Source organism: Schistocerca americana, chromosome 7, assembly GCF_021461395.2.
Source record: "Schistocerca americana isolate TAMUIC-IGC-003095 chromosome 7, iqSchAmer2.1, whole genome shotgun sequence".
Taxonomy (NCBI): domain Eukaryota; kingdom Metazoa; phylum Arthropoda; class Insecta; order Orthoptera; family Acrididae; genus Schistocerca; species Schistocerca americana.
In genome coordinates this window covers 231206713-231334077 of record NC_060125.1, presented here as the reverse complement: position 1 = coordinate 231334077, position 127365 = coordinate 231206713, and the positions used below count along the sequence as shown (strand labels likewise).

Genomic DNA, 127365 nt, shown 5'->3' with positions numbered 1-127365 from the left:
AGAGCTGTAATACATCTGTCTGCAACAGTTCATCTACGATTTGTTTAGATGCTCTGTGTCTATCGGGTGCCAGTCTATGTGCATTATCATAGTGCTAAGGCCAATTCAAACTGTCTGTCATGTCAAGGTGTGTTCACATCGTCCGTCACATCGTGGCACCAGGACCATTCAAACTGTCTGTCATGGCCCATCATGTCAAGGTGTAATCATACTGTTCATAACTCCATGGTACATCAAGTCAATTCAGGTTATGCGATCTAAAATCGCATCGCTGTCCTCTACTGTTCTTTTTGCGGGAATTGCAATCTTCGTAAGATAATTTTCAACTGTTTTTATATGCGAAGTAAACATACACACCACAGTAGCTTATATGTGGGGATGCTGGAGTTCAAACTTGTACGAAAATGGTATTTATTGATTTGCAGCTTGCAGGGATAGCTCGTATATTAGAGAAAGGAGACAGAAGTGTAAAACAATACAAAGACAGTGTGTGGGTCCACAGAATTTCATACATTGTACAAGGAGCTTGAGGAAGAAGAATCTATATTTTATATTTTGGAAAGTGGAAGCATCAGTTTCTTTCATTTGTTACATCAAATGGCACCCAAAATTACTAAAAGGAATGCAGTGTTACAAGCTGCCATCTAATTAATATTGACCAATGATGCTTGCAAAACTGTTTTGCACTTAATTCAAAGAGCTGCTTAACAATAAATAGCCTGTCACAAATACATATTTAAACAAAAAATTTGCAGTGTCTGAAGTTTATCAGTGCATTTCTTTATGTAGGACAAAAATGCCTGGCAACATACCAGCAAATTCCATCTAATAATCGGTCTGATTCTACCTAATGTACATTTTTTTTATTTCAAGTTGCAGTGGTGTTGCAATCCATTTCATTCTAAAATTCCAAGTACAGTACTGATATTTATCAAAATCAACTTTATAAATGCAGTGGAAGGCAACTAATTCAGTGCTCCCATGTCATACGATCCAGACCTATATCTCACTGCTACATTAACCTGTTGTCAGTTATTCTAAATTTTGACAAAAGAAACAATTTATAGTAAATAACGAACAACAAACAAATGATATCAACCATGAAAACCAGAACGAAACGAAATATGGAGATCTGAACATGGCTGTGTATTGGGAGGAAAAGAGTATGTGGGTCATGTGATCAGCAATGGGCGGATGATGTCAGCTGTCAAAACTGTCCTCCAGAGAAGTGCTGTGATGTGACATGATGGGATAGGACGGTCAGTGTGTATGCCACCATTTCAAATGCATTGCAAAAGGTTTTGACAGGATTGAATGTGACATGATGTGGTGGCCAATGTGTATTAGCCTTTATTGGTACAATCTTAATGTTGTCATAAAATAGCAGCCCTTTTTTTTCTTTGATTTCAAACTTCTGTTTTTCAACTGTTTATCCTTTGTGGCTTTGTTGTCGTCTGGCATTGAGTGTAAACTATTACACATTTAAATAAACTCTCTACAAACAGACTTTTAGTACAGTGTCATTTACTGTACCTTATCGTATGTTATGGGTCCATTTACATAAATCTGATTTTAAGTGTAGTGGAAATTTGATGTTACCAGTGTAGCGTTGGCATGGCACAAAGGCGCAGTCTACATAGTGCTTGAAGTTGACTGGAGGGGACGAGAGGGTGATGTGGAAATTCCAAATGATAGTGATATTCAGATACACACATACATACATTAATCCTTGTTCCATAGATCATCAATATGACATTTCATAATGATGTAGAATGTGTCACTTTAACATAAGTTTTCTTTACACAAAATAATTAATTAATTTATTTTTTACAGTTACTGCTTCATATCTAAGAATTCATCTATTGAACAGAAGGTGTTGTCATTCAGAAATTCTTTTAATTTGCTTTTATATGTTGGTTGGCTATCTGTCAGACTTTTAATACTATTTGACAAATGACCAAAGATTTTTGTGGGAGTGTAATTCACCCCTTTCTGTGCCAAAGTGAGATTTAATCCAGAATAGTGAATATCATCCTCTAGTGTTGCAGCTATGCACTTCGCTGTTATTTTTTAATGGGATGGGTTACTAAAGACAAATTTCATAAGTGAATATATGGATGGCGAAGGTACTGTGAATATCCTGAGTTCCTTAAATAAATGTCTGCAAGGTGATCTTGGGTGGGCTCCAGCTATTATTCTGATTACACGCTTTTGCGTAATGAATACTTTGTCTCTTAATGACGAATTGCCCCGAAATATGATGCCATATGAAAACAGCAAATGAAAACAGGCATAGTAGGCTAGTTTATGGATATGTTTATCGCCAAAATTTGCAATAACCCTAATAGCATAAGTAGCTTAACCTAACCGTTTCAGTAGATCATCGATGTGTTTCTTCTAATTCAATTTCTCATGAATGCACACACTTAGAAATTTTGAGTATTCAACCTTAGCAACAGACTTCCATTCATCGTCTATATTTATCAATGGTGTTATGCCATTTACTGTACAGAATTGTATAACTGTGTTTTCTCAAAATTTAGTGAGAGTCCATTTGGAGAGAAACACTTAATAATTTTCTGAAAGACATTATTTGCAATTTCCTCAGCTGATTCTTGCTTCTTGGGTGAAATTACTATACTTGTATCATCAGACAAAAGAACTAACTTTGCATCTTCATGAATATATATTAAGAACAATAAGGGACCCAAGACTGAATCCTGTGGGACACCATTCTTGATATCTCCCCAGTTAGAGGACTCTGCTGATTTTTGTACAGTATCTGTACTGCTAATTTCAACCTTCTGCACTCTTCCAGTTAAGTATGAATTAAACCATTTTAGCACTGTCCCACTCATACCACAATACTTAAACGTATCTAGAAGAATTTCATGATTCACACAATCAAAAGCCTTTGAGAGATCACAAAATATCCCAATGGGTGATGTTGTTATTCACTGCATTTAATATTTGATCAGTGAATGCAGACATAGCATTTTCTGTTGCAAAACCTTTCTGAAAACCAAATTGACATTTTGTTAGTACTTCATTTTTACAAATATGTGATGCTACTCTTGAATACATTACTTTTTCAGTCTATCTGGAAAAATTCCCTGTTTCAGTGAGCTACTATATATGTGTCTGAGAATCCTACTTATTTGTTGGGAACAAGCTTTTAGTACTCTGTTGGAAACGCCATCAATTGCATGTGAGATTTTACTTTTGAGTGAATTTATTAATTTCCTAATTTCAGTAGGAGTGGTGGGTTGAATTTCAATTTTATCAAATTGCGTAGGTACTGCCTCTTCCATATACTGCCTTGCATTTTCTAATGAATAGCTGGAACCTATTTTCTCTACAACACCCAAAAAATGATTATTAAAAATGTTTTCTCCTTTCATTGTGTTTAAGCTTTCCCTAAAATTTTGAAGTGTTGAATCGTTAATGGAACGCACTATTTTGGAGGACTATTTTGTATTACTGTATGGAGCTATATCATGTACTGTAACTAGCTGTGCATTGTGATCAGACAGACCATTCTTAACAGGAAAAGTTTTTATTTTATTGAATTCATCTTGGTCTATGAAAACGTTATCTATCAGTGTGCTGCTTTCCTGTAGCACCCAAGTAGGAAAATCAATAACTGATGTCAAATTGAAAGAACCAAGTAATACTTCAAGGTTAAGCTTTCTATCTGACTCTTTCAAAAAATCTACGCTGAAATCCCCACAAACAATAATTTGATTTCCTTTGTCTGACAGCTAGCTCAACAAAGAATCCAAGTTTTTCAAAAATAGTTGAAAATTTCCCAATGTGGACCAATACATGGCTAACTCGTTACCATTAATCGAAAAACTAAAAGGAAGAGAAAACTACAATACACAGCAATTTGCAATGAAAACTTTTTTTACGACACAAACAATAGCGACTGTGTGTAATGGGCGAGATCAAAGACAAAGTTAAAATACACTCCTGGAAATGGAAAAAAGAACACATTGACACCGGTGTGTCAGACCCACCATACTTGCTCCGGACACTGCGAGAGGGCTGTACAAGCAATGATCACACGCACGGCACAGCGGACACACCAGGAACCGCGGTGTTGGCCGTCGAATGGCGCTAGCTGCGCAGCATTTGTGCACCGCCGCCGTCAGTGTCAGCCAGTTTGCCGTGGCATACGGAGCTCCATCCCAGTCTTTAACACTGGTAGCATGCCGCGACAGCGTGGACGTGAACCGTATGTGCAGTTGACGGACTTTGAGCGAGGGCGTATAGTGGGCATGCGGGAGGCCGGGTGGACGTACCGCCGAATTGCTCAACACGTGGGGCGTGAGGTCTCCACAGTACATCGATATTGTCGCCAGTGGTCGGCGGAAGGTGCACGTGCCCGTCGACCTGGGACCGGACCGCAGCGACGCACGGATGCACGCCAAGACCGTAGGATCCTACGCAGTGCCGTAGGGGACTGCACCGCCACTTCCCAGCAAATTAGGGACACTGTTGCTCCTGGGGTATCGGCGAGGACCATTCGCAACCGTCTCCATGAAGCTGGGCTACGGTCCCGCACACCGTTAGGCCGTCTTCCGCTCACGCCCCAACATCGTGCAGCCCGCCTCCAGTGGTGTCGCGACAGGCGTGAATGGAGGGACAAATTGAGACGTGTCGTCTTCAGCGATGAGAGTCGCTTCTGCCTTGGTGCCAATGATGGTCGTATGCGTGTTTGGCGCCGTGCAGGTGAGCGCCACAATCAGGACTGCATACGACCGAGGCACACAGGGCCAACACCCGGCATCATGGTGTGGGGAGCGATCTCCTACACTGGCCGTACACCACTGGTGATCGTCGAGGGGACACTGAATAGTGCACGGTACATCCAAACCGTCATCGAACCCATCGTTCTACCATTCCTAGACCGGCAAGGGAACTTGCTGTTCCAACAGGACAATGCACGTCCGCATGTATCCCGTGCCACCCAACGTGCTCTAGAAGGTGTGTGTGTACCCACAAGGGCTAAAATAATCTTTTCCGTTTACCCTGGGAATTATGTCCACCTACAGAACACCTCAACTACGAAACAAGTTTGGGATACATTGAAACAAATTTATGAAGACTAGTGTCTTTATCAAGAATAGGTTTGTTGAGAACACTTTTAACTACAAGACTGGAGAACTGTTCATCTGTGGAAAAGCATGTGTCGAGAATAATTACAATGCCAAGCAAATTACACGGTCTTAATTTTGAGGTGTAAGACAAATAGGGTAAGATGTATTCTTTTAGCTAGGCTGCCTAATGAATACAAACCAATGATAATGGGTTCAGAGAATTCCAGAATCCAGATAATGGGTGATTACATTAAAAACAAATTACTACAGGAAGCGAGGGATTCACGTTTTAATGACGCAGGTTTTCAAGCAAATAAAATGGATAACCGCAACCCACATTACAGTCCCAGCGGTCAGAGGTGCTACAATTACAACAAATATGGAAACATAGCAAAGAACTGTCGCAGCAAAAAACAAGGCAATCGGATAATCTGCTGTGAAAGGACAACGTCAGCGTCAGCTAAAGCTATAAGCAAAGACTGGTTCTTAGATACTGGTGCATAAGCGCATTTGCCAAAGCTGCCTTGTGATTTGAATTACACAGCGCCAGCGCCCGGTTTACAAGTGACTGGTTAAAGGAACAGGACGCACACCTATTGAAGCACAAGCAGGCAGAGAGACGACAACATTAGGGTGATAGCTGTGCCCTATGTCCCTCGGTTGAGTACAAATTTACTTTCCGTCAGGAAAATAGTGAGACAGAGCCACAAACTAATTTTTGATGATAGAGGCTGTCGAATTCGTTATGCAGAGAAGAAACTGATTGCCACAGCATCCTTAATCAACAGAAAGTATGAACTGTATCAATCAAGTGTTTAGAGTGTTGAAGCAAAGTGTGCGTTCTTGTCTAATGATGCAAATCTATGGCACAGAAGATTCGGACATCTACACTCAGATGCGATGGAAGAATTACGAAAATGTTTGGCTAATGGCATCACACACAAAGGCGTCGTTGACAATCTGTGCTTTACGTACCTAGAATGTAAGTAAACTAAATTTTCCTCCCCACATTCCACGTGTAGAGCTGAAAGGATTATGGAGTTGGTACATTCAGATTCGTGTGGTCCAGTGCAACCACATAAATTGGGATAGCTAAATATTTTTTAATTCTGACCTATGACTTTTCGAGAAAGATTTTTTGTATATTGTCAGTAATAAATGCCAAGTGCCTGATATTATTCGCAATTTTGAGAAATTCATAGAGAAGCAGATAGGTGAAAGTCTTGTATATTACTAACTGATTATGAAAAGGAATATGTAAACGATAGATTGACGAAATTTTTAACGGATGAGAGAGTCAGACATCAAACCACAGTCCCCTACATTCAGAAACAAAATGATGTAGCAGAAAGATATTATAGGAAGATCGTGGAGAAGGCAAGATGTACGTTATTGGACAAGAAATTACCTGCGAAATTTTGCGAAGAAGCAGTCTACATCGCGGTTTATTTTATTAACAGATCACCAACAAAAATTGTGGTCAATATAACGGCGGAAAAAGCTTCCCCAAGGAAGAAACCTGACCTTCGACATCTGAGATTATTCGGCAGTAAAGCAGATGTTCACATACCAAAAGGCAATAGGGCCAAATCGGACAAGAAATGTGTTCAGTGCGTACTTGCCGGATACTGCAAAGATAGTAAGGCGTACCAGTTGTTCAGTCCTGTTCATCAATGAATTGTAAAAGCAAGAGGTGTTATTTTTTAAAAATTGAAATGATCAGAAGAGTTATGACGACCCATAAACATCTGATCCTGATCATTTGCAGGACTCAAACCACATATTTATTCCATTCAGAAATTTGGAGAACATTGAGGCGCAAGACGATTCAAGGTACGCCATGCATCCTGATCATTTGCAGGACTCAACCACGCATTTATTCCATTCAGAAATAAGGAAGAGAACATTGAGGTGCAAGACGATTCAAGATACGCCATGCCCAATAAAAGTGCTTCAGAAGAATTAGGTTCAGTTAAGATGCAAGGTGGTTCAAGGGACGACACAGCAGATAATAGCGTTTCAGAAGAATCAGACTCAGTCAAAATAAAAGAAGTACTCAGAAGATCTTCTCAAATACCAAGACCAAAGAAAATGGATGAGTATGTGTCCTGGCATACTAAAGATTCAGAAGAATCAGAACTATCAACTTTGGAAGAAGCATTTCAGTCTAGGGACTCGCAGAAATGGATTGAAGCAATTTAGGAAGAATTAAAGTCACAAGCAGAAAATCAAGCTCGGGAATTAGCAATCCTGCCTCCAGATAAAAAAGCTTTCGATGTCAAGTGGGTCTTTAAGACAAAGAGAGGCTTACAAGTACGTATAATCCGTCATAAAGCTTGCCTGGTAGTCAAGGTTGTGCAGAGGTTTGGACTATGAAGAAACTTATGCGCCAATAAACCGATATAATTCACTCATTTGTTTATTTAGTGTAGCTGCCAAATATGACTTGGACATTGTTCATTGTGACATAGTGACAGCTTTTTGCAAGGTGACTTAAGTATAAGAAGAAATTTATGTTACAGTTAAAGACGAAGCCATTAAAAGACTTAAGAAAGCAGTCTACGGACTTAAACAAGGAAGTCTCCCATTGAAACATTAAATTGGACAAAGCTGTACCATGACTGGATTTCGGTAGATCCACAGCTCACCCTTGTGTTTACTACAAAAATCAAGAAAGCTATATATATTCATTGTAGCAGTTTATGTAGATGACGTGCTAATTTTTTGCTACCAGCACCAACAAAAAATTGCATTTAAAGAGAAAGTAAAGGAACACACTAAACTAAAAGACCACAGAGTTGTATCCAATTGTGTAGGATAAATAAATAAATAAATTAATTAAATTTTATTGTCATTCAACTGATTACAACTATAGACAACGTCAGGATTACAAAACACTAATAAACCATCTTACATTAACAGCATTAATTAATTGAGTAAAAAGGATTAACCAATAACCGGCTGTACAATCTGTGTTTAAATAAGTCGAGTGTAGCTTCTATCCATTCTACAGGCAGTTTGTTGAACATTTTCATACCAATAACTTCATAGCTCTTCAATGTTTTCGATAATCTACAGTAAGGTACGTCAATATGCCTATTATTTCTAGTGCAGTGGGAGTGTAGATCCTGTCTAAGCTGGTATTCTGATAAGTTATTTTTGTATATAAGAGAACAGTGTAAATGTATAAGTTATTACAGTTAATATTTTAGTTCAATAAACAATGGCCTGCAGTGGGCACGATTTTCTGAGTTTGTAATAATCCTAATAAATTGCTTTTGTTGTATCAAAATATCCTGAATGTGCGAACTATTACCCCAAAATAAAAGTCCATAGGATATGATACTGTGAAAACAAGCAAAATAGGCTGTTCTCACATAAACCAAAGGTACATGATTTTTTAAATTTCTTAACAAGTACACCACTCTAGACAACCTTGCACTAACGTACTTAAAGTGTGGCTCCCAAGACAATCTACTATCAATGACAATACCTAAAAACTTAACACTACCTAGACAGTCTTCTACTGGCAAATCTCTTAAACTAAATAGTGTTTGCTGAGTTTTACTCTCATTGAGCAAAAATCCATTAGCTCGGAACCAGATTGCTGCTTGCAATACTGTGTCTTTGGTCAGGGTTTGAAGGGCATCAAAGTCTGAATTAATATTGAAAAAAGTAGTCTCATCAGCATAGAGGATGGAGTGAGTATTTACACAAAAAGTCAAATAATTTATCATTAGAATGAATAAGAAAGGTCCCAAAACTGAACCTTGTGGCACACCGCACTTAACGTCAGCTATCTGTGGTCTCTCGTTCCCAATACACACATTGTTTACGGTTATTAAGAAATGATTCAAATATGTTATCTACATTATTGTTAATGATTCCATAATTAACTAATTTGTTGAGAAGTGAACTATGCTCTCTACACCATGCTCATCCAAGAATTGGGCTCGGTGGGAGCGCGCCCGCGCCCCGCGGGCGCATGGCAGTATAGTTTAGCGCCCTGTACACGACCGTGTGTCGCTAGTGTCGGCATTAGGAGCGAGAGTGAGAGAGAGAGAGATAGCTGCAGAGTGAGTGCGACCGCACAGCACTGCTCTGCGCTGGACTGTCCCGCAATCAGATCAAACGTAAACAAAATATTCTATTTTAGAAATAATTTTATGTAAGTGATATAGAGTGTTATTCTTACTGTTAGAAGTTACAAGTAAATATTTTTTGTTATACTTCGTGCTACAGCTTTTCATATCCCTTTTCAGAATCTAGAAATCTGATTCTTAGTTTGCTGTTTTGTACACAATAATGTTAACTGACCAAGTTTGAAAACTTATTAAAAGTAGAGTTAAGGTTATAAAGCTCTTTAATTCTTACAGTCATCATTGTTAAAGAAGACAATTAACATTTTACATGTTTTTCTTTTTAGAAGAAACGATTTTGTCTAGGTTTGGTACAATATTCCGAGACTGCTAACCTCAAAGAATTAGTCAAATTTTTATCGCCAAGTAATGAACGGTTCTTAGTTTTAGCAAGCTTTAAAAGAGAAAAAAAGCGCTCACAAATATACGTGGAACCAAACATTGAGAGAACTTTGGTCGCGTGCTTGTGCAAAAGAGGATATTTCTCTCGTGGAAGACAGCTGTAAAAGTCATTCAAAGTTTTACATATAAGAAAGCGGTCCTTAAGGCGGATATCGCACTGCAGGTCAATCAGCTCTAGTTAAGCAGTTGTGAGACGTCCTCTGCCTGAAGGGAAAACAGGTGAACAAATATATCTAAGGCCGGTTGACGCTCACTTATCTCCAAAAATCTGTTTTCAAATTGTTCTTGTAATTCGCAAATGATTTGAACATAATCTGAAAAATCTACATCTTCTTTAACACTGTCTAGTGCAAGAAAGTGTCCACAATTCTTCTAGCGCAACTGTTTTTCCCACAAATTAGTTTTTTCTTAAATGCTTGGATTGTCTGCACTAAATCAACAACAGAGTGATTTTCGCCTTGGAGCGAAATGTTCAAAGTATTTAAATGACCAGAAACATCACTCAAAAAAGCCAAATTCGCCACCCACTTAGGATCACAAAGTAATTCTTCTGGACATCCCTTCATTTCCAAAAAGGTATTTATTTCACCTCTCAAGGAGAAAACCGATGAAGCACCTTTCCTCTACTCAGCCATCTTACTTCGGTGTGGTAGGAGATGTCCAGGTATTCCGCTTATTCAGCCAGAAATTCTTTAAATTGGTGATGTGTGAGAACATGCGATCGAAGATAATTAACCGTTCAAAGAACTGTGTCTATAACATTTTTTATGTTGACAATCTTCGCACAAAGTGCCTCCTGGTGTATCAGACAATGGACTGCCGCGAACAAGGAACAGCCGACTTCAGCCATTTTTGACCTGACGTAACCCAGGAATCCAGTGCGTATCCCTCATAGTGCAGGGGCTCCATCCGTTGTTACACTGGTCAGATGTTCCCATTTTAAACCCACTGACTCTAACACGTTTTCCATGACGGAGAAAAATATCCGAACAAGTGGTTGTATCTTTTAATGGTATAAGGAAGAGAAATTCTTCCCTGACACGCAGATTGTCGTGGACACCTCGAATCAATATGACGAGCTGGGATATGTCCGCAACGGCCGCGGTCTCTCCACGAGCGATAGAAAATGAAATGAAGTTTGCCGCTCTCTCCATTAATTGCTGCTCCATATCTAAGGCCATATCTTCGACTTGGTGAGCAACAGTTTGAGGCGAAATAGCTATTTTTTCAAATTTTTCCGTGAGGTTTGCAGGACAAATAAAAGCCTCCGAGTCGACCAGGCAGTCCTTGATTAGATTCCCAGCCGCATAGGGTTTCCCTGCTTTCGCATTTCTCAGTGAGCATTTGTAACTTGTGCGCAAACTTGGCTCACCTGTTTCCTGCTCCTACCATGGCAAAAAAAGAACAAACAATTAATTTTGTACAATCCGGCTTTTTAAAACACTTTTGTCATTTTAACAATTAATTGTTTCAGTCATTGAAATTCGAATAAAAAACTAACTAAAAAAGATTTGTTTTAGGTGCGTTTTCTCCAAGTTCCTCTGAAAGGCGGCCTTAGACGCTAGCAAGGACAGCGAAATGTGGTCGCAAAATAAATTTTTATCTATTGAAATATTTGCGTTTTAATTAATTGAAAACATAGATCAAACTACAACATATGTTTTCCCATCCACAAAAACACAAATATACAAAAACAAAAAATGGCTCTTAATGACACTTTGCTGACCGAGAGAGTGTTTGTGACGGCTCACATGAAACTTTTTGCTATGTCTGTGCGACGCGATTTAATGCAGCCCAAATATAAAAATTAACCGAAAGAAATGTTCCTTGTTGCACATTGCTAAATGATATATCAGACTATAAAAGATAGTTTTATTTATCATCTTTATAAATAATAAAGAGTCATATGAAAGGAAACACTTACTTCACTGTAATGCTGCTTGAAATTTTCTTTCAGTTCTTAAAGCTTTGACAGGCGTTCCTCTTGCGATAAATTTTCGAACGGATATTTGTGACAGGTATTAAAATGTCGTTCAATCGATTACTTTTTTAAATACATGAGGTTCGTATGACATACTAAACATTTGGCATGGTTTCCGATAGCAGTACAAAGGAAATTAATTTCCCACTCGGGTTTAAATAGTGCGGAAGCGCCGCTCCTCTTTCTTTTTGTCTACTGCAGTTGACCATCCATCTCGATCCACTGTAGCCTTACGTCTGTTGACTAACGGCTTTGTGTCGCTTTTGACTGCTGCTGGCGCGGCGGTCTGTCGTCCTTACGAAGCGCGCTTAGAATGGCATGGCGAGGCGCGGCGGTCGGGCGGGCGGTCCGCACGGCCAGCTAAGCGACACGGCTCGGCCACAGCGACAACATACGAATTCGACCGGGGCGCTGGCCGCGGGCGATCGCGGGCGCTAGCGCCCCAGGGGCACAGTATTCTCCTCATAAGCACTAAGCACCTTTTTTTTAATCAAAGTGTCAATAGCATAAACAGAAGATTTGCTCTTCCTAAAGCCAAGTTATGCAGCAGAAAGAATTTTGTTATGTTTCAAATAATCATGTAACTGGTAGTAAATAATGGATTCTAAAACCTTAGAAAAAACTGGTATCAGAGATACCTGGCGATAACTTGAATGGCAATTTTTCTCTCCCTTCTTATAAATGGGCACAACTCTTGATAATTTTAACACCTCTGGAAATGCACCTTCATTGAAACATTTATTTATACACTCCTGGAAATTGAAATAAGAACACCGTGAATTCATTGTCCCAGGAAGGGGAAACTTTATTGACACATTCCTGGGGTCAGACACATCACATGATCACACTGACAGAACCACAGGCACATAGACACAGGCAACAGAGCATGCACAATGTCGGCACTAGTACAGTGTATATCCACCTTTCGCAGCAATGCAGGCTGCTATTCTCCCATGGAGACGATCATAGAGATGCTGGATGTAGTCCTGTGGAACGGCTTGCCATGCCATTTCCACCTGGCGCCTCAGTTGGACCAGCGTTCGTGCTGGACGTGCAGACCGCGTGAGACGACGCTTCATCCAGTCCCAAACATGCTCAATGGGGGACAGATCCGGAGATCTTGCTGGCCAGGGTAGTTGACTTACACCTTCTAGAGCACGTTGGGTGGCACGGGATACATGCGGACGTGCATTGTCCTGTTCAAACAGCAAGTTCCCTTGCCGGTCTAGGAATGGTAGAACGATGGGTTCGATGACGGTTTGGATGTACCGCGCACTATTCAGTGTCCCCTCGACGATCACCAGTGGTGTACGGCCAGTGTAGGGGATCGCTACCCACACCATGATGCCGGGTGTTGGCCCTGTGTGCCTCGGTCGTATGCAGTCCTGATTGTGGCGCTCACCTGCACGGCGCCAAACACGCATACGACCATCATTGGCACCAAGGCAGAAGCGACTCTCATCGCTGAAGACGACACGTCTCCATTCGTCCCTCCATTCACGCCTGTCGCGACACCACTGGAGGCGGGCTGCACGATGTTGGGGCGTGAGCGGAAGACGGCCTAACGGTGTGCGGGACCGTAGCCCAGCTTCATGGAGACGGTTGCGAATGGTCCTCGCCGATACCCCAGGAGCAACAGTGTCCCTAATTTGCTGGGAAGTGGCGGTGCAGTCCCCTACGGCACTGCGTAGGATCCTACGGTCTTGGCGTGCATCCGTGCGTCGCTGCGGTCCGGTCCCAGGTCGACGGGCACGTGCACCTTCCGCCGACCACTGGCGACAACATCGATGTACTGTGGAGACCTCACGCCCCACGTGTTGAGCAATTCGGCGGTACGTCCACCCGGCCTCCCGCATGCCCACTATACGCCCTCGCTCAAAGTCCGTCAACTGCACATACGGTTCACGTCCACGCTGTCGCGGCATGCTACCAGTGTTAAAGACTGCGATGGAGCTCCGTATGCCACGGCAAACTGGCTGACACTGACGGCGGTGGTGCACAAATGCTGCGCAGCTAGCGCCATTCGACGGCCAACACCGCAGTTCCTGGTGTGTCCGCTGTGCCGTGCGTGTGATCATTGCTTGTACAGCCCTCTCGCAGTGTCCGGAGCAAGTATGGTGGGTCTGACACACCGGTGTCAATGTGTTCTTTTTTCCTGAAAGGAAGTGCTCTACAACTGGCTATGTTTTTAACACATTACTAGAAAGATCATATATATCTACATTATCAGAAGGCCTAAAATTATTTACAATACTTAAAGCCATTTCTAGTGGTACCTCTGAGAAAAAATTTGTCTTTCAATGAACAACTTATGTTATTACATTTTAAAAAAAATATCAGATGCAGTTTCCTGAGGCCCAACAATACTTTCACAAATTTCATTAACAGATTGCACACAAAAGTTATTAAACTCAGTTGGTGATATGGCTACAGCCTATTTTCATATGCTTTTGGCCACTGAGTTTATTACACTCCATGCTCTCTTACATTTATTTTTGGATGACTCAATACTAAACAAGTTATGTTGTTTCTTAGCCTCATTCATTGCATGTTTATAATCCTTTCTAGCTCTTAAGTATCTTAACTTAGCCTCATCTGTTTTATGTAGTCCATAAAATCTAAATACATTAAGAATTTGTTTTTCATATTGGCTAGATCAAAAGTGTACCATGCATTCTTATGCCTATGCTTATGTGTGTTACATCTGTTAGGATTGACTTTGCATTTGTACTGAGTAAAGCTTGCCTCAAAAATTGTGAAGAAAGCATGAAAAAAATGTATCAAAGATTATATTAGCAGAACAATGACTATTATTATTAAACGGTACCTCTTTCAATAGCAGAAGAAGAGTACGTGGCTTTAGCTTCTGCATGTCAGTAAGCACATTGGCTGCAACAGCTGCAAAGTGAAATATCCTCTCTCCCAGAAGAAGGTTCAATTAAATTGTTAAGTGCAATTGATCTATCAAAGACAAGAGGATACAAAGACTGCACTAAACAAATTGACTGCAGACATCACTTCATCAGAGAAAAAACTGATTCATGAGAAATCACAGTGGAGCAGTTTTCAAAAAGATGAATGCTCATAGACATGATGACAAAGGCACTGTCAAGAACCACACATCATCAACTAATCCAAGGATTTGGACTACGAAGCTGAAGTACTGAGAGACATCGCTTCTAGTGAGGGTGTTGGAAATTTCATTTAGAATCAATACTTCTGCTAGAACATTCATCTTTGGTGTCATTGCTGTGGAAGCTTTTCAATTCAATTGAAATTCAATTCAATTCAATTTATTAGCGTCCTTGTAGTACATCATTGAAATGATATAGGACTTGTCAATAAACATTACAATTTAAAATACATATACATGAAAATTTGTAATTGAATTTACTTGTCACTTAGACGTTACAATTTTAATAGAACTTTTAGAACATTAACATAAAAATATACAAGTAGGATAACAACGTACAAAAAAAATGTTTGTGATTCTCACATCAAAGATTATTTACATTCTTACATTAACACTGTTTCACACTTTCATAGAAACAGCAAGTATTTAAATGTGAGCAATTACACATATTTATTATTGCAGGGAAATATTAACTGCGCTTTTATTGTCAATGATTTATAAACTCTTCAATACTGTAAAAACTATTGCTCAATAACATGTTTTTTAATTCTCTTTTAAATATGTACAGTTTTGGTATTATTTTTAGTTCTTTGGGGAGAGCACTGTAGAGGGTTTTGGGTTGGTATAGTACACTTTTGTGATACATAGCTGTTTTATGAATTTCTCTGAGGAAATCATTCCTATTCCTTGTTTCGTAGTTGTGAAATTCTCTGTTTAATGTAGAAAATTCCTCGTGTTCTTTTAAGAAACATATGCTTTCATATATGTATAAAGATGGTAGTGTCATGATTTTTAATTCTTTGAAAGCTTGCCTACAAGAGTCTCTATATCCTATACCTTTTATTATTCTGACTGCCTTCTTTTGTAGTCTAAATGAGTGTTTTGTTAGACTGATGTTCCTCCAAAACTGTACGCTGTATCTTAATAAACTGTGCATGAATGAGAAATAAACACGTAACACTGTTTTAATATTACATGAGCTTTTAAGCATTCTAAGTATATAACACGTTTGACTTAATTTTTTGTTCAATGATTTTACATGCTTTTCCCATCTTAAGTGTTCATCAAACCATACCCCAAGAATTTAGTGTATGATGCTTGTTCAATCTTTTAGATTGTGCTCTTTTGCATTTTTTAAAATTTTGAGTGTAATTGTGTTACTTCCATTCTGTTAATTAATACAAGTTTTTTATTTAGTTTCGAACTGGACCCATGTTTTCATTTAGAGCTCAAATCACAAATCACAACAGTAATAACCAAGGTGTTGATGTTATTTCCAGAGAAACATAAATGTTTCTGCTCAGCATGGGAGTCCATCCCCTTTGAGATCCTTTCAGAAGCAAACACTTAACAAGTTAACTTCAAGATTGCTCAGTGAAGATGAGAGAAACCATCAACCTAATAAGCAGGAGGCAGCTCCAACCAGCATAAGCAGGCAGCAGAAAATTACGTGTGACATTTGTGGTAACGAGGACCATTTTGCAAAGAACTGCAAAAATAAAGTTAAGAGAAAGATGAGAAGCTGCAATTATTGTAAGAAAAGGAATCATCTGAAGTCAGACTGCAGGTTGTTTAAGTCCAAGGAAGGCAAAAAGACTCAGGATCTACATATTCATCTATACTCTGCAAACCACCGTGATATGCATGGCAGAGGGTACATCCCATTGTACCAGTTATCAGGGTTTCTTCGTGTTCTATTCATGTGTGGAGAGTGGGAGGAATCATAGTTTGAATGCCTCTGCGTATGCCGTAATTATTCTAACCATATCCCCATGATCCCTATACCAGCGATACATAAGGGGTTGGAGAATATTGATTTTGATTTGATTTGTTGATCCATTTTCATCTACAGCTGCACAATGTGCAAGAGCTATTTGGATTTTTATGTTAATATTAACAATTTTATATAAAATTATAACTTTGTACATAATAATACACATTAATATATCAGTTAATGATGAATATTTAAATAAATGTCATTACACTATATACAGAGAGATAATATCCAAATGTTCTTCTGTATGAGACTTTATTTGGTTTACATAGAAAAATATATTTTCGTAGATATTCATTTACTGAGTAAAAGCAGTGATCAACAAAGTATGACTTCAATTTAGATTTGAATTGACCAATGTTCTGTATGTGTTTAATGGTATCTGCTAAGACATCGTATAGTTTGACATTAGGGTGGATAAGGTTGTTTTGAAATAACATTGGGTTTGCACTTTGAACATGTACATCCAATATTTGTCTTGTATCATAGCTGTGTATTGTGTGATTTTGAGTGATGCATTGCCTTTGTATGTAAGTTCTGCTTTAGATACATTATATTTTGCAGTGTATAATAGAAAGAAATATTCCACGTGGGAAAAATATATTTTAAAAAAAGATGCTGTGACTTACCAAATGAGAAAGTTGTGTGTATATCCATAGCTACAGTTTTTCCAATGTTTATCGTTAAGTCATTGTTATCAAAGTAAAATGTTAACCTGTCAGTGGCTTCTCTTATGTTTTTTACAAGGGTGTCTTCTGAGCTTCCTGTAATTAGGATGCTTGTATCATCAGCAAATTAAAATATTTTTCTGCTGTCATTGCATATGTTCTTATGTTTTTAGGTCATTTACATAGAGTAAGAACAGAACAGTACCCATTACTGTTCCTTGCAGCACACCGTATTTAATAGTCAGTAGCTTGGAATTATATTTCCTTTCCTGATCTATTTCCACATATTGTTCCCTGTTCTTAAGATAAGAGCTGAGCCAGTTGTTAGCTGTTTCTCTGATGCCAAGATTTTCTAGCCTGTGTAGCAATGTGTCGTGATTTATGGTGTCAAATTCCTTTTACAAATCTAAAAATATGCCCATGGTAAGTTTTTCGTTATCAAATGCTAACAGCACCTCAAATAGAAAGGAGTGAACTGCTGATTTGGTTAAACAGTTTGCTCTAAATCCATGTTGAGATTCTGACTGAATGCCATTATCCTTTAAGAAGTTGGTTAGCCTTTCTAATATTTTTGAGAAAACATACAAAAGTGCCAATGGTCTGTTCCCTTTACAGTACAATGACCTTACTTTTGATCTTTTCAAACATGAAAGAAAAGTTTCTGTAGCAAAAGATAGGTTACATAGGTGAGTTAAGGGCTCAGTAATCAGGTCCCCATATTTCTTTGTAATGAAATCAGTTGTATCACCTATCCCTGCAGAGTGTTTCATTTTGAGACTTTTTATTGTAACCTGCACTTCTTCTACATTTGTTGGGTACAGGAACACTGATTTACTTGAGACTTTTTTCACTGTTTCTTTATGCTGTTTTCTATTGGATGTCTGTTGTAGTAGTTTCTCTGTTACATTTATAAAATAGTTATTAAACAAATTAGCTACTTCCTCTGGGTCATTAATGTTTTCCGAGACAGCCTTTAATACAATATTATTAACTCTATTTTTGTTAGATTGGACTTCTTTCTTTACAACTTGCCAGATTGCTTTGGTTCTTGATGGAGCATTTCCTATGTATTTGTCATTGTCTCGTTTCTTTGCCTCCTTTATTATTTTTTAAAGATAGATTTATATTTTTTGAAGTAACTATCAAACTCTGGTGTTGGTTGTAACATCTTGCAATACTGTGTAGGCACTGCACAAGATTTCCTTATACACTAGTGACTCACTTTTTGCATTTAGTGGTTTGGGTTGTTTTGGCTTTTAATAGAAAAGCGAGATCAAAATAATATTTAAATATGTTCATGAATGTCTGGAACTTATCAGAAATATTTTCTGTACTGTACGCTAGCTCCTATGATTCTTGTTGGAAATAATTCTGGAATGTTTGTACTGCAGCATTACTGAAAGTTCTACCCATGTGTGTAGTCTTCTTCAAATAATCATAGGATGAAGTAGTGTTTACACAAAAGCCTATAGCCTGTGCATGGTGGTCTGCCTGTCCAGCTTTAATTACAACTGATTTATATTTGTTTTGGAGCTAATTATTATTTGGTCTATAGTAGTACTTGAATGATTTGTTTCACATGTAGGGGAGTGAGTATTCTTGGAGACATCATTTAAAATTGGTTCTTTAAACTTCATTAATAAACGTTCTTGGGATAGTTTACATCTATCTGCAAGAGCCTGCCGGATCAGTTTCTTCTGTATCTCTCTGACACTCTCCCATGGATCAAAGAAACCAGTGACATTTCGTGCTACCATTCTATGTATATATACAATATACCCAGTAGTATTGTACAACTGGTCACATGAGTGATTTGTAAGCAATTTCCTTTCTAGACTAATTGTACTTTTCCACTAAACTACCGATAAACTATTTTACATTTTTAAACATAACAAGCAAGTTGTCAATCTTTGCACAACTTTGAAATCATATCAAGATCTGACTGAATATTTATACAGCTTTTATCAGATAGTACTTCATTACAGATAACTACACCATCTGCAAAAAGTTACTATTAATATTGACTGCTAAATGCAATGGTCCAAACATACTTCCCTGGGGCACACCTGAAGTTACATCTGCATGTTTCGTATTTCATATTTATTCACCTTTAAACATTTTACATGTAATCAGTGTCATATAATAAAAGTTAGAGATACATTGTATACATCTATATATACATATAGTTGGCAAGACAAATTGCCTGCATAATATTATATGTCTAATTTTGTAGTATACACTCCTTTCACAAAATGTACCATCAAAATTCCATATCATTTATTGCTCTCTTGTAATTCTTGAGCTGTATAAAATACTTTACTTTTTGTCCATTTTGTTACTTTTACTTTAAATATGGGCATAGAATGTGCACTTTTGGGTAATTTGTTAAAAAATGTGGGTGCCAAATACTTATAACTGTAGTGAATCTTTGATAGTCTGGCAAATGGGATGTCAATTGTATGTCCATTTCTTGTATTATGTGAATGCATTGCCATCCTAAAGTCAAAGTTATTTAAATTTTCTTTGGCATGTATCCGGCAACTATAAATATACAAGCCAGGGACGGTCATTATATTTAGTTCTTCAAAATGCTGCCTGCATGAGGCTCTGCGCGGTAGTCCTACAAGGAATCTGGTTTTTTTTTTTTTTTTTTTTTTTTTTTTTTTTTCCGTTTAACCACAGTCTTTGAAACTAGGCAGGTTCCCCATAGTATAATCCCATAAGCGAGATGAAAGTTGAAGAAGCCAAAGCATGCACATAGTAGGAGTGTGCTACTAACAGAGCCTCTCAGTTTATGTAACAAAAAGATTAGATGCGAGAGGTTTTTGAATAGGTGTTTCCCATTTAAATTTTTGGGTCAATATGGGACTGTAGTAGTTTTACAGAATTGTTTTCATGTTTGGGGGCATTCAAATTAAATACAATATCTTCTGTCTAATTATTATTTGTCTGTAATGAATTTGCCGGAAACCAGATGGTGCATCTGTCCATTGCTATTGTTACATTATTCTGTATTCATCCTAGTTGTTTCCCTGAGTAATTAGCATCGTATCATCTGCATACAGTGCTGTGTCACAAGGTAATGAAGAAGGCAAATCATTTATGTAGACTACAAAAAGAAAGGTCCAAGTACAGAGCCCTGTGGTACGCCTTTGGTGACTGGCAAGAAATTGGACCTTTTTTCATTTATAGCCACTGTTTGTTTTCTATTGATTGTAATAGTTGAAGAGCACTCTCCCCTATTCCCTAATACTGTTGCTTTCTTATAATAATATTGTGGGCTACAGTATCAAATACTTTCTTAAGGTCCAACAGTTTTGCAATAATTATGGATTTATTCTCAAAGGATTCGTATACTTTAGTGACAATGCTCTCTGCTGCCTTCACAGTTCAGAGACCAGTTCTGAACCCATACTGTGTGGAACATAGCAGTTTATTCAATTCAAAATACTGGCTCATTTGCTGATGGATACAGTACTCTATTATTTCTGAAATTATGGGAACTAGCTAGAGGGGTCAGTAATTGTCAGGTAAGTCTTGGTCACCTTTCTTATACATAAGGTATGATAACAGAAGTTTTTAAACAATCTGGCTAAACTCCTTCATTTAATATCTTATTTATTACCGTTGTAAAGGGGATTATTATTTCTTCTCTTATATTTTTTATAACATAATTAGATAAACCATGGTAGTCTTCAGCTCTGGAGTTACTGGCTTGGCTATTGATTCACTGACCTGTCTAGGAGTAACTAATGCCCGTTCAAATTTATCACTCAGCTTTCTGTGTATTGTAGGAAGCAGAGCCTCGGCTTTCTCACATCTTCCTCTATCTCAGTGTGAGACAGGATTGGCAAAATGTGCATTTCATATGTGTGGAGGAATTTGTATACTGTTTTTTTTTTCTTTTGGCAGTTTATTTCTGTTTTAATGACTTTCCATGCTGCTTTGCATTTATTTGTTGAACTGAGTATGAATATGTTATTGGCTTTGCATTTTGCTGTCTTGATTTCAGACCTATAGTGTTTTCTGGCTAATTTGTACATATTTTTATCTGCTTCACTATGGTGAGACCTGTTACGACTCATGAGAATAACTGTTCTTAAATTGTTTAATTTTGGTGTGTAGCATTTTTTCATTCTTTTGGTTTTGTGGTGGATGTTGTTCCTGTGGATTCTTTGGTACTGTTTAGGCAGGTTTCTTCAAATATTTTAACTACTACATCTAAGAATTTAATGGTTGACTCATTAGCTTTCATAGCTTCTGTGATTTCTTCATTCCAGTATATTTGTTTTAACCTGGATTTTAAACATAAGAGCTCTTATTATTGCTCTACCTGGCTCATCTGAAGAGCTTTCTATTTTACTATGTAATAGACATATAAACCAAAGCCCAACATGATCTGAAATGTCTAATTTAATTATGTTGCTCTGACTTTCATTTATTTGAAAATTACTGATTATGTTGTCAAGACATGCATCCTATCTTGGGGGTGTATAGTTTATGCAGTAAAAGTTAAGTGCTCTTAATGACTTAAGAGGGTAGTTTACAGTTTTGCTTTTAATTCTAATGTCTATATTTATATCACAGAATATTAAAACTCTGCACTTTTTCTTCTTAAGGAGGAATACCATGAGTTTTTCAAGACTCCGTATAAACAAGTCCTCAATTTGATTAGGGGTGCAATACACAGTTACAACTAATATACCAATACTTGGAAACAATACAGCTGCTGCTTCAAAATATGTTTCAGTACAGAACTAGTTATATCTATAGCCTCATACATTAATTTCAGTCTCTTACAAATAGAAATGGCTACACCACCATGTTTCATGTTAGTTCTACAGTACCCTGTAGCTAGTTCAAACCATTAGATGCACTCAAATCTATTTCTGTATGAGATATCCAATGTTCATTTACCAAAAGCACAGTACAATTACGTTTTTCCAGACAATATTGCAGTTCCAAGAGCTTATTTTTGATTGACTGGATATTAACATACAAAAATAGTAGACAATTTTCATTGAAAGTTGCCTCTGACTGTCTGTGAGTTTGACACATCTCCCTCATTTCTGATGCATCACTTACCTTAGGCAACTTCTTCTGTTCAGAAGTTTTCGTTTTTTGGAGGAATTTGTTGCGCTCTCAGTGTCACTTTTTGCATAATCCACTGAATTGATCAGATGCGTAGGAATTATTGTGGAATCATTTTGCTTGTTGGTACTGATATATATGTACAAACATGCTGACAAGTCTGCTGTTTCCGCAGTCACTGAAAGCACGCATCCCCTCTGATGTTGGAGGACAAGTCCTCAGTAACTGGCAGAATGTCAGCTGGTGCCCATACTGCTGTTGACATGCACTGCACTCCTCTTGGCCTGAACACCAAAGTTGATGCTTCACAATCCAACACAGTGTATCATGGCCTGAGCCACAGAGAATGCTTGTTATATGCTAGCAAATTTATTAAGAGTATTTACACATCTCTTAGTATCGTAGAATCATCCACACAGATCACACTCACTCACAGCAGTACTGATGCTACTACATGCACTCACTAACTGAAGTCAAACATTAGTGGATTCCATTTTCCACCAGCAATACATAATACAGCAAGGACAGATATTAACCTATTACTGACACAGGGACACATTGCTTAACAGGTACTGGGAACTTTCTAATTGTTTAAATGTTGAAAGTCATTGATTATGTAAAGTCATGTGTTTTGATGCATCACTATCAATAATGGAAAGATTATCACAGTTGGTAGTCAAAATGTGTCTAATTTCTGAATTCAGAGCTTGATATTTAGTTCCTTGGCTTTCTTTTTAAAATTTAAACAGACTTTTTTGCACTGAACCTTATAATTACCATTCCCTTAACAATGATAATGGTCAACACTTCTTGTTCACAGAACTTTTGCTTAAACTGCTTTGCGAATACTGAATTTTATCCTTTGTGTGTTTAACCTTAACAGCAGCTGCTGTTTCTTCAGTCTGCAACAGTTGGTAGTCAAAATGTGTCTAATTTCTGAATTCAGAGCTTGATATTTAGTTCCTTGGCTTTCTTTTTAAAATTTAAACAGACTTTTTTGCACTGAACCTTATAATTACCATTCCCTTAACAATGATAATGGTCAACACTTCTTGTTCACAGAACTTTTGCTTAAACTGCTTTGCGAATACTGAATTTTATCCTTTGTGTGTTTAACCTTAACAGCAGCTGCTGTTTCTTCAGTCTGCAACAGTTGGTAGTCAAAATGTGTCTAATTTCTGAATTCAGAGCTTGATATTTAGTTCCTTGGCTTTCTTTTTAAAATTTAAACAGACTTTTTTGCACTGAACCTTGTAATTACCATTCCCTTAACAATGATAATGGTCAACACTTCTTGTTCACAGAACTTTTGCTTAAACTGCTTTGCGAATACTGAATTTTATCCTTTGTGTGTTTAACCTTAACAGCAGCTGCTGTTTCTTCAGTCTGCAACAAATGTTGCTCTTGTTTCAGTAATTACTGAATGTCTGTCTACTTCTGTCTCAAAGAGTCTCAAGTAGGAACAAAAGAACCATGGTTTTTGGAAGTCGACTTAAAACTTTGAAAATCTTTTCTGTATCACCCACTGATTCACCAACATCTGCAAGGGACTGTGTTAATGCTTCAACTTTACTAATATGTTCCACAATAGTGTCACAAACTGACATTTTATAACTGAAGAACAATTGTGTCAATGTAACTTTTTTTATTGCTGAGTACAGTTCACAAATTGTCTTACTGTCCTGGGGGCATTGCCTTATTGAAGGTATCTCCAGTGCTGGATGGGAGGGTCTGCATATCTCAGTGATGATGAGGCCTGTGACAGTGGGAGTATAGCTAACGTCAGAGCCACTTAACTGAATAGACCTCAGAGGACTGGACTGATGAAGTGTCTCCAACAACTTAGGGAAGGTATGGTTACGTTTATTCCAGAGCGTTCTGCCAGCAGTGGTTCTACCTATACATCTATACTCTGCAAACCACTATGAAGTGCATGGCAGAGGATATGTCTCATTACACCAGTTATTAGCATTTCTTGCAGTTCCATTCACTTATGGAGTGTGGGAAGAACAATTGTTTGAATCCCTCTGTGTGTGCTGTAATTATTCTAGTCTTGTCTTCAGGATCCCTATGTGAGGAATACAAAAGGGTTGTACTATATTCCTAGAGTCATCATTTACAGCCAGCTCTTGAAACTTTGTTATTAGACTTTCTCGGGAATGTTATATCTATCTTCCAGAGATTGCCAGTTTAGTTTCTTCAGTATATGTGTGGCAGTCTCCCATATATAAAAAAAACCTGCAAACATTCATGCTGCACTTCTCTGTATACATTCAATATCCCCTGTGAGTCCTATTTGGTGTAGGTCCCATACACTTGAGCTATATTCTAGACTCAGTTGCGCGAGTGATATGTAAGCCATCTTCTTTTGAGTGGCCCTGGTTTACTCACACAGGAACTGGCCCCTGCTGCCAGACCTCCTCTACTATAAACTATGGGCATACTTCAGGGACCATTATTAGGCACACAGATGGAGAAAACGGCCTCGATTACATCTCTTGAACAAGGAAGGTACGCACCTCTATAAAATACTCCTCGACCTCAATGTGTGGTATGTGCTCGTATGGTGAATGGCTGTTGACATAAAACAGTCTCTAGTGGCAACCTCAGGGCACCTGCCTGCCCCCCCCCCTCCCCCCAGTTCTATCGAGCTTGCTCATTCATGCTGGGCTCTGCATGAGTCAACATTTGTTTCCCCAGTGGCTCATGGAACCCTTAAGGAGTGACCTCATTTCACATCTATTCATGATGGTATGGGTGTACTGTCAGGCAGTGCCTACACCCAACCAATAAAGAGTGCTTGACTGGTCTGTCTGCCTGAGAAGAAGCCTCAGAACTGAAGTAACAGGGCATAGTCTGCCACAACACTTTCATCATACATCTAAAGAGCAGAAGGAACATTTGAGAAGGTCTCCTCTTTCTATATTGACAAAGTGTTGGGAGATATTGCTAGGTCTTCAAAAAGTATTATGCAATTTCATAATGGAACCATTCTCTTTGAAACTGCCACATTGAATGAAATATCAAACCTTCTGGGATGCAAGGTCTTCGGCGACTACCCTGATGCGTAACACCTTAACTTCTGTAAAAGCACAGTTACCAGCCATGATATAATGGAGTTGGATCCTGAGGAGTTACATGTACAATGCAAAAACATGTTTATCATGGAAGTTCAAAATTATACAAGGGGACTCAATGGCACATTGGAAAAAACTGCAACATTTATTCTAACCTTCAAAACACCAGAATTATGTGAACATGTTCTTACTTGTTATATCTGTCTTAATGCTTCACCATTTGTTCCCAACTCCAATACAATGCTTCAAATGTCAAAGATTTGTTCATACCACTATGGCATGTAATGTTAGGGCTACACATGGAAATTGTGGAGCACTGTGTGACTCCTGTACACTTCCACTAAAATGTTTAAACTGTTCCAGGGATCACCCAGCATGGAACATGAAATGTGGGGCTTATGAAAATGGAAGGAAAGCTCAAGAGTTGAAAGATATGAGATGCGTACCCTATGGTGAAGGTAAAAAAGCATTCGAAGCAGTGAAAATTCCAGTGTTTACCAGTTCTTTTGCACACTCATCAGGAAGCTAGTCACACATGGTGATGCCTCCTAATAATCCCAGACCACATATTCAAGTACGAGTACACGCACTCATCAATGTACCTGGGGGGGTAGAGAGGTGGCAGGGGGAGGGGGCAGGGTGGGAGGAACTGTGCCTGAACCCAAAACCATTTGGAAGCTGTCAATGATGAAGTTGGAATCTTAGCCACATATGCATCTTTTTGGCAAGAGCCAGTAGGGATCCTGCAGTAATTGCAGGCTACAATAACTACTCAAAATTATTAAGAAACACTATCAAGAAATCAAGCAACATGCACATAGCATCAGAAATCAGTAATTCTGACAACATATTTAAAGCTATATGGTGTGTAGTGAAGTGAGAGAGAGGACAAACAGCCATAGAACAACACAACAGCGCTATTGAACTGAATGGAAGGGCTATAAATGATGAGTCGCAGATAGCTAATATATTTAATAACCATTTCTTAAAATGTAATACAAAGCATAGGGACAAATGGTTCAAGAGAAAAATCACAGCAGTATGTTGAAAAAATAACTTTCTTAAAATTCAGTCGTATGAAGAAATCACCAACTTATCCTTATCCAATTAAGAAAATTATGCTTTTTCTCAAAAATAAGAACTCATAGGATTTTGATGGTGTTTCCAACAAAGTACTGAAGATTTGTTCCCATATAAGACACTCTGTCTTATGTGAAATACTTTATGCATCACTAACTCAAGGCAGTTTTCAAGACAGACTGAAACACATCATTGTTAAGCCCTGGTTTAAAAAGGTGATAAGAGAGATGTCAATGACTACTTACTTGTTTCACAGATGACATCATTTTTCAAAATTTTTGAGAAAATTATGTACTCTAGAAAAGTATCTCACTTTAGCAAGAATAACATCCTCAGCAAATCACAGTTTGAGTTTCAAAAGGGTTGCTCTACTGAGAATGTCATTTACATATTCACTCACCAGATTTTACAACATTAAATAATAAAATAGAAGTGCTTGGTATTTTCTGTCACCTATCTAAGGCATTTGGCTGTGTCAGTCATGATATTCTCCTAGATAAATTGAAGTTTTATGGGACTGATGTTAGAGCCTACCAAAGGATAATGTAGTATCTTACCAAAAGGATGCAGAAACTAGTACTTAATAACTCAATCAGTATAACCTGGGGATATAATTCCGACTGGGGAGAAACACATATGAGAATCCCTAAGGCTCAATCTTAGGTGCACTAATGTTCCTTGTATGCATAAATGATCCTCCATTTAATATACAACAAGCAGAATTAGTTCCTCTTGCAGCTGACACTAGTGTTGTGAGCATTCCAAGCATGCATACAAAAACTGAAGAAATGACAAAGTTATTAAAAGTGTCATTGACTGATTTTCTGCATATGGTTTTGCCCTCAATTTTAAAAACATGCAACATATTCAGTTCTGCACTTCTAGGAGTACTACACCAATGATAAGTGTGAATAGAGCAGAAATTTCAAAATTCTTAGCGGCTCACATTGAAGAGAATTTAAATTGGAAAAAACACATTTTGGAACTCCTAAATCAACTTGGTTCAGCCACATTTGCACTTAGAATCATTCCAGATCTTGGGGAGAGACAAATCAATAAGTTGATACATTATGCATATTTTCATTCAATGATTTCATATGGAATAATGTTTTCTCCCCTTTAAGAAAAAAAGTCTTGAAACTTCCTGGCAGATGAAAACTGTGTAACAGACCAAGACTCAAACTCAGGACATTTGCTTTTTGCAGGCAAGTGCTCTACCAATGGAGCTACCCAAGCATGACTCACAACCTCTCCTCACAGCTTTACTTCTGCCAGTACCTCTTCTTCTAGTTTCCAAGCTTCACAGAAGCTCTCCTGCAAAACTTGTAAGATTAGCACTCCTGGAAAAAAGGATACTGCAGAGATATTGCTTAGCAACAGGCTGAGGGATGTTACCAGAATGAAATTTTCACCCTGCAATAGAGTGTGCACTGGTATGAAACTTCCTGGCAGATCAAACTACAATTCAAAAGGAATGATGATGTACATAATTACAATACCAGAAGTAAAATTACATCCATTAGTTCACATTAAGGTTGTCTTTAGCACAAAAATGGGTGGGTGCACAATACTGCAACAAAAATTTTTGATTGCTTACCCAGTGATATAAAATGTCTAACAGACAACAAAGTAAAATTTAAAAAGAAACTGAGGAGGTTTCTCCTTGACAACTCCTTCTATTCTGCAGAAGAATTTCTGTTACTGTTATGTGTTCAATGTGGTGAGTGAGACTTACTACCTCACAACGTGTGTACATCTTCTTTCTTTTTTGGGAAAATTTTCAGAATGTAACCATATGTACATATTAGTTTGTGATGTGAATGTAAAATGACTCATTCCACATCATTATGATCTATTATACAAAATGATCCATGGAACATGAAACTAACTAACTAATTAATCACTGCACATCATAACCATCCTCTCTACCCATGTACCGAGCGAGGTGGCGCAGTGGTTAGCACACTGGACTTGCATTCGGGAGGACGAAGGTTCAATCCCGTCTCCGGCCATCCTGATTTAGGTTTTCCGTGATTTCCCTAAATCGCTTCAGGCAAATGCCGGGATGGTTCCTTTGAAAGGGCACGGCCGATTTCCTTCCCCATCCTTCCCTCACCCGAGCTTGCACTCCGTCTCTAATGACCTCGTTGTCGACGGGACGTTAAACACTAATCTCCTCCTCCTCTTCTACCCATGTAACCAATTCTTACCACAGCTGAGGAAAAATGTCACACAAAAAGTCATTCAAAATCAAAGAAAGTGACAGCAAAATCATTGGATCACCTTTCCAATGGTGATTTTACAGTCAAGGATCCAGAGGGATTGTCACATTTAATGTTCCTTCCAACCTCTTGGGTAAAACACCACCATCTAGGGAGAAAGACAAGGACAACCATCTCTAATCAATGGCTCCCAGACGAACTTGCAGTGGAACTTAAATGAGTACCAGTTGTGTGTGGAAAAATAGCAGCACCTTGCCCAGGGGGACCATTCTGGATCTTCTTGCAAGAAACACCTTTTAAAGTCATTGACACACGTGTGAGTTAAGGGGCTCTACAGGAAGAACGGTCTATCTAGAGTCAGGGCTAATGGTGGGGTGTCTGTTTTCACTGATGACAGATGCCACTCCTCTCTTGTCTCTCTCTCTTACCACAGCCATACAAGCAATTACAATGGAAGTTCTCACACCAGTTATTTAAAATCAAAGAAAGTGGTAGCAAGACCACTGGATCATCTTTGTGATGGTGATTTCACAGTCAAGGATCTGGAGAGATAAGCAGCATCTAATGTCCCCCCTGACTTCTTTGGAAATCACCACCATCTAAGGAAAAGGACAAGGACAACCATTGTTAATCAATGGCTCCCACAAGGATTTCCATATTGCAGTGGAACTTAAATGGGTTGTGTGGCTGTTTTTGTTGATGACAAATGCTGCTCTTCTCCTGTCCCCCTTACCACAGCCATACAGGCAGTTGCAGTGGGAGTTCTCACACCAGTTAAGATCATAGTGTGTTCTTTATATCTTTCACCTGGACTGTGTCAGTATAATACCTAAGTAATTATGACAAAAACTGTTGCTACTTCATGCACTGTTTTATAGGAAATGGATCTTGGCTGCATCTTACACTAGTGGCTAAATATGTAGACACCCAGTGGTCATAAGCCAGTTCAGGTATTGTTAGACAGCTTATCCTAGCTAAAACAAATGCTTCATAATGATATATGGAAAACATGTTTGAGACATACACACACCTATGGAAAAATATATATGGTCCATGTTCATAAACTGTTATCACTCCATCGCAGTAAAAGTTTAAATTTTTCTTAATTTTAGTTACTACAAGCAAATGGTCAATGTAGAGTAGAGTAGAGTTTTATTGGTGCTAGTAATCGTATAGTACACAACTAGTGCATTCTGATGTAGGACAAGTCAATGTATAAAAAATATAATATTAAATTAGCATTAATTTCATTATTTCTATATTAAATGATCACTGAGTTACAATATACAGAGCAAATATTGTGCAAAAATAACATTTACATGTTAAATCATTAAAGTTCTAGTAACATTTATATGATACGTCACTTAGGCAAAGACACAAATCTTTAGTGAACTTTCTGAAGGAACTCGTAGAGGCTTTAGAAGCAGTGATGAGTCAAATATGCCTTAGCAGTTGACTTGAAATTTGCCAGGTTATTTATTGATTTAATTTTTACCTATTGCATCTGAACTGTGTAGTCATAATTAGTACCAAGTGCCATTATGTATTTGCTAGTATGTTGCTTGACTTTTTAATAATTTGCGAATAGTAAATGCTATAGTTACACATAACTGAAATTTAATACTACCCTTGTAAAATGCTTTACTAAATGTGAACATACTGTTACACTCTTGCTTTCATGCTCAATAAAGCAATATGTATTGATAAGTAATCTATATATATTTGCTGATATTCAGAATCATATATCCGCTATGTACCAGTAACAAGTGTTGTACTCAGCAGTATTATTTATGCATAAATTTTAAATTGATTTAATGAAAAATAGCCTTAATTTACTTTGAATAATAATCTACTAAGAATTAATTTTAAATATGATTTTTGAGGCCATACCATAAGAAAATAATGCATGTTAATGTGCAGTTCAACTACAGAGGATTTGTTGACTATTGTATGACTAAAATTACATAATGATTAAGCTCCCTAATTAAACACAGTATCCAACAACCATTTCCCAAACAAAGTTAATTAATTCAGGGTAAACCTACAGCTTAAGGAATTTGTTCTACTTACAGTATTTTACAATACATAATGGTAACACTTCTCCATAAATTGTGAGTTAAGTTTGGCCATTTAAATCAGGGGGACAATTTAACACTGAGTCAATGATATAATTTTAGTTGACACCATATTATGTCTGTTTTGTTTCAACATAAAGTAAATGTCTTTGTAAATATTATGTTCCTATAAGGATAATATATTCCTTTCTTATTTATTTTTGTGCATAAAGTTTCCACTCAAATAATATCATCAAGTTGGAAGTGTTACTAAGTAAGTGTATCTCTGAACTTTGTTTCTTTGATCAAGTCACTCAAGTCACTGACAGCTAACTAATAATATCTTTGAATTTATATATTTTCTTTTACAAATGTTCTAAAGTTTCATGTATTTTATTTTATTTAGTATTTTGTTTTTGGGACTCGAGTTACTTTGGGGATTATTCCACTACTTTTTTCAAATAATATTTGGGGTCTTTTTTAATAATTCAGGCTGATGCAGCAAAACTTTATTTTATTTTTTCTAGTACATAAGAAATTGATGTCAATAATTATATATCTCACAGGACAGGGATTTAAAATTTGAAAAAAAGAAAAGTCTATGCGTTACCACCACTACATTTATGGAATTAAAACAAAAATTATGCCTCTTCAGGTGTTGGCAAATTATGACCCACTATTTTTACCTAATTTAATGGTCACTCACAATGTAGAAGCTGTAAGTAATGATAATACTGTCTGCATGAATGGTTCATTGGGTTATGTTAACCGTTACAGTCAAAATCTTGACAGTTTACAAGCAGTCAACACTATATGACCAATGTACAGTTTTGTTCTGAAATTCTCTAGTGCGTGTTCAGTCAAATAGGTTGCAAATTGAGTCACTGCTACTCAATCCTCTACACCAATAATGAACCACACTATCATCTTAGTGTGTGCAAATTCTCCAAACCAACATGGCAAACACTTGATCCTCTGATTGGCCATATATACAAGAACACAGCAACACTCAATTATCTCTGAACTTGCTAAACAGGAATCACTAGTTAGAAAGTATGGAATAATCTAGATCAGTATTTGGCAGTAAATCCAATCACATATCAACAATAAGGGCTTGATATCAGTACAGTCCTCACGATGAAATATTTCTGTCATCCAACAAATTATTTAACACCTCTCTTCATGCTATTACACAGCCAGATCTCCCTCCCTAACAATTCAGTCATTCACAATGGGAACCACTAGACAGTAATTCACCAGCAGGAACTCCCAGAGCTGAGCAAATCAGCTATCTCGAGCCATTAATCTGACCTGTAAATAACCAAACTCAATTAGTACTGCAAGTTTCACCACTACACTACAACTGTCCATTCTACAGCTTACTATAATTGTCAGCACGTCCCCAACAATGAAAACTCTCCAGAGTGATCTTGACTATCCAGTGCAACTCCTTCATGACAACTAACAATAAGACACATGTTAAACTGTTTTGGAACCACTTACACATGCAAACATATAGTGATCATTTTACTTTTGACTATTAAACCATTATTTCAGATGGTCATCATATTTTCCTCTCATGTCCAGCTTTCTGCATTGTTGCATCTTTGCCACACAAATCATTAATACAGGTCATTGCTTTTGCACTGGTTCTGTTAAGTAAACATGTATAAGCAAAATTATAATGATAAATGATTAATGTCCAACAATAAATCATTGTAAATCCAACTGCTGTGGCAATAAGTTAAGACGAACTACCATGATGACAACTATAACATACCAACTCTTTTTTTTTACCTGTCACACACTTCACAATCCGTTGGATGGAGATGCGCTGACAGAGATCTGGGCTCTCCTCCATTGAGTGACTTCAATGCACATCATGCCGTGTGGGGCTCAGTTACCACTCTGGTACCACTCTTTAGAAAAAGTAATGTACAATCAGCTTTATAACCATCTTATCTCAAATAACATACTGTCAAAGTCACAGTTTGGATTTCTAAAGGGTTCTGATATTGAGAAGGCTATCTACACTTACAGTGAAAATGTGCTTAATTCATTAGACAAAAAATTGCAGGCAACTGGTATATTTTGTGATCTGTCAAAGGCTTTTGAGTGTGTAAACCACAATATCCTTTTAAATAAATTATAATATTATAGTGTAACAGGAAATGCTGCAAAATGGTTCAAATCTTATATCTCTGGCAGGAAACAAAGGGTGTTATTATGAACGAGACATGTATCAAGCTGTCAGTCATCATCCAACTGGGAACTAATTACATGTGGGGTCCCACATGGTTCCATTTTGGGGCCTTTACTTCTTCTTGTGTATATCAATGACCCTTCATCAGTAACATTACCAGATGCCAAGTTCGTTTTGTTTGCCGATGATACAAACATTGCAATAAATAGCAAATCAAGTGTATTCTTAGAAAGATCAGCTAATAACATATCTGTGGACATCAATCACTGGTTCCTAGCCAATTCTTTGTCACTAAACTTTGAAAAAACACACTACATGCAGTTCAGAACTTGTAAGGGGTGTCCCACGAGTATATGCCTAACATACAATGACAAGCAGATAGAAGAAGTGGACAGTGTTAAATTCTTGGGATTACAGCTTGATAATAAATTCAACTGGGAGGAGCACACCACGGAACTGCTGAAGCATCTTAACAAATCTCTATTTGCAGTGCGAATTGTGTCAGACATAGGGGACATATTGAAAAAGCTGGCATACTATGCTTACTTTCATTCCATAATGTCATATGGGATTATTTTTTGGGGTAATTCATGAAGCCAAGCTAAAGTTTTCCGGGCACAAAAATGTGCATTAAGAGCTAAATGTGGTGTGAACTCAAGAACATCTTGCAGAAGCCTGTTTAGGGAACTAGGTATACTAACTACTGCTTCACAATATATTTATTCCTTAATGAAATTTGTCATTAAAAATATATCACTTTTTCAAACCAACAGCTCAATTCATGGAATCAATACTAGAAATAAGAATAATCTTCAAAAGGATTTAAAGTCACTTAGTCTTGTACAAAAAGGTTTGCATTATTCAGGAACACAAATTTTCAAGAACTTGCCAGCAGCCATAAAAAGCTTAACAACCAATGAAATTCAGTTTAAGAGAAGCCTAAAGGATTTATTGGTGGCCAACTCCTTCTACTCCATTGATGAATTTCTCAGTAAATCTAACTGATTTGAGTATATTATATATATATGAACCAATGAAATTCAGTTTAAGAGAAGCCTAAAGGATTTATTGGTGGCCAACTCCTTCTACTCCATTGATGAATTTCTCAGTAAATCTAACTGATTTGAGTATATACATATATATATATATATATATATATACACACACACACACACACACACACACTCCTGGAAATTGAAATAAGAACACCGTGAATTCATTGTCCCAGGAAGGGGAAACTTTATTGACACATTCCTGGGGTCAGATACATCACATGATCACACTGACAGAACCACAGGCACATAGACACAGGCAACAGAGCATGCACAATGTCGGCACTAGTACAGTGTATATCCACCTTTCGCAGCAATGCAGGCTGCTATTCTCCCATGGAGACGATCGTAGAGATGCTGGATGTAGTCCTGTGGAACGGCTTGCCATGTCATTTCCACCTGGCGCCTCAGTTGGACCAGCGTTCGTGTATGCCCAGTGTAGGAGATCGCTCCACACACCATGATGCCGGGTGTTGGCCCTGTGTGCCTCGGTCGTATGCAGTCCTGATTGTGGCGCTCACCTGCATGGCGCCAAACACGCATACGACCATCATTGGCACCAAGGCAGAAGCGACTCTCATCGCTGAAGACGACACGTCTCCATTCGTCCCTCCATTCACGCCTGTCGCGACACCACTGGAGGCGGGCTGCACGATGTTGGGGCGTGAGCGGAAGACGGCCTAACGGTGTGCGGGACCATAGCCCAGCTTCATGGAGACGGTTGCGAATGGTCCTTGCCGATACCCCAGGAGCAACAGTGTCCCTAATTTGCTGGGAAGTGGCGGTGCGGTCCCCTACGGCACTGCGTAGGATCCTACGGTCTTGGCGTGCATCTGTGCGTCGCTGCGGTCCGGTCCTAGGTCGACGGGCACGTGCACCTTCCGCCGACCACTGGCGACAACATCGATGTACCGTGGAGACCTCACGTCCCACGTGTTGAGCAATTCGGCGGTACGTCCACCCGGCCTCCCGCATGCCTACTATACGCCCTCGCTCAAAGTCCGTCAACTGCACGTACGGTTCACGCCCACGCTGTCGCGGCATGCTACCAGTGTTAAAGACTGCGATGGAGCTCCGTATGCCACGGCAAACTGGCTGACACTGACGGCGTCGGTGCACAAATGCTGCGCAGCTAGCGCCATTCGACGGCCAACACCGCGGTTCTTGGTGTGTTTGCTGTGCCGTGCGTGTGATCATTGCTTGTACAGCCCTCTCGCAGCGTCCGGAGCAAGTATGGTGGGTCTGACACACCGGTGTCAATGTGTTCGTTTTTCCATTTCCAGGAGTGTGTGTCTATATATATATATATATATATATATATATATATATATATATACAAAGATGATGTGACTTACCAAACGAAAGCACTGGCATGTCGATAGACACACAAGCAAAGACAAACATACACACAAAATTCAAGCTTTCGCAACCAACGGTTGCTTTGTCAGGAAAGAGGGAAGGAGAGGGAAAGACAAAAGGATGTGGGTTTTAAGGGAGAGGGTAAGGAGTCATTCCAATCCCAGAAGTGGAAAGACTTACCTTAGGGGGAAAAAAGGACAGGTATACACTCGCACACACACACACACATATCCATCCTCACATACACAGACACAAGCAGACATTTGTAAAGGCAAAGAGTTTGGGCAGAGATGTCAGTCGAGGCAAAGATGTCGTTGAATGACAGGTGAGGTATGAGCGGCAGCAACTTGAAATTAGCGGAGGTTGAGGCGTGGTGGGTAACGAGAAGAGAGGATATACTGAAGGGCAAGTTCCCATCTCTGGAGTTCTGACAGGCAGATGTTGGTGGGAAGTATCCAGATAACCCGGACGGTGTAACACTGTGTCAAGATGTGCTGGCTGTGCAGCAAGGCATGTTTAGCCACAGGGTGGTCCTCATTACCAACAAACACTGTCTGCCTGTGTCCATTCATGCGAATGGACAGTTTGTTGCTGGTCATTCCCACATAGAATGTGTCACAGTGTAGGCAGGTCAGTTGGTAAATCATGTGGGTGCTTTCACACATGGCTCTGCCTTTGATCGTGTACACCTTCCAGGTTACAGGACTGGAGTAGGTGGTGGTGGGACGGTGCATGGGACAGGTTTTACACCGGGGGCAGTTACAAGGGTTGGAGCCAGATGGTAGGGAAGGTGGTTTGGGGATTTCATAGGGATGAACCAAGAGGTTATGAAGGTTACTGTCAGAGTGTCTTTCCGCCGTCCACCAACCTCTTTGCCTTTACAAATGTCTGCTTGTGTCTGTGTATGTGAGGATGGATATGTGTGTGTGTGCGAGTGTATACCTGTCCTTTTTTCCCCCTAAGGTAAGTCTTTCCGCTCCTGGGATTGGAATGACTCCTTACCCTCTCCCTTAAAACCCACATCCTTTTGCCTTTCCCTCTTTCCTGACGAAGCAACCGTTGGTTGCAAAAGCTTGAATTTTGTGTGTATGTTTGTGTTTGTTCGTGTGTCTATCAACATGCCAGCGCTTTTGTTTGGTAAGTCACATCATCTTTGTTTTTAGATATATTTTTCCCACATGGAATGTTTCCCTCAGTTATATATTTAAATATGTCTGTATATGTGTGGATGGATATGTGTGTGTGTGCGAGTGTATACCCGTCCTTTTTTCCCCCTAAGGTAAGTCTTTTCGCTCCCGGGATTGGAATGACTCCTTACCCTCTCCCTCAAAACCCACATCTTTTTGTCTTTCCCTCTCCTTCCCTCTTTCCTGATGAGGCAACAGTTTGTTGCAAAAGCTTGAATTTTGTGTGTATGTTTGTGTTTGTTTGTGTGTCTGTCGACCTGCCAGCACTTTCATTTGGTAAGTCACATCATCTTTGTTTTTAGATATATTTTTCCTAAGTGGAATGTTTCCCTGTATTATAACCATATATATATATATATATATATATATATATATATATATATATATATATATATATATATATACACACACACACACAAAATTCAAGCTTTCGCAACAAACTGTTGCCTCATCAGGAAAGAGGGAAAGACGAAAGGAAGTGGGTTTTAAGGGAGAGGGTAAGGAGTCATTCAAATCCCGGGAGCGGAAAGACTTACCTTAGGGGGAAAAAAGAAAGGGTATACACTCGCACACACACACACACACATATCCATCCACACATATATCTGTGTGTGTGTGTGTGTGTGTGTGTGTGTGTGTGTGTGTAAGTACAATCTAACTTCTGCACCATTTCAGTGCAGTAACGTGTTCATTGTAAATAAGTATTATAGTAGTTGTATTACATGTTTATTACCTTACAAATAAATAAAAAACTTTTTTATTTTAAATTCAGTGCATTAGTATTTGTAAAATGACTCTTTCATAAAGCGTTCATTAGAAAATGACGATCATTCCACTTGGGACCTGTGGAATGGTACATTAGCTTATCTGTTTTAGTTGTAAATATTTGTCATGTATTGTTGTTTTTCTGACATGTTCTACATCCTGGAAGACCTCCTCACTACGGGTCACTTGGAATGAAAGTAAATCTAATCTAATATGTCTCTAGTGAATGAGTTGTCCTCTTGTAAAGTCTCATCAACTACAAATTGAAGTCCAAGATTTCATCTGTTGTGGCAAACTTTACAGAGGATGATGTGATCAGTTCAATGCCATCTGTAACAGTACATACTCTGTCAATTCTTCACAGTGATCTCTTCATTGTGCCAAAAGCTCTATCAGATGGTAAGAAAGAGTGTCCACTGACAGGAAAGAATGCCTCTATTTTCTTAAATTTCCCAGCACCCATTAAAGCTTGATACTTTCTTATTAAACAGTGATTTTTGTTTTGCTCCAAGCAGTTATCACAAAACAGATGAAACATTTTTATTGTCCTTGGGGATGGTCATGGTGAGGTAGTTACACAAGAAAGTGCACACTTCGTTAGGACCATCGTAGGTGACACCTTTGTGATAAAGGTAATGAAATGTTGTATTGTCTTTCAAATTGAGAATGGCAAAAACATTAACTGTCAGCTACCACAGATAAAATGGGTCTTTAACAGATAATCTTGGCAGATGAAGATTCCGCATGAAAATGCTCAGACTGAATTCAAGCGCTCTCTCTTAACTGTCAGCTACCACAGATAAAATGGGTCTTTAACAGATAATCTTGGCAGATGAAGATTCCGCATGAAAATGCTCAGACTGAATTCAAGCGCTCTCTCTCTCTTTTTTTTTTTTTTTTTTTTTTTTTTAAAAAGCCTTTCACTTACAACATTGAGATGCCTCGTTCAAACTTTTGTTTTTAATATTAGTCATTAATTGCTCACATTCACAATAGACCTACCTTTGGTCTGCCAAAATGAAGGTCAAAATTCTGCTTAAATATCTTCGCATAATATTTGTATTTGATCAGACAATGGGGATGACTTCTTTGTAAAGCTCATACATGATCTCCCTATTCAAATCAGCACATAAGTAAAGTTATCCTTTACCAGCATAATGAGAATCTTTTATTGGAAATGATAAGTGCTCATGAACTTTGGCAATTTCAAGTTCTGATATTAAATTATCACTCTTCGACTTTCCTCATTCATTATAGGGCTTTTTCCAAGTAGAAGTCATTGTCTTATTCTTCTCACCATTTCCTGCCAACTGCAGATAAGTTTAGAAATGCTTGTCTGTAAATATGGATATCATTTGTCCCCACCATGCTATGATATTTGAAAGAATTTACCTCTGGACTTTTTCCTTCTCTTGGTCTATTTCATTTTACTTTTTCTTCCTGTATCAGGCTCTGAAGGTAAAGATCTTGTTCATCTTTACTAATAAGATCTAGAAAATGTGTGAAGACTAATAACTGATTGTCTTGACTAATGGATTCAAAACACTTAGAAGTGTATGTATGAGGTTATCCAACAGATTTTGCTGGTGTTAGCTTACCTCAGTAACTGGTATCCCTTAAGTTTAGCAGTTTTGATTACATTTCATTCATACTGTTCAGAGTGATGTACACCCTTCCTTATCCTTTTCTTATGGGTAGGCTCAACTTCATCGTCCTATTCACTCTTATTGCTAGAATATAAGATACTATGAAGACACAATATCACATTTTGCTGCTTGCTCTGCAAAAATGACTTTGAAACAAACTACAGATGCATTATTTATATCATTCTCCTACCTTTTCTGACAATCACAGCATATCAGTAAAGCCCATGGGGTTATTGTTCAAAATTGTTGAGAGCAAAAGCGCTCAATGTCCTGAACATGGGAATCTATTGAAATCAATGAGAATTTCTCCACTTTATATTTTGACTATTTGATAAAATACAGAGATCCTTTCGACACTCAATGATGAGTCAATCCTTAAAGAACACAGAAATGAACATAGCACACATTAAAACACTGAAATTACATAGTGATAAAAATGGACACAGTCGAAATAATTCCTATAGCTCACAGTAGCCTCACAGAACTGTACGTTTCAATGAGTGACAAGTAACAAATTGTAAATGTTGAAAATAATACATAGCAATTCCATACCCAGCAAATATAAGAAAAGAAAACTTGTGGGCAACCACACAGTAGACTATGGCAATATGGCAACATGTGACACACTATCTACTATGATACAATCATTACTAAGAATTCTGTGATGCTGATGTAGCCTATTGATCCCTTGAAACTGCCAGGGACAGCATGAAAAATATCACTCTCAAATTGGTCCATATGAACAAAATTCTAACACTCTGCCACTAGTGATCAGCAAGCTTTTGCAGATGCCAACAATCATTCTTCAGCAGAAGCATGTGATAAAGCCTCATCAGTGTCAGCTTCTCTGCATCTGTACATGTACAGAATACCTTCACTACACCTCATAGCAAGTCAATTCTTCAAGTTCACACAAGAACAAAAGACACTCACTATAAAACACTATCTCACCCAGGTGAGCATGTCACTTGTTCAGCATTGCAGAAGTGCTAGTCATGGAGCTCTTCCAATTGCAGGTTTCTCTCTGGAAAAGCCCTGGTGCTACCACAAGGGAGTGCATGGTGGAGATAATTCCACTACATCCATCTGCTTTGCTTGCAGCCAATCCACGTTGTTCGCCGTTGTCATCTGCTGAAAGAGATAGGTGATAGGTGCGCACGCGCTTTAGTGCAGTAGGGAATGGTGTGGCACGGGGGCAGGATTCCGCAAGAGGGGCAGTAGTGTGCTGGCCTGTGGCCAGGTAACATGTGGTGTGTGGCACACAGTGCACCCTGCCAATTGTGGTATACTGTGTCTTTGGCTTCCGCTGTGGGCACCCTATGCTGGTAGGTTAGGTCATGTGTTGCCATGGAACACATGGCGGCACTGTGGCAGGGGCTTGGTGTCTTTTCCTGATGACTCAGGCATGACAGTAGGCGAAATGTCCAGAGGCAAGGCAGGATGGCTGATGTAATCAGTGGCTCTGTCGGGTTGGTCGGTGGGCTGAACAAAAGACAGCTTTCACCCTAGGATCCCACAGGCCACTACTCGGATTAGGGGTGCTGGGTGAAGCACTGTAACTGTTGCTTGGTGCAATCTCGATAGCCGATGGTGTGATCAGTGATGTGTGGTGGGGGCACCAGAGACACCGTGTGTCCATGGTTATGTTGGGCAGAGGTACTGCATCAAGCCACTGGGTGAACCTACCAATGATAGTAAGGAGATACTGGTGGCTGTTGAAAGATGGCAGGGGGGCTGTGATGTCCACACATATGTGGGAGAAGTGATAGTCCACCGGGGTGGAAGGAGTGATGGGAGCAAGCATGTGCATGCCTACTTTAGAGCAGTGGCTCAGGACACAGGCATGGGCTCATTTGTTGCAGTTGCACTGGATATTGGGCCAAACGTAATGCTCGAGAACGAGCAAGACAGATGCATGGATGACAGGGTGGGCCAGACCATGTAAGCGCTCAAAGACTGTCTTGAGGAAGTCCAGGAGGAAATGTGGTTGGGCATACTTCAAGGGGGGGCTGGGTGATCGGTACTGGTGCAGATGTCACATTAGATGGGTTCATGAGCATTTAGTATCGCATACAGTTGCTGGCACGCTGCCTCTATCGCAGCATATGTGGTTCTCCATTTGTCCAGCGGAGGGGGGTTGGGATGGCGGAAAGCTGATGGCCCAGGTGTCATGGCAATATAGTCAGTGGTGCACTTCACAGAAAGTGCTGGAGGAGCGGGTTAGGAGGCCTGGAGTAAGAGAGCTCTTTGAAGGAGCAAGACGTGATAGTTCAGGATAGACATGGGACAGAATGATTGGAAGTGGTGTTGACAGCAGGGCAGTTTACCAGGTCATGGTAAAGGTTTATGGGTGGCCTAGGTTGATGGATCAGATGGGGGAGCAGTAGGTTCCAATGGCTAAGCTGTCGACTGCAGTGAGGACTATGGGGGAAGGTGGATGGCAGCCAGAAAAGGGTACTAACTAGTGGGGATGGACAGAAAGGGAGGGTGACACGGAGTATAGGTTACCACGATAATGTACAAGTAGACACCGTGAAATTGTGGACCAACCAGCATGCTTACTGCTGGTTGCTTTCAGCAATTGGGGCCCATGTACACAGTACACTGCAGTTTGCAGCATCTCTGCTAAAACACTCACAGTACCAGGAATATTCGCTGGCCACACACATGCCATGGCCATCATTATAAAATGCCACCCTTAAATGTGTGACAGGATGGAAGATTTTAATTTCCACTGATGCTGAGTAGTTCTAATTGGAGAGAGGTAATGGTGAATTCTCAATTATAACATTGGAGCAACTTAATAGCTTGGGCCTCTGCATTTCACAAGTACGAGGATGAGGAACACCAGAAAATTTCAATCGCAGTTAATGAAAATTCGCATAATAACTTAGCTGCTCTATGTGATGACTTACTCGAGTTTGACATCCTCGAGGGTCATTGCTTCAGAAAGTCCCAGTGTTTTGCAATGTTTACAGACTAATTTTTAAATAAAACACAGAGTATATCACTTGTCTTGTCTTATATTGTGACTAACTAGAATGTACATTGATGGATGTTACGTTTTCTTGTCTGACAGACTCTAAAAGAGGAAGGAATTTCAGATAGGAATGGGAAGTGAGTCCCGTTCGAGTACTCCCTGAAGAGGTTTCACTAACCAAAGGTTAGTGAAATGCTCTTCTAGAATCCTGAAGGTGGAATGTAGACAATTTGGATGAAGAATTACGAGCCAGTACTGAGAGTCATATTATCAAATATAGATGTAAATACTAAAAATAGTGAGATGCAGGTAGTGTGAAGAACCAAAACATTAAATCATAAAATTATGTAAGAGAAATCATGAGTAATCTGTGTAACACCCAAAACAGATAAATTTATAAAGGTATAGCATTAATAGTGTGTAACATTTTAGGAACAAACAATTTGAAATATAAAAATTTTCAATGGAATGTGGTACCAATTACAACAAAACATCCTCAAGGTACACATGAGATACTCCCAAGGTGTGAATCAAGTCAAAATTTAAAACATGTAATATAGGATTCCTATTTAAGTAATTAAAGTTACATTTTTACATTCATTTTGAAATTTCATTTTCCTATCTAAGTTATTTTCTCTGGTGAGATCTCCACCCCCTGCAGTCCAATGTGGCACTTCGGGCAACACTGTCTTGTCAGTAACTGAAACCGCACACTGTGTCTGTTTCCATCCTATCGGGTGATATCACATACAATAAACAAACGTTTCTGTCATTTACGTACATTTAAGATATCAATTCTCTACTTAACTCGTTTTTCACTTCAGAAAATAGTTCCTGAAATAGGTAATTTTATCAGAATGCTAGACAAAACATGTGGTAGACATTATATATACATAAAATTTCTGCTATGTGTTTTGTCTAGTATTGTGTTGAAATGACCTATTTCAAGAACTATTCTCTGAAGTGAAAAATGAGTGAAATAGAGAATTGGTATCATAAATGAAAGAAACTTTTGTTTACTGTATGTGGTGCCATCCATTAGGATGGAAACTAATCTTCCATACAGACTTGGAATCCGGTAAGTTCATATATATTACGATATAAAAGGTATCTTGGCCAAGTATGTCATTCAATTAGCATGTAACTGATCAGTTACGTATTTTAATTAATATTCAAGATGGTTTGAAAACGGATATTTCGAAAATAAAACAAGAAAATAGTAAGCTGAACACGCTAAAACTTGCGCGAAACAGTTCGTCCATTACGGAAAAGTGGTCAAATGCGAAGGGCAATAACAGCAAGACCAAAGTGTAAAATCGGAAAACCTGTGAAAGTAACTGAAGCTTTGTGCACGAAAACGTATATCAAGTACTTTCAACCGCCGATAGTGAAAATGCAACATACAGTTCGCATGAACGATGGGAAAAGCAAAATGGCACTGTGAATAAGGCAGGAGAAGAAAATTTAGCGACGCAAACAAGCGTGAATGAGGTCAATGTAAATGCGCCGGCCAAAAACTGTGTCGAACTGTTTAGTAAAACAATACAAAACGATTCCCACATTGTGAACTCCAATAACAGCGAGCAAACTATGCTTTCAGACAGTCACGGTCGTGGACTTGCGATAAGCTAAAAGAAACAACTAAAACATATTCAATCATGTGTTATAGTGAAACTGGGAGGCCCACTTGGTGAAATTAAAAAAATGACTGCATCCGCAGAGATAAAAAATCTGCACGATAAAAACTTTGTTGTACTTCTGGGAGGCGCAAATGACATCTACAAAAATTAAACTGCGAGTGCTACGCGCGATCTTAAACAGTGGCTGAGAAACCTCACTCATACAAATGTAGAAATGGTCAACATTACGCATCGCTATGGTCTTTTCAGGTGGTCGTGTGTTAGTACGAAAATAAAAAGTGCCAACAATCAGTTTGCAAAAATTTGCAGACATTTTAAAAACGTGAAATATGTTGATATAAGCAGTATTGGACGTAGATTTCACACATAACACGGACTGCACCTAAATGGCGTGGGGAAAGAGTACCTGGCAAACATGATAACCAAGGAAATAAGAAACCACCAAAATAAATCAAATCCAAAACCAAAATGATAATTGCATCGCCATCGCCAGACTCCATAACGAAAGAAAAAAAAAAACCGGTGTGTTGGCAGAAAGAACAGTGGACAGCGACTTGGATGACAAGAGAACTCCTGTTCCCCATCATCCAAATATTTTTTTTGTCGAAAACAATAAATACGATAAGACTCCCAAGTTCACAAGAAAGCACAGCAGTAGGGCAGAACCAACATTTTAAGTGTCAGAAACAGCGTCACCATCATCATCATCAACAACAACAGAAATGATAGTATTAAGTACATTAGCAGCAGCAACAAGTCACTCACCACAGCCCAATGTACAGGTACGATCCTAGAGGTGCAGGAAACTTGTCCTTCTCAAGGATTTTTGATATCTCAGTAGAACATGGGAATGAATATGACAGCACAAAACGTAAATAAAACTGTAACTAGTTCTCATCCTAGACACCTGCAGATTTTAAGCCTAAATATTCAGTGCCTTAGAAATAAATATCTAGAACTTGAGGTAGCAATGAATGGTGCAAACATTGAGTGCATGTGCATCATGGAGCATTGTTGCAAAAGTTTTGAACTGAGTAGCATTAATATTCATCCATATTTGTCGGCAAGTCATATTGTAGAAAAAATGACAAAAACGGAGATTATGTATCCTTGCTAAATGAAGTATCAGGTACAAAAGAAGGTGTGAAGCTGAATTATTGAGTGTGGGAAATCATTTTGAAGCAGCAGCCATACAGTTGTATGAAATAAAGGGAAAAATCATAGTCATAGCAACATACAGACCTTCTACTGGGTATACAGACACATTCATTAATAAATTAGGAACACTGCTTAACATTTTTTTTTACTGAAAGAGCCACTGTAGTTGTCTGTGGGGATCTCAGCATAAATCTTATGAATGAAAGTAGGCTAAAAAATTAATTCCTAAATCTATTATGTAGTTTCAGTCTGTTTCCACACATACACGAACCCACAAGAGTAACATATAATACAAACAGTCTTAATACATAATATATTTTCAAATGTACGATCCACTGAACTAGAAGTGAAAATACTGATTTGGGATTATCAGACCATAATACTCTTTTTGAGGAAAATTACTTGAATGCCACTGCAATAAAAAAAGTGTACTTCATGTATAAAAGGAAATTTTCCACTGAAACCGTGTAGAATTAACAAATATCCTAACTAGTGAGTCCTGAGCAGAAGTGCTGTCCCCAACAAATACAAATTATGCATATAACATTTTTTCTTCAATTTTCATGGGATATTTCGAAATGTGCTTTCCAAACAAGCTGTCAAGAATCACATCATATCGCAATACAGGGCCAAGTTCTTGGATCACAGATGGCATCAAAACTTCTTGTGGGACCCCCAAGAGACTAAATTCAAAACTGAAGACATCTACAAATCCACAACTCATAGAATATGTTAAGAATTACAAGATGGTATATCGCAAAGTAACAGCCAAGGCAAAATTTATGAGTAATGACAACTTAATAAGACAGTCTGATAGAAAAACAAAAGGCATATGGGGTACTGCAAAGTCTGGAACAGGAAAGAGATTCTCAAAAACACAGAAAATGTCAATATTAAAAAACAAGGTTTGTCAAATTATATCAACAGTTATTTCATAAATGCAACAACTTCATTAAGCTCAAAATTTACAAACCAAGAAAAACCAGAATTTCCAAAAGCTGCTTGTAGCATGAGGATAGATCCAACAGACGAACATGGAGTGTTCAAAGTAATAAAAAGCTTGAAATCTAAAACGTCAGCAGGAGTAGATGAGGTGCCTGTTTATAATATAACAATGACAGCTGCACAAATCGCAAAGCCCTTGGCTTAAACAGCCAACTTACCATTTAGTGAAGGAGTGTTTTTGGAAAGGATGAAAATGTCAAAAGTGAAGCCATTATTCAAAAACGGCGACAAGCATAAAGTAGAAAACTATTGGCCAATATCCCTCCTTCTGGCATTTTCCAAAATAATAGAGAAATTAATGAATCACTGAACCAACAAATATCTGAATGACCATAAGTTACTAAATAGAAACCCAGGCAGGTAAAAATACAGAAACACCACTAAAGTGCTACACTGAACAAATAATCAAAAATCTAGAAAAAGACAATTGTGTAGGAATAAATTTAGATCTCTCTAAAGCATTTGGCACTGTCAATCATCGCATTCTTTTAGAAAAACTAGAAGCATTAGGTATTCATGAGACAGGGAAAAAGTGGTTTGAATCATACCAACAAAACAGAACACAGATTGTAGGGCTGATGTCAGATTACCCCAACCACAAAATAAATTTAGTATCAGATGCAAAGAAAGTGGAAATAGGAGAGCCTCAAGGCAGTATTCTAGGTCCTTTATTGTTCCTTATCTACATAAATGACATTAACACCTAAGATGCAAAGGGCATGCTATTTGCAGATGACACTAGTGTGATAATAGGTGCACCAAAGCAAATGCTGTAAACTACTGATCAAGTAATAAACAATGTCCACACATGGTTCAATGCAAACCAGTTGACATCCAATGCAAATAAAGCAAATTATATGAAGTTTGGGAAAATATGTCAAAGTGCAAATCTTGATCTGTTGTTGCGTGATAAGGTCATTGACAGAGTGGCATCAACAAAATTGTTGGGGTTCATTTAGATGAAAATCTTAATTTTAATGACCATGTAATGAAACTTGTGCAGAAACTTAACTCAATGTGCTTTGCTCTTAGAGTTATTGCAAATGTTTGTTCTGCAGATGGTGCCAGGATGGCATATTTTTGGCTATTTCAGTCTCTTGTAACTGTCAACATGTGTAACTACAATACCCAAAATAGCGCAGCACTCTGTACTCAGTGAACAAAAAGAACACAAACACAAAGGCATGTGAGCCGTATTGGTACAAAACTCTACAACAGACTGCCAGCCAACATCAGAAAGTTAGAAGATGAAAACAGATATAAAGAAGAATTTAAAGAATGTTTACTTGAACAATGTTTTTACTCAGTAGATGACTACTTAGGGCAATAAATAATTCTGATAATGTTTATATTCAGGCAAAACTGAAAATACTGTCTTTCATCCCCTTCAGTTTCTGTTAATTTTGTATATCTGATGGAAAGCTGTTAAGTGTGGTAAAATCTTTACTGAATTATTGTAGTGAATAAAAGGGCTTCCTGTCTGGGGAAGACAAAAGTAAAGCCTTAGAGCAAACAGACTATGCAGTTACAATACTATTAGTGTACATGTATAAAAAGTTGTATTGCTGTGTCTTGTATAACTAAGCATTATTCTTTGTACATTTTTTGCACAATTTTGTATGTATTATTCTTTGCACTACTTAATGTAAAATTTTGTATGTTCCTTTTCCATAAATTGTTTCCCATAAATTTACATGTACTTTTGGACAACATCCATACAATGTTTATTGTCTACAGATGGATAAATAAATAAAATAAAAATAAAACAAAAAAATTATCACAGAGAGTATTCACAAAATAAATGGAACTTAAAGTATTGGTACTGGGCCATGAAAAATCAGATAAATACGTACAATTCAAAGATAATCAAGTCGCAGATTTGCTTCTTGGACCATTCCTGAAATCTCAGGTTGAAATCAACGTATGACACAGATAATGAGGAGGAGTTCAGTGACAGAAACATATGCATAAGGAGAAGAGATAAATCAGTTGGGTGATCATCACATGAATGACACAGTATAAAAGATAGAAGAAAACTTACAGCATATTATGAATGCAGAAAACAGAAGACAGATTCCCCATATATTTCCCTGAATATGAACTCCCATATCACTGAAGGTGATAGCCAAGTGTAGGTGTTGCCATACAGCAATGAAAAAATGTTTTAAAACAAACTAGCATAATATAAGATGGACATGATAATACAACATGAAGTTTAAACAAACTAACCCTAAAATGCTACTAAAATTCAAAAGAAACTTAAATAATATGTGTGTTTATGCAAAAAGAAAAACAAAATTCTAGGTACAGTGGAACATCCAGTTACAGACTACTATCATTGTCATAATACACAGCATAAGATACATACATAAAAGCCAAAATTACAAAACAGGATACCAGAATTCAAGGAGGACAAAAGCATATACATAAGTATATGGAACAATCAGTTTCAGATATCATCATCACTTCATTTGGAGAATGCCACATCAGATGTTAACTCAAAATCCCATCTCCCGTAATCATATTTCTGCTATACAGAATATGACTGGTGAACAAACACCCGAGGTTTATGAGTTTAAAAGCATTTAGGTGTTCAAAATTTCAAAGACTTCTCACACCAAAGCTACAGTTGCCTCAGATAGCCATGGCAGAGACTGTGCAAGAAACATTTTAAACTTAGCTTCAAATAAATATGAAGGTGATACCAGGTGCCCCCACTAGTGTAACACTAAAAAAATGCAATGACCTCCATAAGTTGACAAGTGAAGATTTTGCAGTTATCTGGGCAGGGGCTAATGATGTAGCAAAGAATGAAACCAAGTTGGCAATTGGTTCACTACATAAAACCTTGTCAGCATTACAAAATACAAATACAAAGGTGATTGTAGTCGGTGTACCACATAGACATGACCTGCCTGAATGGTCCTGTGTAAACCAAGAAATTCAATCTGCAAACACAAAAAAAAAAAAAAAAAAAAAAAAAAAAAAAAAAAAAAAAAAAAAAAAAAAAATAGTGAAAGGCTTCCATAACACTTGTTTTATTGATACTCCTAGTAACAAGGAGCTTTATACAGCACATGGACAACACCTTAATGCAACTGGTAAAGAACTAATTGCCACAAGGATTTATGAATCAGTGGAAACAAACAGGAAAGTGTACAAAACAGCAATAGAACTTAAATGGAAGGATACTGAAGTCTCAGATAAAGAATCAGTGAGAATTGTTACTGACACAACTCCAGCACAAATAACAACAGAATCCTTAAAAGTGAACTCCATTTGTGTGGAGAGGACAAATACTCAAGCAATAAACTTACCCAAGAGGACAGTGCAAAAGTTTGAAGAAGCAGCAAATGTGGTGGCAGGAAAGAAGGCACCATATAAGAAGAGAGACCTACTTGCAAAAAGAAGAACAGCAAATCAAGCTCAAGGGATGAGAATACCAACACGTGGAGTACGGCAGTCAACCTGAAAAAAGAAACCACAACTGAGGGACCAGGATTTTTGGTGGGATCAGCAGTGATTTCACAGACAAAAGCAGTTAACAAAGTGAGTCATCAAGTGGAGGAACAGGTATGTGACTATCATAACACGTATGATCACAGTGCATCAAGATTAAAGACATTAATGGAACCTACAACTTCAAATATAAAGTCAAATTGCTCTCAGAGGAATACAGACAGAGACAAACTACTTACTTTTCTACAAGTTAACATACATTGTATCAGAAATAAAATTTTAGAATTAGAACATTTATATAACACTGAGCATGTAGATGTTATATGTGTATCTGAGCACTGGTTAACATAAGAACAAGTAAATATGTTCATTCCCCAAGGGTATGTTGTGGGAGACATGATATGTAGAAAACAGAGAAAGAATGGTGGGGCGGGAATTTTTGTCAAAGAAGGAATAATGTTTTCCAGAATTGATGTATCTACATACTCCTCAGAGCTAGATGGGGAGTTTAGTTGTGTAAAACTAATGAATGAAAATATAGTGGTAGTTAGTCTATATAGGTCGCCAGATGGTGATGTAAATTTGTTTATTGAAAAATGTGAATTAATAATTAAAAGAATATTGAAGAGTAAAACAAGAATTGCTATATGTGGTGATTTCAACACAGAAATGGTAAACACACAGAGACCAGTTGCTAGGACATTTTTGAATATGCTAAGATCATTAGACCTCTATTGTACGAATAACTGTGCCACACGTAAGAATGCCTGTATAGACAATATTATTGTGAATTTCCATAGGGAGGATTTTACAGTTAGACTTGCAGGAAGTGGACTTGCAGATCATGAGCCACTACTCCTTACACTCTGTAAGAAGCAGCCAGTTAAAACTGAAGAATCTAAAGTAGTAGTGGTACGAAGACAGAAGGAAGAGTACATAAATATGTTTGTTGATAGATTAGGAAGTGCAGATTGGGACTTTATATATAATTGTCAATCTGGAAAAAGGGAGGCTGAAATTAGCTTGGGTAACTTCTTTAAAAAGTACACAGATTTATGGTATTCTTGCTCACCAGTAAAAAAAAAAAAAAATTAGATATCCAAATGAAAAGAAAAAGAAAAGTCTGAACTGGTTCACACAAGAGCTAGCAGAAATTAGAGGAAACTTGCATATGCTGTACCAGGTGCATAAACAAGCCTCTGACCAAGGGGCAGAACAGAGTGTGAACATTCATAGGTCATATCTGAAATGCAAAAAATACTATAAAGCTAAACTTCTTCTGGCAAAAAAGCAAGCAGTGGAGAACTATACAGAAAGAGCTCCCAATAAATGCAAGGCAGCCTGGAAAATAATAAAACAAGAGAATACACCAAAATGCACAGAAACAGCTCTGCTTGATACTGAAGAATTAAATGATTTTAAACTCAGTTAAAGAAATAAGTAACAGTATCAAAGCAACAAATTCATCTGCAATGAACCTTGTTGGAACACCACTGCCTGTTAACCTGGCATTTCAATGGAGGGCTGTCACACCTGCTGATGTTATAAAATCTGTATCCAAATTTTCAGGTTCTAAAAGTATGGACTGTTATTGGTTATCAAATAACATAATTAAAAAGACAATACACTCAATCGCCAAACCATTAGCCTATATTTTTAATAAATGTGTAGAATTTGGAGTTTTTCCGGATGCACTCAAGGTATCAAAAGTTGTCCCAGTTCTTAAAAAAGGAGACAAACAGCTCCCCCAAAGTTGCAGACCAGTCTCCATTGTTCCAATATTCTCAAAGGTATTTGAGGCGCTGATACACACACAAATAAGCAACTTCTTTGAAAAACACAATATCCTATGTAACAATCAGTTTGGCTTTCGAAAGGGGAAGAACACAACAGGGGCCATCTTGGAAATCATTGACCAAACCTTAACAGCTTTTGAAAATAATAACATGGTATTGCTGGTATTATGTGACCTAAGCAAAGCTTTCGATTGCATTCCTGTTGACATACTACTGGAGAAACTAGAGTTTTATGGGGTGAGAGGGAGCACTTTATCTGTGATAAATTCTTATTTAAGTAACCGAAAACAATTCGTTTCAGTCAGAAATTTAAATTCTTCCATCATGGAAATCAGCACAGGTGTACCACATGGGTCTCTCCTTGGACCCTTCTTCTTCATTGTCACTATTAATGATTTACCTAAAAATATAGCTCACCCTGTTGTGTGTTATGCTGACGATACAACACTACTTACCACACATCAGAACATGTCAGATCTGAATAACCTAACAAAAGAAACACTAGATAAGGCCCTGGACTGGTTTGCAGCCAATAAGCTCCTATGCAACCCTGACAAAACACAACAGCTTTTAATGGGAACATCAAATGAAGTAGGCAATAAGTCGGTAAAACTCTTAGGTATTCACATTGACTCAAAACTATATTGGGAGGAACATGTCAATCATGTATGTGAAAAAATATCTCGGGTGGCATACCTTCTCTTGAAACTAAGGGAGGTAGTGAGCTTGGTGTACCTCAGGGTGACATACTTTGGGCTATTCCAGTCACATATTTCATATGGTCTGATTATATGGGGGCACTCCCCTCACATCAAAAACGTATTGAAATTACAAAAAAAAGTCATACGCATAATATGTAAAAGAGGTCATAGGGAGCACTGTCGTTCTCTTTTTTCCAGACTCAGAATACTTACAATTATAAATCTATACATCTATGTGTCTGTACTCTATATTAAAAATAATATTTCAGAATTTATCGCCAGAAGAGAAATACATGAACACAACACCAGGGCTAACAGTAATTTAGACATACCGCACCACAGATTAGCGAGAACAGGAAATTCCCACAAAGTTAACCCACCCAAAATGTTCAATAAACTGCCAGTTCATGTTCAGTCTATGGATACAAATTCTTTTAAAATTAAGTGGTACAGCTGGCTGTCAGATCATCCATTCTATGACATTAAGGAATTCTTTGAGATGCCTGAGGAGAATATAAGCATTTAAAAGTTGTCTGTAGTTAAACATATTATTTTGTGCTGTGGTTAATCGTGTGTAATTACAAAGTTTATACTATGAACAATAAAATACCATATTATATTAGATTATAAGATAGCTTGTTGCATTAACTTTTAAAAGCTATCCTTTGTAATTTGGTACACTGCCATGCTTCAAATGTATTCTATAATGTATTGCCAGAAGTTTATTTTATTATTCTGTATGTACTAGTACATCTTGTATGACAAAGCCAATATCATTGTAAAATGATCTACGGTGAATAAAATTCTTGATTCTTGACAAACAAGGAGAAATTCAAGCAAGACAAGAGTACCATCAAATACAAGAAAACAAGAAAGAAGCAAGTACATATAAATGTCCAATCCAATAGAGTTAAACCTCATATTTAAATAAGCAATTTCATAGAGTCATGGGTAAATATTGATAAAGAATGTCAGTAAAGAATGAAATGCAATGCAAGTAAGTAAGTTATCTGTTGTCACACTAGGAAGAAACAGAATGTAGTTAAGTAAATTGTCTGTTGTCACACTAGGACAAAACCAGAAATCAAATAAGTAAATTTTCTGTTGTCGCACAAGAACACAAGTGAAAGCTGCAAAGCATGAAGGTCAAGTCAGAGAATAATTAGGTTAATTTTATGTTGCCACACTAGGACAATGCAGAAAGCAATTAAGTATAGTTTTCTGTTGTCACACTATGACTATGAAGAAAGCTGCAAAGCATAAAGTCCAAATCAGAGAACATACTACCGAACACTCAGCAGAGTGATGGAGTCAATCATAGAAACAAAACCATTAAATTCATATCCTCATCATAAGTCTTCCACTGAATGACAGAATCCCATGAAATATGTCATAGAGTCAGACAACAAAGCACAATTGCATCAAAATCTACAGAATATGAATGTGGTGCATTATCTCCTTTTCAAAGCAACATCCAATAATTGTAAGGTGTAAGACATTCTATATGAAAGTGTATCATGTGTGTAATGACTGTCAATATAAGCATCATAATAGTCATTCAAAGGCATCGTATTCATGTATGTGAAAGCATAAAGGCATATTAGTGATAAAGCATAATAAGCATTGTCAAAGCATAAGTATCTCTCAGGAGCATTATAATCATGTATATGGTATATTCCCAACGATTATGTAACAAGTGTAAGGTAAGCTTAATTCTGTCTCCACAAATGCAAGTGTACAGTGGTGTATAAACATTGCATGTGACTAGTATTTGTCATTATAGTTACTCTTTGATGTTAGTGATATAGATGACTCCATGTCTCTCTTAACAGTCAGTTGTTCAGCTTCCACGCTTGTAAGCTATCCTGTATAGACATGTTTTTTATGTGGTAGTAAATGTTCAGTTCTACCAGATACCACTTATTTGGTGACCACGATGATAACATAACAACACAATAGCATCGGTTTCAGCGTTCCACATCACATCGTAAGGTGAATGTTCATTACTGTTCTGTGTACACTTACTGTTAGTATGTTTGCTTCTAAAAGTTCTGTGTAATATTTTGATATTCATGACATGCTCTACACATTATTTAAGTATGGAAAAATGTAACGTGATGGCTTAATCCGTTTTAACCATTATCTGTGAAGATGGTCCATGAATGAAACTGGTTGATATTTGGGTTTAAAATAAAAGCACCCAAACATGCATTCCATACATTAAAAAATTTATTCTTACCTTTACCTAGTCAACTGTTACATTGGTTTTCATTATGCAATCCATGCCTAGCAATATTTCCTCATTCAGATCACTGACCACCAAACGTCCTTGCTTAAAAGCTGCATTGTCAACATGAAATGTGATTAAAGTTTGTTTGTTTACAACTTTACTAAACTTAACTGTAGCACCTTCAATCCTAACTCCGATTACAGGAGATTCAAAGTACTCAGAACTCTGCTTAACTCTATCCCTGAATTTTTCAGAAATAATAGAAATTGCACTACATGTGTCAATCAAATAAAAACCATGCCAATCACCAACTGTGATTATGATGTATGGACTACCATATAAATCCTGCTGTATGTTAATATTGGTTTCTCTAAACAGATCATTCTCTGTATCTTCAAAATATAAATCTTTCTGGAAATGGTTCTCATCATTAGAGAGCTGTGTAGGGCAAAGTGGTACCTGTGTGCTTGTGTCATGATTAACTTCTAATTTTTGACTGGATTTACAATTGGACTTGAAGAAGTGTACTCATTACTGTTGCAAGTAGAATCTGGTTAAGAATGAACAATAAACTATCTAAACTGAAATCAGACTCATCCTTACTACTGAAATGTTCAATAATTCTCTTATTTATCTCACAGTGCTGTGTTCTAGTGTCCTGGCATTCACACAAAATATCACCAATGTTGACTGGAACAAATTGACTCTCCTGACCCTCATCACTGGCCCAGTCATGATCATTTACTTCAATATACCATCCAAATTAAGTGTATCAGCTTCAACTTCAACCACTAAATCATTAGTGCTGACATCACTCACTTGGGTGTCACACACTTCCACCACTGCTGACTTGGGATAAGCCACCCCCTCCTCATCACAAATAGCCACAAAAATCTTGTGCTCATACTACATTAAAATACCAATACCAAAGTAATCACTATCAACATCTACATCTTCCACAGAACATTCAAAGTTAAATAATTTTACTAAAACACCTTCTTCAAGTTCATAGGAGCCACGGTACATATCTGTTTAATTACAACATCCCAAAACTTGCTTTCAAAATTAGTTGCTTTAACAGGATAGTAACATACAGTCTCATCATCATACTCCTCTTGATCTGAATTTGTTATTGCCTGGTCATGAAAATTATTTACCTCCTCCACCTGATGGGCACCAAGTGAATGGGTTAACAGTTTTCTTAGTTCTGGTAACTTTGGTTTCTGTTCTGACTACTACAATTACCATTCCTATTATTATTATTACTATTATTATACGTACTATGGTTCGTCCTGTTACCATTCTCTCTACTTTGCTGGTTGTCTTCAGATGACGCCCCATTATAACTGTTGTTTCTGTTGTAATGTGAGTTATTAATCCTGTCCTCTTCCTCAAAAGATTTGTCTAGTTTATCAACATGTTTAAAAAAATTCTATAATGAATCATAGGGACCATAAACAAGGCTCAATGAGCTCTCATTGTTAGACGTCTTTTCAAGGCATCAGAAAGACTAACATCATCAAAAAGTTTGTCCAGGTGAGCAAGCTTACGTAACTGTTTTTCACAAAGTTCTTGCATCGAGAGATTATCTGGTCTGTACCTATACCTGTTCAAAAATGCTGTTTTGATGCCTGCCTGTTTATCTTTGGACCAGAATTTATTCAAGAACATCTGTTTGAATTCTTATACATTATGTTTGGTTTTATGTTTTGATTAGCTCATGACAACACTTCACCATCAAGGAAATGTTTGGCTAGTTTAATTTTTGCAGACTCAGAGGAAAACTATCTCTACGTTGCCACAGGTAGTCCACCAGGTGTATTTTAAAAACTCCAGGGAAGTATTTAGGAGATAAATTGTTACAAAATGGTACAAAATGTCTGGCAATTTGTAGACACAACACATTTGTTTCAACATCACTTAATCACATGTCAACCTGTTGTAAATTTTCAGACAAGTCTTGATTTTATTGTTAACACTGGTAGTATGGTTACAAATATGATCATTATTTAGTTTTAGTTTCTGTTCGATGCTTTCCTGCTCTGTATATTTGTGGATAATTTTGAATTCGGAGTTCCTTCTACGTAACTCAGTGTGAATAACACCTTCAAAGTTTTCCACCTGCAACTGTACATGATCAACCTTATTGTTTACATTTGAATTTCTAGGGCAGTTGACTCACGTAATTGACAAAGTTTTGTAAGGGAGTTTGCTATTTGTTCCTGCATAGCCTGAATTTTCCTCTCCATTGTCTTAATAGTGTCCCTTAGATTAACAACACTCTTTTTTGCTCATTGCTTTGACTTATAAGTTCATTCTTTAAATCATAATTCTGACTTGTAAGATTGTGATCCAGGAGTTGAGACTGACTTATAAGTTTGTGATCCAAGACTTAAGACAAGCTTTCTGATAAACCTGAGGCCTGTTCACTTGGATGTGATGCCTCAGATGACTGTTGCAGGTTTGGTGTTGATGAGTGAGATGTTGAGCACATGAAACCTCTCCACTTGTATCAAGATTTTTCTGTGCTGCCATATCTGAAGACAATATTAGGTACGAAACAGAAAAATAAACTATGTATGAAGGTAGTATCTGTTCCCGAAAGAACAGTTACCATTGATGACCATGCAGCTTTCGCTAGAATGAAATTATAATTAAATGGAAACCCTAGCTGCAAAGAGGCGTTGACATACTTCATTAAGGACATGTTGAAAATGTGTGCCCCAACCGGGATTCGAACCCGGGATCTCCCACTTGCATGGCAGACGCTCTATCCATCTGAGCCATCAAGGGCACAGAGGATAGTGCGCCTGCAGGAACTTATCCCTTGCACACTCCCCGTCAGACCCACATTCCCAACATGTCCACACCACTACATTCGTAGTGCGCCTAATAGAAGTTTGCCCATCATACTCATTACTTGTGGCAGATTAATCTACAAGTCCCGTAAGAGTTTGGGCATAGCGTGTGTGCTTACACAAGATGGTCAATGGCCGGGACGCGGTTCTAGGCGCTTCAGTCCAGAACGGCGCTGCTGCTACGGTCGCAGGTTCGAATCCTTCCTCGGGCATGGATGTGTGTGATGTCCTTAGGTTAGTTAGGTTGCAATGCGAATTTTGTCAGATATAGGGGATATAAAAATGAAAAAGCTGGCATACTATGCTTACTTTCATTCCATAATGTCATATGGGATTATTTTTTGGGGTAATTCATCAAGCCGAGCTAAAGCTTTCTGGGCACAAAAACGTGCAGTAAGAGTTATATGTGGTGTGAACTCAAGAACATCCTGCAGAAGCCTGTTTAGGGAACCAGGGATACTAACTACTGCTTCACAATATATTTATTCCTTAGTGAAATTTTTCATTAAAAATATATCACTTTTTCAAACCAACAGCTCAATTCATGGAATCAATACTAGAAATAAGAATAATCTTCACAAGGATTTAAAGTCATTTAGTCTTGTACAAAATGGTGTGCATTATTCAGGAACACACATCTTCAATAACTTGCCAGCAGCCATAAAAAGCTTAACAACCAATGAAATTCAGTTTAAGAGAAGCCTAAAGGATTTATTGGTGGCCAACTCCTTCTACTCCATTGATGAATTTCTCAGTAAAACCAACTGATTTGTGTATATATATATGGAAACATTCCACGTGGGAACAATATATCTAAAAACAAAGATGATGTGACTTACCAAACGAAAGCACTGGCAGGTTGATAGATACACAAACAAACACTAACGCACACACAAAATTCAAGCTTTCGCAACCAACGGTTGCTTCATCAGGAAAGAGGGAAGGAGAGGGAAAGACGAAAGGATGTGGGTTTTAAGGGAGAGGGTAAGGAGTCATTCCAATCCCGGGAGCGGAAATACCTAACTTAGGGGGAAAAAAGGACAGGTATACACACGCGTGCACACACACACACACACACACACACACACACACACACACACATATCCATCCACACAAATACAGACACAAGCAGACATATTTAAAGGCAAAGAGTTTGGGCAGAGATGTCAGTCGAGGTGGAAGTGCAAAGGCAAAGATGTTGTTGAATGACAGGTGAGGTATGAGTGGTGGCAACTTGAAATTAGCGGAGATTGAGGCCTGGTGGGTAACGAGAAGAGAGGATATACTGAAGGGCAAGTTCCCATCTCCAGAGTTCTGACAGGTTGGTGTTAGTGGGAAGTATCCAGATAACCCGGACGGTGTAACACTGTGCCAAGATGTGCTGGCTGTGCACCAAGGCATGTTTAGCCACAGGGTGATCCTCATTACCAACAAAAACTGTCTGCCTGTGTCCATTCATGTGAATGGACTGTTTGTTGCTGGTCATTCCCACATAGAAAGCTTCACAGTGTAGGCAGGTCAGTTGGTAAATCACGTGGGTGCTTTCACATGTGGCTCTGCCTTTGATCGTGTACACCTTCTGGGTTACAGGACTGGAGTAGGTGGTGGTGGGAGGGTGCATGGGACAGGTTTTACACCGGTGGCGGTTATGAGGGTAGGAGCCAGAGGGTAGGGAAGGTGGTTTTGGGATTTCATAGGGATGAACTAAGAGGTTACGAAGGTTAGGTGGACGGTGGAAAGACACTCTTGGTTGAGTGGGGAGGATTTCATGAAGGATGGATCTCATTTCAGGGCAGGATTTGAGGAAGTTGTATCCCTGCTGGAGAGCCACATTCAGAGTCTGATCCAGTCCCGGAAAGTATCCTGTCACAAGTGGGGCACTTTTGGGGTTCTTCTGTAGGAGGTTCTGGGTTTGAGGGGATGAGGAAGTGGCTCTGGTTATTTGCTTCTGTACCAGGTTGGGAGGGTAGTTGCAGGATGCGAAAGCTGTTTTCAGGTTGTTGGTGTAATTCAGCAACGTCTTTGCCTCTGTACTTCTGTCTCGACTGACATCTCTGCCCAAACTCTTTGCCTTTACAAATGTCTGCTTGTGTCTGTGCGGATGGATCTGTGTGTGTGTGTGTGTGTGTGTGTGTGTGTGTGTGTGTGTGTGTGTGTGTGTGAGTGTATACCTGTCCTTTTTTCCCCCTGAGGTAAGTCTTTCCACTCCCGGGATTGGAATGACTCCTTACCCTCTCCCTTAAAACCCACATCCTTTCGTCTTTCACTCTCCTTCCCTCTTTCCTGATGAAGCAACCGTTGGTTGCGAAAGCTTGAATTTTGTGTGTATGTCTGTGTTTGTTTGTGTATCTATCAACCTGCCAGAGCTTTCGTTTGGTAAGTCACATCATCTTTGTGTTTAGATATATTTTTCCCACGTGGAATGTTCCCTCTATTATATTCATATCATTAATTTGAACCCAACAATTACGTTTGTTATCTTTTCTGTCATCTTATTTTCTTTTTCTGTTTTTACAAGTAGTTTCATTTTGTATTCACCTTCTCCTTTTTACCGTAATCTACCATACAATTTTATCCCGCCTATATATACTCAATAATACGTAGCCCACTTCCAAACCATAACCAAAAAATTTTTTTCCGCTTTCAACACTACCGCTGCTATAAAATCCACCGTTTCTAGTTCACAAACAGTTCCTTTCACCTACACTCCTGGAAATTGAAATAAGAACACCGTGAATTCATTGTCCCAGGAAGGGGAAACTTTATTGACACATTCCTGGGGTCAGATACATCACATGATCACACTGACAGAACCACAGGCACATAGACACAGACAACAGAGCATGCACAGTGTCGGCACTAGTACAGTGTATATCCACCTTTCGCAGCAATGCAGGCTGCTATTCTCCCATGGAGACGATCGTAGAGATGCCGGATGTAGTCCTGTGGAACGGCTTGCCATGCCATTTCCACCTGGCGCCTCAGTTGGACCAGCGTTCGTGCTGGACGTGCAGACCGCGTGAGACGACGCTTCATCCAGTCCCAAACATGCTCAATGGGGGACAGATCCGGAGATCTTGCTGGCCAGGGTAGTTGACTTACACCTTCTAGAGCACGTTGGGTGGCACGGGATACATGCGGACGTGCATTGTCCTGTTGGAACAGCAAGTTCCCTTGCCGGTCTAGGAATGGTAGAACGATGGGTTCGATGACGGTTTGGATGTACCGTGCACTATTCAGTGTCCCCTCGACGATCACCAGTGGTGTACGGCCAGTGTAGGAGATCGCTCCCCACACCATGATGCCGGGTGTTGGCCCTGTGTGCCTCGGTCGTATGCAGTCCTGATTGTGGCGCTCACCTGCACGGCGCCAAACACGCATACGACCATCATTGGCACCAAGGCAGAAGCGACTCTCATCGCTGAAGACGACACGTCTCAATTTGTCCCTCCATTCACGCCTGTCGCGACACCACTGGAGGCGGGCTGCACGATGTTGGGGCGTGAGCGGAAGACGGCCTAACGGTGTGCGGGACCGTAGCCCAGCTTCATGGAGACGGTTGTGAATGGTCCTCGCCGATACCCCAGGAGCAACAGTGTCCCTAATTTGCTGGGAAGTGGCGGTGTGGTCCCCTACGGCACTGCGTAGGATCCTACGGTCTTGGCGTGCATCCGTGCGTCGCTGCGGTCCGGTCCCAGGTCGACGGGCACGTGCACCTTCCGCCGACCACTGGCGACAACATCGATGTACTGTGGAGACCTCACGCCCCTCGTGTTGAGCAATTCGGCGGTACGTCCACCCGGCCTCCCGTATGCCCACTATACGCCCTCACTCAAAGTCCGTCAACTACACATACGGTTCACGTCCACGCTGTCGCGTCATGCTACCAGTGTTAAAGACTGCGATGGAGCTCCGTATGCCACGGCAAACTGGCTGACACTGACGGTGGCGGTGCACAAATGCTGCGCAGCTAGCGCCATTCGACGGCCAACACCGCGGTTCCTGGTGTGTCCGCTGTGCCGTGCGTGTGATCATTGCTTGTACAGCCCTCTCGCAGTGTCCGTAGCAAGTATGGTGGGTCTGACACACCGGTGTCAATGTGTTCTTTTTTCCATTTCCAGGAGTGTATTAAACAACCATTTCGGCTAGTTCTAATAACTTTTGCTTTATTTCCATTTCCGTTTTTCCCATATCACTGATCATTTTTAGCCGCTTCCCACAGGTTTTAACGTCATTATTTCTTCGTCAGACAATTGTTAGCCTCATTTTCGTAATCTGCCACCACAAAACCACTCCTTTTAATACATTTACACGCAGTTTTTTCGAAATTTTCCCGAATTTCTCCACCCTTTAACGTGTTTTGGCGGCAACACAACCACCTAACCTTTGTGCACATCGTTGTTTACCAACCCGAGTTCACCACAGGATCAACATAGCTCAGCTTTAACCAACAGTTTTTCGCCTTTTTTCACACCAGATCTCCAGTAGCTTCCTTGTTCACCTTTATCTCTCCCCATATATTTTAATTTTAATTTTCATTTCAGCCTCATGTTACACTTTCCACCTTCTAGTACCATGTCACCCTCACAACATCCCCACAACGACACCATTAAGTTTTATTTACATTCCCTCCACAAACATGCCTTCGCCCTAGCCAGATTACGCTCCCATATTTTATTTTCTCAGGCTTGTCTGACATTTGGCATTACCCCCAAAGGCCTCACACATAACGTTCCCATCTCTGGCTGTAACCCTTCTTTCCATCAATCCCTATACCAGTTCCAAACTGAACAATCCATTGCCCCCACCCACCTAATCCTTCACCTACACATCAACTCAGTCAATGAACACACCCGTCAACTCCTATCCTTAATAAAAGTCCTCAATCTTTCCTCTCCCACATCCACACCGGTTGTTCAGAGCATCCTCCTACAGGCCAACCGCAAATTAGAACAGGATGCCACCCTCCACCTCAAAAAACTACCCAATCTTCTGGTTTCCCACCTCCGGAAACACAACTCACTCACCCTTCACAACCTTTCCAGCAAACCTCAACCTCCTCTCATTGCACACAGACCCAGTCTCTCCCATCTACTCAATCTCCCACTTCCAGCTCCACTCCCCTCAAAACCTCAAAATTCTAATTAACACAATCTGGAACCACAACACCCTAATTCAGTAGTTAACCTTTCCTCCAAACCTCTCTCCCAATCCGAAACCTCTGTCCTATCCAAAGGCCTCACCTTCAGCCCCACTCCCAGATTCAACCAAACAGCCCTCGTCAAAGATTTACTGTCCTACACTCGCACTCTCTGCTGGAAATATCACTTTGCCAGGAAGAAAAATGATCCTAATCCTACTCCTAATGATCCAACTCCCCAAGACACTATCCAAATTGAACCCTGCCTGGAACAGTTCTGTCCTCTGTCACAGCGGGACCCACCTCCTCTTCCTCAAAATCACCCTCTCCAAACCTTCCAGGAATTTCTGACTTCCAGCCTTGCCTCTCAATCCTTCTTAAAAAACCTTAATCCTACTCCCAACATCACCACTGCTGAAGCCCAGGCTATCCGTGATCTGAAGGCTGACCGATCCATTGTCATTCTTCCGGCGGACAAGGGTTCCACGACCGTGGTACTTGATTGTGGGGAGTATGTGGCTGAGGGACTGCGTCAGCTTTCAGACAACACTACATACAAAGTTTGCCAAGGTAATCCCATTCCTGATGTCCAGGCGGAGCTTCAAGGAATCCTCAGAACCTTAGGCCCCCTACAAAACCTTTCACCTGACTCCATCAACCTCATGACCCCACCGACACCCCACACCCCTACCTTCTACCTTCTTCCTAAAATTCACAAACCCAATCATCCCGGCCGCCCCATTGCAGCTGGTTACCAAGCCCCCACAGAATGTATCTCTGCCTATGTAGATCAACACCTTCAACCCATTACATGCAGTCTCCCATCCTTCATCAAAGACACCAACCACTTTCTCGCACGCCTGGAATCCTTACCCAATCTGTTACCCCCGGAAACCATTCTTGTAGCCATTGATGCCACTTCCTTATACACAAATATTCCGCATGTCTAGGGCCTCGCTGTGATGGAGCACTTCCTTTCACGCCGATCTCCTGCCACCCTACCTAAAACCTCTTTCCTCATTACCTTAGCCAGCTTCACCCTGACCCACAACTTCTTCACTTTCGAAGGCCAGACATACTAACAATTAAAGGGAATGGCCATGGGTACCAGGATGGCCCCCTCATACGCCAACCTATTTATGGGTCGCTTAGAGGAAGCCTTCTTGGTTACCCATGCCTGCCAACCCCAAGTTTGGTACAGATTTATTGATGACATCTTCATGATCTGGACTCACAGTGAAGAAGAACTCCAGAATTTCCTCTCCAACCTCAACTCCTTTGGCTCCATCAGATTCACCTGGTCCTACTCCAAATCCCATACCACTTTCCTTGACGTTGACCTCCATCTGTCCAATGGCCAGCTTCACACGTCCATCCACATCAAACCAACCAACAAGCAACAGTACCTCCATTATGACAGCTGCCATCCATTCCACATCAAACGGTCCCTTCCCTACAGCCTAGGTCTTCGTGGCAAACGAATCTGCTCCAGTCCGGAATCCCTGAACCATTGCACCAACAACCTGAAAACAGCTTTCGCATCCTGCAACTACCCTCCCGACCTGGTACAGAAGCAAATAACCAGAGCCACTTCCTCATCCCCTCAAACCCGGAACCTCCCACAGAAGAACCCCAAAAGTGCCCCACTTGTGACAGGATACTTTCCGGGACTGGATCAGACTCTGAATGTGGCTCTCCAGCAGGGATACAACTTCCTCAAATCCTGCCCTGAAATGAGATCCATCCTTCATGAAATCCTCCCCACTCCACCAAGAGTGTCTTTCCGCCATCCACCTAACCTTCGTAACCTCTTATTTCATCCCTATGAAATCCCCAAACCACTTTCCCTACCCTCTGGTTCCTACCCCTGTAACCATCCCCGGTGTAAAACCTGTCCCATTCACCCTCCCACCATCACCTACTCCAGTCCTGTAACCTGGAAGGTGTACACGATCAAAGGCAGAGCCACGTGTGAAAGCACCCACGTGATTTACCAACTGACCTGCCTACACTGTGAAGCTTTGTATGTGGGAATGACCAGCAACAAACTGTCCATTCGCATGAATGGACACAGGCAGACAGTGTTTGTTGGTAATAAGGATCACCCTGTGGCTACACATGCCTTGGTGCACGGCCAGCACATCTTGGCATAGTGTTACACCGTCCGAGTTATCTGGATGCTTCCCACTAACACCAACCTGTCAGAACTCCGGAGATGGGAACTTGCCCTTCAGTATATCCTCTCTTCTCGTTACCCATCTAGGCCTCAACCTCCGCTAATTTCAAGTTGCCGTTACTCATACCTCACCTGTCATTCAACAACATCTTTGCCTCTGTACTTCCCCCTCGGCTGACATCTCTGCCCAAACTCTTTGCCTTTGCAAATGTCTGCTTGTGTCTGTGTATGTGTGGATGAATATGTGTGTGTGTGTGTGTGTGTGTGTGTGTGTGTGTGTGTATGTGTGCGAGTGTATACTTGTCCTTTTTTCCCCCTAAGGTAAGTCTTTCCGCTCCCGGGATTGGAATGACTCCTTACCCTCTCCCTTAAAACCCACATCCTTTCGTCTTTCCCTCTCCTTCCCTCTTTCCTGATGAAGCAACCATTGGTTGCGAAAGCTTGAATTTTGTGTGTGTGTTTGTGTTTGTTTCTGTGTCTATCGACACGCCAGCGCTTTCATTTGGTACAATATAACTTCTGCACAATTTCAGTGCAGTAATGTGTTCATTGTAAATAAGTATTATAATAGTTGTATTACATGTTTATTACCTTATAAATAAATAAAAAACTTTTTTATTTTAAATTCAGTGCATTAGTATTTGTAAAATGACTGTTTCATATAGTGTTCATTAAAAAATGACGATCATTCCACTTGGGACCTGTGGAATGGTACATTAGCTTATTTGTTTTAGTTGTAAATATTTGTCATGTATTGTTGTTTTTCTGACATGTTCCACATCCTGGAGGACCTCCTCACTACGGATCAATTGGAATGAAAGTAAATCTAATCTAATCTAATGTAATCTAAGTCTAGGGGACTGATGACCTCAGATGTTAAGTCTCATAGTGCTTTAAAGTAATTTGAACCATTTTTATTTGGCTCTATTCAAAAACATGTTAGCAAAGCTGGCTCTTAATTAATTCCAGAGTAATTAACAGTTTTGTCCAAAGTATTGTTTGCGTACCTATATTTGTCAGTGTCATGATTTAAACAAATAATTCAGACTAACTCTTGTAGTAGAAGAAATTGTTAATAAGAACCCATTTTTTGGTGTATTCAGTTAATTTAATGGGATAGGTTTTAATTGTAATTTCTGTAAAGTTACCTTTGAACAATGTGTAGTTTCAGCACCTATTATTGTGAGGATGTGTAAGTGTCTGATTTTTGATCCCAAGACAGTAAGTCCATGGCTGAGTTTCAGACGAGGAATCTGTATTGGTTAGAATGACAACAATGCGTCAACTTGACAGTGAGATAAGTGTTACAGAACTGGGCCATGTGTTAAAACAATGGCAGTGACTGTTCTATATATACCTTGTTATTCGTCAAGAACTGTGTGGTTAGGTTTTTACTGCTCATAGATGTTCAACAGTAAACTATTGTAGTACTATATAGATGTTCACCTGAAAACTATTGAGGCTTATCAAAAGTTAAACAATAGTGCACTGGCCATAGTAAATGTGTATATGGGGATTGTGAAAAGTGAAAGTAAACAACTGTGGAATGCCAATGTGTACCTGTCGGCTACATCATTTGCAGTAGACAGTACTGCACCTCCACGCTTTAATGCTTCAGCCAGTACATCGACACCGAGGACGACAAACGAAGAAATAAACAAAGAAGGCGAACCGTCACATGGTGGCAATGATGTTTAGGATGAGGGCTTTGAAAACCCTGTCAGTGGCAGTGGCCAATGTGTCAGTGCTCTGAAATACCTGCACAGCTAATGATTTGCATACTGCGGTGGACAAATGGGTGCACCAAGTTGCCATTAGCAGCGTGCTGGGAAGCACTGTTGGTTCAGCCAGCATGCAGAAGTGTTGCGAGGGCCACACGTCATCATATCCCTTATAACTGAAGGAATAGCTTGTTTGTGAGACACAATTCTGATATGGCAAGTCGCTCTACAAGCTGGGCACTTAGGGCGATCAATTTACCAGATTGCAGTAGATTTGCAGTTATGCCACCTCCCTCCACAACAACCAATGGTTCCAGTCGTGTGACAGTAAGTGAAAACTGTGTTGTATTATTTATCATGGAGGAGCCTGCAAATATCACCTCTGCATAAATGAAATGCAGATATAAGTCACGCATGTTGAACGGCGGCAAGTGCATGGTGGTACAGGGAAGTGGAGGGATGGGAGAGGATGTGTGTGCCTGCATTGGAAGCAGTGGGGTTTGGCCTTTAGTGGAAGCTAGACCTGCCGGGGGTGGTGTAGCGGGATCACCCTGTACTGTGGCACACTGCTCTCTCACTAGCGGTGAAGGCAGATGTGTGAGGGTGGATGCACAATGAGGCTGTGTGATACCGTGTCCTGGTGCAGCTCATAAAAGCCAATTGGTGGTGATAATTCAGTCGAGGTTCACCAGTGTGGGAAATATTTTCCTCGCTGACCTTGTAGTGAACAGTGTATGGAAAGTGCTTTGATTATTGGAACAGGACATTATTACATAAAAATAAACAGGGGAATATTAACACAGTAAAATTACATAGTGATAAAAATGGAGACAGTGGAAATAATTCATGTGGCACACAGTAGCCTCGCAGAACTGAAGGTTTCAGTGAGTGGCGAGTAATGAATCATAACTGTTGAAAATTATACACAGTGATTCCATAGCTAGATAATGCAAGAAAAAGAAACTTGCAGGTACACAACAATTGATGTATTGCTGCATATAGTAAATTTTCTAATTACAATTACAAAAGTTGCTGATAATTGTAAAAAAATGTTATCATCTACATCTACATCTACATGATTACTCTGCAATTCTCATTTAAGTGCTTGGCATATGGTTCATCGAACCACAATCATACTATCTCTCTACCATTCCACTCCCGAACAGCGCGCGGGAGAAACGAATACCTAAACCTTTCTGTTCGAGCTCTGATTTCTCTTATTTTATTTTGATGATCATTCCTACCTATGTAGGTTGGGCTCAACAAAATATTTTCACATTCAGAAGAGAAAGTTGGTGACTGAAATATCGTAAATAGATCTCGCCACTACGAAAAACATCTTTGCTTTAATGACTTCCATCCCAACTCGTGTATCATATCTGCCACACTCTCTTCCCTATTACGTGATAATACAAAATGAGCTGCCCTTTTCTGCACCCTTTCGATGTCCTCCGTCAATCCCACCTGGTAAGGATCCCACACCGCACAGCAATATTCTAACAGAGGATGAACGAGTGTAGTGTAAGCTGTCTCTTTAGTGGACTTGTTGCATCTTCTAAGTGTCCTGCCAATGAAACGCAACCTTTGGCTCGCCTTCCCCACAATATTATCTATGTGGTCTTTCCAACTGAAGTTGTTCGTAATTTTAACACCCAGGTACTTAGTTGAATTGACAGCCTTGAGAATTGTACTATTTATTGAGTAATCAAATTCCAAAGTATTTCTTTTGGAACTCATGTGGATCACCTCACACTTTTCGTTATTTAGCGTCAACTGTCACCTGCCACACCATACAACAATCTTTTCTAAATCGTTTTGCAACTGATACTGGTCTTCGGATGACCTTACTAAATGGTAAATTACAGAATCATCTGCGAACAACCTAAGAGAACTGCTCAGATTGTCACCCAGGTCATTTATATAGATCAGGAACAGCGGAGGTCCCAGGACACTTCCCTGGGGAACACCTGATATCACTTCAGTTTTACTCGATGATTTGCCGTCTATTACTACGAACTGCAACCTTCCTGGCAGGAAATCATGAATCCAGTCGCACAACTGAGACGATACCCCATAGGCCCGCAGCTTGATTATCATCTGGTGGTTACAACTGACATGTGTGGAATGTGATACAGAGATGACTACATATCACTTGTTTTCATGAAAAAATAAGTGAAATGATGTGAATAAAGAATACTGATTACATTTTTGTTATTTACACCGAAACTACATTATCCCAAGTGTTCCTATCAAGTTTCCTGTTTCAAATAGGAGTATATTGCCTTTTAGTGTGAACAGAATTTAAATATACGATACAGCAGCCAAAATAAAAACTTTGCTTACATTGTTAATCTGGTTTTATTTTATGAATTACAGTAATTAATAGTTAATTAGATATTGTTATGTTAGCCAATACCATAGCAAGTTGACAGTATGATAAACAGAGTTCTTATAGGTTTTGAACATCACAATTATAGTAAATTTTGTATCTATTTTGTTACCTGATCACTTGTAGATGAAAAGCCCTAATTGCAATTGAATGAATTGACAATAAATGTTCCTACCAATGGCTGGAAGTAATACTAATGAGTTCTTTGACAAGAAGTTGCTGAAAGTTGTTAGAGGGCCCAAAAAATGACCTAATGACATAACAGTCACTTGCAGGCAATCCACAAAACAGCAATCAAAGTACAATAACTTAAGCATTCATACATATGTCTGTAAATACAATATGAACAATATATTCTCTACCACAAGTTAGTCACGTGAAACAGTAAAACTATCTATAGAACAAAACTTTTTTAACTTTCTGTTACAAAATTAGCCGTTTTTTTTTTTTTTTTTTTTTTTTTTTTTTTTTTTTTTTTTTTTTTTTTTGACTTAACTCATTTTTCGATAGTTTGGAATGAGACAAACAAAGGTAACATATCTCTTGACCTTCATTTTGTGGTAGGCAAGCACAACTCATATCCTGATTTTTCACTTCAAATGTATCACACAGTGATTGTTCCACACATCTCCTGACACAAATAGTCAATTTAAAGTATATAATTTCTACATGTTTTCTCTCTCATTTCATTCTAAAAACCATCAGTCTTTTCTCATTGCTAAAAGTGCATACAATCAGCTACCAATATTTACCCAACATAGATTATTTGTATTCAAATACATATTTTCTTTCCACACAGAGAATATCAGTATAAGTTTTCTTTTTTTCTGCAACAGCATTTCAAGTAAAATATCACATCTCTCTGTTCAATATGCAACAAATCATTAGTAGAGTGTGTTTCAATTCCAGTACGTGTAAGTAAACATGAAGTAAACAGAGGTTCCCACTTTTTATATAATCACATAAACAGTCTAATATCCATTTTATACACAAGATAATAATGTAAATCAGTAGTGTTCATACTAGTTGTGCTAGAGCACACTACAGATATAAATGATAATTCTAAATTCAACAAATCTCATACAGCTAGCCCAAGACAAACTTCTGTGTATTGACATACACTATGTGATCAAAAGTATCCAGACACATGGCTGAAAATGACTTACAGGTTCGTGGCACCCTCCATTGGTAATGCTAGAATTCAATATGGTGTTGGCCCACCCTTAGCCTTGTTGACAGCTTCCATTCTTGCAAGCAAATGTTCAATCAAGTGCTGGAAGGTTTCTTGGGGAATGGCAGCCTGTTCTACATGGAGTGCTGCAGTGAGGAGAGGTACTGATGCTGGCATGAAGTCGGCATTCCAAAGCATTCCAAAGGTGTTCTGTAGGATTCAGGTCAGGACTCTGTGCAGGCCAGTCCATTACAGGGATATTATAGTCATGAAACCACTCCCCCACAGGCCATGCATTTTGAACAGGTGCTCGATCATGTCGGAAGATGCAATCACCATCCCTGAATTGCTCTTCAACAGTGTGCAGCAAGAAGGTGCATAAAACATCAATGTAAGCCTGTGATGTGATAGTGCCATGCAAAACAACAAGGGGTGTAAGCCCCCTTCACGTAAAACACAACCACACTATAACACCACCACCTCCGAATTTTACTGTTGGCACTACACATGCTGGCAGATGATGTTCACCGGGCATTCGCCACACCCACACCCTGCCATTGGATCACCACATTGTGTACTGTGATTCATCACTCCACATGTTTTTCCACTGTTCAGACATCCAATGTTTACACTCCTTACACCAAGTGGGGCATTGTTTGGGATTTACCCATGTGATGTACGGCTAATGAGCAGCTGCTCGACCATGAAATCCAAGTTTTCTCACTTCCCGCCTAACTGTCATAGTACTTGCAGTGGATCTTGACGCAGTTTGGAATTCCTGTGAGATGGTCTGGATACATGTCTGCATATTACACATTATGACCCTCTTCAACTGTTGGCAGTCTCTGTCAGTCAACAGACAAGGTCGGCCCGTACACTTTCAAGCTGTATGTGCCCCTTCACATTTCCGCTTCACTATCACATTGGAAACAGTGGACCTAGGGATGTTTAGGAGTGTGGAAATCTCGCGTACAGACATATGACACAAGTGATATCCAATCACCTGACCATGTTTGAAGTCTGTGAGTTCGGCGGAGCACCCTATTCTGCTCTCTCATGACGTCTAAAGACTACTGAGGTCGCTGATACAGAATACCTTGTAGTAAGTGGCAGCATAAAGCACCTAATATAAAAAACATATATTTTTTTGGGGTGTCCGTATACTTTGATCACATAGTGTGTAACCTCCCCCTCACTTATCGACCCTAATGATAGTAAAAATTAAACTGCGTGTACCTTATGGAAATTTGGGAAAAGCAATCGTCACTGAAGTTGATCTGTCGGTAATGAGGGAGGATAGGGTTACATCTAAATGAAAGTAAAAATGTGAATGAAACTGGTGGAAATTAATTTTGAAAAGGGGTAAAGTTAATAAAGAAAGTAAATGTGCAGTAGTTACGTTAACAATTAACTGGCGTTAATTAGATATTTGAGATTTGGGGAAAATTACGGTCGCGAGTCCTATGGACAACTACTACAATAACTGAAAAAGAAAGGTTATTGCACATATAATTAGCACTAAAAGCGTGGCAACTGAAGGTTGACACGTGTTGTGTGAAAACTGAATGTTTGTCAGAACTAATAAATTTCGCTACACTCTGACTTAATTTAGCAAAAGAATTAATAAAACCAGAAAATTGAAAGTTAATTTAGTGACTGAAATTAATAGTGAAAATTTGTTTCAGCAGCACTACGAAATTCAATAAAATAAGGTTAGTCTTGGGCTACCTCAACAATCATTTCAAAAGCTACTTGAATCTACACAATTTATAAATAAGGGATTTAACTTTAAACTTGAATTAAATGATTGTGAACAATTAACAATAGTAAAATTTAGTACGTACCAAGCTGAGCTGCAGTCACAGGTAAGCTAAAATATGGTAACAAAACTCGCACTCTTAATTTGTGCTTGTGTAATCTGAATATTGTAGCCATCTATGAATACCTTAAGCAACCACTGGTTGCGAAAGCTTGAATTTTGTGTGCGTGTTTGTGTTTGTTTGTGTGTCTATCAACATGCCAACGCTTTTGTTTGGTAAGTTACATCATCTTTGTTTTATTAAAAACAAAGATTCCATGACTTACCAAACGGGAAAGTGCTGGTAGGTAGACACAATAAAAAAACACACAAACACACACACAAAATTTCAAGCTTCCCAGGGCAGGTATACACTCGCACACACACACATATCCATCCACACATATACAGACACAAGCAGACAAATTTAAAGGCATTTTGCCCCTAAGGTAAGTCTTTCCGCTCCGGGATTGGAATGACTCCTTACCCTCTCCCTTAAAACCCACATCCTTTCGTCTTTTCCTCTCCTTCCCTCTTTCCTGATGAGGCAACAGTTTGTTGTGAAAGCCTGAATTTCGTGTGTATGTTTGTGTGTCTATCGACCTGGCAGCACTTTCGTTCGATAAGTCACATCATCTGTGTTTTTAGATATATTTTTCCCACGTGTAATGTTTTCCTATATATATCTAAAAACAAAGATGATGTGACTTACCAAACGAAAGCGCTGGCAGGTCGATAGACACACATCTATCGACCTGCCAGCGCTATATATATATATATATATATATATATATATATATATATATATATATATATATATATATATATAAAAATAGAGGGAAACATTCCAAAAAATATATCTAAAAAGAAAGATGATGAAACTTACCAAACAAAAGCGCTGGCAGGTCGATAGACACACAAACAAACACAAACATACACACAAAATTCTAGCTTTCGCAACCAATGGTTGCCTCGTCAGGAAAGAGGGAAGGAGAAGGAAATTCTAGCTTTCACAACAAATGGTTGCTTCGTCAGGAAAGAGGGAAGGAGAGGGAAAGACGAAAGGAAGTGGGTTTTAAGGGAGAGGGTAAGGAGTAATTCCAATCCCGGGAGCGGAAAGACTTACCCTAGGGGGAAAAAAGGACGGGTATACACTCGCACACACACACACACACACACACATATCCATCCACACATATACAGACACAAGCAATATGTCTACTTGTGTCTGTTTCCCCCTAGGGTAAGTCTTTCCGCTCCCGGGATTGGAATGACTCCTTACCCTCTCCCTTAAAACCCACTTCCTTTCGTCTTTCCCTCTCCTTCCTTCTTTCCTGACAAAGCAACCATTTGTTGCGAAAGCTAGAATTTTGTGTGTATGTTTGTGTTTGTTTGTGTGTCTATCGACCTGCCAGTGCTTTCGTTCAGTAAGCCACATCATCTTTGTTTATATATATAGTAAAACAATTACAATATATAAAGACACAGAAATTTCATATCTTGTCTTGAGGTAACAAAATAAGGAAAAAATTTATAGTACAGTAGATGAAAATAGGAGGATATGCATTTCTGGCATTACAAGTGTAGTAGTGTACATGCACACACGAGTGTCAAACAATGAAATAAAGTCATTTCATAAATCTCCAATTCAGTACCTTTTACATTTGAATTCTTTGTTATTATTATCTACTACTAAATGTTATGTGAACTACATCCAAATTTTGGTCATGTTACTGCATGATTACCAAAAGTAAGCCTATACTTCTCTCCATCCCTCAAAACATAATTCAAATAGAATGGGTGAATAGCAAAACCTACATTCCCTATCTCAGTGTTCCTGCATCATCAAAGTGCAATGTGAAGTACAGAATAGTGCAAAGACAAGAGTCATCAAAGAATGTGTTAACACCACTGTGTTATACATCTGGTTATGTATCGAAGTGACTTTCTCTCAATGTAAAAATTTCTTGCCACAGCATAATCAATACCTCTTCTCCTCAATACTATACTAAGCCAATAATATGGTTCATAGAAGCAAATATGTAGTTACATGTTTCTGGTAATAAGCATATCAATTCACTGAAGTTACTAGTAAGTGCAGAATATGTAATCATAAGAACAATGTCAAAATGACTAGATCGATTTCATTTTCCCATTTTCTTTTGGTGAAAAGAATAATGAGCATAACATGACTCAATCTAAGGCACATATTGCAACTTACAAAACAGAAGCATGTCCTTCACTCTAATTGCATAAATGTCAGGAATCATTGTATAGGCAGGCAGCAACACAAAACTACACTCTCTGTCTAAATAAATGGAATGTGAAACAATTCATAGTCTGGTAAAGTTTAGACTAAGTCCAATGTCATCATGATAGTGCTGTACCATAATTCATTAGGAAGTCAGGTACATTTTTGACTTGCAAAGTATATTCTTACAGTTCTTAAATTCTAATTTGTGTTTCACATAACAGTACCTATTTCAAATCGTAGCATAGTAACTCACAACTTCGTTATCAATATCTTTCCTGTGTGTTAATACTAAAGGCCATAATTCATAATCTCTAAAACAAAATTTAAAGTATTTTCAATTTTCATCATTAATGACAGTATAAGAGCTGAATGCAATTGTGATCTGAACAAACAAACATAGCATAGCATAACAGGTTGACAAGAACAGGGAATTGCCATCTAATTGATAGCTTAAGAAAATTTAATAAACTTCCACCTTCTGCTCGGTCAGCTCACGTAACTAGCTTGAGAATCAAGCCTTTAAACTGGTTAATTATTAATCTTATTTATGATATATCTGAATTTATGAACATAAAATCAATTGATATTAATTTTTACCGTTTTCTTTATGTGATGTTATTGGCTGCATTTATTTATGATTTTATTATTTATATATCACTTCTATGTTGTATTTGGATTATGTAGTTCTATCTGATTCTCCTCCTTCACATAATCAAAGTACCATAGTGTAACTTAAAAAACAGTATCCATAATCATCTGTGTATTATTGCATTCAACATAGCTAAATAAAACTTCTGGTCACAAGTAATTGTATGCTCAAGGTATGTATGTAGAATCCACTCCATAGATGCTGAACTTTAAGCTGTTACAATTGTAAATAATTAATTACCTGAGTATTTAGTTTGAAGAGTTTTGAAACAGATGGCTTAACAAGATGAATGCAATAAGACTCTATTCGTAGCTATTTGTCCAATACTGTGTATCATTATGGTAAGAGGTACAAGATTTGGTACATAAGACATCCACAGCTGAGAGGCATGATAATTAAATTAGGGAGATGTGTTTCAGTTGTACCAATAATTAATTAGTAAAAGTGAAGTGGAGCTTGTAATGGGGCACTCTCCTCTTACATTACCTTTCCTTAACAGAAGTAATCAACGCCAAAAATATTTTTGAATCTTGTATAGTTGAACATTATCTCAGCTATTTAACTAAATGAATTTCATATGATTTTGTATATGATGTATTATAATTCAGGTGAAAATGTAGAAAAAGAAATTACTTTATCACAATCAATATATATTAATTCTGTAGCTACAGTTAAAATTACTCTTCTTTTAAAAACATTTGGAATTATGAAATATCTGGCATACTTAAAATTCCAATTATTAATTGCACAATCTGATGATATTTATTAAATTTATTTCTGGACTCATTTATAAAATAATGATATAACTTGGTGAAGATTCTTCTTTTGTCAAGAAAGTTTGTAAACTCTTTTTTTGTTTGGTAAACTCTTAGCAATATTGTTAGTACCATACAAAGAGTGAGTAGTGGGCATCCCTCTGATGGAATGGGACATGTTTTCATGTTTGGCAATAACAATGTAAATTTCTGTTTTAAAGTGGAGATTGTAAAGACAGTGTGTATAGAAAAATGGGATAAAATAAAAAAAAGGTCATAGAACCATAAATTCTGCAGCAGGCTTACTTCATCAGTTATCATGTCATCTGGAACCCACAAAGTCAAAAATTTCAGCATCAAGACTCTACCCCTAGAGGTGACGAAAAACAGCCAAGAATAAGAAAATGAACATAAGCAGAAAATGTTTAATTATAAATCTTACTCCTCTCAAAGCTTATTAAAAGAAGTTAATTGTTATGAAGAGATTGAAAGTCTATGGGTGATGTGTGGGAGGGTAAGATTATTACAAGCTCCCTAAGTTAATTACCATAGTAAAAGGTGTTGAAGTCACAAATGTATGCACCAAGTAGTTTGCCAGACACATGGCAGAGTATAGTTAGTTCATATATATATATATAAAGTCCCATAGTGCTCAGAGCCATTTGAACCATTTTGAACTGACCAGTTTCTCACAACAGTCTACCATGCACTCTTCGATGGCCACATTAGCTATGGACTGTTGTTGTGGGGACACTCCTCAGGCCGCAAAGATGTTTTGCTATTAGAAAAAAAGCCATCAGGATCATATTATCTAGCAAAAGACTGGACCACTGTAAGCCTATTTTCACCAGGCTAGGCATAATGACTGTTTTTAGCCAGTATGTGTTTTTCTGCTTCATTTATATAAAAGAAAATCAAAGGAATTTTAGCACAAGACAAGAATTCATCATGATGACACTCGCTGTAAGAGGAACATTGAAGTGCCAAGGTGTCACCTATCAAGTACACAAGACAGCTTTCCAACAGTCGCCCTAAAAATGTACAATCAACTGCCTCCAGAAGTGAAATCCCTGCCACCTGAATTATTTCGGAAAAAAATTGCTGAGGACTTGAAAAAACATCCACTATATTCCTTGGAAGAGTTTTTCAACAGTGGTTCTAGTGAATGGTCAAAATAATAAATATTGTTATGTTTTATATATAATTTTGCCTAAATTTAATCTACTTTTTATGTTCTCAGTTAACTGCACATTTAATTTTGTGTTTTACTTAAAGTACATATTTTGCCAAAACGAAAATTTGTGTGTGTGATCTACATGGTTTTGTAAACATTTTGCTTTATGGTATTTTCATTTGCTGCTATGAAGTTTTACTTCTCTGTTTAGTTATATTTCATTTTCTCTATGTTCTATGTGTTTTGTGCACTGCATAAATATTTTATTTTATTTGTAATATAAATTTTGTATATGGTGTTGTATAAATGTTAGTTGATAAACATTGTATTTGTGACACAGTCTGTCCAGCCATGGCTGGTAAATGACGAAGATATAGTAATAAAGTATAATACTTATTTACAATGAACACATTAGTGCACTGAAATTGTGCAGAAGTTATATTGTACCCATATATACACAAATCAGTTGGTTTTACTGAGAAATTCATCAATGGAGTAGAAGGAGTTGGCCACCAATAAATCCTTTAAGCTTGTCTTAAACTGAATTTGAGTGGTTGTTAAGCTTTTTATGGCCGCTGGCAAGTTGTTGAAAATGTTTGCCCCTGAATAATGCACACCTTTTTGTACAAGACTAAGTGACTTTAAATCCTTGTGAAGATTATTCTTATTTTTACTATTGATTCCATGAATTGAGCTGTTGGTTTGAAAAAGTGATATATTTTTAATGACAAATTTCTTTAAGGAATAAATATATTGGGAAGCAGTAGTTAGTATCCCTAGTTCCCTTAACAGGCTTCTGCAAGATGTTCTTGAGTTCACACCACATATAACTCTTACTGCACGTTTTTGTGCCCAGAAAACTTTGGCTTGGCATGATGAATTACTCCAAAAAATAATCCCATAACACATTATGGAATGAAAGAAAGCATAGTATGCCAGCTTTTTCATTTTTATGTCCCCTATGTCTGACACAATTCACATTGCAAATAGAGATTTGTTAAGGCGCTTCAGCAGTTCTGTGGTGTGCTCCTCCCAGTTGAATTTATTATCAAGCTGTAATCCCAAGAATTTAACCCCGTCCCCTTCTTCTATCTGCTTGTCATCGTATGTTAGGCATATACTCATGGGACACCCCTTACAAGTTCTGAACTGCAAGTAGTGTGTTTTTTCAAAGTTTAGTGACAAAGAATTGGCTAGGAACCAGTGATTAATGTCCACAAATATTTTATTAGCTGATCTTTCTAAGACTACTCTTGATTTGCTATTCATTGCAATGTTTGTATCATCGGCAAACAAAACGAACTTGGCATCTGGTAATGTTACTGATGAAAGGTCATTGATATACACAAGAAAAAGTAAGGGCCCCACATGTAATTAGTTCCCAGTTGGATGATGCCTGATAGCTTGATACATGTCTCTTTCCTAATAACAGTCTTTGTTTCCTCCCAGAGATGTAAGATTTGAACCATTTTGCAGCATTTCATGTTACACTATAATATTCTAAAAAAATGGTTCAAATGGCTCTGAGCACTATGGGACTTAACAGCTGTGGTCATCAGTCCCCTAGAACTTAGAACTACTTAAACCTAACTAATTTAAGGACATCACACACATCCATGCCCGAGGCAGGATTCGAACCTGCGACCGTAGCAGTCTCGCGGTTCTGGACTGAGCACCTAGAACCGCGAGACCACCACGGCCGGCTATAATATTCTAATTTATTTAAAAGGATATTGTGATTTACACAGTCAAATGCCTTTGACAGATCACAAAATATACCAGTTACCTGCAATTTTTTTTGTCTAATGAATTAAGCACATTTTCACTGTAAGTGTAGATAGCCTTCTCAATATCAGAACCCTTTAGAAATCCAAACTGTGACTTTGACAGTATGTTATTTGAGATAAGATGGTTATAAAGCCGATTGTACATTACTTTTTCTAAAATTTTTGAGAATGCTGGCAACAGTGAAATTGGACAGAAATTTGATGCTATTTCTTTATCTCCCTTCTTAAACAGTGGCTTAACTTCAGCATATTTCAACCATTCACGAAATATTCCACTGATAAATGACTGGTTACATAGATAGCTTAATATGTTACTTAGCTCAGAATCACATTCTTAAATTAACTTTGTTGATATTTCATCATACCCACTAGATGTTTTTGATTTTAAAGATTTTATGATGGACATTATTTCTGCTGGGGTAGTGAGGGTCAAATTCATATTATGGAAGTTACTTGAAATCTCAGGTCTGAGGTATCCCATAGCAGCATCTACCGAACCTGACAACCCCATCTTTTCAGTAATAGTTATAAAATGTTTGTTAAAAAGTTCTGCAACACTATACACATCTGTCACCAATGCATCATTTACCCTTAATGCTGTTTGTCCCTCTTCATTTCTGGTTCTACCGGTCTCCTCCTTCACTATAACCCATATTGTCTTTATTTTGTTATCTGATATGACTACCTTTTCCTTGTAATATATTGTGGGTAGTGGATAGTGGAAAACCAAGTACATTTTCATAAAGTTCCCTCTTCTATCAAGTATGTGCCTATCCAAGGTCAAAGTGTATAAATCAAACAGTCAAGTGTATAGACATAAGTGTGTAAGTTATAGATAAAGGACAGTGTAAGAAAATATGTGACATGGGAAATGTGTTCCTGTGGAAGTAAATGTCACATGGCTGGGGCTCTTGTGTATGCTACACACATGATACATGAATGAGTATGCAAACTCCCGAGGGACTTTACAAATTTTCAACCTCTTCATCAACTGTAGTTTTCTTTCACCACTTTTCTTCTACAAATTGATAACATATATATTGTACTGACTACAACTACTTTCCATTATCTTCCACTTTTGAACTTTCCGCAACTCCATTTTAGCTGCATTTCTTTTACAGATGGGTATACCATAAAGCTTAATGGAAAATGGGTCATGTTTTGCAGCTTTAGCTTACATTGGTTATTCATTATTCTACATAGTCTCTCATTCACCACATTCCCATACCAATTTTTCTAGTTCCTATTTATCCTCTGCATGCAGAGCTTCAGCTTCCCCTATCCTTTTTGCTATGACTTCACTGAAAGAATCATCAGTTATTTCCCAATCACATCAAATCCTTCATCTTCCTCATAGTATCCTCTACCATCAAATTCCTGTACTCCCCCCCCCCCCCCCCCCCCCAAATCTGATTGCTATTACTATTATTTATCATCACAGTATCTGTCTCCCCAGCAATTATTATCTTAGGATCAGTAAATGACAGCTTCATCTCATTATAATTAAAACCAACTTTAGCCTTGACAATCCAATTCATTCCCAGTACTAAACTTTCATCCGAATCCTCAGCCACTAAACATGCCTGCACAAAGAACCACCAATTATTTTGAAAAAACAATAAAACGTATCTGGTGATCACTTTACTACTTTTTCCAGTGGCACCTTTAATTTTGACTCCAGTTACAGGGGACTCAGCAAAATTCTCCCCAACTTTTATTCTGTCTCTTAGCATTTTTGATATTCCACAAATAGGACTTCCAGTGACAACCAGACAATTACCCCTCGTCATCATGTACTTGCCTATTCTTCACTACATCATCATCATCAAGACCTACAATTATACTCTTATTATCATCTTTCATCAATCTTTCCTCTTTAATCTCATCATAAATCATACCACTTAATTCTTCACAAAGCGTAATATCACCATCACTTTCAACATCAGAAACATCATTAATAGCATAATTACCCATATCATCATCAATAACATCATTATTCACAGCAGAAGCATCATCAACATTATCATCATTATCATCATAAATATATCTTCACCCTCCTCAAGTACATGACTCTCAGTCTCAACATATTCAACCTCAGCACAAAAAGATTCATCACTCCCCTCTATATTTTCATTATTCATTAACCTCACAAGGCCACCATCATCACATTTATCATCACCAATATCTTTAATCAAAATTCTGTTACAGCTAGAAGATTTGTCATCATCAAGACCAAACTCAGCCCTTTGCCTCCTGTTTTCTCCCTCTTTCATTTCTCTTAATATATCTTCCAAAATTCCCTACTAAACTGTATCCTGTCCATCTGGTATGAACTATTGTAAACTCTGTATGAAGCCCGATAATCAAACACAATTGCATCAGTGCCAATTCATTCCACAATACACACTTTTTCTAAATACAATCTGATAATGCACTTGAGACATAAACACATGAAGTAGCATTATGAGAGGGAGAGGATGCACAAGCATAATAGGAGCTAACACATAGGTCAGTGAACTCAGTGCATGCACTGAAACAGATCACTCCACTTATCACACTGGATGCAATGCAAACTTGGCACCTAGCTGGCAAATAAGCTACATTCTGGAGGCTTTAATATAAGTCAATCATTATTAAGATGAATTATTCTACATTATAAGGTCTAAAATAAAATAAAAGTTACAGAGGAAGAAAGAATGACTAACTAAAAAAACCTATCTACACAATGCACTACTGTTTACAGAATATACAGGGTTATTACAAATGATTGAAGCGATTTCACAGCTCTACAATAACTTTATTATTTGAGATATTTTCACAATGCTTTGCACACACATACAAAAACTCAAAAAGTTTTTTTAGGCATTCACAAATGTTCGATATGTGCCCCTTTAGTGATTCGGCAGACATCAAGCCGATAATCAAGTTCCTCCCACACTCAGTGCAGCATGTCCCCATCAATGAGTTCGAAAGCATCGTTGATGCGAGCTCGCAGTTCTGGCATGTTTCTTGGTAGAAGAGGTTTAAACACTGAATCTTTCACATAACCCCACAGAAAGAAATTGCATGGGGTTAAGTCGGGAGAGCGTGAAGGCCATGACATGAATTGCTGATCATGATCTCCACCACGACCGATCCATCGGTTTTCCAATCTCCTGTTTAAGAAATGCCGAACATCGTAATGGAAGTGCGGTGGAGCACCATCCTGTGGTACGTTTAGCTCCCTGCTTGCTTTATTCGTCGACTTCCGCGAGCTACGCGTGAAACTTGCCTGCACGCGTTCAACCGTTTCTTCGCTCACTACAGGCCGACCAGTTGATTTCCCCTTACAGAGGCATCCAGAAGCTTTAAACTGCACATACCATCGCCGAATGGAGTTAGCAGTTGGTGGATCTTTGTTGAACTTTGTCCTGAAGTGTCGTTGCACTGTTATGACTGACTGATGTGAGTGCATTTCAAGCACGACATACGCTTTCTCGGCTCCTGTCATAATTTTGTCTCACTACACTCTCAGTGCTCTGGCAGCAGAAACCTGAAGTGCGGCTTCAGCCAAAAAAAACTTTATGAGTTTTTCTACGTATCTGTAGTGTGTCGTGACCATAGGTCAATGAATGGAGCTACAGTGAATTTATGAAATCGCTTCAATCATTTGTAATAGCCCTGTACAAATTTACATGGTAGGTATATACACAATAAATAAAACTCTAAAACAGCTAATAGCATTTTTAAACTACGAAAAAGGGCCATTAGAATCTTGTTTGGGTGCAAGCCTAGAGACTCTTGTAAGCCCCTGTTTAAGAAATCTGGTATTCCTCCATTACCATCTGTATATATTATGGAAACCCTTTTGTTCTTTAAATTAAATGTAATAGGCAAGGACCGGAGACTGCAAAAAAACTGTGATGTACATGAGCACTTTACCAGACAAAACAGAAACTTACATATGACTGAAATCAGCACAGCACTGTGCCAGAAAGGTACTTTTCACATGCGAGTTAAGCTTTATAACAAACTTCCTGAAAACATAAAAGCTATCACTGAGGTCAATACATTTGGAAAATCTCTAAAGTCATATTTACAGCATCACTGCTTTTACTCCATTGAAGAATATTTAAATTTATGAAATGTGTTATATAAATACTTACGTGTAAAGTGTATTATTGTAAGCTTGAATATGTATGCCTTGAAATGACTTTCAGCCTGTATATTTATAACTTGACTTGTCCAATGTCTTATGCATAAGCTGCTATGTAGACAACAGGACCAATAAAATACAATCTATAATATACAATCTATATCTGAAAGAAAGAATAACTGTTGGAGTATGGTCACATTCTGGACAAACTACTACAGATAATAAGGTTGTGTCTGTCTACAACCACACATATTAATTGCAAATGTAATCATAGTATGAACATGGAAAGACTGAAAAACATAATTTGAAATGACAGACAAGCCCTGAATATTTGTGCTCTCATAAAAGAAGGATTTGTTTGAGAACTAAAGAGGAGTTGATGAATTTAAACATCCATGTACTTAAAGTAAAAAGATATGTGTGTGAAGAGAAAAATGATACGTTTGTTAACCATGGAGCGACTACGTCCTTAGTTTATAAGTTGTTATTAAGTTTCTTTTCCAGGTAATGATGCAAGGACATGCCCTGGTAAAGGCAGGAATGTGAATTTAGGTAGTTGGTCCCAAAGAATATGGACAACACCACAATACGAGTAATTATATGTATATAAATGTGTGTATGAATGTGATAGTGTGAATGGGTGTGTGTATTCAAGAGATTACAGTACGTAGAATGTTGTTAAATGAAGTTTAGGTCTAGCACTACCAAGGCAAATGGGGTTAGACCACATATTAAAAAGCACAACCTACTGATAAGAGTGCCAAATATGAATACTTCTCATGCATTTACGTGGGATCACAACTTATCTGAATGTTCTTCTACATTATTTTCTCAGCACAACCTTTGTAGTGACATATTTAAGTATATTATATACACAATAGTGGTATACTAAAGATATGGATATTAGTTAGGTACACTGAATTGCACTCACTACAGGTACTTTCAAACAAGTAATACTGATAACTTATATGACACTCCACTGTCAGAATTTTATAATTAGTTTCAGTAGGAAGAGGGCAGAATGTCAGCACTCTCATCATGTCGCTTGAAGGGAATTCCAGTCATTACAGCATTAATAAAATACTGAAACTGTATTGTCTGGAGAACTAACTATCAAGAAGATATTTAACATATTTCAAGAGATTCATCCTATCTGTTCAGCATCACTTGACACCTAGTGAAAAACATGTAATAAAAAAATCAAACATCTCATTTAGTTTCCTTTGAAGTTATACATGCAGTAATTTTGATAGTTTTCTGTAACTTTCAAAGCTCTAGAGGCAAACTCACACCTGCAACAAATGGAAAGGAATGATTAGTTATTCAAGATAATATTAAGAGAGAAAAGGTTAAATATTAAGTACTCAACCAAAAAGCTGATGCATTCTCTCAGTGTAAAACACAATCTCAATAAAGAAGCAGAAAGTTTACAAACACTAAATGGATATGTATGGATTTCCAATGGAATCTTCTGTGTCCAGAAGTCAACAACAATATTGTCTACTATAAGTGCCAGTTTTCTCTGTATCTATTTCACATACATTGGTTCTCAGATAATAATGCAGGTCTGTGTGTTTATGCTGAAACAATAGGAAAGAAACATTCAAATGAAGTAGTTTCTTTGCTGCATCATTATGTCATTCCAATTCTGGATCCAGATATTAAAAATTTGGAAATCTTCTGTGATGCAGATGGGGTCAAAACAAAAAATACATCTTTTCAATGTTTATCCCCTGTCTTGTCATCATGCAAAGTATTTTGAATCAATTCATGTGACATTCCCAGTTAGAAACATTCATATCTGGAAAGTGACAAAGACATCGGCCTCATCAGATGTAAAACAAAAGCTGAGCTTCTGAAGGACTGGTTACACATAATTAAGGATTCATGTGTGAAACCCACTCCTTTTAACATTGTTGAAGTTTATGGCTCAATGATACATGAGTGGACTGATTTCTTGCAATCAAGGCACCAACCAATATGCCTTTTTTCATCCAGAATTATTAAGGAGGTGAATAAAACTTGATCATCCAAGGCTTATCACACACTGTGACACTCACAATCAATCTTGGATCTCATGAGTTAGAATTTATTCACAAATAATTTACTTAAACTACATTGTATGAATCATTGTATTAAATAGCAGTTCCTGTTTTATAATAATAAAGCTTTTGAGATGGCATGATAATAGGAGATCTCATGTTCAATGTTTCAGGACTGCTGCCTCATTCCCAAGGAAAAGTATTGTGATCTGCAGGAACTGAAGGTGTTCTATGCTGCAGAGCCCAAAGAGTATTTTACAAACATCCCTCCCTGGCAGTAAATTTATTGTTTTATCAAGCTACTTTGTATCATGTTGTTACAACTTGAAGTTGAACAACTATATTTCAAGGACAATGCAATACATGAAAGCCACAGATCAAGTAAACAAAGTAAGACGGGTGTACACTTTAACAGTCAAATCATCACTGAGTCCGAGTCTAGCAGCCACATCCGGCCATCCTGATTTAGGTTTTCCGTGATTTCGCTAAATCGCTCCAGGCACATGCCTGGATGGTCCCTTTCAAAGGGCACGGCCGACTACCTTCCCCGTCCTTCCCTAATCCGATGAGACCGATGACCCCGCTGTCTGGTCTCCTTCCCCAAAACAACCCTCTAGCGGCCGCTGGCTGGCTGGCCACTTAGGTGGCGCTGCTGCTGCATGGCTGGCAGACAGTGCCACATGTAGAGGACGTGTGTAACTGCGCGGCGGCACTTTGAAAGATCGGCGAGTCACAACACATGTGTGTATAAGTAAAAAGTAAAACATGAACAGTGCAGCATATAAAAATTGTGATTTATGTTTAATACCTGAACTTAAATTCCATTAACTATTTATTTTTATTATATGTGTTGTAACGACTGATTGAAGTTTACTGGGAGTTATGTGGCAGGTGCTTCTAATAATTTCCGGGTATGCAGCTGGATCCCGTCGACATTCTGCCACAATATTTCGGCCCAGATACGTCCGGCCATCATCAGGTGAGTACACAACTACTGAAGAGCCCAGGTGCAGTCGCAGTATTTATGCCGAATCTCGCGCATGTGAAATGTACTGGCATCCTACAGCGCATGCGTCAGGTGTTGACATGCGTGGCATAGCCGAGTTGTACGTGCTGCCCTCGGTGGTGAAAATGTTCATCTAGTCATTGAGTATCGAATGACACTGTCGATTCTGAGTATCGAATGACACTGTCCATTCCACTGTGATTGTATAATTTTAATAACAGGATTCCAATTTTTATCCAGCTGAAAGCTGTTGTCACGATTTATAAGATTATCGGCAAGATGTATTTCCACTGATTCCTTGATTATGGAATCCCAAAAACCGGAAACCGGGGCTAAAATTTTTGTTCCATTGTATTCCATTGAATGTCCCAATGAAATGCAGTGCTCTGCTACTGCCGATTTTGATGGTTGCCGCAGACGGGTGTATCTTTCATGTTCTATACATCGTTCATGGACAGTTCTTGTCGTCTGGCCAATATATGCAGAGCCACATTCACAGGGAATTTTGTAGATGCCTGCTTTCTTCAGTTGTAAATCGTCTTTAACGAATCCAACCAGGGCCCGGTTCTTTGGTGGTGGATGGAAGATAACCTCGATTTTATTTTTCTTCAGTAATCAGCCTATTTTCGATGACACATTCGCGGCGTATGGAAGGAACGCAGTTGATTTAAAGTCGTCATCTGCGTCCTCAGTGCTTCTTAATGTAAGGCCACAGTTAATGTGCACTGCTGGCAATATGAGACTGTTGCTATTTAAAAGAATAAATGAAGTCAGTCATTCCTTAATGCATTGTGCTTTAATGCTCTCACTTAAGTAAAAGACAATTCCCAGATTTTACATGTTACCTTGACACATAGGCTATGGTGGCACTAAAGCTGTGCCAACTGCCAAAGTGCTTTAAATTTCAGTGTTACTAGTAGAAGACATTATTTTGAAGCCAGGAGCACCACATGTGATTATCTCTGATCGTGGAAAAGTTTTCCAATCAAGATTAGTATCACAGGTAATTTCATGTTGTGACACCATCCACAGGTTGACAACTTCTACCATCTGCAGGCAAGTGGCCTGACAGAACACTTTTATAAGACACTGACAGATACACTTTCAATTTACACTGACCTTGCACAGAGAGGCTGGGATACAATATCATAGTGATCAGAATCAGACAAAACTGATAACAACTCTAGAACCAGCAGAGATTGGCCAACTGACCCAGTGGCTGAGAGCATTGACAGTGAACCACCAAAGAGTAATAGATGGCCAAAACAAAGGAAAGACAAACAATGGAGATGGCACAACAGAATAAAAGTCCAGCGAGCAATCCAAGATCAAAAACTACGATGTAGCAAATTCAAAATGAAGAGAACAATGTGTAGATCATTACTGTAGCACAGAGAAATCACAACTGCTTGTAGATCCACTGTGCTGCTGGTTTTGAAGGGAAGCTGTGGGTGCTAATACTCCAACGCAGTGGGCATGTCTAGGTGGTGGTACTCACTGCAGCCACAGCAGGGATTGTAGACACAGATGTGCTGACTAGTGGCCATTATTGATTTCCATACTGTTCAGCAGGACTTGTCCCTGAAATGGGCAGAGCTCGGAAGCACCCCAGACGATGCTGGGGAAGGCAAACAGGGGGCTCGGGCTGAAGCCCAGCACAGATGCCCACTGGCGGGGAGGAAAAAACTGATGCAGCTGGCGACATGCAGGGGCATGAAGCGGCAGCAATGATAACACAGGCAACAACAGCTGAGAGGGTGGAGGTTGCACTGAGACATTAACTTTCGTGCCTGTGTCCTCAGGAACTGGTGCTATGGCCTGTGAGTATAAGTTGTACCTGTCCAGGTGAGGGAGCGGCAGGGTGCACATTCCAGGACCAATTGAGTCATTGGTGGCAGTACAGATGATAGGTGCAGATGGAGATAGTTGGTGTGCTGACCCTCCAAACCCTTCAGATTGTCCACCATCGTGAGTCAATGCCCACAGGTGGCAACAAGCATGGCCAGCATCCACGAGGGTTTTGCCCCATATGAGCATGGCCACATGGCTGAGCCCAGCAAAAGGCCCAGCATGTTTGGTCCAGGAATCTGTTGGCTGTGAGGCCAGGAGGTGGAGGGGGGTATATGGATGTCATCTGTGGAGGAGCTCTGCCAGGTTACAGTCATGGATAAGGGTGGTCCTGTAAGTGCTCAGAAACAGTGCCCAGTGCAGCTATGATGGTGTAAGTGCTCACACCTTTGAATATTTGATGCTTGAATGTATTCTCTGTGTGCTTCACTTCACCATTGGAGGAGTGGTGAAACAACGGCCTAAGCAGGTGGTTGATGCAATTGGAGGAGCTTTACTGTTTGAAAGCTACTGCCATGAACTGTGGTCCATTGCCAGACACAATGGTGCAGTGAAGCCCTTCGACGGCTAGAATGTGGACGAGAACAGCGACAGTAGCATTAGTGGTTGTGGACACCATGCTGACCACATATTGGTAGTCAGAATAACCATGCATGACAACATGCCACACAGATCTTGAAAAGTGGCCAGCAAAGTCCAGATAAATGTGGTCCCAGGAGTGATGGGGTTGGGCCAGGGGGCAAAAGACTGGGATGGAGCTGCCTGGTTTCAGGCACAAGCAGTAAAGCTGTGGACCATGACCCCCATGTCCTTCTTTAGTCCCACCAGTAGGTATGAGGCCTTGCAAGGGCTTTCATCTGCTATGTACCATAATGCCCACAATGGAGTTGCACACCTTGGAGGTGGAGGGTAGACAGGACGACTACATGCTGAGTATCCATCTCCACATCAGGCAGAAAAACATCAGAGGCAACCAACAAATGGTGGAAGAGATGAGCTGTGGCCCAAAGCTCTGGATGAGTGGACTTGGAAAGAGAAGTGCGCCACCCATGGAATACATAGTGCATGACAAACTGCAGTCTGCATCTGCAACTTTGTGAACAGCTGTAATGACAAACCCGTCCATTGTGTGCTATCATTCCTCATTGATGTGAAAATGTGAGATTTTCTGTTGGTCAAATGTTGGGCTGGGCCCCAAAGTAGACGAAAATGGGCATCTGCATTTGTGTGTTGTGCTGTGAGCTTGTACTTAATGCCATAAATGTAGGAACTGAGGAAGAGCACCTAGCATTGGAGTCATCCGGCAGCCCAATCTGGAAGCTGAGAGTAGGGCCCAAAGAGAGCTACTAATGGTCTGTGACCCATAATAAGAGTAAACTTGGCCCTAAATAGGTGAACATGGAATTTCTTAAAGGCAAAGATGATTGCCAAAGCTTCTTTCTCAAACTGCAAATAGTTTTTTTGAGTGGGTGTCAGGGTTTTTGTCACATAGTCAATTGGCTGCTCAGTACAGTCATCATTCCTATTCACTAGTACTGTGCCAATGCCATAGGGAGAAACATCTGTGGCCATACCAGTGGATGCAATGGAGCAAAGGGTGTAAGGCAGGGTGCTGATCACAACAGATGCTTCAGCTGTAAGAAAGCTTGGTCACAGGCAGCTGGCCACCTACAATGAATGTCCTTCTTCCAAAGCTGGTTCAGCAGATGCATGATGTGGGCTACTTGTGAAAGGAACTTAGAATAATAATTCACCTATCACAAAAAAAGCCTGCAGCTCCTGTAAGTTTTGCGGGCAGGGTAGAGAGTCAGTGCCAGAAACTTTGTGGTCACTGGCATGGATCCCATCTCTGTTGAGCAAGTGCCCAAGGTATTCCACTTGCTTTGGAGAAACTGACATTTGTGTAAGTGGTACCTGAGCCCTGCATCACACAATGTAGTATGAGGGTACAAAGGTTGTGCAGGTGGTCCTGATGTGTAGTGCCCGTGACAGTTATGTCATTGAGATGGACATGGTCAATTGTTCCAGGTAGCTCTGGAAAGTTGCGGCAGTGGAAGAGATCCCAAAGGGCAAGCACCTGGATTTGTCTAAGCCAAATAGGACGTTGATGACCATAATTTATTTTTTTATTTTTATTTATTTATTGTTCCATGGGACCAAATTAAGGAGAAGTCTCCATGGTCATGGGATGAGTCATTACATGAAATTATAACACAATAGTGGAAACAGATAAAATGAAATATAAGAAACATATTCAGGTGACAAGTCGTAAGTTTAAATAAAGAAAATCAACAATGTAACGCTGGAATTTGCTTAATTTTTCAGCTCTTCCAGGAGCTCCTCGACAGAATAGAAGGAGTGAGCCATGAGGAAACTCTTCAATTTAAACTTTAAAGAGTCTGGGCTACTGCTAAGATTTTTGAGTTCTTGTGGTAGCTTATTGAAAATGGAATGCCCTTCTTCCAAAGCTGGTTGAGCAGATGTATGATGTAGGCTACTTGTGAAAGGAACTTAGAATAATAATTCTCCTTTCCCAAAAAAGCCTGCAGCTCCTGTAAGTTTTGTGGGCAGGGTAGAGAGTCAGTGCCAGAAACTTTGTGGGCACTGGCATGGATCCCGTCTCTGTTGAGCAAGTGCCCAAGGTATTCCACTTGCTTTGGAGAAACTGACATTTGTGTAAGTGGTACCTAAGCCCTGCATCATGCAATGTAGTATGAGGGTACAAAGGTTGCGCAGGTGGTCCTGATGTGTAGTGCCCATGACAGTTATGTCATTGAGATGGAATGGTCAATTGTTCCAGGTACCTCTGGAAAGTTGCCATAGTGGAAGAGATCCCAAAGGGCAGGCGCCTGGATTTGTCTAAGCCAAATAGGGTGTTGATGACCATAATGCGTTGTGATTCCTCATTCAGATAGATCTGCAAATACTCATCAACAATGTCTATCTTGGAAAAATATTCACTTCCAACAAGCTTTGTGATGAGGACCTCTGGATGCAAGGTGGGATAGGTTTCCATTTGTGCCTGGGCATTAATTATCAGTTTAAAATCTCCACATAGCAGGACAGCCATGGGGTTTCTTGACCACTACCATGGGTACAGCCCAAGCACTAATATTGACAGGTCCAATCACCTCAGTTTCGTGGAGGCAATTCAGTTCGTGCTTAAAAGCCACCTGTAAAGAGGAAGAGGCCATGCTGGGCACAAACAGGCACAGCATCTGGACATAAGGAAATATGGGCCTGGAAATCTGTGCAACACCGCGGGACTGGTTCTCATAGAGGTGCAAAGGCAGTACAGAGGTCTTCAAGCTCCTGAAAGGGATCTGTGTCTGAGATGACCCAAATCTAATCAGTGTTGGAAAATCCAAACAGAGAGAAGGCATCGATATCAAAAACATTGCCCACCAAATGGCTATCAACAATAAACTGAGTTACCAGCTGTACAACCAGCTTGTAAATAACATCAACCATGAATTGACCCCAAAGATAAATCAAACTGTCACCATAGGCGACCAACATATGGGAAGGTGGGAACAAGTCAGGGGAATCGAGGTGAGCATATATTTGGAGGTTAATCAAAGAAACGGCAGTGCTTGTCTCCACCTTGAAGTGGGTGTCCTGGTTTTATAATCACAAGATCGATACACAACTTAGTGGTGGAAGGATCACCCTGAGAAACAATGGCCTGAAGTTTATTTGCCATCCCGTGATGCACGCAGAGGGGAAGATGGCATCCAGCTGCCCTGATGGTTGACAAAGGACAGTGAAGAGGTGACCATCTCTCCCAGAAAGGGTGCAGTGCTCCCAGCAATCCAGATAGTCTGCACAGTAAAGCACTCAGGGAAAGATAGGAGACCCCACTGCTTAAATTGATGGAGTGTGAGAGGCTGATCAGAGGCCATGGAGACATCAAAAATTGTTGAATCATGACGTCACCAGTGAATAAAAGACTTATGAGAATTCCACCCCAGAGGCAGTGGCTGAACTGCCACTACATGTGGTCAAGCTATGAGGCACTTGTTTGCTGCCTGTGTGATTTCACAAAATATGTCTACAGAAGGGTTGTTCAGTTTGAGAGATCAGGAGACAACTGGACCACAATATCTCAAATCAGCTGGGTTCGTACAAGTGAAATCACAACATCAACCAAACACTTGCAGATCTGCCACCCACAAATGGCACAACTGACCAGTATGCTTGTGGTACTTATAGAACTTGAGACATGATGCGAGAACTTGAGACATGATGCGACCACATGGAATTGCTGTGAATAATAATAGGACAGCGACAAACACATCTCCTCGAATGTGGGCACTACCACGGTGGTGACAGCAGTGCCATCAGACACAGATTCAGACGCACCACCTAGTGGCCATCATCGAAAGTCTGCCACCTGAGCCTCAAACAGAACCAAAAAAATACCACAGAGAAGTAATGATTTTTTATGGCCTGCCACAAGGAAGTCCAGCCACTACCAAAACATAACTCCATCACCACACCAAACATGAGGACCAGTGAAAGGCAAACCACCATGTGTGCATCCAGTTGGGCCCATGACACCATGCATCTTCCCTCTTGCTGTGAAAAATCGGTATTATTCATGCACATAAATATTAGATCTCTGAAATATAAAGCTGATGAACTTGGTGTTGTATTGAATGGAAACAACAGAATAGTATTATGTATTAGTGAACACTGGTTAAGAGAAGAAGAGATAAAACTGTATGTACCACCATGTTTTAATTTAATTACAAGTTACTTCAGACCCAATGAAGGTTATGGGGGTTCCTCAATATATATAAGCGACAATCTAGGGTTAAGATATACCGTGCTTGATGTTAGGGACATATGTGTTAAAGGCATTCTTGAAGTGGCTGTCATGCTACTATCAACATTAAAACTCACAGTTATTTCAATATACCATTCTCCTGATAGTGATGCCGATCAATTTGTAGAGTGTTTAGATAAACTTATTCACCATACAGAAAAATATACCAAACGCAAGACAGTAATTTTAGGAGATTTAAATTTTGATGTAAGGAAAAAAAACACACAAAAATGCTAATTTGCTTAACATGCTAAGATCCCATAATCTCTTCTGTGCAAATTATAGTCCCACAAGACAACTTTCTTGTCTCAACAATTTTATCACAAATATACATAAAGACGACTTTGAATTGGGACTCCCTAATGTTGACCATCTGACAGATCACAAAGGTATATGGGTCAAACCAACAATTAATGAAACAATGGGGGATTGTGAACCAACCCGGTATGTCAGGTTATTAAATGATAAAAGCATAAATAGCTTCAGGGATAAGCTGAAGGTACTAAACTGGAATAATATAATATATGCTTCCAACAATGTTGAGGAGGCTTGTAGCAGGTTTGTTAGTACTCTATCTGAAATTTTCAATACCTCCTGTCCAATGGTTACCAAACGAAACAAAACTATCACAAGAAAGCATGGTAGAACTACCCCACATAGGTGGTTCACACCATATTTACAGAAGCTAAGATTAATGGTTTTGATATGCTATGATAAGGTAAAAAATGGTAGTGTTGACAATGCAACGTATGTTAGCCTCAAGAGACACTATAGATCACAAATCAGATTAGAAAAATGTAGAGCAAATGATATCTTCATTAAAAACTCCAATAATAAGTGTAAGGCTGCGTGGAGGGTCATTAAAGCAGAATTAGGTACAGGTAGTCATAGTGTAAAAGTTACAACTGATGTTAATGTCACCCCAGATGAATTTAACCTCTTTTTTATCAATGCAGCAAACCCTAATCCCTCATCTCCTCATAAGAAGAGTTCAAAATCAAATTCACAATCTACTTATATAAACCAGTTTTTACAAAACTTTGCTGATCTGTGCCAACCTGTAATTGGGGACATGTGGAAATAAGTAATGTAATTAAATCAGTGGCAAAGTTAAGTGACTCCAGATCAGAAGATATTTATGGCCTCTCAAATTTTGTGATTAAAAAAAATAATCGACTTGATATCATTCCCTCTCTGCACACTCATAAACTGGATATTTGACAGTGGTATTTCTCCAGAATGTCTCAAGAAGACAATAGTAATTCCATTACACAAAAAGGGTGATAAAAACTGCACTAATAATTATCGTCCAATTTCTCTGATATCTATTTTTTCAAAAATAATCGAATATTGTATACAAAAGCAAATTAACATCCATTTGTCGAAAAACAATGTACTGACTAAATCTCAGTATGGTTTTAGGGCCCCGTTATCAACAACTAATGCTGTTGAAAATGTTGTTTCTATTGCACAATTTTCTTTTGAATCCAAATTATCTGCTGAAGCCAAACTAGTGGACTTAAGCAAAGCATTTGATTCTGTAAACCACAATACTGCTGGAAAAACTATGGTGTTATGGCATTAGGGATCTGGAACTCTCCCTCATTAAATCATATCTCAGTAACAGAAAGCAAACTGCAAACTACAAAGGTCAAAAGTCACAGTTACTAAATGTCACTAGAGGTGTACCCCAAGGATCAGTGCTTGGGCCATTACTGTTTATAATATTTATAAATGACCTGCCCAGCAATATGCCGTGCAAATCTGTGCTTTACGCAGATGATACAACTTTCATCAATTCAGGGAAGGACATAAATAAACTGAAGGAGCAAAGTAAAGATTTTCTCAGATTATCCAATATGTGGCTCAAAGCCAATGAGTTAGCTATTAACTATGAAAAGACTGTAAATATATCCCTCAGCTTCTCCAATGCTGATATTGAGTACACTTCTACCAAACTTCTTGGCATATACTTAGATACGAAATTAACCTGGCAGAGTCACATAGACAACATATCTCGAAAGCTTTCGTGAGTTATCTATCTACTGGAAAAATTACGCAGATGTGTTTCTGAAAGCCTGCTGATTAATTCCTATTATGCATTCTTTCATTGCCATATTAGCTATGGTATTCTTCTATGGGGTAATTCTCCATGGTCCAGGAAAATTTTTATTTGGCAGAAGAAAGTCATCAGGAGCATCTCTCGGATTACCAAAAATAATATATCATGTAGGTCATACTTCAAAGAATTACAGATAATGACAGTCCCTTCTCTTTTTATATATAGCTGCCTTTTGCACATAAAAGAAAACTTTAACAGTTACAACCTTAGGCAGTCTGATCAAAATTGTAACACTCGTCAAACATTTAAGATAGACATACCAACAACTTGACTCAAGAAAACACAAGACAGTTATGAATACATGGGAATAAGGCTTTTCAAAACATTACCTGTGCAGGCACATTGTGTCACTCTTAATACGTTTAAAAGTAATACTAAAAAATTAAATATGTCTGCTTGTGTCTGTATATGTGTGGATGGATATGTGTGTGTGTGCGAGTGTATACCCGTCCTTTTTTCCCCCTAAGGTAAGTCTTTCCACTCCCGGGATTGGAATGACTCCTTACCCTCTCCCTTAAAACCCACATCCTTTCGTCTTTCCCTCTCCTTCTCTCTTTCCTGATGAGGCAACAGTTTGTTGCGAAAGCTTGAATTTTGTGTGTATGTTTGTGTTTGTTTGTATGTCTGTCGACCTGCCAGCACTTTCATTTGGTAAATCACATCATCTTTGTTTTTAGATATATTTTTCCTACGTGGAATGTTTCCCTCTATTATAACCTAAATAAATAAATATATAGATTTCCACAGCTTCCAGTGGGCCTTCAGATGTGCCGCACCAGAATACCCGAAATATTGCCCATCATGACATGTGAATACAATACAGTAATGCATGACACTATAGCCTTCATATCTTTCTTTTTACTCCAAGGTCATAACACCAAATCAACAACTGATACAATTTTCCCACCCACCAGATCATACACAAAATGACTATGTGAAACCCCTTATCACTGGAATTAGAGAAGCAAGGCAGCTGCTCACAAACAAGCACTAGGTACCCAGGAGAATAATTGATAGCACTATTACACCAATGAGCTAGATTCCTGAAGACTCGGTGTGGATTTTTATGTCTCTGCGAAGGGTGGGTCTATCAGAAAGGTAACTGAAGCACTGTTTTGAGCTGTATTGAATTCTTCATCATTTTTTGAACATCAGATATGAAGTTGAAGATAATGCTCCTTCAATAAGAAAACAAAAGGATAGAGACATTGTCTATGTCCTTTGTATAAAACCCTGTTACAATCCTGAGGTGCAGATCAATTATATGGGCTTCTCATTCAAGGAAACTGAAGACCCACTCGATGAAATCAAAGCTTTGATGGGACAGTCTACCTTTGACGTTCACGTGACAGCACAACCACAGTGCAAGGATCCACCAGTGCTGTCTTACAGAGGACCAGGGATGACATCTAAATCCAGTATGATGTAGTTGGCTCCAGTGATAAGATCTGAATCAGCACAAGAAGGAGCTATGCCATGAGCTGTGGTGCATGCAGTGTGTTACAGGCATGCTGCAGGTCAGCAGTTCAAACCTGACCATCAGCAATTATTCGTTGTTTAGTATTAGGTTGGAGCAAAAGTTTGAAGCATATTTACTTTGCTTGTTGGTATTCTGGTTATTCTGCGTTTATTTATTGATTGCCATTTTTTATTTGTAGTTTACTGTTGCGTATTTGAGTTTACATATTGCTATTTTGTCACCTGGAGATAGTGAGTAGAATTGTTGGTGCTAGAGAATGGGGTGCCAAGTGGAGAAATCAGAACATTTCCAACATGTTCTACTGTTTGTATTCAATAAAGGGATGGCAGCAGTGGAGGCAGCCAAAAAAATTTGTGTTGTGTATGGAAATAACGCCATTGGACAATGCATGGAAAGAAAATGGTTTTCTTGTTTTAAGGAGGATCATTTTAACATCAGTGACTCTCCACAGTAAGAAAGAACTTCCATGTCATTTAAATGCATTAATCAACAATGATCCACATCACTTGAGAACTGGCAAATGTGATGAACTGTGAGTATTCCACCATCCTGCAACATTTGGCATGCAATGGGGAAGGTTAAAAAATCAGGTCTATGGGTGCGGTATGCTCTAACCCAAAATCACAAAAATCAATGGATGGCCATATGTGCACCTCTGCTTGATTGTCATCAATTGGCTTGTGAATAACACTGATCATTCCTATCCTGTATGATTACTGCTGATGAGAAATCATGCCTTTATTGCTAACACAACAAAAGAAAGGAATGGTTGAGCTCAAAGAAAGAAGCAACTCCCCGTAAAAAGACCTGCACACACCCACAAAAGAAAATATTATGTATCTGGTGGAACAGTGCTTCCCCAAAATGTAATCATTGTAAGGTAACAGGGGATAATATGGAACTCTTTCAAGTATGTAAGGTAACAGGGGATAATATGGCACTCTTTCAAGTAATTTAAATTTTAAAGCACAGCAGCAGAGATAATATGCTGGGCAAAATAGACCGGAAAATACTTGTTGTGTGTTTTGATGGGCGTTGTAGTTCTGTTGCATAGTGTTTTGGTTTTCTTTTAATTGCAACGAATTATATGAGTGTGGTGATAATTTGTAAAATTATATAATGTATTTAGATTTAAGTATTTATATATTATAAAATATTGTAAACGAATTGTGGCCATGTTTAGCGATTATTTTGACTACTGTGGTGTCATGTGACCCGACTCAGGACTGTGGATATGAGCGGGAAAATCGGGGTCTTTTGTCGTTAGCCTTGGTGGTGGCGAGTTGGGAGCAGCAAAGTGCCATGAGTGCAAGCATGGAGGCCAGTGTATGCGAAGAAACAAAGTGAAAGTGTGTGGGTGTGAGACAAACAGTGTACAAATTGCACCAATTATTATTTGTGAACTTAAAAATGCATGGCCACAACGTTAAAGTGTTTCTTTTGAATAAATGTTTCAATCTGAATGTGTATAGTTCAATTCACTGCTGTTCAAAAAGCCAGCCAATATCTGACTCAATAACAGGGGTGCTAATGCAACCGTTTACTACCAACCCCCTTTGCAGATGAGCCACATGAAAAAATATGTAGTAAACGAGCCCGAGTTCAGTTGCAATTGGGGGCTCGTCCGGGATAGGACTTTCTTCCATATTCCATAGTATTTCGGAATCGAATGTCCGTCTGATGTTAGGCTTTTGAACAGTCAGGTTGGGGGCTCTGAGCTAAATCGGTGCATTAGCAGTACCGGAGTGTTTGTGCTGGACAAGATACGCGCTGCCCCGTGGTTACGCCGATATAAGGCCACCACGATAATTATGTGAACAGGGCCGGACAAGGACATGATGGGATGAGTAATAAAGTCAGCAAGGAAAATAGGGAAATTGGGATATGTCATATGGATGCTGTCTTAGGAAATGAAAATCTATGGGGGGGTTTTAACAATTATAGAAATACAGATAAAAGGTATAAGAGGAAAAAAGGGAACAAGGCTAATATCAGCAATTAACAGTGTGAGTTTAACATTGATGACATGTTTAAAAGGGAAGAGAAATTACAAGCAGAGGAGGACAATATTGGTTTGTGTGCAGCAAAATTCATTGAAAGATCAGAGACAGAGGTAGTTTCATCAAAAGGGGGAACAAAAATGGATATGGAATTAAGGGGCAATGTTCACAGTAATAATGGGTGTGATGAATGGGTAGAGATGTCTATTGAAAATAGTATGGAGAATTGTGGAAAAGGTGAGGAGAGGGTTATTCAGTGTGATGTAAAGGCTAATATGAGTGGTGTATTTGACAATGTGGAAAATGCTGGTAAATTACCTACTGATAAGGTTACTGTGCTTGTGGGTGCAGGTGTTAACTGTGGTAGTGATAACGACTTCAGTGTGGATATGGAAATGCGTAATGATATGGAGAATGTTGCTGTAGGTTACCCAGAAGATAAAAGTGAAACCTATGTTTTCTTAACTGATGATGCAAGCCTCAAAGATGTTAATTGTGGATGGTTAGGAAAGGAGGAGGCTGATTATGATTTGAGTAATTGGGTGTCCTATGCAAAATTACATAAAGCTTTGATGCCTGAAGAATGGGGTAAAATAAAATTTAAAATTGCCAGAAAATTGGAAGAATTAAGTGAAGAAGAGAATGTTGAGTTTGCTATTAAGGATCTGTTTGAAGGGGATACTGATGTATGTTTTGGAGAAAGGTATAAGACAACAAAGTTCAAGGAGGGAGATAAGGTGCTGGTGAGGAAAAAAAAAAAAAAATCCAGTGACACTGATGGCGAAATCAAAAAGTTATTTGAATTATACCATGGACCCTTTGAGATAACGGGTTGTCCACACCCTAATGCATATAGGTTGGTATATCCAGTGTCCAAAAAGCCATCTGGACTGAGAAATGTAACGGAGTTGAAAAAATATGTGGTAAAAGAATAAAGGTTAAGGAAGTGAGATTCCCATGTACACTATTGTCGAGTTAAAAAAAAATTATTGGGGGCTATGTATACATGTATTTATAATTGGAGTATTATTTGTGTTACTGTGTATGTTGCGATGCCATTGTTGGTGGTCAACAAACTTCATTATACTGTATGTATTTGCAATAAGGGAATCTGTTGTCCAATGGATTTGCACAACTGATGTGGGTGTGATAGAAGCCTTGTTGAAAGTCATACGGGAACTGAAACCTACTGTACATATAATCTATTTCTGTATAAATATGTGGAGAATATAGGAGGGAGGAAATCTGCAAATAGTTTGTTAAAGAAAAATAGTTGAGATTTTATTAAAATTTCTAATGTATCTGTGGCACCTGGAGTTGATACTGCTGCGTGGGGGTAGGATTGTTGCTGGGACAGTCATGTAGGGCAATCACTAAATATGCAAATTGTAGAGGCATATGGGAAATAATTAACTTGCTTATTATAAGATGTTCATGAGGAAAGTGAGGGAAAGAACACTAATGGCTAAGTGAGTGCTAGTAAAAGTTTATGACCTTGGTGAGTTTGTTTGCCATTTATGATTGAATCTAGGTAGCCATGGAAATGTCATAAAAGAATGGGTTTCAAGATATTGCCAAATATTATGTGAAAATTTATATAGGAATTAAAAAAAAATTGAGTGTATTTATGTACAGTGATATAGCTGTATGGATGCTTAAAAAAAAAATAAAAATAAGAATCAGCATCTGGGAATAAATTATCTTGGTGCAGGGGGGGGGGGGGGGGGGGGTAGAAGTGTCGGAGGTCCTGATCTGGGAACATTTGAAGGGTGAAATAGAATATATTTAACTATGCCATGTTTGTGTTTGATTTTTGTGCATGTTTGTCATTTGTACAAACCTCAATAAGAACTGATCAGTGAAAACAGGATGTTCTGGGGAGGATTTGGATAGCCTGATTCCTGGGAAATGTGGGTCTGCATGTCTAGGCAAGATTCATGAGGATTTGGTTAAATTTTGATAGGATGGCTTGGATAATGAGGAAGCACAGTGCTGCTGGCTGACAAGTTTGGAAAGACTGTATTCCAATGCATAAACCTGTGAACACAAGGATCTGGTTACAACAACTTCGTGCAACTTACAGAAACAACTGTGTAAAAAGTGGAAGTGTTAATGTGCAGTGAGTGTGCAACCTACATATAGACTAACATGGGCATTTATTTTGCCTGCCCAATCAGACTCAAAAGGATACTATCTAATTGTATATTTGAGTTGGATACATTGTTGGATTATGTATATATGTTTTCTAATGACAGTACTTACACTGATTAACTCACCACTATAACACTGTTCTACATGTTTTGGTGCCATTATAGTTATAATTAAAATGTTTAATATATAAGGTAATATGGGGTCACTCCATTTGGTGGTATTTCATGTTGCCGTTACTAAGATAATGTCTCCATGAAGTGGGGGTATGTAAGGTAACAGGGGATAATATGGAACTCTTCAAAGTATGTAAGGTAACAGGGGATAATATGGCACTCTTTCAAGTAATTTAAATTTTAAAGCACAGCAGCAGAGATAATATGCTGGGCAAAATAGACCGGAAAATACTTGTTGTGTGTTTTGATGGGCATTGTAGTTCTGTTGCATAGTGTTTTGGTTTTCTTTTAATTGCAACGAATTATATGAGTGTGGTGATAATTTGTAAAATTATATAATGTATTTAGATTTAAGTATTTATATATTATAAAATATTGTAAATGAATTGTGGCCATGTTTAGCGATTATTTTGACTACTGTGGTGTCATGTGACCCAACTCAGGACTGTGGATATGAGCGGGAAAATCGGGGTCTTTTGTTGTTAGCCTTGGTGGTGGCGAGTTGGGAGCGGCAAAGTGCCACGAGTGCAAGCATGGACGCCAGTGTATGCGAAGAAACAAAGTGAAAGTGTGTGGGTGTGAGACAAACAGTGTACAAATTGCACCAATTATTATTTGTGAACTTAAAAATGCATGGCCACAACGTTAAAGTGTTTCTTTTGAATAAATGTTTCAATCTGAATGTGTATAGTTCAATTCACTGCTGTTCAAAAAGCCAGCCAATATCTGACTCAATAATAGGGGTGCAAATGCAACTGTTTACTACCAACCCCCTTTGCAGATGAGCCACGTGAAAAAATAGGTAGTAAATGAGCCCGAGTTCAGTTGCATCATCACTAGTGATGTTTACTGTCAACAACTGAGACATCTTGCAGGTGCAGTCCAAGAACAATGACAGTATGACTGTATGAGATGATGCTGTTCCACGACAATGCCCACCTGCGTTCTGCTAGTCTAACAAAAAGCACTGTACAGGAGTTGGGGTGGGAAGTCATTCTGCATCTCATCTTGTGATCTCAGATTTTCACCTATTTCACTCTCAATCAGCCAATCTTCAAGGAACTTCCTTTCTGGATGAAAATGCACCCCAAGCATAGCTCCACAAGTTCTTCACCTCAAAGCCACAAGAGTTCTACAGTCATGGAATCGAACAAAAACTTACCCAGATCTAGCAGATTATTGTAAATAGTGAAGGAGACTATGTTACTGATGACTAAAAGCTCTGTTATGTGTATATGTTGTGTTTATTAAACATATGGAAAAACACTATGAACTTATGCACCAACCCATTCATTTTCATTTCTGGAAGGTTCTTGAAACTTCTTATGTTTGTAATATTTTCATATTCTGGAATACTCGATGTTTGAGTAAACAGCAGCACTTACTGTCCAGTACTTTAGGTCTGATTTGTCTGTATGTTGGAGTTCATAATGAACATGTCTTCAGCACTAAATTTTATACTTCACTGAGGGTCCTGCTTTTGTAATTGGACTCAGTGTGGTTACTACATGGCAATACGTTATTAACCAAGACACAACATAACACCAGTCACCACATGGGGTTCATACATTTCTAACAGCTGCCAGACTTCTACCAATTTCCTTACCACACTGTGACAGTATATCAACATGGGTCTTAAATTGTGCACATCATTGTATGTCTGCAATCCTGTTGCCTTGTGTGTACTATAATTTGCTAAGTTTCTTAATTAAATGTGTCTGTAATATTATCATCCCCTTTATGTTCTAGTTTCCTTGTGTTATTTCAGAAACATCATTTTAACATTTTGATGAATATTAAAGAGCCATGTCTCTGCAGGCTGCCTTTTGCTAACTCATTGCTCAGGAGTTTATTGTGGATAATGTATATTGCACTAAACATATCACATTGCTCACTTACACTAGTGTTTGTTCTGACTATGTATATTCTGTCGCTGAGCATCTTCTTATGACATGACTAGTCCGCCCCCGGTAGCTGTGTGGTCAGCATGACAGTATGTCAATCCTAAGGGCCTGGGTTCGATTCCCGCCTCGGTCGGAAATTTTCCCTGCTCAGGGACTGGGTGTTGTATTGTCCTAATCATCATCATTTCATCCCCATCGACGTGCAAGTCGCCAAAGTGGCGTCAAATCGAAAGACTTGCACCCGGCGAACCGTCTACCCGATGAGAGGCCTTAGTCACATGACATTTTTTTTATTTATGACATGACTGAGATCCTAAATTTACCCTTTTGTTAATCATTGTTGCCATTAGGAAATAAATGTATCAGCATATTAATGTAAGAATCACTTATGTGCCTGAAGGGGCTCCTGCCAAATGTTTGGCCATCAGTTCTAGATAACACCCTTAAAGGATGCTTATGCAGTATAAATACCTTTGGCCTTAGTTGCATGTTCCTAGAAGAGTATGGCAAACGAAAGTATTGTAAGTACAAACAAGGCAGAACTAAGGGTTACTTATTTATGCTCTGATGACACCTCAGTTTTTTGTCCATCTGGGTGCCTAAGAACTTCACACGTGAAGTCTCTTTAGTGTGTGCTCACACTTCTCTCTACTTCTGATATGTGAAAGTCATTTAGCTTTGTGTATAACTTCATAACATGCGGGTCTGAGGGTAAAACTATTTGCTGTAGTCTAGCTTTAAGCCTATTCCATATCCTGCTAGCTGTGTCTGTTATGGATGTGTTTGGGCCATTTATCATTGTTACCACTGCTTTCTCTGTAGTACAGTGGAGCACAATGTTTCACTGACGGCACTCATCTGCCCTTCCTGGATTGGTTCAGCTGTTCCTAAGCACATGGCTTTAGGGGTGAGTTGTGACTGGTCGTGACTATTAACAATCTAAAGTTCTCCTTGGATAGTGAAAACAAATCAAAGGCATTATTGTCAGTGATCAAAGCTAAAACAGATGCCACAGGTAGAAGCCATGATATTTCTGAAATCAAGATAGAGGATAAAACTATTGTAAATCCTAGTCAAATTTCTGAATTATTTAATGAATTCTTTATAAATGTAAACAAATCAAACATCAGTGTAGAAGATTACCCAGAATAAGTAAATTTCTTCAACTGTGAGCAACATGAAGGTGAATTTTTCAGTACATTTACCAAAACTACTGTAAAAGATATAGAAAAGTGATACTATCACTAAAATGTACTCTAAAGTACACAGTAGTTAAGGCACTATTCAAAAAGGGCACAAAATAACATATGGGAAACTATCGCCCAGTCTCTCTTCTTCCATCATTATAAAAAATAGTTGAAAAGGTAGTCACCATACAAATTCAAAATTTCATAGAAAAAAATTAAAATAATCTCAGAAAATCAGTATGGATTTCAAAGAGGCTAAACAACATTTTGTTGATAAAATTAGCTCATCTCTAGACAACTCACTGCATGCCACAGGAATTTTTTGTGACCTATCAAAGGTCTTTGATAATGTTAATCACTCCTTGCTACTCTGTAAACTGGAAAAGTATAGAATTAGGGGTTATATCATCAGAGAGAGGAACTTATACTTCAAAATGCAAAACCATTTCACATGGAGTACCTCATATTTAAAAATGGAAAACCTTTTCACATGGAGTACCTCAAGGTTCTGTCTTAGTTCCCATTCTGTTTCTGTTTTGCATAAATGATCTGCCACTTAATAATGAGTGTCACTCAGTTTTATTTGCAGATGACACATCTGTAATCACTGAAAGTAATGGTATTGATCAAATTCCACAAACTACATTAAATACTTCAGAAAAATTAGATACCCTGTTTGAATTAAACAGGTTAAAATTAAACATGGAAAAGACTCAGTTAATGAAGTTTAAAACAAAATAAGCAAAATTAAATGATATTCAGGTCAGTCACAGAAATCAGGGTTTGCAAGAAGATAGCTGTGTGAAATTCCTAGGAATCCAACTAGATAAAAATCTATCATGGGTATCACATATACAGTACCTTGCAAATAAATTAAATAACCTAGCATTTTCAATGAGGATATTGTACAGTGCTGCCAGTATGGGCATAAGTCACAGTTACTTTGAGCCAATAATAAGGTGTGGAATTGTATTTTGGGGTAAGTCAAACCATATGTGTTGAATACTAAAACCTCAAAAAACCATCAGAAATATGCAAAATGCAGGGTGAAGAAATTCATATTGCCCTCTCTTAAAAAATCTAAGTACATTAAGTGTTCCCTCACTATACATATATGAGTTGATTATCTTTGTACACAGTAACCCTGATTTGTTTGTAGCAAATCATTTTCAACATGATTATAACACCAGACATGAAAATAATTTTATGCTGCCCACCCAATGTTTAAAACTTTATGCTCAAACTCCACATTATATGGGCATAAAAATTTATAACAAACTGAAAGGAAAAGAACTGCTCAGCATAAAGTCAGAAACATTGAAAAATCTTTATATGCCTATGTGAAACTAGTGCAGAATTATTACTAATCAGTAGAAGAATTCATAAATGACAACCCGAAAATTTAAACAGGAGAGAGCAAGTATTTAGCACTGTTAATTTTTAAAAGTTTGTTACTTTTGAAGAAAAATGATTAATTGTTTAATTAAGTAATTATTCAGTACCAGCACGAAGCTTGACCATCTGCTGCTTAAAAGTGCATACAAGGCATCCTGCTTCTCCGTTGGACTGTCGGTGAAACAGAGATGATGAATGCCATTTCATTCACAAAACTGTTCAAAATCGTGTGAAGTGAGCTGTGGTCCATTGCCTGACACAAGTACCTCTGGCAAACCTTCTAAGCAAAATATGGAGGACAACACTTGATGGTGCTACATGATGTGGCAGAAGCCATAGGAACTGCAAATGGAAACTTGCTAAAGGAATCTACCACTATGAGCCAATGAGTGTTCCAAAATTGTCCTGCAAAGTCAATGTGCACTTGCTGTCATGGGAACCGAGTCTTAGGCCAAGCTGAGAATGTCTGTGGCAGAGCAGATTCATTTTCCACACATGTGTGACACTGTGACATCATCTGTTCAATGTAGGAATGCATGCCCTGCCAAGTACAGTGCCGTCATACTAACTGTTCAGTGAAAACAATTCCACAATGTCCTGGGAGGAGCAATCACAACACATCCTTTTGCAACACTTTGGGAATAAGCACATGATTGTCCACTGTCATTTTGAACTAGAATCAGACCCTGTTGTACTGAAAGGTTATTTTGACGTCCAAAATATCGGTGCACAACTGAGTTAGCAATTCAGAGTGCTGCATAACGATTTGGCAACAAGCTGTGGCACATGCATCAAAATCAGAGTCTGGGCCAATCGGAAGGCGAGATAGGGTTTATGCACTGCCAAGCTTTGCCATAGGTCTGTACACAATTTCATACTGATAATGTGAAAGCAATGAAACCCATGATTGCAATTTTTGAGCAGTGCCTGTAGGAGCCAGCTTTGATGGATGAAACAAGGACTGCAAAAGCTTGTGACATGTCACTAAATAGAACTTCTGACCATATAAATAGTGACAGAATTCGGTCACACCATACACAATAGTGAGAGCTCCTTTTTCTATTTGAGAATAATTGCACTGAGTTTGAGTTAACATCTTTGAGACAAAAGCAATAGGTCTGTCTTGTGCATCAATTCTGTGTGAAAGCACAGTGCCGATTCCATAGAAAGAAGTGTTGACTAGCAAAACTACTGGCTTGGCAGGGTCAAAATGCACTAAACATATGTCTCTAAGCAAAGCATTTTTGTGTTCCAGATTTGATCTTGACAGTCTTTAGTCCACATGAAAGACACATTTTTCCAATGCAAGCAATCCAATGGAGTCATGGTCTGAGTGGCATTCAGTATAAACTGAATGTAGTATGTCATCTTGCCTAGAACTGACTGCAGTTCAGACACATTGCGAAGAACAGGCAGGTAACAGATTGAAAGCAAATATGATTGGAGGGGGTGCATACCTGACTGTTTATCACATGACCTTAGTACTGTAGTTCAGTTCGAAAGATGTCACACTTTTCGAGACGACACTTGAGTCCTGCTTCTGAGAACACTTAAAAAAGAGTACACAAATTGGGAATGCGTTCATCTGGTGTATGACCTGAGACAACAATACCATCAAGGTAGTTTGAACAAAATGGCACTTTTGCAGTTAGCTGTTCCAAATAACATTGAAAAATGGTAGCTGTGGAAGCAATGCCGAAGGTCAAATACAAATACTTGAACAGTCCTACGCGGGTATTTACAGCAAACACTTTCTGTGATTCTTCATCCAATGGAATTTTTAAGTAGGCATCATGCAAATCTATCTTAGTAAAGTAACATCCTGCACCAAGCCCATCCATGAGTTCCTCAAGGAGAGGTGATGGATAAGTGTCAACTACTGTCTGTGGGTTGACTGTAGACTTGAAGTCAACATAAGTGCGAATACGACCAGAAGGTTTTGGCAACACAACAAGAGGGCTTGCCCATTGACTATCTTGAATGGAAGGAATTACACCATTATTGTGCAATTCTTTCAATTCACTGGCTACTTTGTCTCTTAAAGCAACTGGAATGAGGCGGGCCAAAAAAACTTTGGCTGTGCATTGTCTTTCAACATAACACGCACTACAACGTTATTAGCTTTTCCCATTTCTTCTGAAAATAGTTTAGGAAATTCTCTAAGCAAGCTAGCTGCATTGTCTTTTGGGCCAAAAGCTGGTACTGAAAGTACATTGTCTTGGATGCCAAGGCCACACAAATCAAAGGCATCTAAACCGAATATGTTCTCACTGTCTTTTAATTTCAACACAGTAAAATTCATTGTGATTGTTTGAGATTCATAAGTGGCACACAAACTACATTGTCCAAGCACTTGAATTTCCTGTCCATTGTAAGCAGTGAGGTGCTTGCTAGATTTAGAAAGGCATGGAGAATTTAACTGTTCATACGTGGCACTCATAAACTAAGTTACTGAGGCACCAGTGAAAGTTCACATGACAGCCAGCAAATAGTTTGTTAGAAATCATTGCACAGCACTAGGGAGAGAAGGAGGCTCAACCTTAACGTTACTTTTGTCAGAACATGTGGTAGGTTTTGAAAACACAATGTTCAATGCATGTACATGAGACTGATTTGTCTAAGAGTGGGCAAAATTGGCATCTTTGTTGCTTGGACATGGACTTTTTTCCACACATGTAACACATTACATGATGTAATGGGCAATCCTGTCTTTTATGGTGAGCAAAACATATAGGGCAAGACTTCACTAAATTCACAGGCCTGTTTACATGTCTACGTGGCTGTCCATGTGGCTGCATATGTGCTCGTTGTTGTGACTGCATGGGGTGGTCACGAACAAGGGGCGACTTGACCCAACAAATTGGGGATTGGTAAAACTTATAAGTCGCTACGGCACCCAAATCACATTGCTCTAAGATTTTCAATACTTCGGGACGTGATGGATCAAAGTACTTTAAGATCTGCTCCTGTATTCTACTACCTGCGATGTTGAATGTTATTGCATCCCTTATCATTAAATCACAGTAAAAGTTGTCACAACTACACTTAAATTTACACTTCCTAGCCATGCCTGTTAGTTCTGTGTACCACTGGCAGTACATCTGTTCTGGATTTTTCTGCAAACAAAAGAACTGATATCTAGCTGCAGCTACTTGGACTTGCTGGTCATAGTACTTAGTTAATGCAGCGATTACTTGGTCATAGCTGAGTTCGTCAGGAGATGCGGTTGGGAATAGTTGTTTTATTACCCTGAACACTGGGGACCCTGCAATCAAACGAAAGTATTGCAACTTTACAGTACCTTCAACATAATGAACTTGACAATGTGCTTGGAACTGAGCCAGGTATTTGAGCCATTCTTCTTCTGTTTCATTAAATTGCCAGAACATTGGTATGCTGGTTGGCAGCACTTGTTGTACTGGTCGGTTGGTTGTGCAGCCGACATAGCTTGTGCAGCCAGTAGTTGTTGTACCATCATCAGTAAGGCAGCAATTTGTTGATTCTGCAACTGAAAAGCTTGTGTTAGATCCATCACATTGGCCATATGTGGCTGAGGCACAGGGGCAGGCAGTGGAGGGGGTGTGGTAACCATCGTACACATAAATACATTATAGCAAAAAGCCAGCAAAGCTTCTGAAAAGAGAAATATGATTAGTCCTGCAGCTACCCCCTCCTCCTGGAATACATGCAAGAACACAAAAATAACTGAGCAAATAGAAATGAGCACCCCTGCAAGCTAAAGCACAAGAGAAGCAAGCAAAATCTTCAGCCAAGTTGATTAACTTCGTCAGAACTGAATTATTCTCATTGCCACTGTTGTGTCCTCGTTGCCACTGTTGAGTCTTGAACCATAGGAATCAAGGGAGAGGATGTTGTTTAGTGACTGGTATGCTCTTTCTACAACACAATTGCACACATGTATTAAAAGGGTTCTTTATTTACTTAAACAGGAAGCTACTTATCTTAAGGAGAGTCCATGTTTTGTGGTACAAGCTCGTCTGTAATCGCCCATACTAGTCTCACTGCTAGTTAAGTACAAGTCCCGCTATGCAACGAATGACAGACACCAAACTCAAGTGCAAGTTGGTGCATCACTGACTGGGCAAGTCAGTGAGCCACTGTGCTAGTGACTGAGACTCTCTGGTCAGCAGCAGTGATCTAAATACTTGCGGTCGAGAGGGCACTGGCAGCGTGTTGGTTGTGAGTCTGTCTTTGGCCTCTCTCCTGATAGGCACACTTGATCCATTGTCTACTAATGATTTTCTTAGTACATATTTGTCAGCCAATGTGCTGGCGACAGCTTACACCAGCACAAAGGGAGCAGCTGGTTCCTCTGCAAAACGGTGGAGCATGCCTGTACTGAGTTTGGGGAATGACCCTGTCCAGGGTATGGCAACGGACTTCATCCCACAGGTCAACAACTGGAATCCCCTGTAGTTGACAGCATGAATAGAACTGTTGTGATGGTCAACATCTGGGAATGTAGTAGTCATCCATCAGACATCTTGTTTCTCTGCAGTAGCATACAACGTGACCAAGGCACCCACAGTGGAAAGATACCAGTGCATTGTCCTCCTTGCTGCAAATGCCTGTACTTCAGTGGGGTGTTATACTTGGAGGAGAAGTTGGTTGAACCTACATTATTCAGACATTGGATTTTCATTTGACAGCTACGGTAGAAGTCTGAATTTGCCACATCCATTATCCCTAGCATTGTCAACTGGTGGTGGAGATTGGTGCTAAAGTCTGATATACATCTTCTTCAACATTCTCCATTATACTTGATATATGTGTTCAATATTCATGGTTGTTGTCTCTTGCTTATTCAATCCAACCATTCTGGTTTCCATAAACTACTATATCTCAGCTCTCACTACCTGGCAGATGAGAGAAGTGAAGTTACGGTGGTCTTCCACAACTGCCATATGGACCATATTGAAGAGTCAGTCACACTTCTTTCATCCAATTCTTTTCTGTTGCATTTCCTTGCTGCACTGGCACAACTTGATAGATTCCTCAGTTGTTGTGACATTCTTTACCAGGAGAATTTGGTATATACCTTCTGTGACTCCTTTCATCAGATGTGAGATTTTTTTGGCTTCTGTCATATTGAATTTCACAGCGAGGCATAGGGTCAAACTATTTTGTACACGCAACTTGTCATTTTCTCATGATATGGTGGCCCACTCATCAATTGTTTTCTTGATAATATTACAAAATATTTGTTTTAATTCTTCAGTTCAGCCTGGATTTGTCCCAGCTATCAAGCTTCTCTTTGTTATTCTCCAGTCACTAGTGGACTGTACCATCCAAGTCAAAATACATGTTTGCCAAACATATGTAGCGGCACCACTGTTTAGGATAGGGAAAGTTAGTTTTGTGCAACATTCAGAGCACGAGTTACACTAGGTGCGGGCCGGATTGCATTAAGTTACGCATACCAGCAGTTGTGAAGGCAAATAGAGGCCACGGGGGCATAGAACAGCCAGAGAGGGTGCACACAGCAGTTTCTCTGGCACAAGTTACAGGCAGACGATGGCCACTGGCCAACTTAAGTGTGCATTAGTGAAACAGAGGTGTGCAGCCGAGTATAAATAGGTGTTGTTTTCTAACGAGAGTCATTCAAGTATGGCAGCTCTCCTGGATGGCAGGGCGTATCACACCGCTGGGTTACAGGCAGCAACAGATGGGGTGCCTGTGTCCCAGTCCACAGTGGGTTGTTGGTTCAACCCTCTGAGGCCAATGCGGGGTTTGCAGCCAGCCATGGCGGGCCACTCCTTGGCTCCCTACCATGGGCAGACGTCTTAGCTCCTGACACACGCCGGAGACTTCCCGAGGCAAGGGCCGCAGAGACAGACGCTGGATAGTGGGCACTTGTTGGTCACCACAATCTCAGCCACGTCGGCGAGAAAGACACACCTGGCCACCCACGGCTCATACCAAGCAGTGCTGCATCAGCTGCTGGTGCAGCTATCCTGATGTAATCGGAACTCTGCAGCTGCCATACAAGGCCAACACGACACAGAATTGCATTGCACAGGCCATTGGGGTGCTTCCTCAGCATTGTGGGGCCTGTGGCACAGTCCAAGGTGAACAGAGCACTGTAGTGGAAGCAAATAAAACATCTGCAAAGTTCTCGCTGAGTTTTAATACAGCACCTCCAGGCACCCACCCACTACATGTGGTGTCTTGATGCCACATTTGGCGTCTGATGCCACAACACATATAATGTCATCCTACCTATTATATTTTATGACTTGATTGTATAGTTTCAGGTATTTCATTGGGTCCTGACCAGATGGATGTCTGATGTGCAGCTGAATTGCTGCTGTTTTGGAATCCATCAGTTACCTGAATATATGGCTCTTGGGAATGATGTATGCTCATTTTTGGTTCCTGTCCATGCAGGCCATGACTTTTACATTGCCTAATTGGAGTCATAGTGATGTAGATGTTTTGCAGTACCCAGTATCTCCACCTGACAGTGTCACATAATAACCACAGTCGACTCCAAACATCAAAGCAGCATCATCAGTGAAGTACAACACTTAACTGCAAAGCAGGTTTATTACAACAGTGTAAAAACAGAGGAGAAAACTCTTGGACAGAGAGGGGTGCTACACAGGGTGTTAAAAAAAAGTGTTGAATAATTTGAGAGGTGTTAGTATTCATCAAAACAAGAAAAATAAGGCCAGTATACAGGGGTCCAGAAATGCATACTTTCCGAGATAAACGCATGTTTATAGGAAGGGCTGCAAGATGCTTGCTTGCAGATTTAGCACAGTCGTTGCATCAGCACTCTGTCAAATGTGTTGGCAGGGTATCATGATGTCTTACCTACACTACTCTATGCACCATAAGGTGGTCTGCAGTCAGTTGAGTAGTTCTACTCGTGTTATAGGCTACACTAGTTTTTGTCATGTTTGTGTGCCTTATTGTTAATTAGTCAACCCTGGGTATGTATCATAGTGTTGTACCTTCTTTCAAACACAGATTCACGTATGTATTTACCGCTACTGTGCTGTTTGTGCATACAAATGGTATATTTATATTTACATTTTCTCTCTTCCCACCATTTGTTAGCAATGGAAGCCTACTACTCAACAAGTGAAATGGCGGATATGGTATTCTGCTATGGTTTAACAAATGGGCATATAGCCTGTAAGCCCATGCCCTCTACACTGTAAAATATCCACAGCACAGAGTGCCCTCTGAAAAGCTGTTCAGCAGACTTTTCCAGCATCTGACAGACACAGGTGCCCTTGCACCTCAGAAGACTGACAGTAGAAGGCCCCATACAGTCCACACATCTGACATAGAGGAGTGTGTGCTAATTCAGTGGAAGAAATCCCTCAGACCAGTGTGTGACAATAAGTAGCAGCTGAAGGTGTGTATCTTATCTGGGGGAGGGGGTACTTCATTAACAATTGCTGTACTCATACCATCTACAGTGTGTTCAGGCCCTAAGGTCACAGAATCATCAAGGTGTACGGTGATCCTGTCAGTGGCTGTTGCAGAAGTGTGCCGCAGATCCAATGTTCACATACAAGATTGTATTTATCAATGAGGCAGGGTTTGTAAGAGAAGGTGTTGTGAATTCCATAACCAGCATGTATGGGCAAATGTAAATCCCAAAGCAGTTCAGGAAAGGGGGTATCAAAACCAATTCTCGATCAATATATGGGGAGGCATACTTGGCGATAGATTAATAGGGACATGTGAGCAAACAGATTAATAAGACCATACATGCTTCCACAAAGATTAACTGGGGCCCATTATCTGGACTTTCTCATTAATGTATTGCCTACCTTGCTGGAGGCTGTGCCACTGCAGCAATGAATACAAATGTGGTTCATGCGGAATGGAACGCCAGCACACTTCCAGCAAAATGTGCACAAGCATCTGATGTAGACATTTCAGGACTGCTGGATTGGTTGGGGGGCCCCCACTCCTCGGCCAGCTCATTCCCCAGACCTCAATGCCCTACACATTTAGTTATGGAGACACTTGAAGGAATTGGTCTATGTCACGCCAATCAATGATGTACAGACACTACAGGGTCACATCTTCAATGCATGCTTGCAGGTACAACAACAACCAAGGTACATTGTCATGAACGGACAGCACATTGAACACTTCCAGTAAACCTATGTTTATTGCAGAAAGTATGCTTTTCCTGGCCCTTATTGGACTTAGTTCAGAAGGCATGAGTTTCTGGATCTATGTTTATTAGAATTATCTTTCTTGTTTAGATGAGTACTACCATCTCTTAAATATCACTATATTTTGAACACCCTGTATATACACACATAAAAAAAATTCTTGCATCACCTTGGTTCCGAGAGTTCCGGAACCTCTACAGAAAATTGCAATAAAGATCAACATAAACATCATTTCCGCCCTTTTTATTGCTCATGAAAACCACACATTGCATGTTGTACCACCATACAGCGAGATCTTCAGAGGTGGTGGTCCAGATTGCTGTACACATCGGTACCTCTAATACCCAGTAGCATGTCCTCTTGCATTGATGTGTGCCTGTATTCATCAGGGCATACTATCCACAAGTTCATCAAGGCACTGTTGGTCCAGATTGTCCCACTCCTCAACAGCGATTCTGAGTAGATCCCTCAGAGTGGTTGGTGGGTCACATCATCCATAAACAGCCCTTTTCAATCTAACCGAGGCATGTTCACTAGGGTTCTTGTCTGGAGAACATGCTGGCCACTTTAGTCAAGCAATGTCATTATTCTGAAGGAAGTCATTCACAAGATGTGCACGTTGGGGATGTGAATTGTCGTCCATGAAGACAAATACCTCGCCAATATGCTGCTGAAATGGTTGCACTATCAGTTGGAGGATGGCACTCATGTATTGTACAGCCATTACAGCACCTTCCATGACCACCAGCGACATACGTCGGTCCCACATATGCCACCCCAAAGCAGCAGGGACCTCCACCTTGCTGCACTTGCTGGACAGGCATTCAGCCTGACCGGGTTGCCTCCAAACACGTCCCTGACGATTGTCTGGTTGAAGGCATATGCGACACTCATCAGTGAAGAGAATGTGATGCCAATCCTGAGCCGTCCATTCAGCATGTTGTTGGGTCCATTTGTACTGTGTTGCATGGTGTCATGGTTGTAAAGATGGACCTCGCCATGGACGTTGGGAGTGAAGTTGCGCATCATGCAGCCTATTGTGAATAGTTTGAGTTGTAACACTATGTCCTGTGGCTGCATGAAAAGCATTATTCAACATGGTGGCATTGCTGTCAGGGTTCCTCTGAGCCATGATCTCTACGTAGCGGTCATCCACTGTAGTAGTATCCTTTGGGCAACCTGAGTGAGGCATGTCATCAACAGTTCCTGTCTCTCTGTATCTCTTCCATGTCTGAACAACATCACTTTGGTTCACTCCAAGATGCCTGGACACTTCCCTTGTTGAAAGCCCTTCCTGGCACAAAGTAACAATGCAGACGTGATCAAACCACAGTATTGACCGTCTAGGCATGGCTGAACTACAGACAATATGACCCGTGTACCTCCTTCCTGGTGGAATGACTGGAACTGATTGGCTGTCGGACCTCCTCTGTCAGTAGGTGCTGCTCATGAATGGTTGTTTACATCTTTGGTCAGGGTTTGTGACATCTCTGAACTGTCAAAGGGACTTAGTCTGGGATACAATGTCCAAAGTCGACATCTATCTTCATGAGTTCTGGGAACTGGGGAGATGCAAAACTTCTTTTGATGTGTGTACAAAAACTGAATATTCTGAATTATGCACACATTACAAACATAAGATACTTTGAGAGCTTTCCTGAAATGATAAATACTAAATAGAAAATAATTGCTGGTGGTCTGGTTTGAACTGGCAACCCACACCACGGCAGCCAGAATCCCTAGCAATGCATCACAGCTCAACTGGCTGCCTGAGAAAATAAAACGTAAGAAAGTGAGGATAGTTGAAGTTTATTGAATAGTGTGATATAGCATGGGAAAGAATATTTAGAAAATCTATTGAAATTGGTGGATGATGGAAACAGATTGCCAGGCTATTAGGTACACAAGGGAATCTACATTCACCTGGGATAAAGTGGGGGGGGGGGGGGGGGGAGGCACCAAAAAGCATTAGTTAGGAAAAACATTGGATGGGATGAAGGTGTTTCAACCAAGTGATGACATGGGCTACAAGGGAGAAACAAATTTTGGGTCTGTTCTTGGTGAAACACGTGATTTGAATGACTATAAAGAAGTAGTGCAGAGCATTAATAACCACAATAATGGAAATCAGAGAGATAGGTAAAGATTCAGTGGCAACAAAAGAGAAGAAAGCTTGGGAACTGATTGACAGAGGGCAAGAACAGTGGGTACCAGAAAACAAAAGAAAGGTAAGATGACACATCCAGCATTCTATAACAAAAATATAAGAACAACAAGAAGAAAATTCAGGATGGAACACTCTAAGGTAAAAAAAGATGTTGGGAACAGAGTTTACTTAAGAGAAAAAAGGAGACAACTTGTAGGGGCAATACAAGAAGCTAAAAATGATTTAATGGGGAAAAGACGAAGAGTTTTTATAATATAATGAGATATACACAATGAACTTACAGCATTCTGTCACTGAGAGAGGAGGGGGGGGGGGAGGGGGGGTAGTTCCAGTCATTACATGAAAAAACCTTGAGGCATGTGTTTGGAGGAAGAATCAGATGGACATGTAGCAATTACATACAAAGGAGATCATTAAACGAGTAAAAAACAGCCAGACAGTGACATGTGAAAAAGAAAAAAAAAGATAAAACAAAAAAATTGGCAGACTCAACAGTTGTGATCTCCCTGCCAGAATTGTTCAAGTCAAGCTTAGAGAGACAGTTGGCTAGTGCGTAGCCATTGTGACCTTTGTCCCTAAAGCAGTGGATCCACATGATGTTAGAAATTACAGACCAGTCATTTTAACATCAGTGGTCAGCAAAATTATGGAAAGGTTAGTAGCTAAGCATATCTACACACTAAGCAATGCAACTCAATGGATTAAGGATACTCAGTATGGATTTGGAGAGCAACACTCTTGTAACTCAAAACTTTTAAGATTCACTCAAGATGTAGCAAACACAATAGATGAAGTTGGGGGTTCGGGGGTGGGGGATGGGAGGGGTCAACTAGGTTGTATCTCACTAGACTTATGAATGGTATTTGTCATGAACTATTATTACATGAATCATGAACTGCTGGAGAATAAGGCAAAATAGTAGCTTGTGTAAAGGCATTTTTGCAGGGTACAACCCAAATGGTAAGGGGTAAGGATAGGCAAAGATGTCTCAGAGAAGGTGGAGATACTGACAGGAATGCCACTGGGAAATGTGCTGTGGACCCAGTTGGTTTATGACACACATAAATGACTTAGGCACAGGAATCCACTCAAATATTAGAATGTCTGCAGATGATCTGGTGGTATATTGCATAATTATGCAATTGTGGGATTTTGAGTCTCTCCAGGATCATCTTGCAACAAGAGAGTAGTGAGTAAACACAAATGGAATGAGCATCTGTGCAAGCAAGTTTCTGCTCCAGAAAGTTGAAGACAATATTTGAGTTTAGGTTAAAGGGAGGGATACTCTCTGTATAAACTAATTTTAAGTATCTGGGAATGACATACGGAGTCAAACTGCATTGGAATCCTCATGTGACAAGTGTAGTTTGCGAGGCAAACAGGGTCATCTCCCAAGAGATGAGAATTTTAAAGGGTTGTTCAAAGGAGGGGAAGCAAGAGGCATACTGTTCGTTGGTAATACCCAATCTAGAGTACTGGACTTTTACCAATCATGGTTGTTGTAAATTCTGATAAAAAATCTTACCTTCTCAAGGTAAAATATGGAGTCCCACAAGGGCCTGTGGTGGGACCTTTCTTATTTATTGTCCATGTGAATGACTTGCCCAACTTAGTACCATACAAATCTGTGATGGACACTGAAGACAGAACTTTTATCACATCATATAATGATGCGAATTTTGCCAAACAAATGAACAACTCGAAGATGGAAAAGGCAGCTCAGTATTTCCATGAAAGTAAGTTGACATCACATAAAAATAAAAGTGAATCCATCCTGTTTACTCTAAAAGATATTAAAAATGCACAAAATGAACTCAAGCATTCTGCAAAATTGTTACCTCAATGGTAAATTACACTGGAATACCCATACAGGAAAGCTCTGCAGTAAGTTATCAAGAGTTTTATATTTCCTTAGGAAACTGAAGGATTGTGTGAGTAAAGAGCTCATGCTTAAGGCATACTATGCCTTTTTTCGTACACACTTTTGCTATGGAATATTTCTTTGGGGAAACTCTGCTGTTGCAAAAGAGGATTTCCTCTGGCAGAATAAAGCCATCAGGCATATGGGGATAACAATATACAACAAGTTAATGGGCAAAAACATATTTAATATGAAGCGAGAAATTTTAAAAACGAGGCTACAGCAGATTCTGCAGGAGAAACACTACTATTTAATAGCAGAATTCATCGAGGATGAAATGTTAACTTGAGCAAGGGGTACTTAAGTATTAGATTTTATTGTATGTATGTGTAACAAAATTGTATTATTACTATGATGCTGCTTGTTAACATCAGCTGTTCTTTGTTTATGGTAAAATTTTACCACAACTTAAGTGTCTCCTGTACCTGAATCAAATGATTTAAATTATTTTCATTATGAGACAAATAATTCACAATTCACAGTGTATTTTTCATCTGAGCAATTTTTAGTTCTTGCACATAGTACTTTATTGAGCACAAAATACTTACAGTCCCCAGTCCATAGACACTCAAAGTACTTATGCATGCCAAACAGAATGTCTACATGTATGAAAGTAAATCAGATGTGCACTCGTAAAAACCAGAAACAAGAATATACTGGCCATTCCTTGGAATCATTTAAGTAAGTCCAAAACCATTGTTTTCATGCTGGCAAAATATTTTTCAGCAACATACCACATGACACAGGGGTATTAAACAAAAATAAATTTGAAATAGTGGTAGAGACATGGTTGAAAGAAAAAGAATTCTATAACACAAATTAACTTACTTATAAGAAAAAAGATTATCTTTTATTATACATACAACTGTAAGAAAAAAATTGTATCTCAGGGCGTATAACCTAATTTGTAGTCTATATAATCTGTGTAACAAAAATAATTATGTGATGAGTACAAGATAAGCAATATTATGTAATACTGTAATATTTACATACAATAATCATTTGTATAATTACTTAAGCAATGATGATGCCTTATACAGCTCAACTGTTGTTTACAGGAAAATAGAACAATTCAGTTCAGTTCAGTTGAGTTCAATTCATACTTGCTTTTAGCCCTGGAGGATTTACAAAGAAGGACTGAAAGATATATCCACAGAAATGTCGAGCAATGTAGTTACGCCACTGCCATGATAAAGGAGCTGAAATGGAACTCGCTGGAAAGCTGGAGGCAAATTTACTGATTAGATAAGATATATAGGGCTATATTTTGCAGTTTAGTGATGCTGTCAGAAGTAATTTGAATGAAGAGACATGAAGAAAAACCATAGGTCAGATGACTTGCTTAAAATAATATCTTTCATAAATAAAAAGGAAAAGGAATGGAACAGTTTAGCACAGGGGATCTTAAATCTCCGGCCTACACTACAGTGTTTCAGGAAAATAATCAAATTGGGTGTACTGAGAGATTAATGGAAATTCTGCACTCATATGCATAAATACAATCAGTTAACTAAAAATATATATTGCCACAGAAGAATGACAGCTTCATTGCAACATAATGTAATAATAATAATAATAATGATAATGATAATACAGTAACTGTTAGTCAGAAGTAAAGAAAATTTCCATGTATAAGGTTTCCCAGGAGGAATGATCAACATTCAGGGGTATGACAGGAGTGACTGTTCAAAGCAAAATGGTCTAGTAAACATGGGCTCTTAAATGTGTAATTTGACAGTTGTGAGCACTTCTGCATCTTTGATATTGTGAAACATGTCTCATCTACTGAACAAGAGCTCATAGCTCTTAAGGTATGCATTTTGGAGCTGAACGTTTCTAAACAATTTTTCCTTGTTTTATTCTGTGCTACCTCCTCCCATAATGTGGGAAATCAAAGAGGTCGCATTACAAGAGATTTACATCACAGTTCAGAGATGGAGAAGTGCTCACAGCACTTATGGTATGCATTTTAAAACCCATGTAACTAGACTTCTTTAATTTGAACAACTGTTTCTGTCATATCCATGAGTACTGACCATTTCCACAGTGATACCTTTAGATTATGCATTCCTATATGGGGTTCACAGTGGACTATCATAAACCGGTGACAAAGTCTATAATTACTTGCCAGTAAATATCAAACAAAAATCTGAAAATCCTCATATATTCAAAAATAAAGTAAAGGAATACAGCATTAGCCACACTTTCTGCAGCTTATCACAAACTAGAACCCTGGGATGCAAATTTTGCATAACTCTAATATTTATATGAAACAAATATTGACTTTGCCAGCTAGCAGTCTGTGTGAAGTAAATACTTCTTTTGCATTATTAGCTACAAGCAGTAGCTTTTATTTATTTATTTTGATCCATCTTTGAGCATTTTTATGCCATTGATTTCATCACAGGGAGTTTACATATATTGTACAAATACATTTTGTTGACATAATTACAGTACACATACAAATAATAATACATGGCATATAAAGTATACACTAGAGAACATTTTCTTAATTTTACAGTAGATAGAAAATAATATACTGAAGTATCAAATAAGCTATTGACATACTAAGGTAACTATAGTTAGAAACAATTTTGTATCTCAGGGGCTGAGTAGTATAAACTGTTTTCTCCTAAGATACATAAACTTACATAAAGTACCAGTAATGTAGAAGTAATTTCTGTAATTACCAATGTAACTAGCTTAACACTAACCATAATTTGATCTTGTCATATCTTACAGAAGTAGGCTACAATGGTTACTTCTGCTATTGATGTATAATTTGATGTGTTCACATCCCTGAAAGCACTGTAAGTTATCTGAACACCAGTATCTCACTTTTCATGTATCTGTTTAGATATGTTTTAGACCGTAAGCCTTATAATCATTGACATATGATTATATCTATAATAATCTGACATATTCTACATCCCTGAATATACTCATGTCAAGAATCCATCAAACTCAAAAATAAGTAAATAATACATCAATACTCTTTCATGGTGGGATCTACAGAACATGATGTGTGGATGATTGGATGACTGAATGAACTTCCTTTTTTTAAATAAAAAGATACAGCAACTGCAAATACTTGTTAATCTCATAACAAGTAATAGTCTAGATTGTAAACTAGCCTCTATTTTTTGCTGGTACCATTTAGATAACTACTATTCTTTTAGAAACTACTGAAAACGCTACAGAATGTAAACATCAGGTATTGAGAGGAGAGTCAAAGTATTAAGTTTTCTAAATAAATATTTAAGGGATTGCCTTTGCAACAATTTTACATTTTGAAAATGATAGTTTCAAAGTAAAAGGTGCAGTCCAACAACTCAAAGAGATACAACATTCAATGCTTTTTTTATTAAGGATGAGGCAAGAGAAAGATGCACAAAAGAGCAGATAGAAAGCCAGAATGAATCATGCAAACAGACACTAGGAAATGTTATTTATTGCACAAAGAAATGGCTTGCATTGCCAACAACACATCTGCAGAGAATGGCAAACCCAAAAGAAGTAACAATCTGAAATGACTGAATTATGGCATGTTTCAGATTAGAGAACTATGTAAAAATAGTGGTTCTGCACCTAATGTTTGGTCTATGTGTTCTTTAAGAACCACAAGTAGTAAGAAAGTATCTACATGACACAGTGCTTGATTCTAATGTGGTTCCTCCCATTTTGCACAGCAAAAAATGGAACATTATATGCTTCATTCATTTATTTATGTACTAGATATCCCACGAAGGAGTTGTTTCAGATGCTGTACCGGGCATATGAAATGAACCGAGGTATAAATTAACAGACGGAAGTAGTATTACGGTCTGCCTCCCCATGCTGTACAAAGCAGTAAACATCATATGTTTGGGATATTCAGGTTGTACTTAAAAATACTGTCAAAGAACCTAATATGAATAGCACAAAAGCTACTGACTGAGATATATATCTTGCCTCTTTTCATCTGTAGTAAGAAGCTTCTATGTATGTGCTACTGTTTGCATAATATTCACATAATAACTTTCAAAGGATAACAGTACTCTATGTATGAGCAGAGGTCTATTTACATAAAAGCATTGGTGCACACCACATCACAAACAGAAACACTCAATCTTCACACATAAATATTGAGATAAATTGTAGGAATAATTAATAAGGCATGGTTTTAACATTAATGTGAATTTACAAAAAGTCTTAATTGCTTCACACATAAATATTGAGATAAATTGTAGGAATAACTAATAAGGCATGATTTTAACATTAATGTGAATTTTCAAAAAGTCCTAATTGCTTGTCTAATGTTTCTCTATTCCTTCTTAAACATGATTACATCAATTATAGAATCCCACTGTGTGTCATTAGACAAAATGGTGAAGTCTACATGGAAATCACTTTCATCCTTCTGTTGTGGCAGTGTAAATCCCAATTGTTCTGAAACTGATGTTTTACAATTACCCACAAATATCACTTAAGTCTAAAGGTAACTACCATAATGGTACCGAAAAATTGCTGTAAAAATTAGTCATCAGTTTCTTGTTTCGCAGAATTTTCATATAGTTCCACTTTTTACATAAAAACAATACTCCAGAGGGCAAAAGTACCAATGTAAAAACTCACGTTTCGTTTGATTAAAGTATTTTGGGTCATCAGCAAATATTACAGTTTTCAAAAAAGTCTCTAGAGGTACCCGTGAATATACCGTTTTACATTTTCTGCTTTGAAAAGATAGGCTACTTTATTTGCGCATTGTTAGCGAAAATTGCAGTCTTTAGGGATTAAGGATTGAGTAACACTTTTACGGGAGTATTCCGATGGGCCTGTTGGTATTTTAAATTTATCAAACGTAGACCTACTTGCCAGTACCCAGATAAAATTTGTATTTAATTTTATTTCAGTCGCCTAGGGTAAAGAGAGAACAGTGACTAGGCCTACAGCCACGTGGACAGTGTAACTTGAAGACTAAGTAATGTATTTTACAGGCGTATAGCGATACATCTATTTTAAATTTGTCTAATACATTTGTAACAGTAATTTTAGTACCCAGATGAAATTTGCAGTAAAAAAAATTTTTCGCGGCCTCTGAAGGCAAGAGGAAAAACAGACTGATGAAGGTGTGTTGACGCGAATAATATTGCCACGTGGACGATAGGAAAATAAAGGAGTATCATCTGGATGTGTGCTCATTCAGGTATCATTTTGAATATGTAACGGTTTTTGGTATCAAACGTTCCGTTTACTAAATATATAAAAAAGACAGTAGGCCAAGATGCAACTGCTTTTGTGATTGTAACAGCACAGTCGATGATTATACAGTGATGGGCTGTATTACCCGGAAGGTTTCGTTCATGCTTTTGATTGTATATTCTACTTGCTAAGCGATAATTCCCCGAAAGACGCTAGCGCAACAGTCCGCATTTTGCCATAAGCGACATTACTAAACGACGTGTTTCTTTCTCGCTGGTTGACTTTAGTACACCGCAAATCTGTTACCTGTAATAAGCTTTTAATTAATGTTACACGGCTATTTGTCGAAGTACTCTCTCTAATGAATATGTTGTGAATGCTGAAGCGAATGATTTCTGAAATATCAGTTATTATCTGCTTCAGTTACGATTTTACTGTGACCCAAGTGAACTTTATTATTACTACTTGTTGGTGGAGTGGTAATGGAAAATGGAAAGAAATTTACGTTTTAAAAGAGCCGTAAGCGTCACAATTGCTAAACCGAATCATACAGTTCTAGTGGCGCTCCAAAGATGGCGTGGCTGTTGCTATGTCGTACACCCACTAGCAAGAGAACAGGTGGCGTTGCCCTCATTTTCATACGATGTCCAGTATTTGATGAACGTGATGACAAGATGGCGTCCAAGGAACAGCTGTTCTTGGATAGTGAGTAGGTCATGGGGAAGGACACAAATTAAGAAAAAAAGAAAACTTCTGATACACGCAATGAAACGTATAGATGTGGAAAATCCAATACACCAAGAGAAGACGAATACTGAAACACAAAATACCGTATCATCCCTAACTCGAGTAGAAGAAATACACGTGTTGCATTGGTGAGTCACGTATCGTGTTTAAAGCCACTTCCTATTTCCGTTAGAAACCGAGAGGCGAAGTCATATGTTACATTCAAAATATGGCATGAACACTTAAAGACACTACTTATTCTACAGCCACCTCCTTACTCAGGTTTGCAGCAGTTGCGAAGTACATTTCTCAGAACGCAACAAGATCAAGGAAGTGGTTCAAAAGTCTACAACTCAGAAATATATGGGCCGGTTTGCATTTTTAAGCAGAGTAAACGCACAGCAGGAAAGCTACCAATCTTCGCAGTGCAGTACACCACAATGGGAAAATACCGGCATGTAGACTGTGATATCGGCTTACAAATACGGTATAAATAAAGCATTTATGTCATTTCCTTGTAACGCCCCTGTTTTAGCTGCGGAAAGAAAGGCAGGCTCTATCATGCAGTTGAATCGTTTCTTAAATTCCAGTTTACCTGTAATATCGCGCCCAATTCAGCTATCAACTATTATTGCCTTTCTGGAAAAATGTTGAGAAATCACTTTTGTCTGGTCATACGATTGAGTTCTTCTTATTGGTGACAGTTTTCAGATTCCCGAAGAATAAAGTAAAGACATTCTTAGGCTGCAGTCTGTAACTTTCTAGAACGTTTATAGATGCCACAGCAATTACAACGTGTCTGAAACCATTTAATACAAATGAGATCCGACATCTACACGATCAACACAGACAGGAAACGGAATAGAAGAATGTTCTCTTCATGTAAACAGAAATATTTATATCGTAAAAGGTGCTTTATGGCGTGAAGGTGGCAACGTCGAAGTAAACAAATGTTTTAATATTAAAGTAAAAAAAAAGTCAGTGACCCTAGCATTCAATGGACTAAACAAAACGCACTGTCAGACGAGAACTGAACATGCCCTCACGACTTCATACATCTAAAATTCTAAATTGTATTCACGACGTTTTACATCAGGAATTCGTCCCACGATCGTAGTTCATACGGCGATTTCGAAATTACAAACATCGTATGCAACTCATTATCCATCATGTTAGGCTTGAAGTACGTACTGCTAACAGTACAAATGTGTAATTATCAGTCCTCTTATTTCAACAACCCCTGGCTGAGATAGTAGGCAGAGAAAGGAAAAGAACACATAGGGTCTTAAAAGCTATATGCCACAAGCTCAACCATAATGTTTTCAAAATGGTCCCAGGTGGGTAATTGTAGCTTCTTCACATCCCACTTAAAGTCGTGGAACTGGATCTTAAAAGTGTTGTTACTGTATCTATGCTCGACTCGAATGTAATTAAAAACTACGTACATGGTTCGAAAGTAAGAAGAACTATATATCGGTACACTAATGATAACAAATTATTTTAATGGGCGTCATTTGGGGTCAATATGTGTAACGAAGAATTGCTGATGAAAAGATGTTCAAAGAAGATGACTATGAAGAACCCACTGAAACAACCGAAAACATTTTCTTTATGCACTACGATATAGTAGTATATGTGTTATCTGTGCTTTGAAACAATAAATCTAGAATCCACTGTACTATTCCTGAGCAACACCAATAGGGGCCTGTTCAACTTTCTAGGAAATACAGCCAATAAAATGTAAATTATCACGAGGCAAACTAGTAAAATACCGATAGGAAAATAAACTTAAAAACTAGCAGAGAATAAAATATGGCACAGTACCTATGTTTTAAAATCTTTTGCAAACATAAGGTTTTTGAAAACAACGTGAAATGCGTGAAAGAGAGCGAACACTGCAATTATCGATTCTAAATATGTATATTTTGTTCCCATAAATAAGTCAGAGCCTGTATTATTTGTATGATAAGATAAACACTTAAACACATATTATACACTTCATAATTGCCTGTATTTGTACGTACATTTTACTATAGGTCTACACCATTGGTCGAATGAAGTTGTAAGATCATGATGAATTCGGTGGTAAAGAATACTGCAACTGACTGAGTTTGGCATTAATCGGTTGAACTGAATTGGATTTATTTGCCTGTAGACAACTGTTATGTTGTATAAGGCAACGTCATTTGTTAAATGACGTTAAAGTCTGAACCATGAGCAACCAACTCGATGCAATATAATCGAAGTTTTCTAAAACATATATACATTGAAACGAGAATCCCAACGGCCTATGACATCAATTTAAGATTTCGATGTAACTTCGAGGGTGTGCTGAAAAATAGTGCCTCCGAATATTTTATGTAAATACTCTTAAAGCTTTTCAAATAAAATAATCTTTATTAACATTGAATTTCTTTAATCGTCATGTCATCATATTTACTTCTCAACATATTAGCGACGAACACGTTTGCCCCAATGAGAGATCAGTTTGTTGATGATACTGTTCTTGTAGAATGTTTGACTTTATTGACAGAGTCACAACCTCAACTCCACTTACATTACTTAATAACTATCAGTGGAAAGTCCTCGAAGGTGTTCTATAAATTTTGGAAACAGATGAAAATCGGATGGAGCAAAGTTGGGACTTTGTGGAGGACGATCGATGACAGGCGTCGGATTGCTGCAGATGTCACAGCAGTCGTGTGTGGTATGGCATCGTCATCGTACACAACTTTCATTCATCTACGGTTTCAATTGGAGGGACGTTTCCTGCGTTTAGAAGCTCGATTATAGCACGCTGTTTCTCATGTACTGACATGGTTATGTTACACGCCGCCGAGTTACACATTACAATTTGGGGCCCTTAAGCGACAGAGGGTGCAATAAGTGGGAAAGTTGAACAAGTGATATGCATGACATGTAATACCTCAACCGATACTGGGAACAGAATAAAAAATTCAGAGGCATTATTTTTCAGCACTTCTTCATATTTCATGCAGTTTTTGCCCTATTTGACTAGTGCACAGTTTGTCGATACTTACCCACACGACCATCAATAAATGTAAACCACTGTAAAGAGAGAGCAGGCAGTACTTTTTACTGTATGAGATTTTAAAATTTCTCACCATACTGTTCCCTCTCGGAGAAAGAGAGCAATGATTACCTCTGCTTTTATTTCACATTTATTTACATTTCCCCTATTGGTGATGGGCTAACTATAGTCTAGCTGTCACACTTCAGTCATTTGTAAGGTTGCAGCAGTAAGCTATCTGAGTTTTTGGACTATATTTGGAACTGAATGGGGGCTAAGGTGTCGACTGGACTAATTTGATTGTTGAATGTTAGAAAAGTAGCCCGAGTATATGAGAAGGATAAAGGCACAGATTTTTTATTGCCCATAAGTAATCTGATATAGGTGTTCAGTGAAACATGAAGTGTTAATAGCCGTTGTTTTCTCATAAATGTTCAGTGAAATAAAAAGTTTTGCTTTAACTGTTGTTTTCTAAAAGTTTATAGTTATGGTATCTAAGCATTACGCATCTTGAGGAACACAACTATTCTATTCCTGCTGCACACACTAAAACATTATGAGCGGCAATTGCGACATGACTAAATATATCTATGGCAGTATTTATCCAGACGCTGGGTAGCATTCATGTGGCTAGCTGGTTAGTGAAATCACAATATATATCAAGAATCTGGGAAGTATCGTGGAAGTATTAGGTTATTTCAAGAAGGCCCGAGTAATAGTAAAATTACTGAAGTCCAAATTCACTAGAAGAAGTGTAAAATTTCTTGGCCACGTTGTAATAGAGGAGATTATTGCACCTGATTGGACCAACAGAAAACCATTATCAGTTTTCCTGTGCCTAAATGCAAGAAATAATTGTGCACATTTTTAGGCCTGTACAACTTTTACAGTGCTTAGTCGGGATGCATGGGCAAAATAACGAAAGCCTACAAGGAGTACTAAAGAAAGAAAGTGTTTGAGTATCAACAAAAGAACTCAGCACAGGTTTCAACAAAATCGAACGGAAATTGAACAGCATAGTGATTCTGTTCCATCTGCACCTAGCACAAAAATTTTTTAGGCTGCGGCAGCTCAGAATTCAGGTTTGATGTTTATCTTTATGAAGTTCAAGAAAAAGAGCATGGAAAACCGATCAGAGCAATAGCCTTTGTCAGTCACACTCTGTCAAAACGGAAGAGAAAACATTCAGTCACTAAGAAGAAATCATTGACAGTGTTATTTGATTTTTAGAAATTCAGATGCTACCTTACATGTAGAACAACTGAAGTAATTGTCGGTTACAAAGCCTAACACTTGCTGGATGTTTGCATCCCAGAGTTTCTATACATAGAAGGCTCAGAAGAAAGCTATACCTGATGCACTATCAAGAATGTCAATAGGTCCAGCAGAAGTGGACGCTGCTGGACCCCAAGTCCAAGAAATATAGAATACCATGATGCAAAATATGAAGCATGGAAAATTTGTACCTAAGTTGGTGAATATCATTCACCCTGGGCAGAGCGCAGATGAATGTCTGCTAATGGTTAAAACACAATACGATTTTCCAGGGCAAAAAGATTGTAAATTTCTTTCTTGAAAAACTTGGGAATTCTGTACTGGTGAAGTTATGTGGATAGGGAAGCTTGTAGGATGTGCATGCCAGATCATGTGGTACTAGGGCTTATATTGTAACTACATCTAAGTAACACTCATTATGTCACAAAGAAGTGCCTGGAAACAATGTATAATGAATGTGTCTTCAACAGTATGGTTCAGCAAGTAAGAAAGGTGCTTAAAATACGTATCTTATGCCAGAAGACGAGAACTAACACCCTCAGATATAAAGGTTATAACACCCCACAATACTCACAAGGTTGAAAAAATGGCAGTGGATCTATTAGAAACGTTGTCAGGGAGGAACCACATACATTTTAGTAGCCATTGAAGTACATGAGATTTTTACCTAAACTTGCAGTGACCAAAGGATCAACCAGTTGGTCACAAACAGACAAATGACTAGTTGTGATATATTTTTTACATAGTGTTTATTTGATTGTGAATCGTTTGCTATTGCTGTGTAACAAGCTATTGTGATGCAGCTCACATGTGCTCCAGTTTCCACACAAGATTAGAATCTGGCACTCTAGCCTT

At 38.8% G+C, this 127365-nt stretch overlaps 1 long non-coding RNA gene and 1 other non-coding gene across 2 annotated transcripts; both read right to left on the bottom strand.

Moving 5' to 3' along the window:
* Positions 1 to 31187: 31187 nt before the first annotated feature.
* On the bottom strand, positions 31188 to 122073 carry LOC124622187. The gene is made up of 4 exons (XR_006980600.1): positions 121984 to 122073; positions 107349 to 107555; positions 32521 to 32642; positions 31188 to 32034 (listed from the first exon to the last, which is right to left on the bottom strand). It is a non-coding gene; the product is annotated as an uncharacterized LOC124622187 (long non-coding RNA).
* On the bottom strand, positions 56624 to 56698 carry Trnaa-ugc. The gene has a single exon. It is a non-coding gene; the product is annotated as a tRNA-Ala (tRNA).
* Positions 122074 to 127365: the final 5292 nt, after the last annotated feature.